General features: G+C 49.3%; 3 protein-coding genes across 3 annotated transcripts; 2 read left to right on the top strand and 1 right to left on the bottom strand.

The window, feature by feature from the left end:
* The first annotated feature begins 5,172 nt into the window (after positions 1-5,172).
* Positions 5,173-24,518, top strand: LOC144949591 (sal-like protein 1). Its single transcript, XM_078879545.1, has 3 exons — positions 5,173-5,674; positions 16,968-20,266; positions 21,173-24,518. The coding sequence occupies exons 1-3, from the start codon at positions 5,596-5,598 to the stop codon at positions 21,944-21,946; spliced, it is 4,152 nt and encodes a 1,383-aa protein (XP_078735671.1). The 5' UTR covers positions 5,173-5,595; the 3' UTR covers positions 21,947-24,518.
* Positions 24,519-63,612: 39,094 nt separating this feature from the next.
* Positions 63,613-105,281, bottom strand: LOC144949589 (myosin-7-like). The gene is made up of 41 exons (XM_078879543.1): positions 105,191-105,281; positions 103,892-103,995; positions 100,558-100,701; positions 98,787-98,943; positions 97,886-97,913; positions 96,972-97,068; positions 95,055-95,147; positions 94,574-94,637; positions 93,534-93,632; positions 92,412-92,515; positions 90,909-91,047; positions 90,686-90,804; positions 89,565-89,714; positions 88,984-89,154; positions 87,658-87,837; positions 85,749-85,881; positions 85,148-85,227; positions 84,693-84,780; positions 82,658-82,775; positions 82,309-82,432; positions 81,677-81,813; positions 80,594-80,849; positions 79,154-79,396; positions 77,739-77,915; positions 77,261-77,406; positions 76,941-77,031; positions 76,062-76,451; positions 75,227-75,353; positions 74,324-74,442; positions 73,427-73,623; positions 72,884-73,233; positions 71,963-72,087; positions 71,222-71,337; positions 70,120-70,312; positions 68,425-68,628; positions 67,787-67,912; positions 66,843-67,013; positions 66,225-66,329; positions 65,538-65,633; positions 64,934-65,068; positions 63,613-63,882 (listed from the first exon to the last, which is right to left on the bottom strand). Exons 1-41 carry the CDS (start codon positions 105,279-105,281, stop codon positions 63,868-63,870), a joined length of 5,802 nt encoding a protein of 1,933 aa, XP_078735669.1. The 3' UTR covers positions 63,613-63,867.
* An 11,317-nt stretch (positions 105,282-116,598) lies between these two features.
* GRINA (glutamate ionotropic receptor NMDA type subunit associated protein 1) lies at positions 116,599-132,041 on the top strand. Its single transcript, XM_078879544.1, has 8 exons — positions 116,599-116,784; positions 119,396-119,449; positions 119,894-120,351; positions 121,623-121,723; positions 122,273-122,473; positions 123,790-123,918; positions 129,307-129,450; positions 129,905-132,041. Exons 3-8 carry the CDS (start codon positions 119,904-119,906, stop codon positions 130,049-130,051), a joined length of 1,170 nt encoding a protein of 389 aa, XP_078735670.1. The 5' UTR covers positions 116,599-116,784; positions 119,396-119,449; positions 119,894-119,903; the 3' UTR covers positions 130,052-132,041.
* The last annotated feature ends 12,138 nt before the right edge of the window (positions 132,042-144,179 follow it).

The following is a 144,179-nucleotide window of genomic DNA, read 5'->3' as shown; positions in this document are numbered from 1 at the left end:
TTCGTTTTCAGAGGGTCAGTGGATACGCCGTCCGAACTGACAATATTACCCAGGTAACGGACGGAGTGTTGCAGGAGGTGGCATTTCCTCGGTTTAAACTTAAGGTCAGCCGCACGCATTCTTTGAAAAACTGTCTCAAGGCGTTGGAGGTGTTCCTCGAACGTGCGGCTAAAGACAATTATATCGTCTAGATATATGAGGCACGTTTCCCACTGCAGTCCCGCCAACACCAATTCCATGAGCCGCTGAAACGTGGCCGGAGCCGCGTTCAGGCCCATCGGCAACCGATTAAATTCAAAGAGGCCTTTGAATGCCGTTTTGGGTTTTGACACGTCATCGAGGGGAAGCTGCCAGAAGCCCGAGGACAGGTCAAGGGTGGAAAAGAATTTAGCACCCGATAAAGCATCCAATGAGTCATCCATCCTCGGTAAGGGGTACGCGTCCGCTACCGAGATTTTGTTCAACCGGCGGAAATCAACGCAAAACCTCGTACCACCATCTTTTTTCTTACCCAAAACGACGGGCGCGCCCCACGGACTATTGGATGGCGAGATAATATCTGCCGCCAGCAATTCATCTACCGCCCCACGCACGTGTTCCCTTTCCGCCGGGCTCATGCGGTGAGGGTGCATACAGACAGGTGGCGATGCACCGGTTTCAATATGGTGCGACAAAAGCGATGTGCGTCCGAGGTCCAAATCATTCCTGCTGAACACATCAGCGTACTGCAGCAACAGCGAACGCAAGGCGTTCCTATGTTCATTTGACAAGGAAGAATTCTCTCCACATAAATCCGCGATCCAGCGTTCTTGTGAACGATCATGCGGAGACCCATCAGCAGGCATCCGAGCGCGCGGCGGTTTTTCACAAGAGGCGAAATCGGTAGTGGCGTGAGCCAGCACCGATCCCTCCGGAACAACAACGCGATCAGGTCCCCCATTCAAGACCTGTATGAAAGGTGCCTGACCTGGGCGCACAATCGTTTGTGCCGCCGCCAAAGAAAAAGATTTCGATACGGAATTCGATGGGGATAATAGCACGCCTTTCGCACCCCTTCCCATTTGAAGCGGTTTTCGGTAACGTAGCGGAATGAGCATTTGCGCTCCCAATGGAACTTCCACCGTAGCCGCAACTACAGCAGTAACTGCGTTACCTGTAGGCGCCTTGGCCAGCAGGGAAGGCAGGAACGCCATCCTACGACCCCCCGGCATTTCCAAACAGTCCTGGTCGACCCGTATTCGCAACGGCATCCGGCGCAGGAAATCCGTCCCCAACAAGCACGGAACAGCTAGCGAGCGAGAAATTAACACAGGTCCTGCGGCGGTAATATTTCCGATAGCGATGCTCACATCCACCTGTCCGCAGATACCCATGCTCCCCCCATTGGCAGCAACACACGCATCATTAACCTTGCATATTCTCGACGCAGGAGTGGACAACAAATGAAAAATTACATCCGAAATGATGGTAGCCGATGCGCCAGTGTCCACCAAGATACGGACGTCAACGCCGTCGATGGTACCGCGTACCGTCGACGAGCCCGACGCCGCAGCCACAATCCTGCGAGCCAATTTCTTCCACTGTGTAGCAGAGCGTGTCAATGGAGCAGGAGAAGTAAAATTGGCCTTAGGAGTGTAAGAATGAGTGCGAGTGGATGAGTGATGTGACACGACCTGCCGGGTGTCCGATTTGTGCCGACTCGCCCGAGGTTGTTGCAGCTCCGCGGCAGGTAGAGGAGATGGAGGTCCCCTTGGCGGAGGAGGCGACAGCAGAGGTCGGCAGCGGCAGTCACGGGCGAAGTGGCCCCTTCTGCCGCACTTAAAACACGCGGCCGACGTCGGCCGGTGGTCGGACGACCCGGCCCTCGCACGCGGTCGGGCCGTGTAGTCGTCCCGCTGGTCGCGCAGCCGCCGGCCCGGAATCCTATGCGGGACAGCAGCAGCCAGCATGTCGTCGTCGCCCGAGTCGTCGGAGCAGTGGACAACCAGTCGCGGAGACCACCCCAGAGGCGGCCCGTCGATCTCGGGTTTCCCCGTCCACGCCGCCATCTGGTCCCACCGCGTGATATTAAACTTAGCGTCCAGGCAGCGCGCCACCCACCGCGATGAAAGCGGTTCGTGGCCGCACACTGGTAGAGAGATGTTGAGCTCCTGAGACAACTCCAGCATGTGGGAAAGGATGAGTGGATCCAAATGCTCGGCCGTTGCGTCGGGGTAGGCGGCCATGGCCATCGCCATCAACGCCCCCCGATAGGCCAACGGCGATTCCTCCGGTGCCCGGTGACGCGACATAAATTTTCTGGTGGCCGATGTCGGCGGGTCGTAAAATTCCGCCATCTCTGTTAACGCATCCTGCAGTGTCTTCTTCTTGGACGCCGGAATGGAGCGGAAGACTCCCAGAGACACATCATCGAGCAGCGTAGGTAGCGCTCCCAGCGCTTCTTCCTCCGTCCAGTTGACAGATCTAAAAGCCGACTCGAAGCACCACGTAAAAGCACTCCAATCGCCCCCGGCGATAAATTCTTTTATTTGTGGAAGGCGATGTCCGCGGTGGCAGGCGCGTGCCGCGGGCGTCTCCGGCCGCCATTCCCGCTCTCCGCTCGGTGCAGACAAAATGGCGTCCGGCGGCCGCGTGGTAGCAGGCGCGCCCAAAATGGCGGCCGACGACTCCGGCGCAGCCGCCCCACCCAAGACGACGGCGTCCTCCCGCGTGGCAGGAGCAATGGCGGGTCCCGCTTCCATAGCAGGACCCCTTCCCGCGGCGTCCAACTGATCGGCGATCTGGCGACCCACGGCTGGTGAGGACGCCACCGCGGTCACCAGGCTTAGCAGAATTGCGCGCAACGACTCAATCTGCTCCGCCATCAGCCGCCATTCGTCTCTCGGTCCTGCGGTGGTCGCATCTTCCCGCGGTCGACGCTGAGAGGCGTCGAGGCGAGCGTCGTCAGCCGGCGGCACCAGGGCTGCAGCTCCCAACAGCTCATCTTCCTCCGTCTCGGCCTCTTCCTCCGACAGAGGCACGGGCAGGTTCTTTTTTCTGAGGTGTTTAGACATCTTGACGATCGTCCAAACAGTCGCAGAATTACTTCTGACACCAGTGTAATAATCCTTCCAGAGACGGCTTCGGAATCGGTCCTTTTATTTCCACTCCACAATACACTTTGCTCACTCACTCTCCGTTGCTGGCAGACAACGGAGAGAGGACAGACCACGCACTAAGTTCCCACCACGCACGTGGCAACCCCAGCCCCCGTCCGCGCGTGACCCTGCTCTTGTCAGTTTCAGTCTGCTCCCGATCGTTCCCCTCCACTCGCTCTTAATACCTTCGTCACGTGGTTCCCCCAGCCAATCGTACATGGACAGCTTCGACCATTCTCGATGGTTCCCTGTCAATCCCGGGACCACGCCCCTCATCCGGCTCCCCATTGGCTGGGGCCCCGAATGGCTAGGCCAATCACTCCTGATGACCTGTCGTGATGACGCATGGGCCATGGTCCCTATCTCAACCCTTATTGGCTACAAGCAGGACCGGCAAGCCAATCCCCACGTGAACCCTCTATGGCTGTTATTACAATAGTATTATCACAACATAATATATAAACTACAGTACAACGTTACAATGCACTCGTTCTATCATGCAGTAATGGATGCATATCCGGCGTTTTGAGACTGGTGGGTTACAGAGGGCCTGGCAGCAATGTGCATATTGTTGTACTCCTCTTCTATGCGCCCGTCGGTGGGTTCAATCCAGCAGTGAACTGACTGCGTACGTACACACCTAAGCTTATCGATGGTCTTAAGCCTGCCGTGGAAATTCCACCTTTCTGTGACAAGGATGCCCCCAGGACAACCAATGATCATGATATATACATGTATGTCTGCATGTTGAACTTCTTTCGCACCGTACGTAGCCATCCGTGCACATCGGAGGTGCGGGGGAAGGACAGCAAACGAAACACAAAAACAAATTCTGCACGGATTAATGGCAATCCCCCTGTCCGTCATACGCTATGGGTGTAATTACAACCACGTGTTCGCATTTACAACGTTTAATGCAATTAAGCTGATGGGCCATCATGCTAAGCAGTTATGAACATCTAATTGGCGATAGTTAAAAGGGCAGCCCTGCAATTCCTGGGCACGCCGCTGCTGGCGGATGCTTGACCACTAGAGGGAGCAATAGAAAGCCACTATCGAGCTTATTTGGCACAATATTCCACGCTATTAATACCACTGTTGTTGTTTACACAAGAAAACAACCTTCATTTATATTTACATAGCTTTAAATATATATTTTTAATAAGCATCCTTATTGAAGCAATCCGGTTTTCCTTCAACCGGAGATGACGCGCACACGCACACACGAGCGCGCGCGTAAAGCTCCGCACAGATAGATCCAATAATCCACTGTCGAATTGCCAACCAGTGCTTCCTGTGAACACGATCGCACAATACACGGGAGTGTACGTAACGAGGTGGGTGAGTGTGTGCATGTGTGTGTGTGAATTCATAACGAGATGGAGCAGCTTCATTACTCGTGCGCTTAATTATATTCCAGCCTCCGTTTAAACCGTGACCCGGTGCACCCCTCACGGTGACCTCAAATTCTGCACAGATTTTTGTTCCCTATTGAGTAGTGTAAGCTATATACCCACTACCTTCACCCCCTCTCCCTCTCTCCTCCTCTCGCACTCACCACCCCCATACCCCCTCCCTCCTCAACATCCCCTTCCCCCATTCCGCTCACCGCACCCATCCACATCATCCCCTCCGCTGATTCATGCAAGTATTTCTTCCACCCGCCCCCGAATTCTCTTTCTGTGTCTGTGCGTGAGAGGGACCCCCCTCCCTCTCCCCGCCCTTCACCATCCCCACCCTTCGCCATCCCCACCCATACCACCCATCACCACTCACCCACCCAACCCCACCCCGTCAAGCCAAGCCACCCATCTACCCAATCCACAACCCGAGCCACCCCTTACCAACTCCCACCGCGCGCGCGCGCTCTCGCTACACACACACACAAAACGGACGCGCTAATTGTTTAAGATCGAATAACTCGCATAATCTGGGGAGGGGGTGGGGTGGGGGGTATAACGTGTCCAATCGGAGCGCTAGGTAAAGCATGCATCATCATTACAGCCACCACGACCATCATCATCATCGCCACCACCACCGTTGCGAGATCATCGCATGCACGCGGTAGAATGTGCGTGGCTCACTCGGACAGCTCGTTTTTGCGAGCGCCCATTGGCAAGAGCCTCTTGTGTTTTCTCAAGGGGCTGTAGGTGTAGTCTTCGTGGGCTGTTTTGTATCCCCCCCCCTCCTCATCCTACTCCGACTCGCTGTTTGGGGGGGAACAAGAGAAACGTGGAGCAAGAACTACAAACAGTTACTGTGAAGATCGCTTTTTGTTGTGCGTCGCTGTTACCGGCTGCTGCTGCTGCCGCTAGCGAGCTGATCAGCGGCTTCCTAGCGGGGTCGGGCTATTGCTTGCTGCTGCTGGTGGTTGTGGTGGTGGTGCTGGTGGTTGTTGAAAGATAGAGAGAGGGGAGGGGGGGGAGAGCCGGTGTCTGCGGGACACCAGGCTGACGAAATGTCTCGGCGGAAACAGACGAAGCCTCAGCAGCACTTCGGCGAGAGCGGTGAAGGCGGACCCGACTCTTCGGAGAGCGGTGAGTGCGTTCGCGAGATGTCCCTCCGCTTCCTCTTCCCCCCCCGTCTCCTCGAACTTTTCATCGCGCTCATGGCTCACTTTTTGTTTGTTTGTTACGGGACCCCGTATCACCCTCCCGTCTGCCACGGTCCAATCCACTGCTGGATGAAGGCCTCTTCCGAGCCGCCGCCATCTCTCCACGTTCCTGTGACGATGTTTTTTTGTTGAATGATAATGACGAATAATTCAACCGAGCGCCGACTTTCATCGTTCCATCTCCATCCAGGGGGTTTTGACGGCCGGAACGGTTCCGGCTTGTGGAAGAGCCGCGCGCTCCGTTCGAGACCTCGTCCCGCAGGGCCCATCCGTCTGTGTCGTGTGTTTGTGTTTAAAGGGCCGCATTGCTGCATCCATAGTTACACTGCTATAGAGTGCGTACAAAGTTGCGTAGCAGTGCCTGCCCCCCCCCCCTCCACCGCTTGTTCGCACAGCCATCGACGGCTACGAACCTGCCCCCCCCCCCCCTAACCTCCTCCCCCCCCCGCCCCGTGATTATTCGCCGCCTGCGTTATGAAACCCAAGTTCGATTCCCGGCCACGGTTACATTGCCCGCACGGATAAATACGGTGCGAAGTTGCATACTCTTACTTGGGAGATGTTCGTATATTTAACGATAGTAATACTTGTGTAATGTTGCATGCTTGGTTCTTACTGTGAAGTCTCGCTCTATCTTCGTTGCACAGCCACATGATTTGGATGCGCGGAGTTGAATGTCTATTATCGACTAATGTAGTTGCATGTGGGTATGTTCGTTCGTGAATAGATTTGAGCACGCGAACGTAAATACTCACGCTATCGCACACACACACACGCGTTCATCGTTACATCAATTATTTAATAGTTACCATACAGTCGTAAGTTTACACGCACAGTTATGCGAATTTATCGCCTGCACGTAAATGCGTGCACGCGGTTAATGCGCACGCACACGATGCATAGCAACACTGCAATAACAGCGGTGATTCGCATGCGGCTGTTGGATAGCACGTGGAGTGTGCGCGCATGACGAGGACCTTCTCGAGAAACTTCACCACTCACTCGGCATGCAACGTCGTCCTTGTTAACGATGGGGACCGCCCGATCGGGGTGTTGCGAGACGTTTTGGTGTAATTCAATAAAACACAATTGAATAATCAGAGTAACGTTCAGCCCATTGGCGATCCACTGCTGGGGAGAAGGGAGGTCGTTTAAAGCCATACTTCACCACGCTGGTCAATAGGGGAGCGGAGGGGTGTGTGTGCTGATCGTTTTCCCCGCTCGTCTGTGGTTCCTGCTCGCTCATTCTGCGTCGTCCTCTCTCTGCGAGAGCGAGCGAACCGTGCGTGGCAGCGGTGCGTTACAGGTTGATGATAATGTTGTTGTCGTTGAAAGGCGGCCCAGAAACGGTTCGTGTATCACCTCGCCACCGATGTTCGTCGCAGTCGGGGAATCCAACGCAGTTCTCCCGGGTTCTTGGGAGCGCAGTGCGCTAACCACTGCGCCACCGCTCCGCCACACAATTGAACACGTGTAGCGAACGCACGGTTCGCGTCTTAACTGCAGTGTTGTAACGCGTCTTGAGATGCGGTGTCATTAAGATATGACTGTGCATTCCAAATGTTGTACAGTTTACTTGGTGTTTAAAACGATGATTGCCTTTTGTATCCCTGGGTAAAAAAAACGCTTTTAGAACTATATCCTATATCTTACAAAAACAGGCGTACGTTCCGTTCCGTACGTGTGCGCGCGCGCATTTATCCGCTATGATGGACGATGTACATGCATCAAGAATATGGAGACAACTCGTCACAAAGGAAATGGAACAAAAGACGAGGAAGCTTGGAGTAAAAAAAGAGGCGTAGACCACGAGGCGCTTTGGAATTGCCGAGGGAGAGAATGAGGAGCACGTGGGGAGCTGGGAGGGGAGGGGGTAGAACACGACGCAGGCCACTTGGTCACGTAATCATATCGCCTGTTGATACAACCAAATAACAACGGTGGGCTTGGACACAATGCATCGCTCGAAGGGTCCCGGGATGACGAGTTCGGGAGACTTCACGACCATGCCGAGATGTCGCCATGAAATCCGTTCGCGCGTCGTCGGGGCCGAGATGGATGGCGACGGCGGCGTGGGGATAGGAGGTGGAGGGAGGCTTTTCATCCAGCAGTGAATAGACCATGGCCGACTATGATGATGATGATGATGCTTCAGGCCTACAAACCCATGGAGGGGGGGGGGGGGGTTACGATGATATACAAAGCGGGCGTTGGCACTCAACTATATGAAGGGCGCAGCGCGTTAATAACAGCAACCACAATCAGTCGGTCATCGGTTGCGATTTGTGTTTTTGTTTACGCTTCCTGTAGAGGTTTGATTTCTATTTGAGACGATCATCAACATCAGCCATGGTCAACCCACTGCTGGAAGAAGGAATGCCCCAAAGCCGCCGCCACCTCTCGATAAACCTACAGCGCAAGAATCCACCTTGCACACGCGCTGATCCCACGCTCCATCTCCCCACTGGACGTCACCCTGGACGCGTTCCGTTGCCCCCCGGCTGCCGCTCCATCACCATTCTAGACCATGGCCTCCTGCTCAAGCCAACTCAACTTTGCTCAACAGTTCGATTGATGTCCCAGATCTGGGCACCTTCTCTAATCCACGCGTTCTTCCTCTTTGTCTCGCAATGCAAAATCCAAGAATGCATCTAAATCCGTGCTTTGAGCTCTTTCAAGTGTTAATTTAGTTTCGTGGAAGCTCAAGTTTTCTGTACCATATGCAACGGAGTGAAATTATGTTTAAAGGCAGTAGCTTCGCACCAACTAAATTCAAATGCCAGGATAACTTGATGAATTATTTTAGTTTCGTCTTTACGGGGTTTGCTTGTTTTTTAAAAGTATTTTTAAATTAAACTCCAGTGGTTGTCTGTTAAGCCATTCGCCACACTGACCAGCGTGGTGACGTATGGCCAAGCAAGCTACCACGACCCATCCAGCAGTTGATTGCCAACAGGGGGGGGGGGGGGATGCGCGTTATTTCGCTGCTGTTACAAATGAAAGTCGGGATGTAGCATCAGATCTCGTGGCGTGGTGGATTGCAAGCGACGTCGTAATTCACAGCCATCCTTGAATCCACTGCATACTGAAGGCCAACACCCCCAACTCACCGCGCATCTTGTCGGTGCCCACGGGAAATATTCGACCATACTTCATCACGCGGGCCATTCGTGTGTCACGAAAGTGCGTGATGCGTCGTAGAGCACTTTTGAGTGGTGGATTTGATTGTTCCTAAGTTGCTCCGACATTATGAATATTATAATATTATTGACCAGCATGGCGGGGGTGTGGGGGGGGGGGATACCCCCCCTTCAGCCCCCCCCGGTACCTTACCTACCGATGCCCAAGCACGTGGGCCCCCCACTGTGCGCGCTGCTGTAGCCGCGGTCATTGTAACGGTACGGATCCTAATCCGTAACAGCCACCCCAACGTGGGCCATCACCATTAACGTCACGAGCAGCAGGACGGATTGTCCCTTTTGTAAGTAGTGTGGTTCCCGCCATAGAAACGTGGAATTCTCACCACTGGCCTCGTGCGCGCTGTCACTCCCCGCTGTGTCCGACTTGTTCAGCTGGTGGTGTTTAGTCCAGGTGACTTGCGTGCGGAGAGTACACGGTACAGTCCCCGTTGTCGGAGTCGTCTTCAGGATGAAGGAGTTGAGGGGGGCGGGTCGCGGAGGTCGTTTGGCCATACTTCACCACGCTGGTCGGTGCGGGTTTGTTTAAAATTAATATTGGGGTGCGATGTTGTGATGTCGTGCCACGCTGGGTCGTCGTATAACGAAATTGTGCCCTAATGTACAGCTGCGTTGGGTCCATTTTAACAAAGACAATAGCGATCGTATAAAAATGATAATACATGACTTAAAGCTTTCGTGACTGCAGGGATTCATATTCTTTGGGTCTTTCGGTAAAGTCACGTAGATAGTTTATTTGTTATTTTCTTTGAACATATCTCCGTGACTTTACCGAAAGACCCAAATACTATAATAATAATAATACCCGACTTTGGTTATATAGGAAAGACTTAACCGAGTTTCAAGAATAATCTTCAGGAGAGGTTCTGCATTGCAATGTTTGGCCAACTCGTCCGCGATTTGTGAACAAAACTGGAAGAGTATCGGCGTCAAAACCCACCACACATGTGGGAGACGCCACCCAAACCTCATGATAGGGCCTGGATATTCAGGACGTGGTGTTTATCGCTTGCCCAGTTCAGAATCTATAAGCTAGATCTGGTATGTCCAGGGCAGTCTCCCATCTTAACACAGTATAGAACTAACCATGCTCGCCCTCCTAGCTCGGCTTGATAATTATTCATGCGATGAGATGGGGAGGCGCATTCGCAGGGTAAATCCGTTTAAAGCTAAAGGCATAAACCACACACATCTGTGTGTATCTGCTCTGTTCGAATATAAGCTACGCTAACCGTGTGCTGTGTTTACTGCAGTCCAAACGTGTACATAACATGCTTTTAAGACTACAATTCATTACTTCGTTATTTAATACAGGATAGAAGAGAAGAACGTGACTGCATGGGTCGCGTGTAATGTAAGCTACAATGGTGTACCGGATGGGATGGAAGGATATAAACATTTGCTACCTCGATATAATCGAGTCTATGCTTACATCTGAAAGGGCAAAACTTTACGAATTTGGGCTCTCCCAAAAATGACGACGAGAAGTGTTGATTGATAGGGCGGGCGGGGGGCCGGGGGGGGGGGATTTCGACCTTTTAAAAGTTCCACATTTGCTAAGCCCGCGTGCTAAACACCGTCGGTGAACCGAGTAATTTCCCTCCGGCCGAGTGCGACGCTGAAGCCGACAGAAAGCGGGCGAGGCCCGCTAATGGATGTGCACAACAACACTAGTCGGGTTTCTGCAGTGCTTGTAAGACGCAGTGGTGTGGCAGCGGGTAGCGGACTGCGCGTCTGTGAAAACCTGCGACTCGAGATCGAGCCCCAGTCCACAGCTTGCCATCACTGGGCGAGTGGTTTTTAAATATCTGAACCGGTCCCCGGGGTGACCCATTTCACCAAACCCACGCTGATCAGCGTGGTGAAGTATGGTCAAAAATGCCTTGGACCGGCATTGAATTTGAAGGCTTTCCAATCCAGCAGTGGATTGACGGCATAATGTTTTTTGTATTCATACAGTCGTATGTGTGTGTGTGTGTGTTCAATGGTTGTGTGTGTGTATATACACACAGCATAGCGTGCAATAACACTTTGTATTTATATTCTAACAAATTGAAAGGTTTGGTATAGTTAACTCATTAAACTAGTGTGTGCATACTTTAACTTTTCCTTTTGACCATACTTCATCGCGTTAGTCAAATGTGTATAATATAACTCGTGAGTTTTCGATATTGGATTTCATACATTTTAAGCACTAAAACCCTGTCCGATTTAATGGAATGTACACATTATAATTTTGTAGATATTGAACGTAATATCCAAAATAATAACCGTAAGGTTGGGATGATAACAGTGGTGCATATCTGCTGGATATGAATTAGACTCACGTCCACACGGCTATCACCAATGCTGAATGATATCTGAAACCAATCTTCCTCCAAACTTTACAATATTCAGAGTAGTGAAGTATGGTCATTCACCCCCCCCCCACAACCGACAGTCGATTGATGCAGATTTAATATCAACCACTGTTAAATATCTACAGTTCTAAAGAAGCGTTCAATTAGATATGGTGCTCGAGTACTCTTAAAAAGAAAAACATAACTGCTCAACGTGAAACCATGCATTGTAACTATATGAAAGTTTAATGTTATGTACATATACAATTATTATACATTAACGATTATTCCTCCTGTTTTAATACGAACTCGTTTCAGCGAAAGCTCTTACTGTGCCCAACTGGTGGCCTCTCCTACGTTGTCTTCAATAATGGAATGGTTTGGATTGATATGTAATATACGATATGTGTAATCGTAATCCATGTGCAAACTTATACTGAACACGATTACTACTCAAAGTAACAATTCGCGTCATTGTGTATAACACAAAAAAACAATGAAGAAGCGCGCGATGAGGCTATGGATTTATTTTTTAGTTCCGTATAACAAGACATGAAGTGTAGTATCGATCCTGGGACTCGCATAGCGCACAGATCGCGAGAGTCCTCCTCCCTGCCTGTAAACATCTGGGCAGGTCCACCGACATCGATTCAAGCGAAGCCTGCCTCTGCTGCTGCTGATGATGATGAGACGCTTAATGTCAAAACCGGTCCAGAGTTTTGCTTTTGAGTCTGGCAACGACGCTGCCGATATCGATGCACGCCCAGGAGGTCGCGTGTGGTGCGGCTGATGGCACGAGTAAGACATACTTGTACAGTCCCGTGTTTTCACGTGGAGACGACGGATTATTACAGTGTGTGTGTGTGAAGGCGACTTTGCTCATTTATTTTGTTAGCAGGCGACGTTTCGGGTAAAGGCCCTTCTTCATAGCGGCGTAAATCGGTATTACAGTACTCCGTCTCGCGCTGTTCGGTGCGAATTGGGAGAGGGAAGTTTGGGACCGGTTCAGACATCGCTCGCCACTGCTGTTAGCCGTGACTGGGAATCAACTCCAAGAGTTCTTCTTCTTGGTTCTTTCGGTAAAGTCACGTAGAAGGGAAATAATAAAATAATCAAAATAAAACATAACAAAATAATTCTCACGATGTTTCGGCCACAACGCAAGCAGCCGTCCTCAGGTGAAGAACAGGTATGTCGGACGCTGTCTTCCCGACAGACCTGTTCTTCACCTGAGGACGGCTGCTTGCGTTGTGGCCGAAACGTCGTGATAATTATTTTATTATGTTTTATTTTGATTATTTTATTATGTCCCTTCTACGTGACTTTACCGAAAGAACCAAGAAAATGAATCCCTGCAGTCACGAAAACTTTAAATCGAAACTCCAAGAGTGTTCGTGGCCAGCAACCGCTCACCCCCCCCCCCATATTGATATGTGCCATTGATTGTGACATCAATAACAGCATTGCACGCGACTGCTGTGTAATACTTTACCCCACTCCCTTGGCACCTGACCCAACCACGGATTCCCCCCCCCCCCCGTCCACTTCAACCCACAATGACCAGGGTTTGGCGCGAAGTATGGTTCAAACGCCTCCCACGCAGGGGCGGTGAGGATGAGGCATTCGTGGTGTTGTACACGGGGGGGGGGGGGCTGTGAAGTACTTGCAGGAATGACACCCGAAAGGAAGATGAGCATGGTGGTGGGCTGCTGCTGCACTTGAGGACTGTGTGTGTGCGTGCTGTGTGCGTGCTGTGTGTGCGTGCTGTGTGCGTGCTGTGTGCGTGCTGTGCGCGCTGTGTGTGTGTGCTGTGTGTGCGTGCTGTGTGCGTGCTGTGCGCGCTGTGTGTGCGTGCTGTGTGTGCGTGCTGTGTGTGCGTGCTGTGTGCGTGCTGTGCGCGCTGTGTGTGCGTGCTGTGTGCGTGCTGTGTGCGTGCTGTGTGCGTGCTGTGCGCGCTGTGTGTGCGTGCTGTGTGTGCGTGCTGTGTGCGTGCTGTGTGCGTGCTGTGTGCGTGGTGTGCGTGCTGTGTGCGTGCTGTGCGCGCTGTGTGTGCGTGCTGTGTGTGCGTGCTGTGTGTGCGTGCTGTGTGTGCGTGCTGTGTGCGCGCTGTGTGTGCGCGCTGTGTGTGCGTGCTGTGTGCGTGCTGTGTGCGTGCTGTGCGCGCTGTGTGTGCGTGCTGTGTGTGCGTGCTGTGTGTGCGTGCTGTGTGCGTGCTGTGTGCGTGCTGTGTGTGTGTGCTGTGCGTGCGCTGTGCGCGTGCTGTGTGCGGGAGCGGTTTCGCGCGCCGTGCTACGAACCCGGCGAGCCGAGTTCGATTCCCCGCTCACGGCCACCAGCACCGCTGACGATTTATAATTGAGCGGTGCAGCCGCACTCCCCCCTCGCTCCCCTAGGTCGACTCGGCGTCAAATGATTACCTGTGTGCGATGCGTGAACATCGCCGCTAGGGAGATGAAGGCGACCGGGCGAGGTGTCGGCCACCATAATCCCACCTCGTGTGCCGTGCCGGCCTTCATAAAAGTGCTCGCTTAGCAACACTTTGCCCCAAACGTATGCAAAGCCTGTGGGGGGGGGGGGGGTGTCTTTGTCTTTTGTTTATTTGTTGACTCGGCAAGTCCCATTGTTCATAAAAAAACTATAGAATGCAAAATCTTAAGTAGAAAAACCGGTCCCACACCTCCCCGGCCGACCCCGTTCACAGAATACGCAGCGCCACCCATCCCGATCTCGCGCTTAGTTTTTGTTTTAATAAGCCTCCAAGAAGCACGAGAGAGTCTAACAAATAAAAGTTGATGTTCCAAAGTCAAACAATACCGGTTTAACACGTAGCCTCTCGCGACCCATTATCCATAAACAATAATAATTTTCAGACCAAACAATAATTTTCAGACCTTTGGAAATCCGCTGCTGGATGAAGGCTGATCGGTACGGGGCAAGAAGTTGTGGCACGTAGTGGGATGCCCATGGTCGGGCTCGTAAATCCTCTTCACCACGGCCGCGGCCAGGAGTCGAACCCAGTTATCCGGGTTTGTAGCGTAGTGCGCGATCCGCGCCGTGTATCTGTCGGTCGTTGCGAGCGATTTGACCATACTTCACCGCGCTGGTCAGTGTGTGTTTGTGAAGGGGTCTAGGCGTGTGGGGGGGGGGGGGGGGGGATTAGGGCAGGGAGTTGCAGTATATCTCTGACGCTTTAGATTATCCACCGCGTGTCTTTAGCTGAAGCTGTGGGTGCATTTCTTCTAAATGGCGAGTTTGTAGAAACAACGGTGTCATCTATTATCAACAAGTGGTCATCGTCACGCCGATTGTCCTTGCCTGCCGCCATCGTCAGCGGCCATGTTCGCTCCACTGCTGGATGGAGGAGGCTTCCCCTATCATGCCGTCGCCATCCTCGCGGGCTCTTGTGATGCCCCTCCATGTGAATGATCTTGGACGGTCGCGCTCTCTCCGTGGGGGTCATCCCTGGCTCACGGATGCGTTCCTTCCCATTCTTCCACTCTCCATCCTGACCACCGGCCATCGTGTGTTGTCCCCCCCGCTCCGATTTTAGCACGGTTGGTTAAGTACGGTGCGAAAGAAGTTCAACGTACGTACATCCCTGCTGGCCACGTGGTGTTTCTGGCCCAAAGCTTGCTTACTTTAATAAACAACTAAAATGTAACTTGCCACATTCGTTAATAACACTGGCCATAAAAGAAAAAAAATACATAGTCAAATACGTAATCGGAGACGTTTTGTGAATGACTGGACCTTATCCATATCTTTACTAAAGGTAGGAGACTGCACGTAACACCATTTGGGCCTGGTGAGAATAATTTTGTTTTACTATTTTCTGATAAAAAAAATGTAAATAGGCATATGAGTTACCTAGCAGCAGCCATTGTATGTTGAACTTCTTTTGCACTGTACGTAGCCAACATAACTGATTCGGAGGTGCTTTGCTAAATGCAGCAGCAGTATCGGTGTGATGTGTTAATTCTTACTAATCATAAAGGGGGTCTTGGCTTTGTCTGCGTTCTCTGATCTACATGTTTTTCCAATCTTCTGATCCTCTGGTTCTGTTGATCTCTTCACGTGTCCCAACAATGCCTTTTCGTTCGATTTGCATTGCTTAATCGCATCTCGTCATGGCATAATTTTACCATTCTTAATAAGTATGATTAAGTAAATATACCCTAATGTAATGTAACCGCTGACCTATGTCAAAAGGTAAAAAAAACACTCGAGCGGTAGCCTTTGAATTGAATACACTTTTAATTTTGATCTAAATTTTCAATAAGTTTCATTTTAAATAATTTGAAATGACATTTTTTACAAGGTTAGGCCAACTGAGCTTATATAGTCACATGATAGCTCAACAAAGTGACTTATCACGTGGACATTTATCGCAGCCAAACACACTAAACTTTTTTTTTTTAATGCGGAGGAGAAAACCGGTGCACCCGGAGAAAAATCCACGCGACCACGGAGAGAACGAACAAATTTCAAATCTACATGCGTCAGGGTCGGGATCGAACCCACAACCTCCTGTGTACCAGGCGAGAGCGTTAACATCTCGGGTGGCCTGTGCATGCAGTATGCATATGATACCTTCTCGTTAAGCTATTACAGTAACGGTACTTCACCTGTGGGCCTGCCCCTTGTTGACTGCAGTGTCATTCTTGTATCCAGCCCTTTATCAATCCACTTTCTGGATGCAGGCCTCCCCTATGCCGTGTCGGTCATTGAGCTTGTTGAGCATACTTCACCACCCTGGTCACTGCGGTTTAAGTCGTATCTGAACTGATCCTAGGGGCGGTGGTAGCATCACTCAGCATTTACCCGTGGCCTGGAATCGAACTCCGATTGCCAGGTTCATGTAGCCCGGTGCCACTTAACCACACTGCTGGCTCTGTTTTGATGGCCTCATCATGCTTCCTCTACAACCAGGCATGGGCAGGACCTCATCCAGCAGTGGATTGGCCAATGCCTGTAAATAATACCAGTTTCTATATGTAATGTGTGATTTTACTTTTTTTGTGATTTTGGTGGTTGGCCTGTAGAGGTTTTGAAATGAAAAGTTGTTTTCTCAACAATTGCTGTTATTTTAGTGGGGACACTGTATATTTTCCTCGATGTGATTTTAATATCTGGGAATTTTAAGAAACTATTGAATGCTTATAACCAATACTGGTGATACAATCCACATACACAGTACAGCATATGCATAATCACCAACAGTAGGTGATTCATAAATACATTTTTCAGGAATGGATAAAGAATTTGACCATATTGCATGAATAATAATTATTTAGCATATTTGCTCTTTGAACTATACTCCAACAGCATGATACTTTTACAGTTGTATGGTCGGCAGAGGTGTGGACTCGAGTCATGTGACTTGGACTCGAGTCAGACTCGAGTCATGAATTTGATGACTTGCGACTCGACTTGGACTTGCATAACAATGACTTTGTCCCACCTATGAGATGTGGACTCGAGTCATGTGACTTGGACTCGAGTCAGACTCGAGTCATGAATTTGATGACTTGCGACTCGACTTGGACTTGCATAACAATGACTTTGTCCCACCTCTGATGGTCGGGGAATCTTTATGGCGTCCGCTGCGACGAGGTCACGCTTGCTCACGAGCCTCTCGCTTCTGCACCCCCCCCCGCCCCCTGTCTCTTGTCCCCCACAGCTTGCTCCTCGGCGCTGAACCAGAGCGGCGGCGATGGCGGCAGCGACAAGAGCAGTCCGCGGGCGCACGTCTGCGACAGCTGCTGCGGCCAGTTCCCCACGGTGGCCGCCCTCGGCCAGCACATGGAGAGCTGCGGCAAGGCCCCCGCTGTTTTCATCGTCGAGGAGAGTGACAAAGTCCCACCGGACGACGGGAGCCCAGGCAACGGAATCGGAGTCCTCCGGGAAGGATTCCCGGTTGCCGTCGCCGTCGCCGTCCCCAACGGCGACGGCAAAACCAAAGCGCCGCATTTCCCCAACGACTCGCCGCCGCCCCTTGAAGGCAGCAAGCGCTTCAGGGCAGACTCCAGCGGCTCTGTGGGAGGCCACGCCGTGACGTCGTCGTCGAGTGGCGGCGGCGGTGGCAAAGGGAAGGTGAATGGATACTCTTCGTCCGAGGCGCTTGAGGTGGGACGCTCTGAGAAGGCGGCGGCAGCAGGCGGTAACAAGGTGGCCATGTCTGGTGCGGCAGCGAGCTTGCCATTCATCGTGGAGCAGCTCGTGTCCCTGCACCAGCAGCAGATGAACCAGCTCCACCTCATCGAGCAGATACGGAGCCAGGTGACGCTCATGGTGGCGGCTTCGTCCGCGGCCGCCGCGGCTGCGGCCGCGTCCATCCCAATGCGCCTCAACCACGCGGCGAAGATGACTACGACGATGGCGCCGCTGGGACGACCGCAGCCGATCCACGTCGCCACGTCCAGCGTCTCCGCGGCGACCAATTACATTCAGGGTGGCAGCCTCGTGAGTGCTATGAGCTCGCCGGGCATCCTTCCATCGTTCGGAACCATGACCACTTCGTCCCCCGGCCTGGTGTACCCCATCTTGACGAGGCTGCCCCACGGCGTCGTGCCCTTCCAGAGCCAGCACGGCGAGCCGGCGCTGTCCCACGGCAGTCGCCACCGTAGGAACCGGCACCTGTCGGAACGCAAGGCCGGCGGGGAGGAGGTGTCGGCGGCGGCGGCGTCGTCGGCGGCCATGGCGGCGGTGAGCTTCATAAAAAACAAATGCCGCTACTGTGGGAAGGTGTTCGGCAGCGACAGCGCCCTGCAGATCCACCTGCGCTCACACACAGGCGAGCGCCCCTTCAAGTGCAACATCTGCGGCAGCCGCTTCACCACGCGCGGCAACCTCAAGGTGCACTTCCAGCGTCACAAGGAGCAGTACCCCGACATCTCCATGAACCCGCACCCCGTCGCCGAGCACTTGGACAACGTAGTGACCAAGTCGGGGCTTCCCTACGGCATGAGCATCTCGGCTGAGGAGTCGGCGGCGGTCCGCGAGAACGACAAGATCGCCTACCCGCCCCTTAAGCCGAGCGACGATGGCGCCTTCGGCATCGGCGGCATCGGCGGCGGTGACAAGCTGTCGTCGGTGAAGGTCGAGCGGGGCATGGGCCAGGGCGGCCGCGACGACGAAACGGCGGTCAGCTTCGCGACGTCCACCAACTACATGTTCTACAACAAGATGAACTCGCTGAGCAACTCGGAGGCCTCGGCACACGTGAGTCGCGCCAACTTCGAGGAGCGGCTGCGGAGCGACTTCTCGTACGGCAGCGGCGGTGGCGGCTTTCCGGACCCCAGGCGGCGCTCAGAGACGTCCAAGCTGGAGCAGCTGGTGCAGAGCCTCGAAGAGCGGGGCCTGCCCGGTGGCTCCGCCGGCGCTCCCGGCGACGACGGAGCGGGGGTCGGCGCCGTGCCCAACCAGTGCGGCGTGTGCCATCGCGTGCTGAGCTGCCCGAGCGCGCTCAAGGTGCACATGCGCACGCACACGGGCGAGCGGCCGCACAAGTGCAAGGTGTGTGGCCGGGCCTATACCACCAAGGCCAACTTGGTGCTGCACTACGCGGTGCACCGGGGCAAGCCGGCCGTGCGCGCGCTCCACTCGTGCCCCATCTGCCAGAAGCAGTTCACCAACGCCATGGTGCTGCAGCAGCACATCCGCATGCACATGGGCGGGCAGATCGGCGGCAGCGGCAACGAGAGCGAGGGGGGGCCGCCGTCCGCCCCGGGCTACGCCACTGCAGTGGCTTCCCCCGAAGCGGTCGAGACGACGAGGGTGGTGGCGGCGGCGGCGGCTCCGGCGGAGGATGAGGAAGAAACGGGCGATCGCTACGCCGGCGAGCGGAACAGACCGGCGGAGGAGGCCGCGAGCTACTTGAGCGGCGACAACATGGAAACTGCTGAGGGGGGATCTGCCGACGGCGAGAATCGCGACGCGGATGACGACGAGGAGGAATTTGCCGACGCGAGGGACACCAGTTTCACGGAGGGAGCCACGGAACCCGGGCCCAGCTTCAGCCAAGGGCCGTCTCCGCCCGGCTCCGTGTCATCCGACGCATCCACCGGGAAGAAGCCCAAGTCGGGCCTGTTGAATTTCAGCCAGGAAAGCTTCAACGGCATCACCGAGGGCGACGCCTCCAGCCAGGATGGCACGCTGAGCTTCAAATATGGGGAGTTCTCGCGCATGGACTTCAGCCCTGCGCCGTCCAGCGCTGCCTCCCTGTCCAACGGCAGCACCAACGACCACCGGCTGAAGCTGCTTGCCCTGGTGGGCCTCGGCGAGGGCTTCAACCCCATCAAGACAGAGTCCAACGCGGAGGGGAGCAACGATGGCATGGCGGACCAGAGCCAGGAGAATGGCTCCTTTCGCTCGTTCTCGCCCTACGATCAGAGCAAGGGCAAGGCCACCACCTGCGACATCTGCGGCAAGCGGTTCCCATACCAGAGCGCCCTTGACATTCACTACAGGAGCCACACCAAGGTGCGGCCGTTCATCTGCCCCATCTGCAACCGTGGCTGCACCACTAAGAGCAACCTCAAGCAGCACATCCTGACCCACCGCAAGGGGTACTCGGCAGAATTTCTCGGTCAGAGCTTGGAAGAGAGTGTCGGCTCTGGCACGGGCCTCGTGGCTCGGGCCCTGTCGCTTCCTGGCGACGCCGTCAACGGCTTCAAGCAGGAGCCGCCGTCCGTCGCTCCGCCGTCCGAGGGCGAATCGCCTTCGCCCGGCCAGGCGCTGGGCCTAGGCCTCGGGATGGGCCTGCCGCGAGGTTTCCTGCAGAGCCTCGTGTCGCCGCGGTCGTCCTCCACGCCACCGTTCACGAGCCGCCGCTCGAGCAAGCAGCACAACTGCCCGGTGTGCGGCAAGAACTACTCGTCGGCGAGCGCCCTGCAGATCCACTCGCGCACGCACACCGGCGAGAAGCCGTACGCCTGTTCCGTGTGTGGCCGGGCGTTCACCACCAAGGGGAACCTCAAGGTGCCGATTATTTATTTTACCGCGCTTTGCAATTAAGGCTGAAAGCCTTTAATGCGTTGTCTGTCCGTCTCTCTGGGTGTCCTACCTTCTGTCGGTAAACATGGAATTCATGTCTGTCTGTAACATGATGATTCTCCCCCCCCCCCCCCCCCCCATCGTATTGTAATGATGATCCCATGCGAATGAAAAATTAGATTTTACTTTCCCAACAGTTGCGTAATACATGCAAAAGCGTCCGAAAAATTGGAAATGTGCAAACGCTTTTTGGCTTCTGCTTCCATCCTGCTAATTTAAATACTTCCGTGGACAAATGGCATTGAATAATCCATGCGTGTGCACGTTTTTTTGGAAGCTTTGATTTAACAATGGCACATTCTTATCTTATTAGATGAAGGACAAATATATACCCTGCCCACACAGTGTTGCTTTCTCATGTCAGTGTTTTTTAGTTGGTTTTCAGCTTAGTAAAGTCAAAGTACAGCTTGGTAAAGTAAGATCAAGCCTTTAAACATGTTTTCCTCCTCGCATACCATTTATTTATCGATTGCTGGTTAAAGGCGTCCAAGCCTTTTCCTTGGAGGCCCAGGACTGGTTCAGATAATCGTCACTGGTGTTGGCTGTGAGCGGGAATCGAACCAGGGTCACCGGGTTCATAGTGCAGCATAGCGCTAACCGCTACACTATCGCTTTGTAAGGACAGTCTCGTATTTCCATGCATTGTGGCTCCGGAAAGATAAAAAATGGCTCTTGTTATTTTGGTTGCCCCCCCCCCGCTCTCTAAATGCTCGCTGCGAACAGCACTTGCCCTAAGCTCTGTTAAGGCTATATGGAGGAGACCTTTTGTTTTAAATGTACCTAATAAGGCAATTGCCGATGTTCTCCCGTTGCCCATTGTACCACCGTCAGGTGCACATGACGACGCACATGTGGAACAGCGTCCCCGTGCGCCGCGGACGCCGCCTCTCCGCGGAGCTGCACCCTTGCTTGCTCGACTCCGCCGTGCCACCGCCGTCGTCGTCCGACGCCTCCGACTCCAACGCGGCGACCGGGGAAGACGGCGTCGCCGGCAGCAGCAACGCCGACGGTGGCGGCGGTTCAATCGTCGTGAAGCACCCGCCGCCGCCGCCTCCGCCACCGCCTCCCCATCACCTGGGCCACTTCCCTCCCGACGTGTTCTCCGCTGGGCCCCATGCGTCAGGCCACCGGTCTGGGTCCGACCCGAATTTCTGGATCCAGTACGCGGCGCTGCTCGCCAACGGGTTGGCCGTGCCGCCGCCGCCGCTGCTGCCGCCGCCGCCGCCACCGCAGCCGCAGCCGCTACTGCCGCCTTCTCTGCCCATGTCATCGGCGATGGTGGGAGCCGTGCCGGCGGTTGGGGGAGGTGGAGGAGTGGCAGGTGCTAGTGCTGGTGGTGGAGGAGGTGGTGGAGTCGGCATTGGCCTTGGTGGTGGCAGCAGCTGTGGTAGTAGTAGCAGCGGTAGTAGCGGTAGTGCCAAGGTGAACGAGATTTCGGTGATCCAGAACGTGGCTGTGCCCGGCACGCCGCCGAGATTTGGCGGAGGCGTCGGTGGCGAGGGAGACGAGCACGAGGAGGCAGCGGCGATGGAGCGGATGGTGAGCGAGGGAGAAGCGGCGCACCGATACGCGCGCTTCATGGATGCCGACAAGGAGCTGGCCTAGTGCCCTTCGTGCCATTTTGATATGGCGATGGCTTTGGAATCTTTGTTGATTGCGATGATGATAGTGGTTGGGTTCATCGATAATGGTGGTGATGACGATATAGTAGTTCATGGCTGTGGATTCATTCATGATGGCGATGATGATCAAGATGATGGTTGTGGCTTGATTGATAACGGCGATAATGATACATTAACTGGTGATGGCTGTGAATTCATTGGTGTTGATGGTGATGATGATGGCTGTGCATTCATCGATAACGGCGATCATGGTGGGTCACGTTCATAGCTGTGGACTCATCGCGTCGACCGTGTTATTAGTCGTTGGATACTTGATGCCCTGGACTTAAAAGTTGGGCTGGTGCTGTCCCGTGTTAGATCTCTTGACTCTTGCATTAAAAACGCAGCACCCAGGTCAAGTTTCTTTCTTTCTTTGAAACAAAGTATTTTTTCCAGCAACTGATGTATGCCTTGAAGTAATAACGTCGTACATTTTTATTTTTTACACTTGACGAAGAGTAGCGTCAAGCGAAAAGAAAGAATTGTCTGTCACTAAACGGGGAAGAAGAGAAAAAATGGTTGGATTATCTTTTTAAACATATGTTCCAGCTGCTTAAACCTCTACGCCATGGAACTGTCCTACACGCGTAAGTAAATAAGTAGAAAATAATAACGGGCGAGGGAATGTTTTCTGCATGCCCTGAATTGTTTGAAAGGTTGGGAATTGATGTGAATGCTATCGTCACATTTGAACGGCGACCATGTTGTTTTATTTTGGCACGTGGCGGGCCTGCACAAAGCGTATTAATACAAAAAAGAGTGAGAACTAAAAGTTTAAAGTTTACGTTTCTAAAATACCACTGGTCGGTCGTGTTATTTTGATTAGCTTTTATATATTTGCAAGCGATGTGAATTATTCCGTTTTGCCCAGAGGTCCCGCTTCTAAGTTTTAAAAGGCCGAACGACATAATAGAGTGAACAAATGATTATTTTAAGGCCGTGAAATGTTTTGACGTGTTTTTAAAATGAATTTGTGAAAGTCCGCCGAAAAGTTGTACGTTTTACGACGGACCACAGCGATAGCATTTGGCTTTTCTGTTGGGATTTATGCATCGGCCTTATTGGTTGCGGCTGCCCAGTTTTAACCGTACGGCACGCAAGTTCAGATCCCTATAACCGCTGACTTTTCAAGTCGTTTGTGGTGCTAGAATCAATGTTATAGGAGCTGTACAAAATTTGGCAATGCCGTTATTAAAAAAAAACGTCATCAAATTGTTTCCGTATAAGATAATACCCGAGTGAAGTAAACTTAAAATAATTAGCATTGCTATATATTTCTTCAAATGGACCAAAATGTCTAAGAGTGTGTGACCATTGCATACTTTGTGGCAATTTGTGCACGTAGTGGGCTTGTATATAATGTAATATGTTTACACGCGGAGGTGACGTAACAACACTTGGCAGTTTTAATAAACATGTTTTTAGACGGTAGTTTTTTCAGGTTAGTGATTTACGCGTACATTTACACAACAAAATAAGCTCTCGTGACCTTTTTTATATATCAATATGAAAAAAAAATCGAATGTTTTTTACCCCCCCCCCCCCCCCTCTTTACGTTTTTGTTGATGCATAGACGTAGAAGGCGGCAGCGTTAACCTGCGAGCTGTCTTTTTAATTCGCGTACTGTTTTATTTATTACTGCGTTTATCGTAGACTTGTTTTTTAGTAACGTTACTTTTCAGGCATAGGTGGGGCGGTTGTGACGATGGGGGAGGGGGGGAGCCTCGCCTATTGCAAACTGTATTTAAAAATATATATTCACTCAGGATAAGCTCATGGATGATGGAGTAAATTAAGTTGCTTTTTGTGAATCTGTTGAAAAGTGGAATGTAGGTGGGTACCACATTGTTCACTTTGTCGTGTTTTCACTTTTCATATATAACAGGTCGTGTTAACGGAATACCAAAAAAAAGTTTTTGTTTTTTTAACCCCGTAAAGTGCTTGATGTCACATTTAGAAACCCACAATGAGACTGAAGTGATTGTGAAACATTTGATACATTTAGTTTACAACCGAGTGCCTTCTTTGCTACTGATGAACATACTACTCGCTCTACCTCAGTGCCTTGTAAATATATATGCTTGAATCTTTGTTTGGTTAAAGTTGTTTTTTGTTGATAATCAGTCGTATAAAACACATTTTACAGCTTTTGTTAACTAATTAAAATATTTCTGGCCTGGTCTGCCTTAGTCTCGATGGTTATTCAGGAGGAGGCCTTTGTGAAACAATGACATGCTACGATTTTTGGAAGTATAAAACATCCTCTCTTGAACTAAGTATTAATTATAGCTGCTTTACTACTACAGTGGCAATATTTTTCCAACGTTTTTTGAAAGGGGGAAAAAAAGTACTGTAATATTTATCAACCAATACCTCAATGTATTTACTGAATGTACGTAGAAGAGGAGAAAACTGGAATGTCAAATAAAATCAGGTTTGTTTTTGTATTGTTTAAAAAAAATGTTGACATCTTTTTATACGGTTCGTGAAGTGATGTTTTGGGTACGGGGGGCATATTTAGATAAGTTACGACTTAAGGGGGGGGGGGCTATTTTTGGACAACAACGATGAGAAGTTTGTGGCAAGGGGGTGGATTTTCTCATCATAATTCTGATCGAAAAATGCATTTCTGTATTTGTAACAGGTCCGGGAGACATTCTTGAAGTGCCGTTGTTCAAACGTCTGGAAAAAAAACACATGTGCCTGGTTTGTCGAAAGATGCAGTGAGGGGAAATGCGGTGAAATAAATGTGTTCATGAATCACAGCTCGACTTCGCTTGTCTGCTCTTGTATGTGCATCGTCTGAGGGTGACATTGCCCCAAGATCATCCGTCTCTTGCGTCACCAGTTCTATAAACTTCTTTCACACCGTACGTAGCCAATCGTGGTAATCGGAGGTGTGTGGGGGACGACGACGAACTAAACACAAAAAGTGAAATTAAAATTAATATAAATAAAATATTAATTTTAATTTAATTTTTTACTTACGTGACTTTATCGAAAAAAATATGAGTGAATCCTTGCAGTCACGAAAGCTTCAAATCTAGAAATAAACACAAAAAGCAGTTCTAAAGAAATGAGTTGTCAACCTATATTATTTAGAGGTGCATCGCTTCGGTGGCTTTCTAATATCGCACGGAAGAACGTTCCAGACGACCGCAGAAGCGCATCTGAAAGCGCGCGGTGCGGTGAGACAGTCTTTGTGTGATGGCTTTGTTCGTGCAAAATGATCGTTATAAGAAGCCTGAAAATGCCATCGCTTGATGTACAACCTCCGCTAGTTTTTTGACAAGGTTAAGCCGAGTTGGTTAGCAGTGACATTTACATCGATGTATTGATGTGGAATGTAACTCGTCCTTTTGTTCAATGCGTGTGTCTTAATTCGGTACATGCGAGTTGATGCTTATTCGGAGTGCGTAGACGTCTGTGGGAACCTGAATACCGTGAAAAATTATGAGTAATCCCCTTGATGCATTCGTGAGATAATCACTTAAGATAATTACGTTGTAAATCATTAAACGTGTGGTTTAATCTGCATTTAAGAAGGGTGTGGTCTTAATGAGATGTACGTTTTCTTTTTAAAAAATCCGTACCAACTAACGTATGCTAACGTGTTCTTTTTCCTTTTTAAAGTTAAAATGTATATAATCGGCACATTTTACTTAAATAGTTTAAACGATTTTTTTTAACGAACATTACAAATCCATGCACGGTGTGTTTGAATAAATAACCGAATACCTTTTTTTCAGAATAGGAGCTTATTTTTTAATGTTTGCTGGAGGGACAAATACGCAAAGAAAGATCGCCTGCCCTTTTATAACACATCAATGGTGTGATCTGAATTAACAGCATTGTTTTCCTGCAAAACATTAACTTTGTTCATGTTCTTATTTTCTTACCCTTTCAAATGTGTATTACAAAATGCTCGCATTTTATGTTTTGTGTATTTAAAATTGCATTTGTATAATAGCTACGTGCTGTACGTACAGTACCATACTGTGTGCATATTATCGATTTACGATGCCGTAATAAGTTTGCAAATATCAATCGGAGTGGCTTAATCTTTTACGTTTTAAGGGATGGTCTGCATTTAATCATTTCCTGTCCAAATATTTGTAACCAACTAATAGCAACGTTTCGAATAATTCCCTTTTTCTTCCCATACTACATTTAAATTATTAACATAAACAAACCATGCGTACATTTACACTACACCGTATTATTTATCAACTAAACATCGTGCACGTGTGTGTACACACACACACACCGTTTTGTATTGTGCGTCTTCAGTGTCCACGTGTGAACACGCGGGATATGGACATTGTTTGTATATCTTGTTCAAAAAATATATTACGAAACGATAAAGTTACGAGAAAATAAACGCGTTAAATAACGGCTCCAAACACAGGTGTGTGTGTGTGTGAGGGAGCTTGGGGCCAAGTTAAACATGACAATTGGCTTAAGGCTCAGCGAATTCAACACTTTTGGTGAAGATTTGTACAGTAAGCTTTTGATCTTCGAAAAATAAGGCTGTTAAATGAAAGCCAACTTTAACATATAAAGTCGTGGAAGTTTACCGTGATTATTATGTTCTCTTTAACTTGGCTTAGAAGATGGCCAGGCGCGCGTGTGTGATGTTTTATATCTTGTGTATAATGTGCTGCAGTGGTTAGACAGCACCGCCTGATGAATCAGGCTCTCCCCCCACCCTGAGTTCGATTCCTGGCAAAGGACATTTTTTATTTCGTGGCGAATGATCTACGGAACCGGTGATGAACGACCTCCTTCCCATAAACAAACCGCAATGACCCCGCGTGGTTTGCAGTACAGCGCTTCGTGTGTGGTCAGCCAACCTCCCAGGACTGATGCTGCAGTTTGTAATCGAGCAGTGGATTGGTCCACTGTGACACCCCCCCCCCCCACATTTAATTCTCAAAAATTATTTTTTAAAGCAAGGTTTTGTGTAGAACTGAAATTAAATTTCAAAGGAGAAAAACAATATTCTTAGGTTTTTTCGGTAAAGTCGCGTAGGTAAAAAAATAAAAATTTATAAAAGTAAAATTTAAAAAATGTACTTTTATTAATTTTAATTTTTGACCTACGTGACTTTACCGAAAAAAAACCCTAAGAATATGATTCCTTGCAGTCACGAAAGCTTCAAATCTGGAGAAAAACAATGTTAGTGGTCAATTCGGCGTCACAAGAGATGCTGACCACCACTGTGCATTGTTGTAATTCTATTGTTGGGTCTTTAGGGAAAGTCACGTAGATAGGTTCAACCGAAAGACCCAAGAAAATGAATTCCTGCAGTCACGACAGCTTTAAGTCAAGATTGTTGTAATCGTTACAGAATATCAGTTTAATTTAAAGTGAGAGTCTCTTTGCAAGAACAATTTGAGTCCAAATGGGATGCTAAGTGTAAGCAACATATTTTTTACACGTAGGCTTTCGCGACCAATACCATCCATACGTTTGTTTGGGGTTAGATCGCGTAAATATAAATGTGTCGTTAAACCCGCTACCACCCGACACAGGCAATTATTAAGGTTTGTCACGTAAACAGAACGTGGCCAATTCGTCACTAGTACAGCACACCGGTGTGTTGGAGAGCAAATCCACAACATTTATAATCGGAGTACGACGTTTTTCCAGTAATTAAAACTAGCATCATCAGGCGACATACAGATCGTGTGGATACATCCTCCTGTTTCGTTCCCTAATTATGGATAACACCATCTGTTACACGCGCAGAAACACATTTGTACACGTGCACAAATTGACTGCCATTTACAATTGTCTCGCCAAAGCCTCATCTTTGTGAGGAATCTCACGGAATCCAATTTGTGAGCTTTTCAACTTCGTTTTTAGGTGCCGCTGTGGATTGAGTGATAATAAAAACGTTGAGCAGGATTTATTAATGTGAACTCTGAAAGGTCTCCAAGGAGTTCGGCCATGGACTAACCTTCTTCATGGGGCCATGGATACACACGTGAAAGCGATCCGGGGACATACGGCCCTTTCCTCAATTACAGTTAACCGGCAGCCATGGAGATGGTTTCAAACGAGACGTGCCTGGGTTTGGTAACAGGATCTTGTAAAAAGATGGGGGGGGGGGGGGGGTTGTTGTTTATGTGCCTCTGTGTGTGTGTGTGGCGTGACAATTGGATCTGTGCTAAGAGTGTGGGGGCATCCATTTTACAAAAAAACCAAACTGAAGAGCGAGAGTGGGGAGAGGAGGGTGGAGTCGGAGAAGAGATGAAGAAGAGATGGAGGGGGGGGGGTGAAGTTTGAGAGAGGGGTGGTGGGGTGTGGTACACAGCCTAGAAATCTACTTAAATTCGAATGAGTAACTTGTGCATTAACAGCTCATCAGGTGGCCTGAATCTAAAAGACCTTTCACATGGAAATGTGGCTCCGGAGTGATGGGGGGTGGTGGTGGTTGCTGGTGGGAGGATGAGGAGGAGTTGCAAAGTCCTTTGTGTTATTTGGACGCTTCAGTTTTCAGCAGAAACTTTGCAAGCAGGAAGTTTCATCCATATGGAATGCGGTTTCTGTCGGCCATGTTTGAGAACGTAAATATATAAAGAACAATGTTTATAGGGCTGGTCACTCAGGAGGGTTTTTTTTATTTAAACCAGAAAAAAAACACCTACAAAAGAAGCCAGTTTTCTAGCCTTAAATGAGATGCGTTTTGATGCTACTGAATTGACGGTCACCTTAAGCTTTCAGTGTCCACGCGGGTCAATTTTGCAGCAACGCAGTCGATCTATTAAGCAAACGTTACAGGACTCTTGGAGTTTTTTTAAAATATAATCTTATGGTCTAAAAAACACTTCACCCATAACATCCGCCAATTAAAAACAGTGGTGGCGAAGTGCACAACACCCCTCACTAGAACCTAAATGTTAAATTCATTTTCAAATTTAAAACGAATTTCTATAGAACTACTTTTGTGTTTTTAGTTTGTTGTCCTTCCCCGCATCTGCGATTTAGCACGGTTGGCTACGTACGGTGCGAAAGAAGTTCAACGTACACACGGATCTGACAACACGAGTTTGATGCTCACCCACGGCCTGTATCGACCGGTGCGGTGAAGTATGGTCAAACAACACCCATGGCATTGGAAAGGGGTTATACGTTATTGCCATTGAACAAGATGTGCGCGTCGATTGTTAATGTTTAACAGTTAACCAAAAGCACATTACTGCAGCAGGTTCTGTGTATACAATGTAGGGTTCCTTTACTACAATAACAGCTGACATTCTCGGCTCGATGATGGTGACAAAGACCCCCCGTGTAGCCTTAGACTGTAGGGGCAAGTGCTGTTAGCGAGCACCGATGAAGGCCGGCACGGCACGCGAGGGGGTGGGTGGCCAGCAACCACGCCCGGCCGCCTTTGTCTCCCCAGTGGCGATGTTTTACGCACCGCACCAGGTACCCATTTGAGGCCGAGTCGACCTAGGGGAGGCTGGGCACATTCGTCACCGATGTTGGGCCGTGAGTGGGAATCGAACTCTGTCCGCCGGGTTCGCAGCGCAGCGCCAACCACGATCACTGCTGCCCCGTGATGTCGCTCGACATCTCTGCGGCGCGAACAACGTGGCCACGTGGAGTGGTGAAGGACCGCTCAATCCTTGCGGCGTCAACGAGAAGACTCCCCAAGTTATTGTGTGTGTTTGTGTGCGTGGGGGGGGGTGACCGAGCTCTGTATTAAAGATCTACACACTCGTGATGCACGCTAGCCAACCTACGTACGCAAGCACGCGTGCAGTCAACACAAAGCAGTGTGGCACATCGCCGATTTTAATGGTTCTCACAACATACCAGCGGCGTTGGGACGACTTTGCATGTTTACTCGGTCCCCCCTTTGTTAATATAATAAAATTGGGGCTATACCCTATCATTACAGTCTCGCATTGTGCGGTGTGTTGTAAACAGGTTAGGTATTCCTGCCCTAGATTTATCTCTTGCCGCCTGTACTGCACACAGCACTATGCTAATCTGCAACAATGCTTATCAGTCTGTTTAAAATGGTCTTAGGTGGTATGTATGATTAGAGTTATCTGGCCCAAAGCAGTGCACTTTATTTGCTGTGTAGGTGCATTTTAAATCAAATAGTATGCTACTTATGAAGCTGCGTATCGCGTGCGACAAAGATCTGTACTTGTGAACGTTTTAATCACTGTTAACTTTTCAGCAGCTGCTTTATCAGTCAACGTGGAAGGTTGGGTCAAAGTTGAGCCCACGGTTGTAACCACATGCAGGGACGTTGCTGGCTCAACTGTGGCCCTACTTACGGTAGAGTAATTGAGTTTCATTTCCAACCACGGCTAACATCAGTAGAGAGGGGTTTATGTGCTGCAGTATTGGGCTCCCTTCGTCAACGTACATCAACCATTGGGTCAAACAATCTCCATGTGGGGAGGCCTTTATCCAGCAGCGGAGTGGGGGGGGGGTGCAAATGATTATTACTCTGTACTTTATCACTCTAATATGTTACAGAAATATACAATACTGTTATTGTTATTGATCCAGAGCTTCAAGACACCTTTCACGAGAATCCTGCTTTGGTTGGTTACCCAATTCATCGTTGTTTAATTCACTTAAATTATCATTATTTTTAATTAAACAAATGATTGTGGTGATGCCGCTGGCTTTGGCAGTAGTGCACAATTCACAAACACCAACACTGCCTTAATCGTAAACAATATATCCTGCATATAAAAAAATACGTGACGCTTTGTGCAATTGCCCGCCATAATATCACAAATAAGAGAAGCGTTATTGACGAATGTCTCTAGTTTTCATATGTTATATACGTACATGTTGCTGCAGGAATGCTGGCGTTTTTGACATTTTCTGCTGCTGTTTCTGGTGGATATTTAGACCTACAGCACCACCGGTACAATCGGTAACAGCCCTACAAGTCGTCAGTACGTACAGGTGTTGTAATTGCCAGGTGGCTTAAGCACAATAAAATCTCTGCAACATTTGCGCGGTACAATACACGCGGGCAATGTTAGATTCAACAAAGTTTATAATTAGATGCAATGGACAACGCTGAAATATGAGATTTGGCATACAGTAGTTTCGTTGGTTCTCAGTGTAGGCCGCTTCATAAGCGATATCTTCACAATGTACACAATACATTAACATATCAGGCCCTCCACGTGGCCTCGTGCGAGCCTGGCTATGCTGATGAGACAATTAAATGTCGAAACCGGTGGACAGTGTACCGGTCTTGAACCATTGCTGCTGAAATAATGCACTCCCAGGAGGCTGATGGGAATTGTAATAATAAAATATATATTTTAATGTGGATGGACAGATGTAAAGGCGGGGTCTGGTGTGTTTATTTATTGTGTCCGTGCTTATATTGCGTTAAGTAGAACCAATGGTTAGCGTCATTGTGGCAACAAAAAAGACATTTGCATAGGGGGGACTTTGCACAGAAGGCGCATATGGTATGAATTCACACATACGGTGGTGTAAATGAACATCTGCCTTTCGGGAAGGACTCGCCCTCCTCTTTATGGGAATATGGAATTTCCACCACTGACACACAGCCGCCCCCCCCCCCTGCCAACGAGAGACACTGCCACGTGCTCGATTGATGGGGGGAAGACAACTTCCACTTGACACTTAAGCCCGTCTCTCTCGCCTCCTGCTAAAATTTGCAGGAAATGCAAGGGTAGTAAACGCACGCACAAGAAAAAAAAACTATATCTGGGCAGAGACACACCCCGCTCATATTTGTCCACGGTTTTCTTGTTTGTTTGTTTGTTGTTGTTGTTGGTGGTGGTGTTGTTGGGAGACGGTGGCGTTTGAATGATTCCAGGCATGGTTGCTAGTCGGGAGCCATTCGCACTTTTGGGAAAGCTTCTATTGATGCCGGTCATTGCTCTCACGGGATGGTGTGATGTGTTTACAACACTCATTTCCTGAGCCCTCCCGTTGTTAAAGCCATTGTGGCACCTGTGACCGCATTTAATAAGACAGCCGCACATCCGGAAAGTGCCTTTCACCCCCCTCCTCCTCTGCTGCGAGCGTGTGGCTTGTGAATATGCGCGGTGTGGTTAGCATTTCAGTGGAGCCCAAATTGACCAGCGTGTGATGCTTGAATAATAATACACCGCGTGTGTATGGGTTATGGTGATGTTTTCCCTGGAAATGTGGACATTTTTTTTGACACTGTTGCCAGCAATTCAAATGGAGATGACCAACGCCCAATGATTAATAGGAGCTTGGGGTACTTAGAATTTTAAAAACCCGATTATTAAAAAGGGCTATAATGGTCTATTCATTTTAGACAATTATTGATATGGACTTGAGTACTAAATTGTGTGCCTGGGAGTGTTACGTTTCATTGGGAGGCTGTGTCAGGATCACATTTTGAGTTCTCAAGTGTCTTGAGCAGTGGAGTTGATGAGCGCAGTAAATAATGAATATATTAAGCAAGAATGTCTGATTATATTACAGTACAGTATAATTTGCGGCCCTTTGTCAATCCACTGCTGGATGATTTTTGGTTAACATGCAGCGCCTTTTTGGCACAAATCTGCCACCCAAGCGCTATCGCATCATTGCACACATAAACATAAAAATAAACAACTCTATACAACAACAACAACAAATATCAAAGGCAAGTTGTGGCTGTCAGTCTTAGGGGGGTTGTTGAGAATTCTTCACCACACCGGTCAGAGTGTGTTGGTCAAGGAGGGGGCCCAGGACAGCTTCACGTATCGCCGGCCGCTGAATCGATCTCCGGTCACGGAATTCATAGCTCGGTGCGCTAACCACCACGTTACTGCTCAACCACGACTTGTGAGTGACCGATGTAAACTGTGATTCTCTAGAAGGGATAGAAAGCTGACATGGCACATATATAGTAATTCTAAAAAAACTAAATCTTATGTTTTAACCCTCCCAATCAATTTATTTTGGGGGGGTGGGGGTAAAAATATTTTTTGGGTTTTTGAATCGAGTCCCAAATAACTGAAAGGAGATTAATGCTAACATGTTATATATTTTAAAATCATTAAACCTATAAACCCCGCACCCCACCCCCAATACAATATAGTATTGGTAGGGAGACATTTAAAACATTTAAAACAAGATTGTGTTTAAACATGGGCCTTTAAAATGTTTGAAAATTTAGCTTTTGAAGGGTGTTAGATCCCAATTGTATAAATTCTTTCCGACTCTGTCTTGGTATTTTTTTGTACTAAGCGGGGAATTCCTGCTACCAGTAGTTTTATACAGTATAGCGTAAGAGCTTAGATACAGCAAATACAATATATACACACATTCACAGGTATACAAGTTTACATATAAAAAATATGCAGTTTTTTGTATCAATTATTTCGATTCCTATAGGTCTCTTAAAAGTTATTTTATATCAATAAAGCAGTATATACAGTGCTATCTAAAGACGCAATCTTTTAAGATGCATAAATATACATATATCAATGTGCAGGTCTTACATTGCTTTCATCCATTGCAGAATCCTCATGGCTTTCGTTTGTACAAACATATTTTATGCAGATAGAATGCATACGTTTAAGAATTCACCCTGTACCTAACATCACATTTCTAAGTGAAACAAACTGAAAACAAACCACATTGTCAACAATTCATGAAGCCTGCACATAGCATTTATTGTTAAGCTAATGGCATGAAATAAATAAACTAGTGAAATTCTATCCTCCATGATTTACAATGGCATGGAGGGTTTTAAAATTCAAGCGGCATTTTTTTTTTAGACGCCGCTTTGTTAGCATTTTCTTAAGACAGACGATATACACAGGGATTAAAGACAGGATGCCAAGGAAAAAATACAAGTGAATTGAAGCTAGCAGAAGGCCTCCTCACAAAGCCCTATCAGTCTTAACGTTGATGCACTTTGTATTTTTTTCTCTCTTTCTCTCCCCTCTCTGAAGCATCATCTTAATCTCGGAGGGTTTCAATTACGGGACTGTCCAGCTGGTCTGAAAAAAAAAATTATCCCACAGATTTTTACCCTCAGGGGGGGGAGCACCCACAGGTCTTAGCGAGCTTGAGCACACAGATATGTGTTGCCATCCGGCCGGCCCGTGTACAGAAGCACACACACACAAACCGTGGCCAGGGCACTCATGTTACTACACAAACAAGGGCCCAAACATTTCCTCCATATTGCCGCCCCCCTCCCATCCACTGACTCTGAAACTGTCAGTTTATCTGCGGCCCATCTCTCCTTTGTTTGGTTTTAAGAGGACCAAAATGTGCATCCGATCCTACAGCTGACAGAAGAGAGACAAAGAGATAAGAATAATGAAACTGCAAATAACAACACGAGCCCAAGAAAGACCACACATTTTTTTTTTTGCACTCCTCGCCTAACATTTTCTTCTCAAATCTCTTGAATTCAGTGGCCGCCCGCTTTTTGTAAATGACAAACGGGTAAGTGGAATCGAAGCTTAATTGCCAAAGGCAAGTCTGATTAGCGTCAAGTTTACTGTGCTTGTTCTATAATTTGAATCTTGAGTTTGTGCACGGCCAAAAAATTGCGTGGGATTTTTTTTTCGCGATGGAATTCAAATTGAACCCAAACGTGGTCATTCGAAGCCAACGCGAAAACACCTGGTCACGTGTGAGCCTCACATAAGCCACGCTAAATGCTTCCCATGTGTGAAAAATCACATCTCAAACATGAGTCACACGCCACCACTAGCTGCCACATGTGTACACTTACGGGTCACTTGGTATTTTTATTTATTTTTCCCTCTGGCACACACCAAGTGTAAGGGGGGCAATGTAGCAAGTACATTGTTGTAGTGTACTTCTATGCTCACAACGCCCCCCAGGACTCGCATGGCGTGCAGAGGCCCTCATCCAGCAGTGGATTAGCCCAATCTCATCTGTTCGTTAAAAATGACGAATACATTTTTTTAAAGAAACACAGCAACAGCTACGGTATCATGAAGGACAATTTACCCTTGTATTAAAGAACAGAATGTCCCGTGCATGTAATTGCATGGCACTAGTTTGGTTCATTGGTATTGGTTAGCGATCTTAAATGGTGGATTGTTCCCCCCTTTTTTTTTGGTCAGGAAACAAATTTTCCGTTCAAAAACCTCAAGCAATTTTCTCCATTATAAGATTATTGCACACATATGGGGGGGGGGGGGGGGGGTGGCTTTAAAACACTGAGCTATAGTCTGACTTTTTTTGCCGTGAATTTTATACAAATCGTCACCCCAAAATGTTTTTACTTTAGCGTTAAGGCTTTATCAATAACAAGTGGTGAAGTGGACTTTATGGCTGATAAGTTATAGAGACACGTTTAATGTGAATATACGTTTTAAAAATGTATAGCGCAAATATGAGTGAATTGCCAAACACTTTAATGTTATTTATTTTGAGTTTATAATGTATTTAGGGTTATACATTTTTTTACACGGGACACTTTATGGCTTTAAATATATAAATATTTGTTATTTTTCCAATTCACAAGGATATTTTCACATTTGGTAAGTGTTACATGGCAGGCCAATAGGAAGTGGTTATCTAACCCAAAGGGCGGAGGTCATGGCACAGGAAGTGATCCCCCTTGTCATGTCAAAGGTCACGCCCATCATCACCCACCCCAGTCAAACATTTTTTGTGAATAAGAAAAAAACCCGCCATTGTGCACACTTCTAAAACACAACTCACAGAACGCTTGAAACACTGTGCCACTCATCGCCCGAGATCGTACTCGACAAGGGGCAACAACCACTAAAAACCCAACGAATTCATAAGGTGATCATAAAATGATCTGTACTACAACAACATCATTCTCGCGAAGTTTCTTTTCAGCCGGTGTCCTCTTTCACATGCTTGAGCGCACTGTCCCAAAGTTAACCCTTAAGATGACCCGGCCCCCCCCCCCTAACCCCCTCCCCTTTACAAGGGATGCACACAGAGCCGGGTCCACAATGGGATGCCCTATGGCAGCTAATTGCAGTGGCCTTGTTTTGTGAGCACTTGACGCCACTGCTAACCCGCCATGGCCCCAACTCTTTAGGAGTTTTTGTTCCGTCGTAATCATCATCGTCGTCGTAATCATCATCAATAGCAGCAGCATCGGTGGTGGCGGATATTTGCCGGTCACGTGGTCGGTTGTTTGACCATACTTCACCACGCTGTGCCATCATGCTCACCGCGCTTAATCGACTCGCATACCTTGGGATCGTCGCCCACTACTGCAGTCACGAAATACGCGCATAATAAATATATGCTCGTGATTGTGTGTACATTTTAAAAACTGTTAATGTCAAGTAAAGGGGTAACTAATGCGTCAGAATGTTCAACAGTCTCGCATTGTGTTTCGAAGACGTGTTTTTGAAAAGCATTGGGACACTTTTTGGCACGTGGCGCTTTTATCAATTGGATATTCTCTTGCCGCCACTCTCGTGTCGTCGTAAATGAGACGAGTTGACCTTAAAAAAACGGCGAGCTCGATAAATAGGCAAACGAAATACTGATATTTTCCGCACGTCAAAAGTTTTCCCTACACAAGTTCAACCCATTAGCACTCGTGTCAACAGTGTTTTCAATTTTAATTCCTCAAAACACGCGGGGGGAGGAAGAGAGAGAGAGAAAAACCCCAGGGTTTATTGCATTTTAACGGGTTGCCTGCAGCTGTCAAGACTCGCAAAGCATGTTCGTGTTATAAATTGGGGTTGATGGCGATATACACTTAACCGGGCTAATTAAGTAAAACAGCGCAGAGGGAAAAAAAAATAATCGATGGGGGTTTGACTCACAAAGAGGTGGGTTGGGATAGGGGGGGTAGAAGGAGGGGGTATGTGGTGGGGGGGGGGGCAACCCCCCCCCCAAATAATTCAGAACAGATGTAAAGGAGCATGCTGTTTGTTGTTTGGTAATTCCACGCGTGGCCTGTGACAGCCATGAGGTCGGTCCATTGTGAGGTGGGGTGAGGCCCGGGCGGTGGGTTTGGTGCGAGTTGGGGGCTTTGGCGGGTGGGGAGAGGGGGGGTTGGGTGCTGCTGCTTGGGAGATGGTGGTGGTGGCTTACAGGAGATGCTGCTGGGTAGCGGTAGCGGTGGTGGGGGTGGGTGTTGCCGGAGGGAGATGGGTAAAGAACGTAAGGAAAGGGGAATTTGCTGAAAAGACGGTTGTGGTTTTGGAAGCGGTAGAGATTGAGGGTGACGATGACGGTGGTGATGGCGTTTTTTGTTTAGTTACTCCGGATGGGTGGGATTTGATTTTTTTCTTCTTCAAAGTCAGATGTGAAAATAAAGAAGAGGAAATTGCCGCTGCTAACTTGCCGCTTGAAGAAATAAAGCGCATCAATTAAATGTAATAGATCTAGTGAAGTTTAGATTAACAACACACGTCCCGCTGTTCAAAACTTTCCACGCGGTTTTGTCTTCGTACGCATTGTTTACCTTTCACTCGTCTGCACTTACCGTCAGGGTGAAGTATGGTCAAAGCAGTGTTTTGACAAAGGGCTGTGAATTATATATGTCTTAAATGACAGCAACGTGGCAGCAGGCCATACTTTCACACTGCCATGTGTGTGTGTGAGCCTCAAGTGAGTGGCCCCATATACAGTTGTTATAAATCGGTACATATTGCAGATGCGTCTCCTCAATACCTCGGTGACTCATCTTTGAAGCCACTGTTCATCATTTAATATCCACAGCCTCTCCGAGTTTCTTTTTGGAAAGGTGGCGTGTTGGGGGGTGGGATGTTTTTCATAAACATCATCAACTTTTGGTCAATCCACTGCCGGATGAAAGCCTCCCCAAGCACGATTTCAGACTCGGGATCTTTACTTTTCCTCGAGAAATCCCATGAAACTATGAAGCTCGCTCTTTGTCGCAGATGTCCAAGTAGAGGCAGGTCATAAGGTTTTAGGTTCCACGTTTCATAACTGCGAATGAAAGACCGAAACAGGAGGATTTCTCCACAACTCTGGCTGTCCGCCTGATGATGCCGGTTTTAATTACCGGCGAAACGTCACGATACTCCAATTGTAAATGTTGTCGTGGGTGTTTTACTCTCCAACGCACCACGGATAAAGCAGGAACGGCAGCAGCCACACGGTGAGCCTGTGCGAGAGATTTCTCAAGCTTTGTTTAACGCGTAGGCTTTGCCGACCAATATTATCCATAAGAGGTTTTTCTTTAGGTTAGATCGCGTAAATATAAATGTGTCGTTAAACCTCGAATTGTAAATATAAGTGTTGTGGGTTTAGTCTCCAAAACACCGGTGTGCTGTACTAGTAACAAATTGGCATTTTTTGTTTACATGACAAACCTTACTAATCGGCTGTGTCGGATGGTGGCGGGTTTCACGACACATTTATATTGACGCGATTTAACCCAAAAAACCTATATTATGTGAAGGAAAGACTTTACTTATTTAAGTGGAGCACGTGGAACGATGCTGCCTAATTGATTACATAGTCGACGTAACGATGCCATGGGAAATTCCTATTTTCAGAAAAGGGTGATCAAAAACACTGGTCAAAAAAAAACATTTTTTTCTGGCCTGGACTTTTGCAGCTGTTTTAGACTAATTTCAGGTTGCTGATTCCAAATCTGATCTCAGATTTGCTCTATCACATCTCATTTTTATGCTATCGGAATACCCCATTTACATTGATTTTACCCGAAATTAACTCAGTCACTTATGATTGCAAGTTGTTACGAGTCAGTGACTGCTTTAGTGTTAAAATATGGTGCTGTATTTTTAGGATAGTGTGTTTATAATATCATTGTATGTAGATATCCACATTTATTTAATATTTTTCTTCTGCAGTTTTTATTGAAAATGCAATATTTGATATCTCAAAAACCTGATGTGATAGACAAAAACTGATGCCAGATTTGGAATCAGCGCCCCAAAATTACCTTAAAAAAACCGTTGGAATACCTTATGCCAGAAAAAGTGTGTTGACCAGTGAAATGTACGTGAACAACTGCAGCTCCACTGCTGGATGAAGGAGGCCTCGCCCCAGTTGCCACCGTCTCTCGTGATCCTGCAATAGAACGATCCACCTGATTCCATTGCTCCATCTCCCCATTGCACGTTCTCGTCTCTTGAAATAGCTTTCGCAAGTTAATGCCGTTGTCCCGAATGCCCGCGGTGTTTTCCAGGACACGTGCATTTTAAGTGCAGCACCACCTCCCTTTTGTGCGTGATAATCGTACATATATAGTTGGTGTACATTTTTATACAAAAAAAGTTAACATTTTAATCCTATTGACTGATCCATGAGTCGCGTGAAAAAGTGTGTTTGAGCTTTTCATGTTAAATTTCGAACGGAAAATGTAGTCAAGAGACAAACTGCCACTGATTGTGATGATTTGGAGGTTGGTATATACCGCACGACATTCTGCAGATACATTAAATGGAAACGATGGTGCCGGTGGCTTGGGGAGGCCGTCATCCAGCAGTGAGCATGACTTATGGATGATGATGATGATGGTGTGAGACAACACCAAGTCGTGAGCAGTTCACAGTTCAAGTGAGTACTTGGTGGGGAGTCAAAACCTCATTTCAGTCGGAAGGCTTCAAGCCGAGTTGCGTGGCGATATTTATCGTTGTAGCAAAGTTCCGCGGCAATAAGGAGTCGGTCAAAATGTCCGTAGTGCCTGGTGTCTCCCGCTCTGCAGTTGCCGGATCTTCTTTTGTTTTCCAGGGTTGTTTATCTTAAGCCATCTGCCGGAATGCCCCATCTGTTCAAGTGCCATTAAATCTCTGGCCAACTTTGGGGTGTTGTTGTTTTTTCACTTTTTGTTTTCTTTTTGAAGGACGGCGTCCCAGTGCCAAGCCGGTTTATGGCATTCGAGCAATGCGCCCATCTTTCACGGGCATCGCTACCTCGCTTTCTACAGTCGGCCGTCTAGGGCATCTCGTTAAGGGGCAGTCGAGATTTGAGCCCGTTGCAGTAACACCTATACGCACGCACCAAAAATAAATATGAGAATGGTCTCGTGTGTATGTATGTATGTTGAACTTGTTTCGCATCGTAATGTAGCCACCCGTGTTAATCGGAGGTGCGGGGAAATCGGAGGCGCAAAAACTCTGACCTAATTGTATTCAGTTTCCAAACACATTTTTATTTATTTATGTGGGATAGAGTGGTGATGCGGTGGTTAGTTTCTCGACACCGCCAATGACATTTCACTTTTTCTGTCATATATACACAACGATGTGTCAAATGTACACCGTGTGGCTAGAGACATAGTGCCTACACAGAGGAACGTAGGATTCTAATGCCAATCGCTCACGATGCGAGTAGTCGGCTTTGCAATGTCAAATAATGCTTTACAGCTGGGGATCACCGCTGTAAGCATTCTCTGCTGATGATAGTTAATAGGGGTGAAGCCATTATAACACAGCTAAGACAGTTAAATTGCTACCGCACAAAAAATGTGTGGTAATGATCGTGGCTGGAGAAATACCTTTTGGGAAAACTGCGACCCGCTGTGGCCCACAAGTGGTTTTTGCGCACAACTTTTATTTGAGTCCCACCCGCCCCCCCCAACCGACGGCGTCTTGCCTCCTACGCTTGCGTTGCGGCAAAAGCGCAGCCCTGCAAGTGCTTCTCGCGCTACTGCTGGCGAGAAGCACCTTCTACTGCAGGGAGCCTTCCCGAAGAGAGCCGCTCAAGGTTTTTTTTTATTGGTCCCCGTTTCCGCACTGCGCTGGCCAGACACCATGCCCCACCACACACGACCTGTGCACATCGACTAACTGGCCTACCCAGTTCTCCTGCTGGCTGGACAGAGGTGGATGGACATCAGAATGTGTATCTGTATTCATGCTGGAGGAATGCGATGAGCTAAAATCTCTTTTTCAAAGATGTCCAGCAGGGGCGGGTCAGAATGTTACAACAACAAACAATACGAAAGCACGATAGGCGTGCAAAGCGTAGGAAAGGTAAACAATTCGCTAAAATAAATGCAAATAAAAAAAATACACTTAATTTTACCAGGTAAATCCCACTGAGCTACTAGACATTGTGTTTCAACCGCCGCGCCGGGAAATCAAACCGAAGCCGGTGACCTCTGCATCGCAGGTCCGAGTGTCGCTGTCCATTCATTACACCGCTGTTGGCAGCGTCCGAACGCCGCCGTGGGAAGGCGTCGTTGTTCCAACAACGACGCACGCACGCGCGCGCATTGTCCCGCGGACCCGCACCGCTGCCGATTAAAGGGCCCCAGCGACGAGTCTCGAGCGAGCACTTTTTTGACAGCACGCCACATCGTGTCGGCTTCCACTACACTCGCGCGGTCCCTGCCTGCCTGCCTGCCAACAACAACAAACACACAGCGCTGCCACACGCAGTTACAGTTTTGAAGGGCATCGCGTATATACACAAGCGTTTCGCACTTTCATACTTCAACTTGTCCACTTTGTCAAGCCGGAGGCGACTTCGAAAGTGTGCGCACAAAAACGTGGCGATTGAAAGAAAACGAGGGACCCTTCCCTTCCTCCAATAAAAGTCGCCGTAAATTTGGTGGAGTTTTTTTTAACTCTTTAATGTTTTTTTATCTCTCTCCCCCTCTCTCCCTCCCTGTGCTGGCTCCCTTTTGTGAATCCCAAATCTTCCCTGCCCGCCCGCCCGCCCCCCCGCCCCGCGTGGAATTTTACATCACACAATAGGAGGCGACTGCACTGAAAGCAGGAAAGATTTGATTTGAATAAATATGCATGCGAGAGCCAGTGGCATTGATATGCCCCCTTTGAACTGGTGGGCCTGTTACATTCCAGCCCTGTTAGACATCATCACACATTTTACGTGCCAACGTGTTAGCACAATACAGAGTTTTTATGCGTATAAACATATACATAATTTAAAACCTTGTAATGGCACAAGCTCAGAATTCCACTGGGCAGACTTCATTTTAAGGGAATAGGTGCTCAAAGTGACATGTAATTTATTTAAAATAGTGTTTGTGTTGGCGAAGCTTTGGACAAAAAAAAGTAAATCGTATCCATGCTTTCCGATGGCAAATGTCTCCCAGATGCCAACGATTATAATTACAAATAGCACCCAGAGTCTAAAAGGACGCCGACTCTGTCAATAAACCTAAACAATGAAGACTTCTACAAAGTATGTTGTCTTCCCTTCTAACACGTATCCGTATCGCCAGGAGCAGACAATTATGAATAGCCGCATGACTTCTCTGAGTTGCGGGTTTATTTTTTAATTTTGTCTAGCACAGTGGCTGTAAAATAAATAAGGCTGGATACAAACCAGGTACGGTGCAGACATCAGAAGAGAATGCCATACCAGTTTATGGACCCTGAGGTTCAGTTTGACGTTTATTGGTCTATCCATCATTTAACCAGCCACTGGCTTTCTTAAGTTCTTTGGGACAAACTGGGTCTTAAAAGGCAAGAGGGCATTTCTCAAACGGTCTGAATAAATATTTCAACTTCCTGTGCCATTCTCTGTGGAAAAAAGGAAACAGGAGAAAGAACAAAACGAGATTTGAATCTCTTCTTCAGTTGCGCCTTTCTAACAAACAAAAAAACCCCAGAATGAGGGCATATCCACCGGCTGCTTGCCTCCGTGGTGTCTTTCTTTGCCCAGAGTGTTAAAGTTTATACACCGCTTACTTCTGCAGTTTCTTATTCAAGTTTCTTACACCCCCCCCCCCCGATCACCGCCTCTGTCCACCCAGCAGTATAAATGGGTGCTACAGTCGATCAGCAGGTCCACGTATGGTGGGATAAAGTGTAGGTACTGTACTCTCACCCCTTAGATTATGTCTGGCCGGCGTGGAAGAGTAGACAAAATACACGATGATCGGTATCTCTAGGCGTGGCCTCAATATGGCTGTTATCTATCCAGGGACATTTACGTAATTATCAGCATAACAAGTCTGTCGGGAATGCTGCTGCGATGTTACGTTTGGCACACGCGACTTTGGAATCCAGAGGTCGCCGGATTGATTCGATCTCCCAGCGCGGCAGTTGACTCAATTGGGCACGTTTCTTAAATCCACCCCCCCTCCACCGCATTTGTCCACCCGGCAATAAAAATAAAAATGGGTACATTCTAGATTTGAAGTTTTCGTGACTGCAAGGATCCATACTCTTTGGTTCTTTCGGTAAAGTCACGTAGGTAAAAAATTATAAAAGTTAAAATTAAAATTAAAAATGAAATAAGAAGTTATTTTATTTTTTAACTTTTATTATTTTTTACCTACGTGACTTTACTGAAAGAACCGAAGAGTATAAAATGGGTACACGCACATTTTAAGACGATCGACAAGTGACATGTGGTGGGGTGAAGCGTGGGTACTCTCATATCTTCAAAGACGTTTGACCAGCATGGAGGAATAGGCCAAAGAGCCTATTGAGGGGCTGTCTAGAGCTCCCTCCAATGGAGGGCCTGTCTGCCAGCTGTGACGTGAGCAAGCAATTGCAGGGGCTGCACCTTGGCATGGAAACTTGTTGTCTTATGCATTTGGGTTCGTCAACGTGCCTGAGTTTTGTTTTTGATTGACCAGCAACAACAGCTCCGTGCGTTTTATCTCGGGTTCGTTGGCCAACCCTTCATTTGTGGAGCTCTGTGCGCGGTCTGTGATCTGGAGACGCCGAGGTGTACGGTGAAGAAAAGTTAAAACGCGTGCGTTGCGTAAGGACGGATCAAGTCGTGCACACAACGCACGAGCGCGCGCGTGTATATATATTCGCGGGTCGAAACGGACAATTTATTGGACGGACGGCCGGACAGAGTGACAGACGGGACGGAAGAAGGCAATGATTTAAGAGCATTAAGGATTAATGGCTGTGGTTCAACGGTGATAAATATTTAGCAAAGTGAAACACAGCAGGAGGTCTGGGCGCATTGTATTTGTTGATTTCCTTCTTTTTTTTTTATATAATCGGCCACTAAGCTCCTTTGCACAGGCAATTAGCCTGCGAAAACAATTACGAAGAATCTGGAGTAACTTGCGCGCAATCCAGAAGACAAAGATTTGAATGAGACACATTTACCAACTTCGGGGGAGTAGTGGTTGCGTGCTTGGTGTATTAGGCTAATGAAACTCGGACACCCGAGTTTGATTTCGGGCCATGGTTAACATTAAGTGGCCTTCATCCAGCAGTGGATTTACAAATGGCTGCAATTATTTTTAAAATAATCTTTACCAGCTACGAAGACTATAAAGTGGACTTTACAATGCGAAATCATTTTACCTTCCGTGCAACTGAAATAAATCACATTTTGTTTCTGTAAGTCAATATCCAAGCACCACGAGCGTTGATATAATTTAAGTAGTAATTAAAAATCCTTCATCAATCCAATGCTGAACGATGGCCTCCCCATAATGTGTCGGTCAAGGGGGTCGATTGGCCATACTTCAACACGCCAGAGGCAGTATAACGTGAAGGTTCATAAAGGGCAAACTGTAGAGGGGAGAGTTTGGCATATTATTATCTGCATGGTATGCATGGGGCCTTCTCCAGACACCACCGGCTCCCTCCCACACAGAGGGAAACGCCAGCAGTCGGCTTAACTATCCCAGCAAGGTGATTTCTTACGCCTCCAATAGAGGACACACACTAGAGAGTCCCTCTAGATGGCATTTGGCCTATTCTTCTATGCTGGTGGAAGTACCCACACTTTACCCCGCCACACGCGACCTGACGATCGACTTACTATGCGAACTATGCTGCACCCATTTATACTGTTGGGTGGACAGAGAAACTTGTCCCGTTGTTTCAACTGCCTCGCCATGAGATCGAATCTGTGACCTCGGGCTTGCAAAGGTCAGCGCGTGAACCATGACGCAACCACTTCAAGAAAATATGGCTTTATACAAGCTGCAGCGGCCGCACACCACGCAATTAACCCCCTGACCTGAGTTTGATTCCTGGCGACGGCTGACAACAGTGGCGAGTTAAATCCGAGCCAGACTTTACCCTCCCACCTCTCCCCCGTTCTCCAAGCGACCCTGGCTATCACAGTGAAGTATGGTTAAACACTCCCACTCACAACTGCCACAGCATGGGGAGGACTTCGGCTATTAGTTAATTGACAAATGTCTTTAATTCACCGAATGCGTTATAGTAAATTATTTGGTGATGCTGCGTTGGCAGTGGTGCACACACGCACAAATAACAACAACATCAACTCAACACATTCCGTGACAGTAATACTGTGGCCTTAAAATAAAAAAGTATGTAAACAGGTGACGTTTCGGGCAATTGCCCTTCTTCATAACACGTAAATGGAAGGTATTGTCGATAGGCGTTGGAGGCGGCACGTAACACCATGGGTCCTGATGATAAATCAAAGTGTTTTCTGATTAACAGTTATTAAATAACAGATATTAAGTAGCAGACACACCCGAATAATTAAATAACCATTTAACAAACATATACAGTATATAATGCTGAATGCATAGCTCTACTTTGTTAACTATTCATATGCCTATTTAAAAACTGCTCATCAGAGAACATTTTGAACATTGACTTATCATCCGACCACATGGTAGGTATTAAGCACAGTCTCCAAATGTTAACTATTCATCTGCTATACAGAAGGGCCATTACCCTAAACGTTACGTATTATATATTGTTGTTTCTTTCAAGGCCAAAGTGTCTTGTAACGAATGTTATCGCACATATATATTATTATACAGTAGCGGCATTACCATTCAATGGATGGATGGCACACAGCGCGACTCCCAGGCGTTGGTCTATGGGAATTTGTTTCAAGTCCTGGGCATTCATTGTGAAGTTGTTGAAACGGGAAAACCACTTTAAGGAGACGTACATGCGTATTTACACACGTCGCCATGGATTCAGCTCAAATACCCAGCCGCTCGTTTGTGCCGTTCCCTGTTTGCGCGTATTAATCACGGCCTGAGAGCAAATGCCGAGCAAACAACACCGCGTGTATGTGCCCCCCTCTCTCTCTCTTAAAAGAGGCACATCACAAATTTTCACATGATGATATGCGACTTCGTTGGGCTATCATTTGTGGCCAGGTCGCTTCTGAAAAAGAGCTATACAGCTCAGTGGGCCTTACCTGGTCACAAACAATTGAGTGGATACATCTAAAATTACAACTTTAATTTGATGTTATTAATCCATTCAAAAGAAGAAGAAGACCTGGTAAAGTGTAACGTTTTCGTTTAAAACACAACTAAACGGTTATATATATGGGCTCGTCCTCATTCGTACTTCTTGCACGAAACACGCGTTTGCTGTGAATGGGGCAGGATTAGGCGTGGTCTCAATATGGGTTGTGTTCACCCAGGGCGATTCATGCAGTTGTATAAAACGGTTAAAGGGAATGCTGCGAGATTGTACGACTTCGCGTGTGTGCGTTATAACGCCACCAATGGCAACGGGAGGGGGGGGGGGGTGCCGTGGAGAAATTGTTTAGCACAGTGGACTTGCTATCCAGAGGTCGCCGGTCCAATTCAATCTCCTGGCGCGGCAGTAGCGCTTCATACATCAGCCAGCCCTGCCACCCTCCTGTCTCTGTCGTTTGCGTGTGGTGGGGTAAAGTGTGGGTACTTCCACCTTTTCTAAGATTGCCTGGCAGGTGTGGAAGATTGACCAAACACCCTCTTTGGATGGGGGTTTCTCGGCAGTGGCGTGAACAGGAAATTTCAGGGCTACTCCTCTATCTGTAAGTATGAAAATGTAAAATACGAAATGCAAGTTTCCGCTCCTAGAGATGTGAGCAAAACGTGGACACATTGAAAATGTGTTCACACTGGAACCAGAATAAACTGATGGACAATCCACCAGTTTGATAATGTCAAAACTGAGTTTGGTAATGAACACTAACTGGACAATGTACCGAAAGAGGAACGTTTTCAACCAGTGCACATTACCCGCGATGCCATACGGATCAGAAACAAACAAAACACGCGTGCAAAAAAAATCAAAGGAGGGGCACATGCTTGGAATTGCACTGAGAGGCAGAAAGAGAAGGAGATAAAGCATGGATCAGGGGAACAAAGGCAAATTAGAGGCACGGGTCATCGTGGTTACAGGGGACGATGTGCAATGGACGAGACAGATGAAAGAATGGCAGTAGAAGGATGGAATACTCCCAAGAGGAAGACCACTGCAGAGATGGATCAATAAGATCGCTTCGGTAGCAAGATGCGTCGTGGCATCATAGAACCGCGAGCGATCGCGACGGCATGGAGAGGCCTTCATCCAGCAGCGGAGAGACAATGGATATCGCTAATGATGATGATGAATATCGGAACGTTGAGTCTAGGCACACATTAATATTTCTCCTTCGATAACAAGATACCTTTGTTTAAAACAGATTACTTCTCCCAAACCTTAGGTTTAAAAGTAGTCAACAAACTAACCGCCGGGTGCGGAGACGACATGATCCAGCAGTGGACAGAGAAAGGGCTGTGCACACACCAGAGGTCGCAAACGGGTTTTGATTCCTTACCCGTACCCGGCCGCACCAGGGTCGCAAACGGGTACCCGTACCCGGCCGGGTACGGGTAGGGTACGGGTATCGGGTACCTGATTGCGACCTCTGGGATGAAGCCATCTTGCAGGCTTGGGTGGGTTGATTCTAGGAACTTGAATTGTGAGAAGAGACAAGACGTTGGGAAATGAGTGACAAACGGTTACTCACTAGTGACTCACGGTCTACCCGTACCCGTACCCGGCCGCACCAGGGTCGCAAACGGGTACCCGTACCCGGCCGGGTACGGGTAGCCGGGTATCGGGTAGGGTACGGGTATCGGGTACCCGGTTGCGACCTCTGACACACACAGACAGGCCCATTACTGCTGTCCCCTCGGTGTGAATGTCTCAACGCCAATGAATAATGGACGGCCTTGGTGGGGATGTTTTAAAAAAGCAACGCACTTACATTCCGCGTGTGTTTAGGAGAAAGGGTATAGACTGCCAAGTGGGGAGGAGCGGTGGCGCAGTGGTTAGCACACTGCACCGTTAACCTTAGCCGCACACGTTCAATTCCCGGCCGTGGCTAACATCGGCGGCTAGATACATCTGAATCGCTTCTCAATGGGCCCGCAGCCACCAACAGTCGAGTTTTGGAGGGGAAAGGAGCCCAGCACAGCAGCCAGCCAGGAAACTCGAGGCTTGAATTTTTTTGTTGTTTAAGAGTACAGGAGGTATGATCGTTGATTAATATCATTCACATACACCGCGAGTGGGCACATCAACGTTCGATGATCATATTCTAAAGGTTTTTTCGGTAAAGTCACGTAGGTAAAAAATAAATTAATAAAAGTAAAATAAAAATAAAATAAAAATCACGACGTTTCGGAGGCAACACAAGCTTCCGTCTTCAGGTGGAACCGTTACAGCACGATAGCTGTATCAAGTAAATGTTGCCTCCGAAACGTCGTGATTTTTATTTTATTTTTATTTTACTCTTATTCATTTTAATTTTTATTTTTTACCTACGCGACTTTACCGAAAAAACCTAAGAATATGAATACTTGCAGTCACGAAAGCTTCAAATCTAGAAGTTCGATGATCATTTGATCAGGCGAAGGAGTCGCGATGGCAGGCGATAGTCGCGTTGGGATCCATCACCCCGCGCCCTCCAAGTGGATTATTTTGACAGCTGCCAATCTCAAACAGGAATGGGTGTCACGCTGAGAGCGATAATTACTCTTTGCTGCAAAGAAGCGCAACGTGCAGACATCTGCTCTTTATTGTATATATATCCCGCGTCCCCGCGGCATACATTCCTGGGGGCGGGGGGGGGTGATGGGGGTGGTTGTGAGTGTTTGATATGGGGAGGGGTATATGAGGCAGGTGTATGGGATACATGCACACGCATTCATGTGCACAAAGGCATATGCATACCCACTGATATGCGTGCAAAAGAAACAAAGGCAAAATTCCCAGTGTAGCCTTAACAGACGGCTGGGGCAAGTGCTGTTCGCGAGCATCTGATGAAGGCCGGCACGGCACACGAGGGGGTGGGTGGCCAGCACCACGCCCGGCCGCCTTTGTCTCCCCAATGCCGATGCTTACACACTGCACATTTCAAGGCTGAGTTTACCGTAGTTTTCCCTTTGGGGTAAAGCGATGGCCAACACAGAGTATATATATATTTTTTTACCTTTTATTTAATCCAAGCAGATAAGGCCCACTGAGCTATGGAGATGGGTTTTTGTTTTAAAGCTCCCTAGCCCCAAATGAAGGCTTAACGAATTGGCTTATCATCATCATCGTGTGGACAATTTATTGCAGTCAGATACCCTGAACGCGAAGTACGCCCCGCGTTTAAAACGAACAGGGAGCGCAACCGACGGGCAGATCTGACGGATAAACGAACGGGTTGAACCTCAGGTTGGAAAACATGAAAACTTTTAAGAACATACACTCAAACAATAAAAAAAAATTTTTTATCAGGATTTTATTATGTAAACTATTCAACTGCTTAAAACTATTAACTATTTTTTTATGTTATCCACTGAACTATATAGCTCTTTGTAAGAAACGACTTCGCGACAAATGCTTGCTCAACGAAGTGGCTCATCATGTCGAAATTTACAGCAGTCACAAAACTCTAAACGCGTGGCGATATCGATTAGAAATGTGGAGGGGAAACCCGGAGAAAAATCCACGCGACCTCGGGGAGAGCGACAGAGAGACAGAGAGAGAGAGACACACGCCAACAACAAATATACAACAGGCGTCAGGATCGGAATGGAAACCCACGGCCACTCTACTCTGTGTTTTTTTCGGTAAAGTCACGGAGGTGAAATAAATATTAGTTTCATTTTTATAATAATAAAAAATAATAAAAATAACTAAATTAGTAATTTTCATTTTTTTAATAATACTAAATATAATAATAATAAAATGCAAATAACTAAATTAGTTATTTTCTTGGTTCTTTCGGTAAAGTGACTTTACCGAAAGAACCAAGAAGATGAATCCCTGCAGTCACGAAAGCTTTAAATCGAAATTTAAATTAGTTATTTTCATTTTAATATTTTTTTTCCTCTACGTGACTTTACCGAAAGAACCAAAGATATATAGATCATTGCAGTCACGAAAACTTCAAATCTAGAACCCACGGCCACTCGTCTAATACCAGGCGAGGCAGAGTTAGCGCGTGGGTGCCACCGTGGTGGTGGTGGAGGAGGATGAGGACACGTGTGGAGAAGCGTGGCTTCTAGATTTTAAGTTTTCGTGACTGCAAGGGTCCATACTCTTTGATTTTTTTCGGTAAAGTCACGTAGGTAAAAAAATAAAATTAAAATAAATTAAATCACGACGTTTCGGAGTCAACACAAGCTTCCGTCTTCAGGTGGAACCGTCACATCAAAATTACTGTATCACCTGAATACGGAACCTTGTGTTGCTTCCGAAACGTCGTGATTTAATTTATATCTATTTTATATTTTTTACCTACGTGACTTTACCGAAAGAACCAAAGAGTAAGAAGCGTGGCTGCCAATTTTGGGTACCACACGATGAGTCGCTGTTGTTTTCGGATGTCGGGCAATGGACAAGATGAGAGAGAGAGAGAGGGGGCCCAAGATGAGCGAGGGTTTTTGTTGCGTGCCGAGGGGGTAATTGGACATGTTTGAGGATGAGTGCCATGCCCCTTTGATGTCGGGTCGCCAGCAAATGCACACAGCAGCAATATTCTCGCCAAACTGTTTCCACGCAACTTTCACATCTAAAGCAGCATCGCACGGATTGTGAACAAATGTGTTTCATGGTCGTCACCATCATCAACATTGGCCAATCCACTGCTGGGTGATGGCCTCCCCAATCCGCAGCCGTCTCTCACGATCTTAAGATGCAATAATTATCCACCCAGCTGCTGTACACCAGCTGAATGCATCGCTCCGTCTCCTCTACAGCACACACACGACTACAGTACACACTACAGTACACACACAACTACAGGAAACATATACAGTACACACAACTACAGTACACACACCTCTACAGTACACACGACTACAGTACACACTACAGTACACACACAACTACAGTACACACTACAGTACACACATAACTACAGTACACACATAACTACAGTACTCACTACAGTACACACATAACTACAGTACACACGACTACAGTATACACACCGCTACAGTACACACATATCTACAGTATACACAACTACAGTATATTCACTAAAGTACACGCACCTCTACAGTACACACAACCACAATACACACCTACAGTACACACATAACTGCAGTACACACAACTACAGTACACACACAACTACAGCACACACATAACTACAGTATACACTACAGTACAAACACCTCTGCAGTACACATAACCACAGTACACATACCTACAGTACACACATAACTACAGTACACACACCACTACAGTACACACACCTACAGTACACACACACACACAAAACCACAGTAGAAATCTACAGGTACAAACAGTCGTTTTTATTCGTAAGTCTGGCCACTGTTCATTGTGTGTGTATATCACTACAACGAAAGTACGGATTTTGTAACATTCTATCCAAGCTGCGCTATGGACATGTCAACGTTGGAGTTCGATTCCCATTCACGGATAACAGCAATCATCAGTGACGCTGTCCTGGGGTCTGTCCATTTCAGCAGTCCGCAGTGACCAGCGTGGTGAAGTATGGTCAAACAAGCCCAGTGAGCGACACGTGGTGTGTGCCCTGCACACGACCAATGCTTTGTGTTGTGTGGAGGAGGGTATACGGCACAAACCATTGTACAGGGTGGTCCAGATGTCTTGTACCCCCCCCCCACACACACAATTAATTGACCCCATAACACTGTTTTCCTTTTCATATATCTGTCTTAGATAAACCTTACTTATAAAACATTAATTTCGATTTAAAGCTTTTGTGACTGCAGGGATTCATATTATGTTTTATTTTTATAATTTTATTATTTCCCTTCTACGTGACTTTACCGAAAGAACCAAGAATTATGAAAAAAAATATTACGTTTTACAAAATGAAATGGGGGGGGGGGTCACAATAAATCTGGACCACCTGCAGGACTCATGCGATTTAAGCCCCCCCCCCCCAAGATCTATGGAATATAACGACGATGTATAAGTACCGTACACATTGTTTCAGAATAGCAGAAGTTATTTACAGATTCTAGTGCAGCATTAACTTCACTTGAATGATTACAAATCAAAGTCGCGACTCGTGTTATTTGTGTGTGACCGCTTTTACGACAAATATTTATTGTGCCGATGAACGAAACAAGTTAATGTGGTCATTAGGCGTACGATGCGTAACATTTATGGCGCCCGAAAGAGAGAGAGAGAGAAAGACGTGCCCACGTTTGTTCATGCGGGCTTTAGTGTTCAGCGGGATTATTTTAACCCCTTTGTCTTACGACTGCCATTGTTTCATAAAAAAAAAACACAGATGCACCCACAGCTCCACTCCCCTGCCAAGATTTAAATGCAATGATTAACCCAGATTAGGGAGAAGCAAAAGTCCTTTATAATAATTCGGAGTTACTGTTGCAATCGCGGACCCCCATTCATATTTGCGGTCCCCATTGTCCACCCCCTCTCCTTCTCCCCACAAGACAAACCAGCCCTCCCCCTCTCGTTCCCCACTGTTCTTCAAAATTAAATAATTCTCCTTTAATCCTCCCAAAAAGAAGAGCGAGGAGAGAGAGAAAAAAAAAATCTCCCCCTCCTCCCCAAGTCATTAATAACCACCTGCGTTCAGCCTGGGGGAGGGGGAGGGGGGAGGGACACTTGGGTTGACTTCTGAGACCGATTTATCTCCAAGGAAACTATTGTTTGAATAGATTCCCGCTAATTAAGATGCGCCCTCACCAAAGGGGAGTGGAGGATGGAATTACTCTTACTGTCGTGACTTGTGGCGAAGAAGTTTGCGACGTTTCCCGATATATGGCGATGCTACGTCGACCCTTGCACCATACGATAATCGTCAGAGACGCCACCTACGCATATGTTGCATATCGCAATTATTTCTTTAAAATATGCTGCATATGAAATATTGATAATAATAATTAACTTTAACATGACCTCGCCTCCCGTAGGCATCGAAGAGGTGCCGGGCACTGGCTTGGTAGCAGAATGCGTTACAGCGAAGTGTGGCCGAATCTCCATCTGTTCCATCTGCCCCTCTTCCTACTTAATACATAATAAATACACTCGGCATTAATTAGCGCCTCGCTGCGCTACGAATACGTTGACCCGAGTTGGATTTCCACTCACGGCCACCAACCGGTCCTGGGCCTACTCTAGGTCGACTCAGCCTCAAATGAGTACCTGGTGCGGTGTGTAAAAACATCGCCACTGGGGAGACAAAGGCGGTCGGGCGTGCTGTTAGCCACACCTACACCCTCGTGTGCCGTGCCGCTATTCATAGGTGCTCGCCAACAGCACTTGCCCCCACAGTCTGTAAAAGGCTATAAGGGGACTCATTGTATTTGTGTGCGCACCTCGGCATGTTGTGCGGATTGTGCGATGAATGTTGCGTGAATGCAGCTACAGTACCGTATAAAACCTCTGCCGCATATGACGACGATGATTTCAGCCCATTAGGATGATCGGAGTTCGCGCAGGGAGCACACAACCATCACGCGAACTCCGATCACTCTTCGCAGCGGGGTTTGGCTGGGCCATCAAACAAAGACGGTCACCGCATCGCGCGATGTCACGTGCGCTTCCGAGGCCCTCTGCAACGCTCTTCCGATATTAGGAAGCCACTGGAGCTCTTCACTTGTAAATCCAGATTGAACTTCTTTTCTTCTGTGTGGTTCGTTTTGTTGTCCTTCCACCGCACCTCCGATGAGCACGTTCGGCGTGGCTACTACGTGCGCTGTTGCTGCTGCATTGGCATTGAGCAGATGTTGGGCAGGCACGTGTCCCGCCATGGTAGGATAGAAAAGTGTAATTATTTGCTAAGGATACGCCACCTCAATAACGACACCATGTACCGATAGTCTCGCAATAAAGTTTAGAATTGACCAATCACTTGGTTTTTTTTCTTTCTAAAGTGTTGTTAATTCGAGTAAAATATGTGAAGTCGGCCAGATGAATAAAAAATGTCTTATGAAAAAATACGTAAGTTATACTGTATGTCAATCCACTTTTGTAGAGTTGGTTATTTGACCATACTTCACCACGCTGGTCAATGCGAGTTGGTGAAGCGGTGGGGCAGATCGGGAGTGGGAGGGGAGTTAAGGAGGGGAACCGATTTAGATGCCACTCGCGATTGATGTCACCAGTGGCCCGGAATTGAACTTAGGTGGCCAGCTTCACGCAGCCTAACAAACTCAAATCCAAGACCAAGATTCGCAATCAACTTTGGTATTAAGAAAAAACATTAATTTAGAACGCAGTGACTCGTAAAAGATGTAAACATTCATATTTGATTTGTTTAAGTGGAATAATAGTTATACTTATGGTTAGAACCCGGTGTACAACTCAAGGAGACATCCACAACAACGTACGCCAACAACGCGCCGCCGTATCGCATCACGAAAATCCGACAAAGCACGGTCGAAGAGGAACATATCAAGACGGACTGAAGAGGCAGACAGTTCAGAAGACTCTGTGATGAGACGCGGAATGTCGGCTTCTTTGTTCCCAACCGGCCACTCTTTTTGAACATCTGTGCAGGTAAAGGTAACTTCATTTTTCCCAGCGTGTTGGTCACGTAATTTACTCGAGTCGTTGTACGTCTTGTAGCTTTATGTCCCATAGGGGATGGAGAGGAGTAAGTAAGTTGTACGTCTTCCAGCGGAGGCCTCATTCTCAGCGGAAGAGGGAGGCGGTGGGACTTTTTTTCCGGATTGAATTAGAAACATTGACGGACCTCTCTAACCTTTGACCCGAGTTTAGGAAAAAAGAAAGAACGCGTGACCACCCGCTTAGGGCACAATAAGCGGTGTGCGTCCCCTGCTGGACTGCCATTTTTCTTCTTAGACTCAGTGACGCCACCTAGGCAGCTCCGAGAGGGTACTGGAGGAAAGTCGCCTTCGCCGTGTCTCCTGTCCAAACTTACAGAGTCTTTTGCCCAATATTCTGCACAGGCCACCGCTTCTGGTGTTGGTATTGGCAAATCTTGAGGAGTTCATTGTGGGTGCTGCAGGGCATCTCGGGAGATGAGCCGTGATTTGCTTCTCCTGACAAGCACATTGTTGAAGAAGCCCCATGATTCATGAGAGTTGCATCTGCGGAATGCCGATGACAACTCGGTATGTCGAGGACCGCAAAGCTTGGGAAATAGTTGGCACCGGCATCATCGCAGCCATACACCGCTCCCATACCCCTGACGCAATCACATATGGCTCAACCGCCATCGGTGTAAATGTACAGGGTGTTCCAGATGTATTGTGACCCCAATTTAATTCTTTACAACTTAATTTTTTTAGCAAGGTTTATGTAAAACAGACATGAATATCTAAAGGGGGAATTTTTTTTTTGCCTCACTTCATACAGTAAATCTGGCTGTGACGGTCCCACCTGATGACGGAGACTTGTGTTGCCTCCGAAACGTCGTGATTTATTATTTTATTTATATTATTATTTTTATTAATTTTCATTTTTACCTACCTGACTTTATCGAAAAAAACCTAAGAGTAGGGGAAAAAAGTGTTAGGGGCCAATGGGGGGGGGGGTCACAAGACATGTGGACCACCCCGTACTTCTTTCGCACAGTACGTAGCCAAGCTTGCTCTATAGTTTCACATTCACAACATCGGCCGTACGATGAAGGAGACTGGAACCGTACATGTTTAGCAAAGCGCGGTGGTGGGTGACGGCGCCGAGTGGGGCGATTAAAACGTCGCATCTCTGATTTAAGTGCCTCGGGGCCTTTAAGAGAGGGAAGCCTCAATAGGTGCGGCGCGCACACCGCCCGTACCTCTGCCATGAGCCCCACGGGTTGCTGCTGCTGCTGCCTCCTCACTCCTTGACCCTTTCCCCGCACGCGCAATTACAGCCGCGTGGAGATTCAACCCCCCCCGCCTCCCCTAGACGTTATCTGCTAAAATGGCAAATTGCTTCCAGGTGCGTTTTTGTGTGATGACGACATATGTAATATTGCACGCCAAGTCCTCCTGGCGAGGTGGGTTTTTTTTGTACATCTTTTTCCAAAGCAGTAAATTATAGTAATAATAAACATATAATTCGTAGACGCAAACATCGCACCTCCAGGCTTTGACATTCCTACTCCTCCTCCTGCTCGAAGACACGGGTGTTAACATCGGGATCAGAATGTTTATTTATACTGCAGGAATTCGATGAGCTATGAAGCTCTTTTTCACCAGATGTCCAGTGAGGGCACGAGGTCAGAACGTTACAACAACAAACAATATAAAAAAACCACGATAGGTAGTGCAAAGTATAGCAAAGGTAAACAAATGGGTTAAAAAAATACGTGCAAAAAAATTATAATTATCTTACTAGGTAGAGCACACTGAGCTATTAGCTTTTTTTTTTCAGAGGCGACTGGCCAAAATTGATAGCTCAACGAAGTGGCTTATCATCAACTAACTCACCAATGAACTCATCGACTCACCCAACTAATCACCCACCTAACGTGCTCTGAAAAAGGGTCACTGCCAAAAACGTCGCATATTATATTTGTTTCCTCGTAAGGCCACAGTGTTGTGGACGAATGTTTTGAGTTTATTTATTTTTATATACATAAATGTATTTTTACGTGGCACACATGTAAACTATATAATGTGTACATTTTTTAAAATGTGTTTTCGAGTGGTGGCTATGTGTGCGTCAATTACAGACTGGACACTTTTCAAACAAGAAGTTCCAGCCCAAGGGGTTATCCAGATAACATTTTAATTATTTTTTTGTAACTTATCCCCCGGCAGAATCTGTTTTAAAGAACTATTGTTCTCCAAGTTGTATTTGAATGTGCAAGTAGTTCAATGCATTTACAACCAGTGTCTCATATCCGTCAACAAACAACAGAGAAGGGATTTTCTTCCGAGCAATTAAAAGGGCTTAATGATAACAAAAGATAAAGGCACAAACAGCAAACTTTAAATGATAATAGAACATTATTTTGGATTAATCTGTGGCGTTTTGTATTTTTAAACAGAAATGCAAAACGTGTGCTGCATAATCTAGATTTGAAGCTTTCGTGACTGCAGGAATACATACTATCTGGTTCTTTCGGTAAAGTCACGTAGGTATAAAATAAAATAAAAATAAATCACGACGTTTCGATTGCAACACAAGCAATCATCATCAGGTGGGAAAACCACTGCAAGAAAAACAAATTCAGCATTTGTTTTTCTTGCAGTGATTTGTTTTTCTTGCAGTGGTTTTCCCACCTGATGATGATTGCTTGTGTTGCAATCAAAACGTCGTGATTTATTTTTATTTTATACCTACGTGACTTTACCGAAAGAACCAGAGAGTATGGATCCTGCATATAATAAACAATACGAAGTAGAAGCAGCTCTACATTCTCTCTGCTGCCACTGAGACATTGAGAGCCACTCTCAACCCTGATCCCAACAACAACACCACCACCACCACCACGTGGAGGTAAAGGTTGTGGGAACATTTCCTCCATTATTAGAACGATCACGGACTCCACCAAACTGCAAATGCGGCGAAATGCAAACCATCAGGCGTTTATCACCGATGACTGCCCCAATACAGCCAAGCGTACTCTGGTGGAGCAAGCAATGGATTAACAAAGGGCTGTAAATTATACTGATTATTAAAACCCAGGTCACCCATGAGAAATATATTCCTGATCGCAGAGGATGTTTGCTGGCGTGCTAAGGGTCTGACGGCTGCTAACCACTTCGTATCGTGAGAGGGAGGCGATGTTGACTGTAGGACGGCAGAATCCACGAGCGAGTTTCATTCGAGTGACGTACAGAAGTAGGTGGACGATAGGAAGACCCTACGAATGTAAGGGCACTCCTTGAACGTAAGGGCATCAACAGCGATCCTATAAGGAGGACACTTAAGGCCAGGTGATGGGACGTAGTGGAAAGGGTAAAGGTGCAGCCCTGCAATAGCTTCCTCCCGCACCTCCGATTAGCACGGTTGGCTATATAAGGTACTAACACCTATGCAAGAGGGAGCTCTACTGAGCATTTTCAGAAGTTCGTCTACTCTTATACGCTGGCCAGACATATTGGAAGTAGTGGGAATACCCACATTTGACCCCACTACATGCGATCTGCCGATCGGCTAACTGTGGTGTATTCTTTGACACTGGGACAGTGGCAGTGGATTTAAGAGACTTGCACCATCGTTGCAGTTTTGCCTGTGTGGTTTTTTTCCCCTCTTCACCTGTTTGTTTTTTATCTTTTCCGGCTGGCGTGAGAAGCTGGGAGTGCTTCTCGGGTGATTGGTGGTCTCTGGGTTTGAGACAACCACGTGGTCTATTTATAGTTTACGTTGGCCGTTGGTGGGGTTGGTGGGGTGCGTGGGGTGGTCGTGGGGTGGGTGGGGTGCGTGGGGTGGGTGGGGTGGGTGGGGTCCGTGGGGTTGGTAGGTGGGGTGCGTGGGGTGGGTGGGGCGCGTGGTGGGGTGGGTGAGGTGCGTGGTGGGGTGGGTGAGGTGCGTGGGGTGGGTGAGGTGCGTAGGGTGGGTGGGTGGGGTGAGGTGCGTGGGGTGCGTGGGGTGGGTGGGGTGCGTGGGGTGGGTGGGGTGCGTGGGGTGGGTGGGGTGCGTAGGGTGGGTGGGGTGGGTCGGTTGTGTGGGGTGGGTGGGGTGGGGTGGGTGGGATGGGGTGCGTGGGGTGGGTGGGGCGGGGTGCGTGGGGTGCGTGGGGTGGGTGGGGGTCATAGAGCAGACGTGAGGTGCTGGGGGAATCCGTTCCGTCTGGCCCTCTTCTGGCAGGACTGCGGTGGTGCTGCTGTTGTGTTACGTGGTACGCGATTAAGTAGTGAAATTACTTACAGATGAGAGTGGAGGTTCAATCCCGATACAGTGTGTATGTGGCGGACCTCGTGTTTGAATGAGGGGGGGGGGGGGGGTGAAGTGGCACAGGAAGAGCCCAAGGTTCTGAGTTTGCCAGGGGGGTGAAGGAATTCATTGAAGGAATTAATGAGCCTCATTCAAGCCGCCAATTCATCAGCGGTGCAGCATGCGCTGTGAGTGAAATAATTAGCCGAAGAAACCGCGCGCCGCTCAGATTAATTCGTAACCGGTGCAGAAAATCGCGTGCATTGTATTCAAAACAGGTGCAGGCTTTAATTTTTATTTGGAAATTAACCAATGGACCGTGCCAAAACCGAGCCCAAATTTCACATCCTGTACAAGGTGGCCAATATGTCTTGTGACCGCCATTGAACTCTCCAAAACTGAAGATGTATCTTAAAAGTAGGGTTCATTTAAAACACAAATGAACATGCAAAGGGAGAACTAATTTTAGGGGTCAATGAATTGGGAGTCACGACATCTGGACCACCCAGTGTAAGGGAATCCCCTCCCACACAATTAGGACGTGGGGTGGAGGAGACCACAGCGACAGGTACACCAGCCACGAACATCTCTTGCCCAACATCCATCTAGCAGTAGAGAGAGGAGCGGAGCCGCGGAGGAGAACAGCCAGGCCGAACGCTGTAAGCGACGTTGCATCACAAGACGCTGTGTGGTCAGATCATGCTGAACGTGCGATTTGTGTAGAGTCACACCACCAGGGCCGCGCATTAGTAGCACCCCCTGGGTGGGTTTCAGTGGTCGTCTGGATCGGTGATCGAGGAGCGGAGAAGTGCACGAGGTTAGAAGAGGACACTCCATGAGCGGGGCGAGCGCAGGCAGGGCCACCCCGAGCGTCATCGTGCGGTTACTGCTCGATAACAGCACTTGCCCCGAAAGCTTGTTCAGATTATACACGGAGCGGTGGGGAGGGGTGATTCTTTGTCTTGCACAGGCCACGTGTTGCTGGAATGCGATATTGGGCCATGCGGTCGAGGCAGACGGATGGAGTAGGCAAGCCCGAAGGAAAGAACGCGATCGAAAATGAGTTCATCGCGGACGATGGGAGCGATGACATCGGATCGTGCGCGCGAGCCAGACGAACTATTTTTCTTGTTTTGCCAGGTAAAGCCTTACCTGAGCCATCGGAGCACTTTTGCAGAAGCGACCTGACCACATGATAGCTCGACGAAGTGGCTGATTGTGTGGACATTTACAGCAGCCCAACACTCTAAAGCGCGTGGCGATGTTGATTCCAAATGTGGAGGGAAAACCCGGAGATAAATACACGCGACCACGAGGAGAACGTGAACAATCAAAATATACAGCAGGCTTCACAGAGTCGGGATTGAACTCACGACCTCCTGTGGATTTCCCCTCCACATTTCGAAAAGCGCGTTTAGAGTATTTGACTGCTATAAATGTCCACGTGATAAGCCACTAAGTTGAGCGATCATTTTAGGCCAGGTCGCTTATGAAAAAGGGCTATTTCGCTGGGTCAGCCTTACTTGGTAAAATACAAAGTTTAGTAAGATACCGTTTGAAGTTGCGCCACCGTGTGGAAGTGTGCAGGGTGACTGGCCCGCAATTCAAGACCCGCAAGCCTGGTGATGATGTAATTGTGTCTACTCAAGTAGAAAAGTTGCCTCCCACTCACACGACTTCACCCACCCACCCATACGAGCACTCGTGAGCAGGCTAACCAAAAAACAATATCACCGTTACTCCGGCACCGGTTTATCGAGTAATCGATTACAAAGTGCTGTTAGCCAGTAGCAACCTACGAAGGCCGGCACAGCACACGAGGGGGTGGGTGGCCAGCACCACTCCGCGACTGCCTTCGTCTCTCCAGTGACGATGTTTACACACCGCACCAGGTTCAGATATTCCTTACTGGTATTCTTAGGTTTTTTCGGTAAAGTCACGTTGGTAAAAAAAGTTAAAATTAATAAAGGTAAAATAAAAATAAAATACAAATCATGATTTTTATTTTATTTGTATTTTACTTTCATTAAATTTAATTTTTTTACCAACGTGACTTTACCGATAAAACCTAAGAATATGAATCCTTGCAGTCACGAAAGCTTCAAATCTAGAATTAATTCCTTACTGGTGCTGGTGGCCGTGAGCGGGGAATGGAACTCGGGCTCGCCGGGTTCAACGCGCGGCGCGCTAACCGCTGCACCACCGCTCCCCACGCAGCGGCAGGCCACGTGCTCTTGCTGCCGCCTGCCGGGAGCGAGGAGCTCACTGGGCTGCTGCGAGACGAGGCGAGGGAGGGAGAGCATCCTCGGGTTGCTGCTGCTGCCCCCTCTCGCTGCTGTCAGCTCAGCTGTTCTCTGACCACCCACCACCACCACCTAGCAACTCGTGTTGCCTTGTTCCTCCACCCCCACCACCACTACCACCTAGCAACTCGTGTTGTCATTTTGCTCCGTACCCAGAATCAGAATATGAATGTACACCGGAAGAATCCGATGAGCTGCAAAGCTCTTTTTCACAGACGCCCAGTTGGGGCGGGTCAGAACGTTACAACGTCAAACGGTACAAACGCATCATAGGAGCAGTGCAAAGTCAAGCTAAACAAATCACTAGAAATATGAATATATACAACTAACCAATTTTTATTTTTTTCCCGTGGGTGGTGTTCTTGGGTAATTGTTGCTGTCTGCTAAAATGTGCTTACGAGATGCCATTTCCACGAATTACACGAAACAAAAGGGAATGTATTTATTATTTAGTATCGTTTTTTCAACTGTTGCTCTGGGAACTCCAAATCAAGTTCCAGCGGTCGAACCATGCGGCAGTAGTAGCAGCAGTAGTAGCAGCAGTAGTAACAGCAGTAGCAGCAGGAGTAGCAGCAGGAGTAGCAGTAGCAGCAGTAGGAGTAGCAGTAGCAGCAGTAGCGTAGCAGCAGCAGTATCAGCGCGTCTGTCCATGTGACTACGACGTTCACGAGGGTACCCGCGGGAGATAAGGCTCGTGTTATTGTGAAATGAAGGCGAGTGGCATCAGAAAAGTTTTTTTGTCCCGATGTTTATTTTCAACCACACAATGAGGATAACAACCACATGCAAAACACAAACTCTCCCAGAGTGGTACGATTGTCACCTCCAACCAACGAAGAGAATCATTTCTAATGTTTAACCATTGCGTGCCGTCGTTTCAACATCTGGGATTCGTTAGCTTGAAGCGATGATTACCGCAAAGCGCTCGCTCTAGCACGGCGGTGTGCCACGCGTTACAAAAGTTGTATTTCGATTTAAAGCTTTCGTGACTGCAGGGATTTATCTTCTTGGTTCTTTTGGTAAAGTCACGTAGAAGGGAAGTAATAAAATAATAAAAATAAAACATAATAAAATAATTCTCACGACGTTTCGGCCACAACGCAAGCACCCGTCCTCAGGTGAAGAATGACCTGAGGACGGCTGCTTGCGTTGTGGCCGAAACGTCGTGAGAATTATTTTATTATGTTTTATTTTTATTATTTTATTATGTTTTATTTTTATTATTTTATTACTTCCCTTCTACGTGACTTCACCGAAAGAACCAAGAAAACAGAAGTTGTGTCGCGTGCGGCACGTGCTGTTCGCTTGCCGGCTTGCACGGTGAATACTATCTCGACTGTAAGCGCGCGTAATCGATTAGCATCTCTTAGCAGGAATATTCATAATCGTTGCTTATTCTACGAAGATGGAATGGCAAGTCCTTCCTCTCTGTCCCTGGCCATGTGGCCATTTGCAGGTCCCCGGCTCAATCGCCACCCATCCGGCCTCATCGTGAGCTTTCTTCGCTTTTCCGCACGGCGGCTCTCTCCAACCTTCCTCCCAAGTTGTCAAGCAGCATCGATCCGAATATTTATTGTCACGGGAGGAATCCGATGAGCTGTGAAGCTTTTTTTCACGGAAACTTTTCCTTTCCCGTCTCTTGGCCTCTTTCCCAGCATCCTTCATTCCGGAACTTCCTTCGTCAAACGTTCACCGCCTCGAGTGGCCCAATCCACATGTTGCCATGTTTATTTAAATTTTCATTCAGATTTCCTCCTCCCCTATATGAAGCTGCTCTGAAAAGTTCATTATTTTGTCTTTCCATTGCTCTTGTTGCTCCACGCGACACTCAACTCGCATCTCAAGATACTTGCAGTCCTCGCTCTTTCTTTTCTCAGAGTCTCTTAAGTTTCTACCTCATGCAAAACTACTTCTCCACGCTGAAAACATCCTTCCAAAACTTCCAAAAAATCCTTCTCGAACGCACCACCCAGGGACTGCTCCGTCAAGGCAAAAATTAATCTGTTGCCAGTTGCCGTGAAAGCCGGTCATCGCTGGAACTGCCCCGTGGTTTAGGTCACTGGGCATGTCGCCTGCTTGACTACTCTTGAGCGTTCTGTTTGTGAAACCGTGCATAATAGCGGGTCCTCTAACTACAGTACTGTAGCAGCCAGAGACAAACACACACACACCAGGGCCAGATTCATATTTTGCCGATACGGTCAAATCGCTTTACCTTTACCGATTTGACCCCCTTGTCACTTGGCAGTCACGAGGTCTCGGACGTACGTTTTAAACGTATAAAAAAAATCGAGTATCTGTTAGTATAATCATTAAGTGGCTTTTTCACTTTGGCTAAGATGTGTCGAACAATTAGGACTCGGAGATAATTGTGTCCGCCTTTTTTGATACGAGAGAGATGTTTGAAAAATGGGCGTCGGACGTACTGAGACGAAATTGCTTTTTGGAGTATTTTTTTGTTTTTACGTCGTCTTAAAATATTCTTGTTATTGACTGAGGTCGTTGACCGATAAGAATTTTTATTTTTTATGGAACTGCCCCGGTGGTAATGGAGACGTGGGGACGTCGTTGTCAAGAATTGGACGGACGGGAGGCTTTCTTTGAATGTAGCCCCCCCCCACCCCCGCTTGCTTGGAGCCACTGGTCACTCTTTACTCGTCGTGTTTCTGAAGAACAGGGGTTGGGGGACGAGGAAAGAATTCGGTTTGGTTTTACATTTAGAAAAAAACATTTGCGACCTCTGGATTGCAAGTTGCATGTGCCCACCATAACATTCCCTAAAAACTTGTTATGCGGATGATTACGTAAATCTCCCCAGATAGATACAACTCATATTGAAACCATGCCTAACTCTGCCGGCACAGCAGGACGTGTGCTTCGTGTAAGAAGTCACAGATGTTCCTACTGGACATCTGGTGAAAAAGACGCTCATAGCTGATCGGATTGATATATATTCTGATTCTGAAGTACAAACGAGCGCTCGCCGTTTACCCCGCGGATGCATTTAGTTGCATCGGAAAGGAGAGACCCGTACACTCCATTTCAAGTCCGGTATGCTAAACCATAACACACCACTGCAGTATTCTCAAATCATTTTCACCATATTATTTCAGGGACTCCTCAAGTTACGAACATATGACTTACGAACTTTCAGAGATACGAACAAACCTGTCCATATGTCCAGTTGCCTGTTCAGACCAAGAGTCTTAAGTTGCAACCGACATGCAATAGATGGCGGTGGTGGTATCTACATCTGCAGAACGTGAAGCACCAGTAGCATCTACATCTGTAGAACGTGGAGAACCAGTGGCATCTACATCTGCAGAACGTGAAGAAGCAGTAGCATCTACATCTGTAGAACGTGGAGAACCAGTGGCATCTACATCTGCAGAATATGAAGAACCAGTGGCATCTACATCTGCAGAACGTGAAGAAGAACCATTGGCATCTACATCTGTAGAACGTGGAGAACCAGTGGCATCTCCATCTGCGTAACATGAAGAACCAGTGGCATCTACAGGAGATTATTCAACTGTTAAAGCCATTCCCCATGTTTAGTGTACACGCCGTACAACATGTTTGGAGTCGACGGGAGTCAAGTTGGACTCACGACCAAATCGACCTACGAACAGACCTCTGGAACCTAACTCGCCCGTTTAGTAGAGGAGTCCCTGTTACTGTAAGAACAAAACAACCTCAACTCAGGTGTGGGCTCACCTTCGTGACCACGTCTCGCGATTTGCTGCGAATCTTGTTGACCTGCGTCTCTGCCATGTCGGCTCGCTCCGCCGCGTCGTCCAGCTCGTGCTGCAGCTTCCGATACTTGGACAAGTTGCTGTTGGCGATCTCCTCCTGGAGACGCAGCCAACGCGGCACACGAACACACAGAGGGGCCGGCCGCTCGGTTTCACGCGAGGCCCACCCGGGCTCGGGATGGTTATTTATTTGCTCCCCAAACGGCGGCCCAGACAAAACGACTGAGATGGCAGCAGGAAACGTTACACGGGAGCGGGGGAGGTGGAGGGTTTACGGGGGTTCGCATAGAACCGGCCGGTACGACGGCAGCCAGCGCGTTACATGGGAGAAGGGAGGGTTCACAGGCGTTGCGTAGAACAAACGTCGGGAAATGTTACGAACGAAGAATTATGCACAATGGAAAAATCCTGGCTAGGGATCGAAATATCATGAAGTATTACACTCGTGAGAAGAGCGTAGTGTGTGGCATTTAATTTAGCGAGGGTCAAAATGCGTTGGGGGTCAGGCGAGTGGTGAGTGTCTCATGAGAGGTCGGGTGGGGAGCATCTCTGCACAAGGTACTCACAGCTTCTTCGGAATGCCGCTTGTAGCTTTTCACTTTCAGCTGCAGTTTTTCGATGAGGCCTTGCATTCGTGACAAGTTTTTCCGGTCCTCTTCAGCCTTAAATTGGACATTGTGTCGGTGATTTAATCGGCAACAGGGTCGTGATTATAATGAAATGTACAGGGTGATCCGTTTCTAGATACTCCACTAATATATATTGATTGCAGAAAACACCTTATTTTAAAGCTTCTATAATCTCAATAGACTCATTCGAAAGGAGAGGGGGAAAAATACGCGGACTCAAATGCTTGTGAATTTTGTCTGTGGCGGGGGATGGTGGTGTAGCGGTAAGCGCTACGCTGCGCTACGAACCTGGCACTCCGAGTTCGAATCCTGCTCACGGACAACACCAGTGACGATTATTTGAACCGGTCCTGGGCCTCCCCTCGGTCGACTCAGCCTCAAATGAGTACCTAGTGCAGTGTTTAATCATCGCCACTGGGGAGACAACGGGAGTTGGGCGTCGTGCTGGCCACCCACCCCCTCGTGTGCCGTGCCGGCCTTCATAGGCGCTCACTAACAGCACTTGCCCCAACAGTCTGTTACAGACTATATGGGGGATCTTTGTATTTGGGGGTGTCCGGACCCACCCCCCACCCACCCCAGAATCCCCGCGGCGGCTGTGCCCATGGTGACGAGGGCAAGTACCTGGTAGGTGAGCTCCTTCATCCGACGCTCGTACTTCCGGAACCCCTTCAGGGCTTCGGCCCCTTTCCTCTGCTCCATCTCCAGCTCATTGTCCAGCTCCCGCACCTGTGGGATGGAGAGCGGCTGTCGGTAAGCGCCTATGAAGGTCGTCGCGAGGGCTGAGCTTCTCATTTAATATCCCGATGATGATGATCCTAGAAGGCAATCTCCAGCGAAACATCGCGCAGAACGGCGGTGGAAACGTCGCCTGCTCTTCAGCATTCCTCGTCCGGTTTCACTGATGAACCAAATCCGATTGGCAAATTTGTCCACGCGATGACTTTATTTTTCATTGGATCTGTCGGGTGGTGGAGGTTGACAGTTAAACATTTGGGGTATTCCTGCTACTACCCACGAGTATATTATGGATGAGGTAGGCCTAGTCCTAGTCACTAGTTAAGTGACAAGGCATTCCTTGACGCAGGCCATCCATTACCAGTCAGTCGGCCAGTCGCTCGACACGACGCGTCGCTCATCAAAAACGCTGTCGCGCGGAAGCCTTTCTGATCCGCACATATACATCGTGTGTGGATTCGGCCGCCGCCGCCGTCACCACCGCCGCCCGACCCTCAGTCTCACCCTGCCCTCCAGCTTCTGGATCTGCTTCCTGCCGCCCTTGAGCGCGACCTGCTCGGCCTCCTCCAGCCGGTGCTGCAGGTCCTTCAGCGTCTGCTCCGCGTTCCTCTTCATGCGCTCCAGGTGAGCGCTCGTGTCCTGCTCCTTCTTCAGCTCCTCGGCCATCATCGATGCCTGCCCACGGACCGTCGTCACGCGACGTCGCAGCAACGTCACAGTGACGTCACAATGTCAAGCGCAGACCTCCCCCAGTTACCGAGCAAACGGGGCCCATCGCATTAAATTTGGTTAAGTTCCAGCACTCTGAATTAAATACAAATCCCTTTCAACCATCGCGCGATGGAACATCACTCTCATATTGCAGAGCAGGTGAGTAGATGCTGCCCAGTTTAGTTTTTGGACCAGAGGTTACTTTTTATTTTATTTTTTCCATCAGGTAAGACCCCACTGAGCTATGTAGCTCTTTTTCAGAAGCGACCTGGCTATCACAAATGATAGCTCAACGAAATTAATGTATCATCATGTGGAAAGGTAGAGCAGCAGCCACATACTCTAAACACGTGATGTTGATCCTAAATGTGGAGGGAAAAACCGGAGGACACGGAGAAAAATCCACACAACCGCCGGGAGAGAGAGAGACACGCAAACTCCAAATATACAGCAGCAGGCGTCCGGCTTGGGATCAAACCCACGACCTCCTGCATACCAGGCGAGGGAGTTAACATCTCACCACCGTGGCGCCCAGAGGTAGCTCTGTTACGTCCGCTTCCACGAAGGGGATTCGTGCGCCCAGCGACAAACCCCCAAAACGGACTTTCCGTCTCCTGACTCGACGCCGATGAACACGACGGTGATGAAACCGACGACCGAGACAATTTAAGAGCAAACAATGCTCGTCGCGTGAAGCGGTGGGGGCGGGGGGTGTGGTGTTTTGGGGGGGCACTCACGTCCGTGATGGCCTTGTGGGCCCTGTCCTCGGCGTTGCGACACTCCTGGATGGCCTCCTCGAGCTCGCCCTGCAGCTGAGAGGCGTCCGTCTCCAGCTTCCTCTTCTGGCCTATCAGGGACGTGTTCTGCGGGCCGGAGACATGCGCAGTGCTCGTGAACGGCAAATTTGGCGGATTGCGATATTGGCCTTGGCAAATCCTTTCTTTTTTCTTTCTATGAATTACCTTAATGAAATAAGTATGTAAATGCGCTGTTTAAAAACCGTGACAATTACTATAATAACACCGCAAAAATAGGTTATAATAAAAGTAAAGTAAATAAAAAGTATTAAATAGAGGAGTGGGGAGTGGAGGGTGGGGAGTGGGGGGTGGGGGGTGGGGAGTGGAGGGTGGGGGGTGGGGAGTGGGGGGTGGGGGGTGGGGGGTGGGGGGTGGGGGTGGATGGTTGGGGGTGGGGGGTGGGGGGTGGGGAGTGGGGGGTGGGGGGTGGGCGGTGGGGAGTTGGGGGTGGGGGGTGGAGGGTTGGGGGTGGGGGGTGGGGGGTGGGGAGTGGAGGGTGGAGGGTGGAGGGTGGGGGGTGGGGGGTTGGGAGTTGGGGGGGGCAGGGGTTGGGGGGTGGGAGGTGGGCGTGCCGGCACCTGCGAGTGGAGGAGGTTGACGCGCTCGGTGGCCTCCAGGAGCTCCTGCTCGGCGAGGCGGCGCCCTCGCTCCGTCTGGTCGAGCGCCGAGCGCAGCTCCTCCAGCTCGGCCACCAGCAGGGCGCTGCGCCGCTCCACGGCCGCCGCCTGCTCCTTGTAGTCCTCGCCCTCCCGCAGCGCGTCGTCCAGCTGCACTTGCAGCTCCTGCACGTGCGGAACCGCCACGGCCGCCGTCACCGCCAACGCCGCCCCCCTCGTGAGAGTCCAGGCGACGCAGGAGATCCCTGGGCGTCGATCTCCCCCGGCCTGAAGCTCATGGGGCCCCAACCCAGAGGTCGCAAACGGGTTTTGATTCCTTACCCGTACCCATACCCGGCAGCACCAGGGTCGCAAACGGGTACCCGTACCCGGCCGTACCCGTACCCTACCCGTACCCGGCTGGGTACGGGTATGGTACGGGTATCGAAGCCATGTTGCAGGCGCGGGTGGGTTGATTCTAGGAACTTGAATTGTGAGAAGAGACAAGACGTTGGGAAATGAGTGACAAACGGTTACTCACCAGTAACTCACGGTCTACCCGTACCCGTACCCGGCCGCACCAGGGTCGCAAACTGGTACCCGTACCCGGCCGGGTACGGGTAGCCGGGTATCGGGTAGGATACGGGTATCGGGTACCCGGTTGCGACCTCTGCCGCAACCCCTGAACCGCATCCACCGCACGGACCGTGGCAGCAAATGATGCGGATTATTTAAAAACTCTCCAGCAGTCTGTGACGACTGTGGTCGCACACCCAGAACTGACCATGGAACGTTTTACGACTCGATGCCCGATACATACATTTGAAGGAGGCCTATAACAACTTAATATACAGAGGACCGCAGAGCTTGAGAATCCATAGGTTTTTTTCGGTTAGATCACGTAAATATAAACGTGTCATTAAACCCGCCACCACCCAACACAGCCAATTTAAAATGTTTATCACGTAAAATAAACATGCCAATTCGTTACTAATACAATACACCAGTGTTTTGGAGACCAAAACCACGACACTTATATTTACAATTCGAGGTTTAACGACACATTTATATTTACGCGATCTAACCAAAAAAAAACCTCTTATGGATAATATTGGTCGGCAAAGCTTACGTGTTAAACAGAGCTTGAGAAATCGCTGCCGTTCCTGCTTTATCCGTTGTTCCTCGTGCTTCCTGAGTCGTCGCCTCCTCTCTCGAATAATGTGCGCTTTACAAGTCCAAAAGATCATCGGAGCGATGCGCGACTCCGCTACTCGTGACGCAATCATCCGGCTCGAGCACCTCCACGTAAAACGATGGCCACTGCTCTACGTCCACATCGGTCGTAGCTGGAAGACTCGGCCCCTGTTGCGTCAATCCGCTGCTGGACGAAGGCCCTACCTACCCCCCCGCATAGTTGTGGGGAGCGTGGGAGGGGATTGTGTGGGTCAAGTGAATAAAAGCCCTCGAGGTGCCGTGCCGAGTTCAACTCCCGATCGGTGGAGGCGGGGAGGGGGCGGTTGTTCTCATGTACAGCCCTTTTGTGTCCACGTGCCGTGTGAGTTCACTTAAACCACGTTTGACCGTGCTGCCTATAGCCTGCCCTACAGTCACGGTCGCCCATCCCCAGCGCTAGCCAGGCTCAACTCCGCTCCCCCGCCTCCCGACCGCCGCCGTTACCTTCAGCTGTCCCTGCAGGGCACGCGTGAGCTTCTGCAGCTCGACGGCCTGGCGGTTGGCGTGGTCGAGGTGGATCTCCATCTCGTTCAGGTCCCCCTCCATCTTCTTCTTGAGGCGCACCGCCTCGTGCTTGACCTTCGCCTCCGCATCCATCGCCGCCTGCATGGCCTCCACCGCCCTTTGGTGGTTGCGTCTGCGGGGAGACCGCACCGTGGTAGGGGAGCGGTTAGCGCGCGCTGCACTACGAACCCAGCGATTCCCGCTCGCCGGTGAGGATTATTTGAACCGGTCCTGGGCCTCCTCTAGGTCGACTCAACCTCAAATGAGTACCTGGTGCGGTGTGTAAACATCGCCACTCGGGAGACAAAGGCAGTCAGGCGTGGTGCTGGCCACCCACTCCATCGTGTGTCGTGCTGGCCTTCATAGGTGCTGCTCGCTAACAGCACTTGCCCCAACGGTCTGTTGAGGCTACAAGGGGCAATCTTTGTCTTTGTAGCCAACCATGCTATTACGTGTGTTGAACCTCTTTCGCACTGTACGTAGCCTAACGTTGCTTATTGGAGGTACATTACATTTCGAATGTGGTGAACAAACAGTAAAACATCGAGTGAACAGCTGCTCACTGAAATGAACTCCTTATCTCCTGGAAGCGTTTCACTGGGTGTCAAAAGTTAGCATCACAATGTGACGTGTTGCTGTTCGTCCATACGACATCATCGCCGTTGGGCACCGTCAGTCACCGACAACCACCGTAATTCGAACGCCCCGTTAAGATTTTATCGAAGTCCTCGTCTGTGGGTTTCTTTGTAATAATTCTCTCAGCGGAGTTGGACCAGAGGCAATAAACGTTTATCCTCCTTTCCGACAGCCCTGATCTTCACCTGAGGACGGCTGCTTGAGTTGTGCCCGAAACGTCGTGAGAATTATTTGATTATGTTATATTTTTATTATTTTATTATTTCCCTTCTACGTGACTTTACCGAAAGAACCAAGAAGATGAATCCCTGCAGTCACGAAAGCTTTAAATCGAAATGTAACATTTATCCCGCTCCATATCGTCAGGTCGGCCTATAGATATTTATCTTTTGACGAACGCCGACACCTCAGGTTTTCGATCTCCTCCTCCTTCTCGGCGATCTTCCGGTCGACGTCGCCCTTCACCTGGTTCAGCTCCAGCTGCAGACGCAGGCTCTTGCCCTCCTCGTGTTCGAGAGCGCCCTGGGGAGGGGCACGCAACAGCCCCCGGTCGGTCGTTGTTGTTGATGATGAAGAGGGGGGATGGTGGGAGAGAGGGGACACTATGGGAAAACAACTTTCTACAACCGAGATTGCGTCGTGGCCAAACGAGGACCTTTGGTCGCGTTATGTTACAAATGCCGACATCGATGTTGGTGCGGACTCGGGACGGGGCCGCACCTACTGACGTTCGTTATTGATGCGTATTTATGCACGTTGAACTTCTGTCGCACCGTATGTAGCCAACCGTGCTCATCGGGGGTTGCGACTTGCTGCCAATGTTGTTGTGGTACGCTGGTGTTAGCACACCGCGCGATGAACATCGTGCCGATTAATACCAACCCGCCACTGACCGGCGTGGTGAAGTATGCTCAGAGAACCCCCGTGATCAACGAGGCGAAGGATTTCCATTGTCCAACAGTGGAGTGAGTGCTGTAAATTATTGTCATGAATTAATTTGTATTTAATTGTGGTCGTGAAGATCCTGGTGATAATGCTGCAGGTAATAATAACGCTGCTGCTGCTGCTGATGATGATTGAGATGCTCCTAGTTGTGATGAGAACGATGACCGCGATGATGAGGATGATTATTCTTATTCCGCATCACCTCTGCCTCTTCCAGCGCTGCTTGGACATCCAACTTTTCTTGCTCTGTTTGTTTTTTCATCTTCTCCAATTCGTGAATGTTCTTTCCGAGTTCCCCAAGCTGCTCCGTGAGGTCTCCAATCTCCTCTATAAACAAACAAAGACTCGCGGCTCAAAGCGCCTCATTCGCTCGCTCCCATGAAAGGGGCTTTCAAATATCAAACACATGTTCGCGTAAGGGGCAATGCTTTTCTTAAAGCCACAGAAATGTGATTTGCACGCGTGACTAATACCAAACTTTAATTAACAGTGGGTGACCACGTGGCACCGTGGGAGGTCAGGGCGCTGAGCGGGGCCCACCGCCGAGGCCCTCGGCAAAGAATCGGGAATCCGATTATTTATATATTTATATCCTGGAGGAATCTGATGAGCTGTAAAGCTCTTTTTCACGGATGTCCAAATGGTAGCCAGCCGCCAGCGATTTAAACCCGGGTGGTCGCGTGTAGCCGCGTTGATGGTCTCAACCCAGAAGGATTTTTTTTTTCATAACAAAATAAACCAGCCACCATCAAATTCAATTTGGTTCTGCACTGAATCTTCCTGCCGTCCAGAATTGAGAATGTCACCAAAAATTCCGTTCGACTGTCGTGCAGCGAACATTGGCTTCGTCTTATGGCTCTGTGGTGACCTTTCCGGGTCTTACCGCGCCGGAAGCTTCTTCGGGAACGCGAATCGAGGAGAGCTTGCTTTCTTTCCCCTCGATTGTGAAGCGAACCGTCGGACATCGCGCCGATCGACATCAGCAACAACATCGAGTGGCGGTTACGGCCAGAATTACACGCCGCATCGCAGAGACGCAGAGCACAACCGCGAAAACCCCCCCACCCAACATTAGCATCACCATCATCAGCCTCATCATCATCATCAGCATCATCAGCAGCACCTTGCAGGTTCTTGTTCTCACGCTTGACCGTCTCCAGGTTGTCCAGGGCCTCCTCGTACGCGTTCTTCAGCTTGAAGAGCTCCGTGCCGAGGCTGCGAGCCTCCTTTTGCGACCCCTCCAGCTCGCACCGCCGCTCCTCGTGCTTCTGCCTCCACTCGGCGAGCAACTTGTCGAAGCTGCGCTGCTTCTTGTCGAGGGCGGCCGCCACCGCGTTGGAGCGCTCCACGTCCACCATGACGTCCTCCAGCTCGTTCTGCAGACGCTGCTTGGTCTTCTCGAGCGACGCGCACTTGGCGTTGGCGGCCTCCACCGCCTCCTCCGCCTCCTGCAGTCGGGCGGCGAGCTTCTTCCTGGACGCGCGGGCGGGTACAAAATGAAACGACAGCGGCCGTCGTCGTCATCGGCCTCGGTCGATTCCCCGCCACCCTGCCAGACGAAGGCATCCCCCGAGCCGCTGCTCGCCCCCCCCCCACCCCCTTACCCCCCTGCCCCCCCCCTACCCCTTCCCCCCCACCCGGCAGCGCCTACGATGTGTGCCCTCACTTGGCCTCCTCCAGCTCCTCGGTGCGCTGGATGACGTCCGTCTCGTACTTGGTCCTCCACTGCGCCACCTCGCCGTTGGCCTTGGACAGCGCTCGCTGGAGCTCCGCCCGGGCCTCCTGCTCCTCCTCGTGCTGCTCGCGCAGCAGGTCGCAGTCGTGGCGCGACGACTGCACCGCGTGCGCCAGCGCCGTCTTGGCCTGCGAGCCGGCGGGCGGGGGGGGGGCAGTGGAGGAACGAGGAGATGGCGGAAATGCATCATCGTCACTCAGCTTGATACCGCACGCTTTCGCGAGTGGTCAAACAAGTCGAGGGCACGGTTGAACGCGTCACGTGGGTCATAGCGCACGTCACGGCGGCGTCGTAACGCGACGGACGATTTAACGAAGCGCCCGCCGGGGCGTGCGTGGAGCGGATGTCGCGCGTGCCGGCGGCGTTGTGTGCTTGAGATGGGGGGTTGTGCTGCAAAGTTTGAAACGGGGGGGGGGGGGGGGGTGGAATTTTCAAACTCTCTCAAACCCCCATCCTGCCCCTTGCCCCGCGTGTGTGATAGATTTCAGATGAAACAATGTGACCGTGTGGGCAAGCAGATCATGCTCCTCAGATTAGCACGGTCGGCTACGTACGGTGCGAACTAAGTTCTACCCGCCCCTCCTGGAAATCTGGTAAAAAAAAAAAAGAGCTTCATAGCTCATCGGATTCCTCCTGGAAAATAAATATTACGGTTCTGAAAATATTTCCATACATTCCATAGCTGCGATGCAATCGTAGGAAAGGCCCTGTCCCCGCCATCATCGCTACCGCCATCGTCCTCGTCGTCATCGTCAGCACCGATCGATCCGCTGCTGGATGAAGGCCTCCCCAAGTCGCCCCCCCGCCCCCGTCACCTAAATGCCTCACCTTGATTTCCTCCTCGAGGTGCCTCCGGAGTTCCTCGACTTGCTGAGTGAAGGAACACTTCCCCCTGGTCAGCTGGCTCACCATCGCGTCTCTCTCCTCCAGCTGTCTGCCCATCTCGCCTGTCGGGGGGCCGGGCGGTTAAGAGCAGCAGCAGCAGGTCGGAGTCAACGCAATCGTCATCATCGTCATCATCGTCATCGTCGTCATCGTCGTTTGTTGTTGGAGTCACAGTTCAGTCGACAATGACGACGACATGTGGGGTTTTAGTGAAAGCGGAGTTCACACAGTCATTCTTTTAGTTCGGTCAACGTATGCGGTCACGCATTCAGTTGGACGCTCTTCGTGCATAGAAGTTGACGTGTGGGGAGTGCAATAACCGCCGACGCGAAATTGTCAGGACAGCCAGTCGGTGAATTGAGTCAAATATGTACTGATAACACGTGTGTCTTTTGAACGCGTCCGTCCGTCCCAGCCAGCCAGCAAAACTTTGAATCATATATAGAGCCCTATTAGGAAGCCACTGGAGCTATGCACTTTAAAATCTAGATTGACAACTCATTTCTTTAGAACTGCTTTTGTGTTTAGTTTATTGTCCTTCCCCCACACCTCCGATTAGCACGTTTGACTACATACGGTGTGGAAGAAGTTCAACATACACACACATACAAAAGTACGTCAGACAAAATAACCATCGTTATCCGCCCATGACGCTCGCAATTCTCCTGTTTATTTACGTCGGTGGCAATGAGCCCTTCTCCGGCGATAGGAGTTCAACGTGCATTCGTACGTGCGTGAGACACAGTACGATAGCGCCGATGTTACCCTTCTCGTTGTTCTCGAGCCCAGTGCTGTCCCTAGTGAGTGTACTCGAGGGGGGGGGGGGGGGCGGAGTGGCCGTGGTACCGTTTTCGGTCTCGAGTTTGGCTTTCTGCGAGGAGAGCTCCGTGACCTGACGCTGCAGATCGTCCACCTTCGCTTTGGCCTCGTGCAGCTGGTCCTCGAACGTGCGGGCAAGCTTCTCCGCGTTTGCCTGCGGGGCGAAACGCGCCGCGCGCCACCAAGCCCGCAGAGAAGCGCGTCGCCTCGGGGTCTCTCCTCTTGTTGGCGTTGGTGTACGGTGATTTTTTCTGCAATATTTTGTTGTCTTTTCTTGGATTTTCTGTTTGAACTTAGTCACATATTCACTTTAAGATGTTTTTTGTTCATGTTTTTGTTTTTTGTTTGTTTGCAGTTGCACCCGATTCAAGAGCCGAATGGCTCACAGGGCTGTACTTAATAAATGAACTTGTACCACCCCCTCGCACGTCGTGCCCGCCGTTTGGTTTGCCTTTTAGTTCTTGTCGATTTTCGTTTTTTTTTATTAAAAAAATTTTACCTACGTGACTTTACCGAAAAAACCTAAGAGTATGAATCCTTGCAGTCACAAAAGCTTCAAATCTATAATTCAAATCTAGAGTTTCGTTTCGCTCGGCGTGCGGCGATCCAGACGGGAGGGGTGAGACGTGCAATACAAATGAGACGGTAGAACAGAGCGAGAGCGGAGGCCCAGGACCGGTTCAGATAATCGTCACTGGCGTTGGTTGCCATGAGCCTGAATCGAAATCGGGTCGCCGGGTTTGTACCAAAAGACAAAGCTCCTCCGTATCGCCTGAGCAGACTGCTGTGGCAAGTGCTGTTAGCGGGTAGCACCTACGCACGACCGCGCGCGCAGCACAGCGGACGAGACGGCCATCCTTACCTTGCCCTTGGTGACCTGCTCGACGTTGGAGGTCAGGTCGTCCACCTCCATCTTGAGCTCGCTCCTCTCCTTCTCCAGCTTCTGCCTGACGCGCTGGAGGTTGTCCAGCTGCTCGCCCAGCTCGGCGGCGCCGTCCGCGTGCTTCTTGCGCAGCGCCGCCGCCGTCGCCTCGTGGCACAGCGCCGCCTCCTCCAGCTCGCGCCGCAGCTTCAGGAACTCGGCCTCGCGCCTCCTGGCCACCTCGAGCTGCAGGGCGCTGGCGCCGCCCGCCTCCTCCAGACGCTCGCGCAGCTCCTCGAGCTCGCGCGCCACCTCGGAGCGCTGCTTCTCCACCTTGGCGTGCCCCGCCCGCTCCGCCTCCAGCTCCTCCTCCAGCTGCTCGATGCGAGCCTTGGGGGGGCGGGGGGGGGCGGTCGACGGAGAGGAGACGGTTTGCCAGGGTCACGGCGGTGACGCACAGGTTTGGAATACGTGAGACATTTTTTTAATTTACGGGCGTCACGGTGGCTCGGAGATGTTAACTACCTCGCCTGGTATACGGTACAGCAAGTGGACTAATCTCCATCTGTTTCCATCCGTACGGGGATAGAGTGTTGCTCCCCTCGCACGCGTGGGTTGTCCCTGGGCACTGTTGGTTTCGTCCCACGTGCATGAACGCTCAATTTAGCTCGAAACATCTTGGTACAAAGAGAACCGCAGAGCTTGGGCAATGCTTGGTAGCGCCGCCGGCTCACCGCCGTGTGGCTGCTGCCGCACGGCTGTGGCTCTCTGTGCATCTGAGTCTCTGCGTCTCTGTCTTTGGGAGCGAGCAAAAAAACTCGTGTGGCGAGTTCCAAGCCTCAATAATTGTGAGGATTGATTGTGAGTCAAAATGGACACCTGGAGTTCCTTGATCTTCTTCTGCAGCTGCCCAGCCAAGGCTTGCTCGTCATCCATCTTTGAGTTGAGCTGCGAAATTTCAAATTCTTTCCTGCAGGGGAAACGCAACACCAAATTCGTCCAACACATTAACACACGCAATATTACTTATTATATTTTAAGTGCGGCGAAGCACAGCAACAACTTAAGTAGCAAGATGCGAAATGCAATTCCTAAGCTCCTGGGTAAACGTTTCCGTCAAGACAAACCGTCGCGATCGCGACCACTTAACGTGGCCTCGCCACGTGAAATGTTGCATTGCACAATTGGGGCAGGCTCACTTCTTAAGCTTCTCATCCGTTTGTTGTTTGTCGTTTTCCAGATCCATGACGGATTCCTGCGTCAACTTGAGGTCTCCCTCGAGCTTCCGTTTGGCTCTCTCCAGCTCCATGCGGACCTTCTTCTCCTGCTCCAACGACCCTTCAAGCTTTTAAACAACAAGCAAAAGCGTCAACCAGAAAGCCAAACAACATAATCTTAGCGCCAATTTATGAACCAAAAACAATGATGGTGATAATAATAATGAATACAAATCATCTTTGCGTTCATCGGGCATTTAAGTATGATTACTTCCAACTCTTCCGAGGTGTCTGGCCGCCCATGGAAGAGTAGGCCAAATACCCTCTCTGGAGGTGCAGGGTCTTCCGCCAGCAATCGCGTGAGCAAAACATTTTCACGGCTGTGCCCTTACCCCTTCACCTAATGTCACGTTATTAGAACCTTAAAAATGAAAAATAAAACTGAAATACCCATACTCACATCATCCACCTGCTGGTCCAGCTTAGCTTTGGCCTTGGTCAGGGAGTTGACCTTGTCCTCCTCCACCTGAAGGTCATCCAGAGTCTGCTGGTGGGCCTCTTGCAGGGCCTTCTTCTCCCTGATCAGCTTGGCAATGACCTCGTCCAGGTTTGCCATCTCCTCCGTGAGGTTTTTAACCTGTGCGGTGCCGCGCGACGATGATGCCGTCAATTCCTGGAGCGTCCTCCATTTCCCCACGAGGCAATCGCTCGACACGCGCCGTGGCCTAAGCCATGGTCTCGAAAATGCTCAGGATGGGACGGGGGGGGGGGGGGGGGATGAGCCTGGATAGCGCACGGATTGGGAGACCGCCGTGGTGCGTGAACGTTGTGGCAAGTCTGCTGCACGGCGATGCCGGGAACAGCAAGCGCCGTGCAGTCAACGTCGCCCGTGCGTCTGCGCTCCCACGTCCCCTGCTGCCCGACCGTCGCCAAACGGCACCGACCACCGCCGTGGTTGCGGACGGCGCAATAACCCCCCGCGAGCCGCGCCGCGTGCGGGGAGGCCCTCGCCCGTCGCTGAGTTGCACGAATCTATTTCTCGGATGATGTGCGTGTGTGTGTGGAACTTCTTTCGCACCATACGTAGCCCACCACGCTAATTGGAGATGCGGGGGGAAGGGACAACAAACTAAATGCAAAAAACAGTCCTAAAGAAATTAGTTTTCAGTCTAGATATAAAACCACGCATGCCCCATCCATCCAATCTATTCATCATCATTTTGCTCTCATCAATTTTGCTTTCGCCTAAATCGACGCATCACGGGTTCGCCCACGACTTGCTCTCATCTATCCTAATTCGCCTCATCTCCACCATTACAGAGTATTAACAATGGTACGTACGAATGTAACGGACCTTGGTCAAGGCGCTGTACAACTTACGTTGAGCTGATATGAGAGAGCGAGCGAATGGCGGGTGGTGGCGGCGGCTGCAGCGTCTCGTTACAAGTTGGAATCGTCGCCGCTAATCTTTGCTGCTATGGATTTTTCCGCACGATGACCCACTTTGTCTCGAGCGATCATTTGCGGCCAGGTCGCTTCTGCAAAATAAGTGAATGCCTCGGTGGGCTTCGCCTGGTAGGATGGGGATGTTTTAGTGTTGTATATGTTTGTTTTCGGGTCATTTGTTTACCTTTCTTGTGCTTTGCACCACTATTGTGTATTTGTATTGTTTGTTAAAAACGTTCTTATCCCGTGCCGATACAGATTCTGATTATCCGTGGTTCCTCTTCTCCCCTCTGAGTCGTCCTCTCTCTCTCTACCAGATCGAGCGAATGGCACGCGGCAGCTCGTTACAAGTTGGAATCGTCGTCGTCATCATCGTCGTCGTCGTCGTCGTCGTTGTTGTCCGTACGCCACCTCCCGCTGCCCACTCGCCTTGTTCTCCGTGGCGTGCTTCTCCTTCTCCACCTTGGCCAGCGTGACCTCCAGGTCGTCGATGTCCTTCTTGAGCTCGGCGCACTCGTCCTCCAGCTTGCGCTTCTTGGAGGTCACCTCCGAGCTCATCTCCTCCTCCTCCTCCAGCCGCTCCGTCAGCTCATTCACCTTCGTCTCCAGCTGCTGCTTGGCCTTGATCAGCATGTCGCAGCGCTCCTCGGCGTCCGCGATCACCTCTTGCTCCTGCGGGGAAGAGCGGATCGTCATCGGGACAGGGGGGGGGTGGCTCGTTCACTCGCGCCGAACTGCGCGCCTGCGGTTTCTTCCGAATGCTGAAGTTGTATTTTTTGACCGTAGCTCTCTCTCTCTGCGGTGCGTCAGACGATGTGCTGAACAACTGAACAGCAGCAGCAGCACGGCGGTGTGATGGCGAGTTCGACGTTTTACTGGTGATCTCAACCTGCTTATTTAGGCGATTTGTCAGGATTCTGACAAATCGCCGAGGTCGTTATTCTAACCCAAACACCTTTTATTATGAAGAATAATACGCAGCCACCCGCTTGTTGGGATCCGTCGAGAAGAAGTTTAATGCGAATCTGTACGTGCATTGGCTTTGTATTGTTCGCTCTTTTGGCGTTCTCTGGTCTGCCACTGCTCGTGAGACTAGGCCATGAAGAAGGCTGTCTCTGGTGTAGGCCAATCAGTTTCAAAGACAATGCAAATATTATCATAGCCACGTGTTTTGATTGCATGCTCACCACAAGTACGTGTGGTTCATGCAGTAACTTGATTCCTTGCAAAAGGTTTCTATTTGGTGTTTGAACATCTTAACACCCTCTGTTTTATTGCCAGAAAGGCTAAAAATCTATTCTTATTTCTCATTCTTTGATACTGGCAAAAACGGTCCCATGACAGACGTAACATGAAATGTTTTTTTTTCAAGCAAAGGGACTTTGTGGCCAAGCTGCGCGCCCCCAAAACATACATGAATTTATTTCAGGGGCGTCACGGTCGTGTGACGTTATCTTCCCCGCCTGCTGTGCAGGGCAGAGGTTCGATCCCAACCCTGACGCCTGCTGTATTATTGAAGTTCGCGGTGGATTTTTTTCTCCGGGTCCTCCGGGTTCCCCCCCCCCCCCCCATATTTAGAATAAAAATGATGCGTTTCGAGTATTTCGATTATTTGGCCGCTATAAATGTCCACGTGATAAGCCACTTCGTTGAGCTATCATTTGTGGCCAGGTCACTTCTGAAAAAGAAGCTAATAACTCAGTGGGCCTTAATTGGTAAGATAAAAAAAAAATGTAAAATATATTTTTTAAGTGATTTGTTGACCTCTATACCTTGCATTCTGATCGTGTTTTTGTATCGTTTTCCGTTGTAACGCTCATCGGATTCCTCCAGTACAAATACATTGATTCTGATCAACCCTGGACGCACGGCCTGCAGTTGGAGGCTGAGGTCATTCTTCTCCTGGGTGAGGCCGACTTGCTTCTCCTCCAGCTCCTTCCTCCGCGCCTCCGATTTGGCGTAGAGCTCCTTGAGCCTCTGGAACTCCTCCTTGATGTTCTGCATCTCCTTCTCGGTCTCGGCGCTCTTCAGCAGCGGCTTGATCTTGAAGAAGAGTTTCATCCAGGCCCAGTTTTTGACGGCCATGAAGGCCCTGATGTTCGCCTGGATGATGGTCAGCGCGTCCCTGTTGGCGTGGCGGAACATTGGAAAATCTCGTCTTAACGTAATTTATGTAGCGCCTCGACCAAGGCCGCTCTAACGGAGAATTAACGACGGTGTGCACGAATGTGACGGTGAGGACGAGGTGAATAGAATAGATGAGAGGAGGCGATGGGCGAACCTGTGATGCGTCAATGGGGTTTAAATAAAAAATTACGAGCGCAAAAACGATGATGGATGGATTGGGTTGACGGATGAATGGTAGCTGTAGAGAGAGAGATTATGAAGAGGAACAGGAAAGGTGGTGGTGGTTATTATGGGGAGATTGAAGGGGGTTCGTGGGGAGAGGTAGGGAACTAAAAATTAGAGCGGAAACTAAATGCGGAGACTTGGATCTCAGTGCTGGTGGAATGGGAGACATTGAGTTGGGCGGGGCAGGTTGGTGAGTGGGTGGGTGCGGGGGTGGGTGGGTGAGCGATTATGGTGAGTGGTAGCGTAATGGTTAGCACACTGCGCTACAAACCCCAGTGACCCGAGTTCAATGCCCGCTCTCGGCCAACACCAGTGATGATAATAATAATTCTCAGATAATTATCTGAACTGAGTGATATGTGGGTGGGTGAGGTGAGTGTATAAGAGGTGCGTGTGTTGTTGTGACCTGTGGCGGCTGCGCACAGTGTGTGAAACAGTCTGCTGGCCGAGTCCCTTCCGCGTGGCTGGAGGCGTTAATGAGCGAAGTTCACGGGAACAGTGGCCACACGGTAGGCAATGTCCTTCACCCGTCTGTGCCAACGCGAGATTCTGTCAGCGAGCACTTTGCTTGCGTCCCGTCGCCATGCTCGCGTGTCTGACCTTCGGTCGATGATCTTCTTGAACTCCAACCGCATGAGCATTCCGCGCACCCTCGCTTGGATCATGGTTAATATCTTCGCCAGGCGTTCGTCCCTCATCTCCTCCAGTTGCCCGAGCAACCCAGCCTTGAAAAACACCTGCGGACGTGAAAAAGGCGAGTGAGACACACAACAGTGGAATATTTTTTTAAATACCGTTACAGGGAGGGGAGGAAAGATAACGGAGAGGTGAGGCTTAAAATGGAGGGCACATGTTGAGAAGAGACACGGAAGATGTGATTAGAAGGGCCATGGAGATTAGAAACCCATAGACTATCAGAGAGCCAAAGACCCATAGACTGACAGAGAGCCATAGACTCGCATAGAGACCAACATACCCACATAGAAAGCGACAGACCCACATAGAGACACAGGCTCACATCGAGACAGACCCACACAGAGACCAAAAGACCCACACAGAGACCAAAAGACCCACACAGAGACCCATAGAATCCCTTGACCATGTGACGCTTGTTATAACTCGCAACCCTGATGACACCTTGAGATGTCATCACAATATTCATGCAACCAAATCCGCCTAATTTTTTTAAAGCGTCGATGGGTTTGAGAACAACATTCCGCATCAGGACTCGCCTTGGTGTGCCCAAACTTGTACTGGCTGGTGTCAATGTCCAGCGTGCCCAGAAGCCTCTCGGAGGCCTTGCGGCTGTCAACAAACTTATCTTCCGGGATGGCGTTTGGGTTGAGAATGCGATACCTGGAGAACGCCGTGAGCATGGCCACACAGGGAACGATGCGTTTTACTCGCTTGCACGCGAATTTATTCATTCATTCGTTCGCCAAACCACGGCATTGGCTCTGTGCACACCCGCAGTACAACCCAAAATCACATTCTCCTTGGCACGATCATTACAATCTATAAAAAAGCAAAACTATAAACTTTTTTGTTTAAGAAAAAGAAGAGACTGGGCCCTGTACTCACCGGTGCTTGAACTCGGCGTAGAGGACCCTGTTGGGGAATCCCTTCCTGCAGATGCGGATCCCCTCCAGCACGCCGTTGCAGCGCAGCTGGTGCAGCACAAGGAACGGGTCCATGATGCCTGGGTGCAGGGGGCATTCATTGTATCATCACTACGCTGGCTAACCCAGGAAAGCACCGCCGGGTCTCGTGTCTCCTTTTCTCAGGAGATCGCTGCCACATTTTCCCAGTCATCATCACCATATATGTGTGTACGCAAGAGATGCATTGCGCATGTGTTGATTAAAGTGGTTGTTGACGGCTTCCGCAGAATCCTCACCCACCCACACACTCTCTGCTTGCTCACCAGTATCCAGCGGCGTGGAATTAGCCCAGGACGGCTGGTGGTGGGTTTGCTGCAGATTATTTATTGGGGAGTCACTTGTCCGAGACAACCTTCCGTGGCTAAAGAGCCCCCATCTGCCCTCTCACTGGGGTTGGTTTATTAATTGAATTAGCTCATCCTCCCTTTGATGGCATTTCCTCCATCAGGGTCATCAATCCCAACCCAAGTGCTCGTCAACCCTAAGCACTACTTGGCGGGGGGCGGGTTCATTGACCCCCGCCCGGTCATCGGAGGGGGGGGGGGGGCTCGGGCAGTGTGGGCTGGGGGTGTGAATAAAGGAGGGACTTCCCACCCCAACCTCGTGTCGGCTCTACTTTACAGTAATATAGGATTCAACAAATGGAATTTCGCTTTTTCCGGACACCCTTTCAGGAGCGTATATCTGTTCCATATGTAGCGACATCGTGGATGTCACTGTGTAATGCCGGCCCGAGAGAGGCGCGGCGTGCGATATAACGACATCGCAGACTTGGATGTGGGTGCAGTACCGGCCCTAGAGGAGCTTGGTGAGCGCTGATCGATAGCGCTGGATGGCACCACGCTTGGCGTGCAGTGCCGGCCCCTACAGGATAGGGTGTGGGAGTGTCGGCCATGGAAATGGGGTTGCTAAGGGCCGTGGCACTCTGGTTGACCCCAGAGGACACGTGACCGGTTAAGTCTACACAGGGCCTCCAGGTGGGGGCTAGGGGTGGTCACGTGTCAGGGTCGAGATCCTGATCGAGAATTCTGGAAGGTGGGCGTGGCCAAGGGCGGAGCCGGCCACGCCGCAGAGGATATAAGCGGGGTCCCCAGAGGGACCAGCTGCCGTTCATCCTGAAGAAACCTTCGTCTACGCTCTACGTTCTACAAGTCTCGAACACGTGGACCTGGACCCGAGCTGTTGGTCCTGGCCCATTGTAGCTAATTACGGTGTAATTAGCATAGTTAGCCTGGTGGTCACCACGTGGCTAGCTAGACCAGTCACGTGGTAACTACACCAGTCACGTGGTAACTAGTGTAGCTAGCCTGGTGGTCACCACCATAGGTTGTTATTCTGTGAAGGGGCAGTTACCCCGTGTGTTGGTGTTAAATAAATGTGTCGCCTCCAAGAGTATGTCTGCGACTCAGTTGAACCCACTACACATATAGAGGAACTCCTCTATATACGAACAAGTTAGGTTCCAGAGGTCTGTTCATAAGTCGATTTGTTCGCAAGTCCAACTTTACTCCTGTCGATTACAAACGCGTTGTACGGTGTGCTCACTAAACACGGGTGAATGGCTATAAAAGTTGTATAATCTCCTGCAAATGTAGATGCCACTGGTTCTTCACGTTCTGCAAATGTAGATACCACCACCGCCAATTATTGTGCGGCGGTTGAACTCACGACTCTCGGTCCAAACAGGCAACTTGACATAAGGACAGGTTTGTTCGTATCTCTGAAAGTTCGCAAGTCGAATGTTCGTGAGTAAGGGAGTCCCTGTGTATATCTCGGGATTTCCCGCACGCAACTGAGAACAAACCGGGAATTTTTAATTTCCAGGGAAGACGGATTTCCCAGGAGAGTGATCTCATTGACAGGATGTCCACCGGGGAAACCCAGGACAGGTGGCAACCCTGGACGCTTGGGGACTAGGAGCCTCTCAGTGAGGGCAGGGCTTGGGGCATGGGCACCTGGAGTCTTGGACTCGTTGGGGATGATGCAGCGAACGAAGTGGGGAGACGTCAAGCGCAGGTTGGTCATCAGCTTGTTCAAGTTCTCCTGTTCAACAAGAGCAGAGCATTTAGCCAAACGTGTCCATCGATCATCACCGTTATTACCTTTTCTATAAATGGATTACAGTACGTACAGATGTATTTAAGTTAAGCTTCTTTTGCACCGTACGTAGCCAACCGTGCTAATGGCAGATGTGTCTGAGCTGAGATAAATTGTCATCGTATGGCTATTTCTCGCTAGACTTGGAACTCTATTTCCGGTTTCCTAGGTCCGACGTAAACTAACGTTGCCCCAACATTTGGCTGTTTGCCGGCCTGGTGGATCTGCAAGTTGCTTTGGAATAGTAAAGTGGCGCTCGAAGTGCTGGCTGTCTGTGCTGACGTAGTGCGTGGCGCGATGAAGATTCTCTTACCCTGTGAAGGGACGACACCGTTTGGAATGATGCTCCTTTCTTCCTCTTCTTCTCCCCTCCACTCTTCGCCTGCTCCGCCGCTGACGATGAAGAACATGGAGAAGAAACACTTTTAAACCCTTTCGCGTTCCGCGACATCTGCAAGTTGCAGGGTGGGGGTCCCATTCACCGCTGAATCTCGGAACGCGCAAGCGGTTAGGGTTAATTTGATTTACAGAGGCGTAGCGCCGCTGTTTTTAAAAACATTTTACTCACCGCAGAGAACTGTAGCGACACGACCACACTCTACGATAGTTGGCGTCAAACTGCCACACTCCCTCACGCATGGCCTTGTGGGAGCCTCGATACCGATAACATTTTATTTGAGTTTTTCTTCCGGTTTCATTTTGATGATGTAACACATACGTCATCGGAACAGAATCGGAAGGAAAACCGATGACGCACACGTAGGTCATTGGAACGGGAAAAGGTATTGCACCCAATTTCACGTAAAAGTACTGTGCAATATTTATATCAAGCACTGTATAGGTACAGCCCTGCAATTGCTTTCTCATGCGGTGTGTGCCGGACTGGGGCGGTGTGCGTAACGGGGCGCTCTCACCTGCGTCGCAGCTCACGTAGTTTTCGAAGATGGCCCCCAGCAGCTTGTTGGACGCCTTCTGGAAGATGCCGACCACCGTCTCATTCAGCGGATCTTTGTTCTTGTCCAGCCAGCCAATGATGTTGTAAGGAACCTGTAAGAAGAAGAACAACCAAAACGTCCGTAGGATGATAAGTGTGCGTCGCGGACGGACAGAGCGGGCAAGCGAGCGGCGGCACAGCACTGAGTGCACCGCGCCACGACGCCGGCAATTCAGGAGTTCGATTCCAGACCGCTGTGGGCAACATCAGTGGCGAGTGATCTCTGAACCGATTCCTGGACACTCTCCCTCCTTTTTTTACATTTTTATTTGGCAACCCGCAAACTAACCCAGCGTGGTGAGATGTGGTCAAACAAAGCCCATAAGGTGTGTGGAGAGGACTTCATCCAGCAATAGATTAACAAAGGGCTCCACTATCATGTGTGTGTGTAGGCGATGAGACTATTAAGCTATTAAAGTTGTAAATACTGGTGGAACGTCGTACTCAGATTGTAAATATTGTGGCTTGGCTCTCCAACACACTGGTTAGTGCTGTACTAGTATACTACACTATACACTACACTATACACTACACACTAGTGCTGTACTAGTGACGAATTGGCATGTTCTGTTTACGTGACAAACCTTACTAGTTGGCTGTGTCGGGCGGTGGCGGGTTTAACGACCCAAAAATCCCCGTATTATGGAAGCAGCTAAACTATTTTTTATTTCATCATGCAAAGCCCACTGAACTACATAGCTCTTTTTCAGAAGCGACCTAGCCACAAATGATAGCTCAACGAAGTGGCTGATCACGTGGAAATTTATGTTGATTCTTAATGTGGAGGGAAAAACGGGGGGGCCCAGAGAATAATCTACGCGACCATGGGGAGAGAGACACGCAAACTCCAAATATACAGCAGGCGTCAGGGTGGGGATCGAACCCACGACCTCTTGCATACCAGGAGAGGTAGTTAACAGCAGAATTGGTGAAATACGGTCACACGCAAATACGATACAAAACATGTATTCAGTCAATTCTCAATCATGAAAAAAGAATTTAAGAATATGTTTTACCCTTTCTGCCAATAAAACAGGAGGTGTTAAGATGTTCAAACACCAAACAAACCTTTTGCAAGGCATCAAGTCTGCATTAACCACACGCACTTGTGGCGAACACGTAAACAAACGTGATCTGATAATTGTACGCATTCTCTTTGAAACTGATTGGCCTACACCTATTAATATGTTTTCTTCTTCATCATCTTGGATACTGCCAAAAGAAGGTCGCAGAGACACGCTTAACACGTTCGACAATTACACGCACTGTGGCTTTTAAATCGTAAAAAATATATATATTAAAAAAATATGATAATTGGTAAAAAAAACAATTATTGGTAAAAAAACAATTATCATATTTTTTCTTCTGGCAAATGAGGTTTCAATGGTGTAAATGCTTACCCCGAGCTCTCATACTCTGATGGTGCATTGTCTTTGAGTTGTGCGCCTTTTGGCGTCATCTGGTCCAGCACCATGTGAGACTAGGTTCTAAGGAAAGCTGTCTCGGGTGTGGACCAATCAACTTCAAGGACAGTGCATACATTATCAGAGTTGTGGTTTTTGTTTGCATTACGGCTGCAGGTATTGTGGTCTATGAAAACACGACTCCTTGTAAAAAAAAAAAAGGTGTCAGTTTTGTTGCCAGATAAAAGAGTAAAACAACCAATTATCATATTTTTTACTGGCGAATGAGGTTCCAATGGTGTAAAATATATCTATAAAACACATCGGGCAATAACTATTCCTCTTACTCTCCCTCTTCATGGCGCGCGGTGCGTTGGGTGCAGTGTGCCACCCGCGGTGGTGCCACGCGCGAGAGGAAGGACTCACCACGCCGGCGTAGTGGGCGAGTTCGAAGTGTGCCTCGCACTTGTGCTTCTTGTCGGGCCGCGGCTTCTGCAGGTTGGGCGACTTGCCCAGGTGGTTGTCGTACAGCTTCGCCTTGAACGTCATGTCGGACGCCTTGGGGAACATGCACTCCTCCTCCAGGATGGACATGATGCCCATGGGCTGCGCACGGGGCACACGGCAATGCTCAGGGCGCAACGGAGCTGTGTGTGCGTGGTCTTTTTTTGTGTCGGTGGCGGAGCGGTGGTGTAGCGGTCAGCACGCCGCGCTGCGAACCTGGCGGCCCGAGTTCAATTCCCGCTCACGGCCAACACCGGTGACGATTATCTAAACCGGTCCTGGGCCTCCTCCCCTAGGTAGACTCGACCTCAAATGAGTACCTGGTGTGATGCGTAAAACATCGCCACTGGCGAGACAAAGGCGGCCCGGCATGGTTGCTGGCCACCCACCCCCTCGTGTGCCGTGCCGGCCTTCATAGGTGCTTGCTAACAGCACTTGCCCCAACAGTCTGTTAAGGTGATACGGGGGATCTTTGTCTTTATTTATGTGCGTGTGTGAAAGGAATCCGATGAGCTACGAAGCTCTATTTTTTCAGCACGTGTCCATCCGGGGGCGGGTTGGTTACAACAAGCAATACAAAAACAAACACCGATAGGAGTGCAAAATAGAGAAAATGGTAAGCAAGTCACCAGTAACTGAATAAAGCAAACAGGTATGAGTACAGATTGCATAAGTACATCAATTCCTGCCGAATTGTCAACACCGAATGCAAACTCGGGACAAGGCAGCAAAAGGACAACAGCAAGAACAGTCCCAGACCACAGCAAGACGACACCTGGTCCCTCGCAATAACGTCGCACTTTCACGCCGGACTATCCGTAATAGCCGCGTTCACCGGGCAGTGCCACAATTTCGGACGTACGGTCCCGCGGCTTCGTTAATAGGCGACGTTTCGGGCAACGGCCCTTCCCTGTCCACACAAATACAAAGATCCCCCGTATAGCCTTAACAGACTGTTGTGGCCAGTGTTGTTAGCGAGCACCTATGAAGGCCGGCACGGCACACAAGGGGGTGGGTGGCCAGCACCATTCCCCGGCCGCCTTTGTCTCCCCAGTGTAAATGTTAACGCACCACACCAGGTACTCGTTTTAGGCTGAGCCAACCTAGGGGAGGCCCAGGACAGGTTCAAATAATCGTCACCGGTGTTGGCCGTGAGCGTGAATCGAACTCGGGTCGGCGGGTTCGTAGCGCGGCGTACTGTCACACTGTCACTATCACGCACGCACACAGACTCCACTCACTACACACCTTCTCGATGAGGTCGATGCAGGCCTGCAGATCGAGGCCGAAGTCGATGAAGGTCCACTCGATGCCCTCCTTCTTGTACTCCTCCTGCTCCAGCACGAACATGTGGTGGTTGAAGAACTGCTGCAGCTTCTCGTTGGTGAAGTTGATGCACAGCTGCTCGAAGGAGTTGTACTGGAGCCCGTTAAAGTATCGACAGGCGAGGTAGGGAGAGAGGCAGGAGGGCATCGTTATTTTACAAGTGATCCAGGCGAAAGTAGGGATATTACTGCCAAAATATTTAATTTGGTGAAACCCACAGGAACATTTGGCAGACTGTACTCGTCTGTGTTCCAAAAACTCGATCATCGCCACCACCATCGCCACGAGGAAGATGCACCACTCAGCTCAGGGTGGCAAACGGGACACGCGTTAGCATGGAGACGAACCCTGGCCCGCATTTCAGAATCGGAATCTTTAATTTAGACCCGAGGAATCCGGCGAGCTAAAAAGCTCTTTGTTGCACAGATACGATGTCCAGTATGGGCGGAAGTGGTCTTCCTTCCTCACCCCCCGTTCCCATCGTCACCGCTCCGAGCACTCACGTCGAAAATTTCGAATCCGGCGATGTCCAAGACGCCGATGAAGAACTGCCTCGGCAGCCTGGTGTCCAGCGTCTTGTTGATGCGGCTCACCAGCCACTTGAACATCCGGTCGTACACCGATTTGGAAAGGGCGCCGACCGCGTACGTGACCTGCGATAGCAAAGGCGGCGCCAGATGTTAGCCCTCCGATGGGGTCGTGTGGTGCCGTTCCCCGCAACGTCGATCGCCATTCAGCTCCTCTCCCGACGCGTTCGCCGGTTGTTGTCGTCGTCGTCGTCGTTGTTGATGTTGACGGGTTTGTTTTTTCGGATCGACGTCCGACGCTTTCACTGCTCCACGTCGTGAGAAGCTCCAAGGACTTGGGAGCGGAACGTCGGACACCGCGCTGAGCGAAACGTCACGGTACTGGAATTGTAAACGTCGTGGGTTAACTCTTTCGACACACCGGGTGTGCTTAAGTAGTGACTAATTGGCACGTTTTGTTTACGTGACAAACCTGACTAATTGGCTGTGTCGGGTGGTGGCGGGTTTAGCGGCACATTTATATTTGCGCGATCTAACCCCAACAAAGAAAATCTTTGTTGGGGTTACTCTTTCTGTTTGGCGTTTGACATATTTATCAGTTTAACACTGATGGTGCCATGCCTCTGCCCCTCCCCCCCTTTCAGTTAGGGTCACGCTAAAGACACGCAGACTCCAAATATACAGCAGGCGTCAGGGTCGGGATCGAACCCACGACCTCCTGCATACCGGGCGAGGTAGTTAACACCTCGCCACTGAGACACACGTGCAATATTCCGTTTTTGAATCTCACCACGTCCTACGGAAGAGGGCTCCAGGATAATCTGCCCCTGTTCGGTTTTTAGAAAACGTGCAGTGCGGCGTCAACATTGGCCGTCCGTGAGAACAGGACAATTACCGGCGGTGTCCATCACCCCCCCCCCCCCCCCCACATCGGGAAGGATAAATCCAGTGCCACTTTGCGACGGTGTCGGCGGTGGTCATCCGCTGTGGAGAGACGAGACTCGCGCACCCGCAACGTAGGAATGTGAAATTGACACCCAGCGGGCTTGCGGGCCCATCTGAGCCAGGGATCGCTTTAGCCCGCTCCTGCTCATCACCTGTGCCACGCTCTGGCCCTTGGTCACGTATTCATTGCCCACTTTCACGCGGGGGTGCAGAAGCCCTTTGACCAGATCAGCCGAGCTGATCCCCATCAGATAGGCTGCCTTGTCAGTGTCTTTACGGGGCAGGGGGGGGGGGTGAAAAAGAAGAAACGTGTAAACATTTAATTAAACCGAGATCCGAAACATTCAAGGATTGCGTATTTGTGTTTTCACTCACTCTCCGTGCCGTCCGTCTCGGCCTGCTCCTCACGGGCCTTCTGCTTGAACTTCATGTTGCCGAAGTGCATTATGGCGCCCGTGAGCTTGTAGGCTCCGTACTTCTCGTCGCTGTTGAAGCCAAGGATGTCGAAGGCTTGCTGCGAACGAAACGGTTCATTGAGATGACTTCGGTTTTTTCTCTCTCTCTCTTTCAAAAAATGAATTTGCGTAAACAACACCGCAGTACCGTGGCAATGCCTGTGCTCGTGAAATAAATATTAAGCCTCTTTGCCAATCTGCTGTTGGACCGAGGCCCCCGCCCACACATCATGTCAGTCGTTTTGGGGGGATGCCTAGGACCACACCCTCACCAGCATGTCGCGAAATGTTAAATACATCGCCTGGTGTACAGGAGGCCGTGGGTTCGATCCCGACCCTGACGCCTGCTGCTGTATATTTGGAGTTTGCGTGTCTCTCTCTCTCCGTGGTCGCGTGGATTTTTCTCCGGGTCCTCCGGTTTTTCCATTCCACATTTAGAATCCAACAGCTCTGTTTCTTCACCTGAGGACGGCTGCTTGTGTTGTGGCCGAAACGTCGTGAAAATGTTATTTTATTATGTTTTATATTTATTATTTTATTATTTCCCTTCTACGTGACTTTACCGAAAGAACCAGGAATATATTTGATTGCAACACATTTACACACGACGATAAGCCATTTCGTTGACCCATCATTTGTGGCCAGGTCGCGTATGAAAAAGAGCTTTATAGCAGCTCAGTGGGCCTTACCTGGTAAAGTAAAAAAGAGTTTTAGTTTCATAGTTTGGCCCTTTATAAAACACGCAGGTCAGCGCGGGTTCGTGAAGGAGGGAGCGGTGATCTCACGCGGCACTGATGCTAGCCGTCGTTGTCAACAGCGCCAGTAGTGACTTTATGCATTGATATTTTATTTCGATCGGGGGCGAAACGATCGCTTAGGGGCATAAATAATCATAAAATATGCCTCCGTCATAAAGCTGTCCCTCCACGTAAAACTAGTTTTACCACGCACTCTATCAGCCCCATGGCCCGCTGAGAGTGTCTAATTTCAGGGCATTATTTCACTACAGGAAAAAACTGTGTACTAGGTTTCGACATTCAGTGTCTCATCAGCAGAGTCAGGCTCACTTGAACCAGTGCTGCTGGATTGCCAGCAGATGATAGTCAAGCATCCCCCCTCCCACTCTGTTGCATATGGGTCCTAAGTTCGATGTTCGAATTAAAAGGTGCCACTGCGGCTGTCTGGAAAGCTCTTCCTTCCGATATTAGGAAGCCACTGGTGCTATGCACTTTTAAATAATCCACATTGAAAACTAATTTCCTTAGAACTGCTTTGCGTGTTTAGTTTGTTGTTCTTCCACCGCTCCTCCGATTCGCACGGTTGGCTGTGTAAGGTGCGAAAGAAGTTCAACGCACAAAACTACTGAACACAAAATGACCGCTATTGTCGACTCACGACGCTTGCGATGATTCTGTTCACTTACGTCCGTGGCCATGAGCTCTTCCCCATCGTCCAGGTTATCCACGGTCACTGCCCCTTGGGAGCAGACGTGGAAGTCGTAGGGGTTGGTGGAGACCAGCAGCATGTCTGTCCGTGGGACCGAGACGGTACAACAACAGGTACAACAACAGGTACAACAACAGGTACAACAACAGGGTCTACGTGAAGGTACAATCATATGAAGGCGCAGCCCTGCAGTTGCCTCGCTCAGGCCGCTGCTGGCAGAAGAGGCCTCGACTCGAGGGCGCTCCGCAGAGCCCCTGTCGAGGGTTACTTGGCCTACTCTTCAGCCCTTTGTCAGTCCACGGGATGGATGTGGGCCTCACCATGGCGTGCCCGTTGTGGAGGGGGATAATTCACCGAACTTCACACAGGCGTGGGAACATATATGTATAGTACAACGACGGATTGCGCTGCGAATGCATTTGCCGCCCACAACACGGCAGCAGAGCCGACACATCAGCCGTTATCGGGAACATTCTGACCGATTTGGTCGGAGGCAGAGTTCCGCACTGCGGTAGGCATTGTAACGCCCTCCACCCGTGGCACACCACGGGAAGGGGAGTGGAGTCAAACGTCAGGACAACAGTCCCCAGGGAGAGACAGGGCGCGGCTCTAGATGAGCAGTGGGAAGAACGAAGGAGCAGGAAGGGGAGGAGGGGGAGGAGGAATGACCGGGCCAAGATGTGGTGGATGAGAGGACGATGATGATGATGATGATGAGAGGGCAGTGGTGATGATGAGAGGGTGCTGATGATGATGCTGAGAGAGTGATGATGACGATTATGATGATGATGATCGGGTGATGTTAATAATGAGAGGGTGATGATAATAATGATGACAGCGTGATGATGATATTGAGAGGGTGATGATGATGAGAGGGTGGTGATGATGCTGATGAGAGAGGAGGGAAGAGAGGGAGAAGAGAGATAGAAGGAGCGAGCTGAAGTGAGCTGCAGGAAGGAGCAGCGTCTGTTTTCGCAGGGGGTGGGGAGATTGGAGGGACAGGGATTTGGAGTGTGGGTGGCCACACAGAAGGCACGTGATGTACGGGAGGCTCTCGAGCTGATATCGGATGGATGAATTTAAATCGCGGTGAGCTTACCCTGCAGCTCGGGTTTCTTGCCCGAGGTGATCTGGTAGTAAATGTGGTAACTTCGCTCCCCCGGCTGCTGAAAGATCACCCTGGATTTTTCCAGAAGGTCTGAAAATGGCACAGCACCACCAGCGGTCATCGTGCACGGCGCCTCAGTCACTCCAAGCGCCGTAACATCTCATCTCATCTCTCTCCACCATCCTCATGCCCTGCTGCTGTCCGCGCCAGGGGTAGCTGTCCCTCTGCGGCAGAGGTTCTTAAACTTTACTGCAGCCTTGCACCCCTTTGGATATAAATCGTAAAAGAAAGTGTATTGTTCATAAATACATCGAGGTTTGATCAAACAAAGTAGTTGTACTTATGTGCTAGTGCTTAATTTGTGTTTCGATTATTTACCTTCTGAAAAAATCTGTCCATGTCTTGAACCCCCAGTAAGGGGGGAGCAGTAGTGTAGTGGTTAGCGCGCTGTGCTCCGAACCCAGCAGAGACCCGAGTTTGATTCCCGCTCACGGCCAACACCAGTGACGATAATCTGAACCGGTCCTGGGCCTCCCCTAGGTCGACTCAGCCTCAAACGAGTACCTGGTGCGGTGTGTAAACATCGCCACTAGGGAGACAAAGGCGGTCGGACGTGGTGTTGGCGACCTACACCTTCGTGTGCCATGTCGACCTTCATAGGTGCAACTCGTTAACAGCACTTGCCCCAACAGTCTGTTACAGGCTGTACGGGGGATCTTTGTCTTTGCTATTTTTTGCAGCACCGGCCAGCGAATGGCTGCGAGGCTGCCAGTGAGGGGGGTGGCGATGCTCGCTGCGTAGGGCTCCCAATTCCATCACCGCCGGTGTCATTTTGTAATTTGGCAAAATTGGGCCTCTGACGCCGGTACACGTGCAGCGCGATTGAAGCCGATGGTGCAGTTCAAACACGCCACCACGGTAATAACCAGGGCGGCCGCTGGATTCGAACCGTGAACAATCTGCAACGAGCAGGCGATAACGCGCTGCCGATGGCCCACGCAGTGCGGGTAGTCGGTGTGTCAGCTACTCACAGATGTCGATGTCGGCAGACGACAGCTTTCCCGTGTTCCCGAAATGGATTCGGATAAATTTTCCCTGTTGGGCGGGTAAACGAATGACAGCAGAATTGGTGAAATACAGTCACACGCAAATACGATTTTTTTTATTGTTCAGTCAACTATCAATCATGAAAAAAATGTGAAAAATAAGAATAGGTTTTACCCTTTCTGACACTAAAACAGGAAGTGTTAAGATGTTCAAACACCGAATAGATAATCTCTTGCAAGGAATCGAGTCTGCATTAAAAAAAGGTCCCATCATGACTAAATATTCTGATTGTGACTGTCACCCCTCTCCACAGAACAACTCTCTATCTGAATCGAGATAAGCGAGTCTTGACAACAAAAAAGCCCCATTCTTCCCCCAAAGCAGCCCCCCTTCTTCACTTCACGTTCAACCGACCGCGAGAGTGGCTGCCCCCCCCGCCCCACCGACGCGGCCCCCCACACTCACGAAGCGGGAGGAGTTGTCGTTGCGCAATGTCTTCGCGTTGCCGAAGGCCTCCAGGGCGGGGTTGGCCTGGATGATTTGATCCTCCAGGGAGCCCTGACGACGTTCGCAGAACAAAAATTCCACCACCGACGCAGACGGACAATCAACGCTGCTGATGCTGCGGCGGCGGCGGCGACGGCGACGCGAATTCAATAAGACGTGACAAAGGCAAAGCCCCCCCCACCCCCCGTGTAGCCTTGACAGACTGTTGGGGCAAGTGCTGTTAGCGAGCAGCTATGAAGGCCGGCACGGCACACGAGGGGGTGGGTGGCCAGCACCACAAAGACAAAGATCCCCCGTGTAGCCTGTAACAGACTTTTGGGGGCAAGTGCTATTAGCGAGCAGCTATGAAGGCCGGCACGGCGCACGAAGGGGTGGGTGGCCAGCACTACAAAGACAAAGATCCTCTGTGTAGCCTTGACAGACTGTTGGGGCAAGTGCTGTTAGCGAGCAGCTATGAAGGCCGGCACGGCACACGAGGGGGGTGGGTGGCCAGCACCACGCCCGGCGGCCGCCTTTGTCTCTCACTCGTGGCGATGTTCACACACCGCACCGGGTACTCATTTGAGGCTGAGTCGACCCAGGGGAGGCCCAGGACCGATTCACACCATCGTCAATGTTGATGGCGGTAAGCGGGAATGGATCTCGGGTCACCGGGTTCAATGAAACACGCGCACAGACACGGACACGGACTCTATCTCTGCGGTGGCCTTGAGTTCGCCAAATTCTGGATCGTGCAACAGCTTCGTTAACTCGCAAAAAGTTGCGGTTGCCACCTCTGAGGTCCAGAAAAACCAGGACACGCGATGTGGAGAATATCTCACGATCACGGAGGCGGAAAGAACTCTGTGTCAATGCATCGTCGCGAGCGGTGTGATTGTGATTGTTAGTATTCGGCAAGACGGAAAGTTTAGCGGCGTCGGAAATAAAAACGATACTGGGAAAACCAGGACGGGTGGCAACACCTCGCCTGAGAGGTCGATACATTTTGTTTGATGTACGTAGAGAGGAGACTTCCATAACTCTGCTTATGTACGAGTAAACAGTATGTTTCACAATGTATCTATTCGATCGTTTGCTTGCCGCTTGAGAGAATGAATGAACCCGTACTCACCCCAGTCTTGGTTGTTGGTTGTTGCTGTAGTCGTCGAAATGAAAGAAAGCAAAAAGCAAAGAGAAATGTTAGTGGTCTTAGGGGCACGAGTTTCCCGTGCATTAAACCAACCAGCCTTACACTACTCGGGCTGGCACGAAGCAGCGACACCACGATGTATATATATGGTATATATAGTGCACGATATCATGTACACGAGAACTACTGTATATCGACCCGTTACACAAAGTCTCGTTGTGCCGTCAAACGTCACGAAGCCCTACTCGGGTGAGCAGGAAAACATGTTCGCTTAGAGCCCCAGAATGGGCCAACACCACCATCATCATCACCAGAACCACCAGCACCATCATCACCACCAGCACCATCATCACCATCATCACCACCAGCATCATCACCACCAGCACCATCATCACCAACATCACCAGCACCACCATCAGCACCATCATCACCACCAGCACCATCATCACCAGCACCACCACCAGCACCACCACCACCATCATCACCACCACCAGCACCACCACCACCAGCACCACCATCATTACCAGCACCACCAACACCACCGGCACCACCAGCACCATCATCATCACCATCATCCCCAACATCACCAACACCACCATCATCACCCCCAGCAGCACCATCATCACCATCAGCACCACCGCGAGCATTGAGAACTCCGAGCGCGTGTGTGTACATGCGTGCGGTAGCGTTGTGTATTCATTGTTGTGTATTCATTGGTGTGTATTCATTGCTGTGTATTTATTCACATTCTTCTTGGACGGGTGATCCCCCAGCGCGGCTATGGTCGCGAAGTACTGGATCACTCGCTTGGTGTTCACCGTTTTACCCGCACCGGATTCTCCGCTGTTGAAGAAAAATGGACATTCTCATCATCATCATCGTTATCATCATCAGCAGCAGCCATGATCAATCCACTGCTGGGTTAATGGCACACCCCCCCCCCCTCAAAGACATTACCAGTATTTAATGGTAGGTTTTTACCCTTTTAACTGGTACAAAACTGACACCTTTATTCAAGGCATCATGTTTGCAATGACCACAACACAAGTAGCCAATAAAGTTTTGTACCAGTTAAAAGGGTAAAAACCTACCATTATATTTTGCCACTGGTAAAAGAGATCTCATAGTGTATTACCAGTATTACTATAGTTACTACTATAGCTACTACTATAGTTAGTACTATAGCTACTACTATAGTTAGTACTATAGTTAGTACTATAGCTATCCCTCACGCTCTGTGCAGTGCCAATAGCGTAAGGAGTTAAATTATGTTTAATGACCATCGTCACCACCACCAGCACCACCAGCACCATGATCATCACCATCACCACCAGCACCACCTTCACCACCATCGTCATCATCACCACCAGCACAAACATCGTCACCAGCAGCAGCACCACCACCACCACCATCATCATCACCACCATCATTATCACCAGCACCACTTTCATCACCACCACCAGCACCACCATCGTCACCACCATCGTTACCACCACCACCATCATCATCACCAGCACCACCTACACATCACCACCAGCACCACCATTGTCACCACCAAGGCGCATTGAGACATCAGTGGAAGACACCTTACATGTAAATGATTATTAGTAGTAGTCGTAGTGAACGGTGGGACGCAGCGCGACACGCCGCCGATACTCACGTGATGAGCATCGACTGGTTGTCACGGTCTGCAAGGAACAACACACGCCGAGTCAGTTTCAGCTCGGTGAGGCGAGGTACCAATCGTGATGCAGGTTCTATTCTCTCGCCTATGACGGCGATCTGTTCAGGAGCTGCAGGTGACGATGTCGCACGGCAGCAGACATCGCAACGACGTTTCCACTCTGGGAGCTGATTTCTTTTTTTTGTTACCAAAATTGAAGTGCCGAACCAAATTTAAAGGGGAATTTGTTTTCGTGTCGAGCAGTCATCGCTGGCCAGGCTGAGACCGCCGTCAACTCCCTACGCGTGAGAGCGCGGTTTCGTATGTATGTTGTATGTATGTTGTATGTATGTATGTTGTATGTTATATGTATGTTGTAAGTTGTATGTCTGTTGTATGTATGTATGTTATATGTATGTATGTTGTATGCATGTTATATGTTATACGTATGTATGTTGACGGGATGTTGTATGTATGTTGTATGTTGTATGTACGTTGCATGTATGTTGTATGTATGCTGCACTTCTTTCGCACCGTACGTAGCCAACCGCGCCACTCGGGGGTGCGGGGGAAGGAGAACAAACTAAACACAGAGAGCAGTTCTCAAGGAATGAGTTTTCAATCGAGATGACTTAAAAGTGCATCATAGCTCCCAATAGCTTCCTAATAGCGTAAGGAAGAGCGTTCCAGACGGCCGCAGAAGCGCATCGATGAGGTTGACCACCGCCGTCTTTGTTCGACGGCCAGCCACAAGCCGCCGCCGCCACCGACGCGAGGATGACCGTCATAAAGGCGACCTTACAACACCCGGATCGCAACCCAGGCTCGCGGAGGTCGCCGGCTCTGCCCATCTCGCTGACCCCTTCCCCGTCGCCAACTGGCCCCGGGGTTTGCTCACCGCGCAGCATGTCGTGGTAGGCGTTGTCCGCGACGGAGAAGATGTGCGGCGGAGCCTCGGAGCGCCGCTTGCCCTTGTAGGCCGCCACCACCTCCGTCTTGTAGACGGGCAGGTTCTTGTAGGGATTCACCGTCACGCAGAAGAGCCCCGAGTAAGTCTGCGGCGGCGGTGGTGGTGGAAGAACGGGCAAGAGGCTCAAGGCGGGGAAGGAGGAGGGGGGGTAACGCCGCTCGTTGCGAAGGGGGCCCCATGAGTAAGGGCCATTGGCCAAAACGTTGCCGATCGCTGGGTACACTCCGAGGGGCTGTGTGTGGAGGTGACGAATGTGTTTGAGGTTGTTGTCGTTTGCGATTTGTGCACCACTGCCAAGGCAGAATCAGCGGGTGTCGTTGTGTTACACGAAGACGGGGATCGCCCGAGCTCCCTCGAGTGGAGGGGCGCCTTCCACCAGCAGTGGCGTGGGCGAGCAATTGCAGGGCCGCGCCTTTATCTTTGACTGGCGGGGTGGTGGTGAATGGGGGAGGTAGGTGGGGTAGGGGAGGTAGGTGGGGTGGGGGTGGGTGGGAGAGGTAGGTGGGGTGGGGTGGGGGAGGTAGGCGGGGTGGGGGTGGGTGGAGGAGGTAGGTTGGGTGGGCGAGGTGGGTGGGTTGGGTGTGGGTGGGGGAAGAAGGTGGGGCAGGCGTGGGTGGAGGACGTGGGTGTGGGTGGGGGTGGTACAACGAGTGAGTTGCAGCTAAAGGAGGCGCTGCTGGCGCATTGCGGAATGTTGGTGCACGGGACTTGGTCGTAACAGAAGCCGTGCGCTGGGGGGAAACCCAAGTGGGATGATAACAATAGGCCGCGTTACTGTGTATAGCTCCCCTGTGCTTTGTCTGGCCCAGAGACACCTGCTCGCGTCCGCTATTCATAGCGACGCTGTAATTAGAGGCGGGCGGGCGGGGGGCGAGAATTTGCGCTTTAACTCGGCTCCGCTTTTGTTTGGCTATATTTAGCACGTGGCAGGCATGGCCGTGAAGTCTGCCCCCTGACTCATTCACGGTCTCTCCCTTTGATCGCGCCCGAGTTCGAGTCTCCGCTTCACGACCAACAACGCTCGTGGGGGGCCCCCTCCCCTAGGTCGACTCAGCCTCAAACGAGTACCCCGGGTGCGGTGTGCGAAACGTCAGCACTGGCGAGACAACGGCGTAGCCAACCCGCGCAAATCATCGACGCTTCTCGCTCACGGCGCTTGCCCCAACAGCACTTGCCTGCCGAGACGGCCTTGAGAAGAGCAGCTTTGGGGCCGTCCATAAATGACGTCACGCGATTTTTGACCCCCCCCCCCTTATCGTCACACGGCGTCACAAAAAGTCAGACCCCCCCCTCAAATATGACGTCACAAAGCTCTACCCCCCCCCCCTCCAAAAAATAAAACACGCTTCAAATCGCTTTAAACAATTGTCATTGTAGTGCGTATTTAATGTGGCGCTGCACTCTGATGTTGTAGGAGAAAACATTAAAAAGTAAATTTAATTAAGTAGAACGTGTTGTCTATATTTATTTAAAGTTGCGCATTTTTATGTGACGTCACATTTCTCAACCCCCCCCCCCTCGTCACACATCGTCACAAATGTCTGACCCCCCCCCCTTAGGTGCGTGACGTCATTTATGGACGGCCCTTTTCTCGGCTCGGCGGGCTTCAATTTGACGATCAACTTTTGATTTGCGTCTGATGGAGAGGCCACATCTCGGGGCGGGTGCGTCGGGAAGGCCTTTGCGTCTTCCCACTTACGTAGATCATCCAGGCAGCGTAGCGACTCCGCAAGTTGTCCAGCACCGACGCCTCGTTGAGGTGCGTCAGCATGGCCATGTCCTCGATCTTGTCGAACTTGGGAGGGTTCATCAGCTGCATGTCGTCGACCTTGATCACCTTGGTCTGAGGGGAGGGAAGACGCCGAGGGGGGGGTTGGTCAGTAACCTGGTGTGGCCCTGCCAAGGCAACCGCAGGTGGGACTCGAAATTCAATAAATCTAGGAGCAAACCTGGAAAAGCAGTTGCGGGTAGCAACATCATGAACACCAGCCAACATCCTCACACGCCTCGTCAAAGATGAGCAGTTCCAGCCATCGCATCAGGTGCGAGTTAATTAAATGTTTGACCAAATATAACGGGCTAATGTTTAAGTTGATAATACTGGTAGGAACGAAGTGGACCAGACCACCAATAGATTATATCGTCCGTCCGTCCGTCCGTGTATCAACATCGACCCCTACTGCAAACACTTGGCAGGACCCTACAAAAACCTTTTGACTCAGTGGGGCTTTCCTGGCTTAACAAGTGTCATAATACATGATGTTTATATTCTTTGGTTATTCGTTCCTACCAGCCCACCCCGCAGGGTCCTGTTTTTGTATGGCCCGCGAATGATGTTAGAAATATCCAAATGGCCCTTGGCAGAAACAAGGTTCCCCGCCCCTCCTTTAAGGGGCCTGCTTCGTGCCGTAGTGTCACGTGTGCAATGCGAGCACGTGCATCGCGCCTCTTGAATTATTTAGGTGTTTTTTTTAATAGAATTCGAAAAATAAATGTCTCAATTATTGTTGTTTTAGTTGCCGACCCCGAGCTACTTACCGAGCTTGCTGTGTCTCCGGAATTAGTATTTTCTATCGTGCGTAGAACTTTAACGACCGATATATTTACGATTCACAGTTTCTTCAGGGTTAGATCATCGTCTAAGGTATATTGTTCATTTTCAGAAAACTGAGAAGAGGATTGTTGAAAAGGGAGCGAGATTTTGACGATATTTTTCACGTCGGTTTTTCTGGAAATTTAAAGGGCGCCGTGGTGGTGAGATGTTAACTACCTCGCCCGGTATACGGGAGATCGTGGGTTCTATCCCGACTCTGACGCCTGCTGTATATTTGGAGTTTGTGTGTCTCTCACCCCGTGGTTGCCTGGATTTTTCTCCGGGTCCTCCGGGTTTTCCCTTCACATTTAAAATCGACATCATGTGTTTAGAGTATTTGGCTGATATAAATTCCCACGTAATAAGCCACTTCGTTGGGCTATCACTTGTGACCAGGTCGCTTCTGAAAAAAAGCGTTATGGCTCAGTGGGCCTTTCCTGGTCAATATAAAGTTTTAAAATAGTAGATTACATCCAGAATAATCTTGTCCGGCGTTAACAGATGCTCAGCTCTCGTCGGGGCTCTTTGCTTTCCAACGATCCTCCAGTTTTGCTGAAAAATCAAATCAAGTGGCTTATTTACCCACGCGGCAACGTTATTGGTTCTGTCGGGTGTTGGAGGGTTAAGGATTACACACAGTAGTCAACTTTGTTTACATTATACTGACATGATGTAACCCAAAAGAAACGACAGTAATTACGAGTTATAAATATTATCAGCGCACCCAAACAATGAATTGAAGACGACGCAAGAAACATGACCGTCACGTTGGCGAGATATCTGTAGAGTGCGGATTAACGTTTCATTTGCGAGCAATATCGTGACCATCATCATCAGCAGCAACGATAATAATAGGGGTTTTCCCGTTATGTCTGGCAACAAAACTGAAACCTTTTTACAAGCATTCATGTTACTGCATTAACCACAATACTTGCAGTCAAAATGCAAACGGCTTTCTTTGAAAGAAAGCCGTCCCTTGGTGTGGACCAATCAGTTTCAAGGACAATGCATATATTATCAGAGTGTGTTTTTTTTTCATTTTGACTGCAAGTATTGTGGTTAATGCAGAGATGAATCCTTGTAAAAAAGGTTTCAGTTTTGTTGCCAGAAAAAAGGGGAAAAACCCTATTATTATATTTTGGTACTGGCAAAGGAGGTCTAATGAAGCAGCAACGATGTTTATAGAGTGGGGATTAACGTTTCATTTGCGAGCAATATCATCAGCAGCAACGAGATGCATCTATTGCTGGATGAAGGCCTCGTCGCTAAGGGCGCCACCGTGGTGAGATGCTAACTACCTCGCCTGGTATACAGGAGGGCGTGGGTTTGATCACGACCCGGACGCCTGTATATTTGGAGTTTGCGTGTCTTTCTCCCCGTGATCACGTGGATTTCCCCCCCTCCCCCTCCACATTTAGAATCAACATGCGATTACAGTATTTAGCTGAGTTATATATTTATTTTTCAGAAGCGACCTGGCCACAAATTATAGCCCAATTAAGTGGCTTATCACGTCGAAATTTCTAGCAGCCAGATACTCAAAACGCGTGTTTCTAAATGTGCTGGGACAAACTCGAGGACCTGGAGAAAAATCCACGCGACAACGGATAGAGAGAGAGACAAGCAAACTCCAAATTTACAGCAGCAGGCATCAGGGTCGGGATCGAACCCACGACCTCCTGTAGACCCGGCGAGCTCGTGAACATCTCACCACCGCGGCGCACAATACTCCACAGGCATAATTGACCGCGGTAACTCTGAGACGCGGAGCCAGGCTAGGTGCCCGCTAGAAAAGCCGTGCAAGGCGATTGAAGCGGTGCCACCTCGCTTCAAGTGTCTCTACAAAGTCTGCGCGCACTCATTGACAGAACGATGTGAATGTGCTGCAGCAGCAGCGGCGGCGGCGGCGGGATGACTACGATGACAATGGTGGCCGCGTTCCAGACGTGGAGTTGCCAGATCACGCTGCCCCCATTCACTCCGCTGAATGTGCTGCGAATGCACAATCCATTTTCGTTGTTCGCGCGAGCGCCTCGCGTTACCGGCCCTGCTCTACCCGTGCACGCCGCGGTACAACGCAGCACAGCGACGATCTGTGGCTCCCTCCGCCGCCAGTGCCGCGAAGGCTTTCGAGGTTGTTCCGTTACGGTCACCGCATCGCGCGCTTTCAGATGCGCTTCTGCGGCCGTCTGGAAAGCTCTTCCAACCGATATTAGGAAGCCACTGGAGCTGTTGACTTTTGCATCTACAGTGAAAACGAATTCCTTTAGAACTACTTTTTGTGTTTAGTTTGTTGTCCTTCCCCCGCATCCCCGGTTAGCGCGGTTGGCTACGTACGGTGCGAAAGAAGTTCGACGTACGTGCATATGTCCGAGGCTCAAAGTTAATTGCAGGCGCAGTCAGCCACCTGCACCACCACCACCACCACGGATTCACCTACCTCTCCAGCCTTGGTTTCCACGGTAACTTTGTTACCCTGGGTCTCTTTGATTTCCACCTCCACGTAGGCTTCCTTCTCGTCCGGAATCCAGCATCTCTTCTTGCCTGTGCAGGGTCGTCGCAAGAGTCGACGCAGCAACAAGTCGCCCTCAGCGAAGTCGCATCCCTGCAAGTTCCTCGCTCAAGAGCCTCTACGTAACGGCAGAGGCGCAGCCCTGCAATCGCTCGCTCACGACACTGCTGGCAGAAGGGCCTCCCCTCCACTCGAGGGAGCGCGAGAGGGTGCTTTGGCCTACTCTTCCACGCCGTGCCAGACGTCTCCGAAAAGGTGGGAGAATCCGCACTTTACCCCACCGCATGCGGCCTGCCGATCGGCTGTGGAGTGCCCACCGATTATGTGGCTACGCAGTACGAGTGCAGGTGGGGTTTGTTAACCAGCCGCGTGGCTCAGCGGTGGAGCGAGGGGCGCGCATTCGGAAGGCTGCGAGGAGTTTACCGGACATCTGTGAAAAAAGGGCTTCATAGCTCATCGGATTCCTCCAGTATAAATACACATTCTGATTGTGTTGAGTTCAAATCCTGGTTGGTGGTTCACTCGGCCCGTCATCTCTCCAGGGTCGATAAATAGGTACCACTTTGTGGTGAAGTCAACAGCGGTGGCCAATGTGAATAGATTGCCCCCTCACCCCCACCTTAGAAATTAGGAATATCCACTACAAAAGGAAAACACTTTGACTTTGGACGATTGGAATGAAAGTTATACCAGTGCACATTGATGCACTGGATAAAAGTGCAAGTGATGCTCGGCTCAAATGAGCATTGGGGTGGTACTTGTTTCCCCTTTACAGCCCTGAGCCAGTGGTGACAATTCCACGTTCCTATGACGGGCTCGAGTCTCCCCGTAGGACAACCACTGTTAACGTCTTCTTGGTTCTTTCGGTAAAGTCATGTAGAATGGAAATAATAAAATAATAAAAATTAAACATTATAAAATATAAAGTAATATACTATTATATAATAATATAATATATTTTATTATGTTTTATTTTATTTTTATTTTTTATTATTTTATTATTTCCATTCTACGTGACTTTACCGAAAGAACCAAGAAGATGAATCCCTGCAGTCACGAAAGCTTTAAATCGCTGTTAACTTGCTAACTTCCCCATTGTCATCGTATCGACCCTAGAGGGATGGCGGGCTGCGTCGGGGCCTCGCCACGAGTTTTAACTCGGGAGACCTCCTCATCGCGAGCCGCTCACTCTGGCCGCTGCGTCGCCTGTCCGGCCTAAATTCTCACCGTCGAATGGGATGGTCTGGGTCATCATCATCTCCTTCTCGCTCTTGCGGAGGAAGGGAGCCGCGTCTCCGAACTCGCTCATGGTTTGCATCTTTGCTGCCTTGCGCGAGACGTCACCTCGACTCCAAGAAGCGCTTGCTGCTGCTCCGACGACACAGAGAAAGAGAAAATGACAATGACAACAACAATCAGAGAACAAAACGAAGATAAGGATGCAGAGAGAGAATAATCTAAATCGCGCGTGGCTGTGACGCGCCATTCGATTTCAATTGTCCCGTATCGATTATCATCACTGGCTCGTGTTAAAATGTATGAAAACAACTTAACGTATTTGTTATATTAACATGAACACGGCAGCAGAGCATTATTTTCAACGATAAAGGTTTGAATTTAAAGTATTAATATTCTTACATATACATTCCTTTCAATATGGCATAGGCTTTAATATTACTTGACTTGAATTTAAAAACGTTTACGATTTAACCAAAATAGTAATTTCCTCCCCAACAAATAAGCGTGAATTGATCCACACAACAAACACATTTGAGCAGCATTCCATTCTTTGTCTCAACATATCAACAAAACACTTTTTAAATGTTTAATCAAGTCTGCCGATTGGCTTTCCAAACCAATATAATCCAGCAGCAGCATTTGTTTAACAAGCAAAACTCTTGACCGGTTTCGATCTTCTGGGTTTCATCGGCAAAGTCAGGTGCTGGTTAAACAAAGCGCTGCTGGTTTGCCGCGTGTAATTGGCAAGATCCTGTGATCTCGGTCACGACGCTGAATAAAAAAGCAAGCGCGTTTACCACGATCAGCTGCTTCGCACACCGTCAAGACTAACCACCGCTCGACCGGCAAAGGCAACGAAAGAAATTGCCCTCTCGGATTCGGCAAGAGCTTGGGTTTTTATAATGCCGGACCGTGGAAAATATTTGGGCGATGCCGCAATATATTTATCACAATTACTCATTGGCGAAGAGGCCGTTAGGTGGTGTGGGGTGAGCAAACAATGGCACACACTCAGCGCAGAGACATCCCAGACACGCCGCGCCACTGACAGCCACACACCACCCTCTCCCCTGTAGATCATCATCATCATCATAAAAAAACAACGACCCAATTCGAGAGAGATGGAACATTTCCATGCTCTAATGGCAAAAATTCCCGATCTATAAATATACAAATATATACATGGGCATGTGCATGGACACGGTGCAGAGGTTCAGCGCTGTGCTCCAAACCTGGCATCCCGAGTTAGATTCCCGCTCACGACCAATAACGGTGACGAATATCTGAACGGGTATTCGGTCTCCCCTAGGTTGACTCAGCCTTAATGGCTATCCGCATGGTGTGGCGTGTAAAACATCGCCACTGGGGAGACAAAGGCGGCCGGGTGTGGTGTTTGTCCACCCACCTTGTCGTGCGCTGTGCCGGCCTTCATAGGTGTTCGCGAACAGCACTTGACGCCAACAGTCTGTTAAAGGCTATACGGGCCATCTTTGTCTTTATGGACACAGATAAAACAGAGAGCAATCAATATTTGTCGTAGATGCTGGTTCATTGTTACATATTATGACACGGCGTGTAAGGTTTGCATGCGCGAATTAATGCCCATGCAAAGGTAAAAGCGCAAGAGCTGCAATGTCTTTCGTCCACTAGAGGGAGGGGGAGCTCCTGGTCAGACGTCTTTGGAAGAGGTGGGAGTGCCCACACCTTTTTTTTCAGTTTCATTTATTTGGTATGACCCTGTGAGCCATGCGGCTCTTGACTCGGGTGCAAGCGCAACAAAACAAAAACATGAACAAGAAACATCTTAAAGTGACTACACGCAAACAGAAAAATCCTGGAAAAAACAGCAAAGTCTTCCAGAAAAAACGCCGTATTTCAACGCTGTGTGCAAAAATCCCAGTGGGTTGCAATTCAAACACTAACAACCATAAGACAATTTAGATTAAAGTTATCAGGCTAACTCTGTACTACAACAAACAAACATGGCTAAGCCAAAACGTTTTCAAAATCACCAAAATAAAGCTATAAAAACAATGTAACAGTGATCATAGGAGCTGTGATTCAAATTTAACAATAAACGATATACAGAACATGTACGACCAAACTTTGCAACCTTACTCCACCGCACCGCGAACTGCCCATCAACGAACTGTGGTGGGCGGACGGAGGAAATCAGCAACTCTCACCGTTGTTTCAAATGCCGCGCCAGGAGATTGAACCGGCGACCTTTGGCTTGTAAGTCGAGCGACATTGCACAATAGCAGAGCGTCCGGTTATCGTCCGTTTAATTTCCTTCGTGTTCGTGCCGTGTTTAATCGATGCATGAGCGCGCTTGCAAAATATGTATTTGCGCATTTAATGTGCTTTGTGTTGTGCAGTAAATATTCGCAGTGATTTAGAGCCCGGTGGAATGAAACTGTGGGATGAAAAGGCCTCTCCCATAGCCAAGTTGGTTATGGGGGGGGGGGGGGTTGTTTGACCATACTTCAGCACGCTGGTCAGTGCCACTTCAGCTGCCATGCACTACCCTCTACCACATCCTCCTCTTCCTCCACCTTCCAGTAACCGCCACCCGCCAGCAGATCCACAATCACAGTTCCCTACGGACTGTACGTGTACCGTGCGTGTACAATCCACTGCTGGATGAAGGCCTCCTCGAGTCCCCCACGATGCTGTGTCAGTTGCCACCGTGGCTCCAGGACCTTGGGAGCACAGCAAAGGCTTCTGCTGACCTCTGCTATTGCGCACATGGTTCTGTAGCTATTCAACTTAAACAGCGCCTGCTCAGCTCTGCGAGTGGGCCATAAGCAACTGCAGTATGGGGGGTGGGGGGGACTGGTGAAGTTGCATGCCCGTCCCTTTATCGTAACCCCTATCAGAGTGGGAAGTTTATATATGACTGTGTCATTCCGTGGACGGTGTTGTGAGCTGTGCCAACCCTTGCTCGCTACCGCTCAGATATCCCCACCAGACTCCGGATTGAGCGGTTTGACCAGTGCCGGATTATCCTCGTAGCAAAAGTTGCTACATATGTAGTAGCTACTACATATGTAGCAAAAGTAGCTACATATGTAGTAGCTACATATGTAGTAGCTACTACACATGTACATATGTGTAGTAGCTACGACCCCCGCACTTTCAAGGGCCCCGCGCTAAATGCTTTCAAGCTATCAATTCCGGTTCAGTGATTCTGCACTTGCTCTATTACTCTAGTACTATACCGCCTTCAACTTTTATGAACGACTGGCTGTTTAAGGCTAGCGATTTGTCGTATTATCTGCCTGTATAGCAAATGAACAAAAAAATACAATTACTTTCCTGTGCAAGTTAAAAATCAATGTGCTTTAATATTTACGTGTTAAAAAAAAAAAATTAGGGCCCCTTTATAACAACATATGCCACAGGCCCCGCATCAGCTTCATCCGGCACCGGGCTTGGCGCTGGGCGACTGGCGCTGGGCGGCGGCGGCGGGGGGGTTCAGACCTCGGTCGACGATACGAGCCGCGCGGCATTCAGGTCAACGCACGTCGCCGCCGACGCCGCCGACGAAGACAACCGCTGTTCACTTCATGACGGGCGCGAGCCGTGCTGACGTGCCGTGCCGGGGGGGAAGGAATCCGCGCCCCACGCACCAACACCCCCCCCCCCCCCAGAAATATATTGACCGATGTGATGGGGGGGGGGTGAGGGCATTGGATACGTGCAAGCAGAGCCTCTAACATCTGACCTTCGAATTGCTGTGTGGCCGTGTCAGCGTTCACAATTGGGGGGGGGGGGGGGGTCCGGCATCGCCTGTACGCCGGTAAAGAGGCAACGACGTTGGACGTGACGACGCGGAGGGAATTGGAAATTTGAGAATATTTATAGAGTGCGGATTAACGTTTAATTTGCGAGCAATATCGTGACCATCATCATCAGCAGCAGCAACGAGATGTATCTATTGCTGGATGAAGGCCTCGTCGCTAAGGGCACCACTGTGGTGAGATGTTAACTACCTCGCCTGGTATACAGGAGGTTCATGGGTTCGATCCCGACCCTAACGCCTGTTGTATATTTGGAGTTTGCGTGGCTCTCGCCCCGTGATCGCATGGATTTTTTATCCGGGTTCTCCGATTTTTCCCTCCAAATGTAGAATCAACATCGCGCGTTAACAGCATTTGGCTGCGATACATTTCCACACGATGACGAGAAGCCACTTGGTTGAGCTGTCATTCGTGGCCAGGTCGCTTCTGAAAAAAAAGAGAGCCGTATGGCTCAGTGGGCCCTACTTGGTAACATTAAACAAATTGTTCATGGTGCGTGTCACAATGCCTCCTGCACACGATGTGATCCCACCGCTCCAACTCCGCGGTGGACTTCTTCTCGACCACCTGCTCGCAATCGTTTCTGGCGACGCGTCCTGCAGAGCACCACATTTGTGTACGTTATCGTGTTCATGCTCCAAGTGAATCTAACGGGTAAAATATCCTTAGGTTTTTTCGGTAAAGTCACGTAGGTAAAATTTTTTAAATTAAAATTTATAAAAGTAAAATAAAAAATAAAATAATATAATATAATAGAAAAAACCTAAGAATATGAATCCTTGCAGTTACGAAAGCTTCAAATCTAGGGTAAAGTATTAGGATGATGAATATTATGAACATGAATTTTGTATAGGCGTCGAGAGGAAAACAAGATTTGGATTGCCCAAAGAAGGCCAGTGGGCAGAATGGCCGACGTCTTGCTGAGAATCTGTATTTTTACTGGAGGAATCCGATAAGCTATAAAGCGATTTTTCACAGATGTCCAGTAGACATCTTGGTACCTATTCAGTGACGTTACAGATCGAACATGGGCGTGGAGGTCAAAAGTCAACACAAGAAACTGGAGCTGTTCAACCGACTCACTCACCCACCCACACACTCGCCCACTTACACACCCACCAACCCACCAACTCACCCACCCACTCACCCACCCACTCACTCACCCACCCACTAACATCGCACCAGGTACTCATTTGAAGCTGAGTCGACCCGGGACCGGTTCAGATACCCGTCACTGGTGTTGGCCGTGAGCGGGAATCGAACCCGGGTCGCCGGGTTCATAGCGCAGCACGCTATCGCCCCCCACATACACACACGCGCACACACGCGCACACACGCGCACACACGCGCACACACGCGCACACACGCGCACACACGCGCACACACGCGCACACACGCGCACACACGCGCACACACGCGCACACACGCGCACACACGCGCACACACGCGCGCACATGCGTGTGCGCGCGCGTGTTGTTTGTTTTTGACCTAGTTCTGCACAGTTGTATTTAGCGCAACAAACATCAACAACATTCCCCACACGTGTTATCTGCAGGGCCCGTCCGGACACTCCGCGGCGCTGCTGCTGCTGTTGCTTCTGCTAGCCATCACTCGGTCTCTTTCGCAGAGGCCAGGCGCGTTGTTTGTGGGTCACGCTGGTGGTGACAGGGCGCAGACTGCGTCCGTCGGTGGCAACCGCGCCGCGGAAATGTCGCGGGGTCACGCGGGGTGAGAGCGCGATAACTCCACGCGCGTCGCACAGTAAGTTGAACTTCTTTCGCACCGTACGGAGTCAACGGTGCTAATCAGTAGGGGGAAGGGGGGCATGCTATGTATAATCCCAAATTAATTATTTGCAGGTATTTTTTTTTAAACAACGGATTATTTGTCCAATACCATTTACAATGTGTGTGTGTGTGTTTCCCATAGGAGGAAACCACCATGGCGAAACAGGGGGAGTGAACACAGAAACTCCACACAGAAAGTTTTCTCGTGGCTGCATGAATCCATACTCTTTGGTTCTTTCGGTAAAGTCACGTAGGTAGTGGGGGGAACGTAGGTGGTCTACCTACGTGACTTTAACGAAAGAACCAAAGAGTACCCCACACAGAAAGCCGCCCAGGTTTGGGAGTTGAACCCAGGCCCCTTCATTGCGTGAGGCATGAGTGCCACCTTGTCACCCTATGCGCCACAACTCCAACCCCATCAGCTGTTGACTCACAACCACCTTCCTCCCCCCGCACAAAGTGGTACCAGTATTTGTTTTATCGGCCCTTTGGGGACGGTAGGCCGAGTAGATGGCCGGTGTCACCATCAATGCCACGCGTGAGCTTGTAACCCCATCACGTCATCGTTGGAATATTTTGCCAACAAAAAAAATACATGCTCAGTGTGTATATGTCACCGTGACAAGGGGACACTTGATTTAAGAGGCCGGTGGGGTTTTTTTTTGCGTGTTGCAAACGATTGTGCGGTGAGCAGATACAATTGGCCGCACGTGCAATAGACTGAGCTCAGTCAAGTGTGGGTTCACGGCCGCTATTTTTTGCGTTGATTATATCAAAGCTTGTGAGAGGTCTGAGAATGCGTGGAGCCATTAACCACCAGACGCTGTTGGCGTTCGTTGGAAAAGCGGTGGGTAGTGTTTGCAGTGGCTTTGCCGCGATATGGATATTCCTACGATATGTCATGCCAAATAGGCTTGGCACTGCCCCCGGCACAGTTTGGTTATGAGATACCAGATTTCCATTTTCTTTTCAGAGATCTCTGAGTTTTGATCTTCGACGAAGCTCACGGTCCACCGCAAACCGCATCCACTGCACAAACTATGGCAGCAGATGTGTCGTTAAATCCGCCACCACCCGACACAACCAACTAGTAAGGATTGTCACGTAAACAGAACGTGCCAATTCGTTACTAGTACAGCACACCGGTGTGTTGGAGAGCAAATCCACAACATTTAAATTCTGAGTATATTAACACGATCTAACCCGAAACACCTATACGTGTTAAACAGACGCGGATACCCTGATGCACAAATTGAAAATTAAAAAAACTCTCCAGTAGGGTGCGACTGTGGTCATCCAGAACAGACGGTACAACATGGAACGACGCAACGCTCGATCCACACTTGCGAAGAAGGCATCACGGCGATGACGCGGTTGTCTGGGCTTCATCACCTGCATGTGAAATTGTAGCCGTTGTTCTGCATGGACATCGGCAGCCGTACGACAAGAAGAAGAAGTAGAGTCCACGGAAAGCTGCTGTGGTTCCATTTCCCCCCGGTGGGGCAGTTATTGAAACAATGGGGGTAAGTTTCTGCAATCTCTCCCGCATCGCCTCTGTCACACCCAGCAGTATAAATGGAATGCAAGCACAAGTTAGTTGCGTGTGGTGGGGTAAAGTGTGGGAAATTCCCAAATCTTCAAAGGTGTCTGGCCCACGTGGAAGAGTAGGCCAAATGCCCTCGAGAGGAAGTTTCTCTAAAGTTCCCGATAGCGATTGACCATACTTCACCATCCCGGTCAGTGTCGGTTGGTGCAATGGGTAGACCCAGGACCAGTTCGGATATCACTCGTCATTGATGGTAGCCGTGGTTGAGAATCGAACTCGGGTGGCAGGGGTTCACAGAGCAGTGCGCTAACCACTACGTCACTACTCCCTCGTGTTTCCCTTAGCCTGCTGTCCACTGTGGAAGTGTGTGTGAGCGCAGGCCTGAGTCTTCCACTTAATAAACCCACAACGTTGCTCGACTGGCTTGCAGTAGAAATTATCGGTGTAAGGCACTACCACTAGATTATAAGGGAGACGTATACATTATGCTATGAATGTACCCCGTATGCCTATAATCATATCAGAAATTGTATCCGAATATATGGCACAATGAGGACAACATTAGGTGGATGCGGCATTCCAAAAATATCTCGGCTCAAATTAAGCGCTGTGTTAAGGGCCCAGACGTGTAGCAGTGGATTTTGCAGCACCGCCCTCTTCCACGCTTGCCTGCAACGTAGCCAGCAGCACGACTTGAGCTACTAGCGCCTGTGAACCTCAGCGGTCCACTCGTGCGCGCAGCCAGAAGCACCTCGCATTTGAACTCCCAACCCAACGGTCCGCTTGCCCCGTTCGCCGGGCAGCGTAGCCTCCGTTGCACCCCCCCTGCCCCCCACACTACCGAGGCTATTTTCTGCAAATAGAGGCCGCTATTAAAATTCCAGAAAGGGGCCCACCGCGGCACACCCGTCCATTCCAACTAGGGGTGGTGGTGGTTGGGCCCCTTTGAAAATGTCACGGGCGGGGATGGCCGTGACATGAACGCGCGCCGCCGCGCGTTCACGTGCCGACGGCGCGCGCGCGCGCGCGTGCGTGTGTGTGTGACACGCGCGCCTTTCCACACCACGCCAATTAACAGTGCCAATTATATTTACCCAGGAGAGGCGAGCCTCGAGGTAAAGGCGCAGCCCTGCAATTGCTTGCTGAATAAAGGCCACCGCTGGTGGAAAGGGCTTCTTCCTCTGGAGGGAGCTTTTGGAAGGGCCCCACTCTGGCGGACTTGGAAGAGGTGGGGAGTAGCCACCTTTTGCCATCACACGCAACAATGAGATGAGTGGGCAGTGACCTATGTGTGTTTGTTTATTCTCATGTAGCCAACACTCAACAACTATATGCAGGCTGTCGTAGCACATTTGCTGAGTTGCCGTGAGATCACGTCTCACGATACGAACCAACATAAATGTTTCAACATGTGAAGATCATCCCGGTATCGTTTCCCCACAGCTCTGTAATAGTATTTGTCGTCTTCTTGGTTCTTTCGGTAAAGTCACGTAGAAGGGAAGTAATAAAATAATAAAAATAAAACATAATAAAATAATTCTCACGACGTTTCGGCCACAACGCAAGCAACCGTCCTCTTCACCTGATGGGGGAGGTGGGGGGGAGCGTCCAGGTGGGGGGAGGTGGGGGAGGTGGGGATGCTGGGGGTGGGGCAGCGTCGCGTCCTTCCACTTCGCTCTGTGGTCTTTAACTTTCACTGTAGCCTTGCACCCCTTGGGTTCTCAATAGTTAAAATCTTTGTAATGTTAATACATCTGGGTTTGATTAAACAAATTAGTTGTACTTCCATGCCCGCGCTTAACTTGTGTTTCCGATTATTCACCTTCTAACCGCACCCCTCAGGTTAAGAACCACCGACTTAGTTCATATTTAAAACTACCGTATTACAATTATATGTATTACAGTCAAATGATTTAATCCATTGCATAAACAAATTAAGCAATAAAAACGTGCCTACATTGAAGTTAGAAAATACAAAACTAATCTAAAACTTGGGCCCAACAGTACAAAACATCCGATATCCATAACAATTGAATTCAAAAAGGAAATCGTGCTCTCCGTGGAATCCCTGCGGATTCACGAACCTCGCGTGGGCAAGCCCCATCTCCCGGCTTTACCCGAATCGCCCTCTATTGAGATATCGGTGTCGGAAAGCCTTCCGAGGCTTTCTGGAGCATTAAAAGTCCCAGGTTTTATTGTTGTTGTCAGATGCGCAACAACAGGCAATGATCTTCTTGGTTATTTCGGTAAGGTCACGTAGAAGGGAAATAATAAAATAATAAAAATAAACGTAATAAAATAATTCTCACGACGTTTCGGCCACAACGCAAGCAGCCATCCTCAGGTGAAGACCAGGTCTGCCATTCAGACGCTGTCTCCCCGACAGACCTGGTCTTCACCTGAGGACGGCTGCTTGCGTTGTGGCCGAAACGTCGTGAGAATTATTTTATTATGTTTTATTTTTATTATTTCCCTTCTACGTGACTTTACCGAAAGAACCAAGAAGATGAATCCCTGCAGTCACGAAAGCTTTAAATCGAAATTTAATAGGCAATGAATTCACACGTAGCTACCTTTAAATATTGTCAGATATCCATCCGTATTGCTGTACCATGATACGTCCCGATTTTTGCTTAAGGGCCGTCCATAAATGACGTCACGCACCTAGGGGGGGGGTTTCAGACATGTGTGATGATGTGTGACGAGGGGGGGGGTTGAGAAATGTAACGTCACATCAAAATGCAAAAATACTTTAACAAAAAACAACACGTTCTACTTAATTAAATAGACTTTTAATAAATGTTTTCACCTACAACATCAGAGTGCAGCGCCACATTAAATACGCACTACAATGACAATAGTTTAAAGTGATTTGAAGCAATTTTGGGGGGGGGGGGGCAGAGCTTTGTGACGTCATATTTGAGGGGGGTCTGACTTTTTGTGACGCCGTGTGACGAGGGGGGGGGGGTAAAAAATCGTCCAAAATCGCGTGACGTCATTTATGGACGGTCCCGTAGACACAAGTGAGCTTGGCTGGATATTTGATTATTATCAACGCAAAAATGATAACAACATTTCCAACAAAAATTATGACAAAAAAAACAACACATTGCATGCAGTGGCTGACGGATGATGTCAGGAGATGGCTCTGTCCTGTCCACACGAACAATACAACGAAAAAGTCCACGTGGTTTCCTGCGCAATGCTGCTCACATTCATCCTGTCCACAGATGCCTAGCCAGTGGCACAGAAGTTAGCACGTTCACTACATTTTCATTTGCCGCCAGAGATCAAGATAATTAAGATTCCCCGAATCGCCTTAACAGACTGTAGGGGCAAGTGCTGTTAGCGAATGCCTGTGAAAGCTGGAACGGCACACGAGGGGGTGGCTGGCCAGTACCACGCCCGACCGCCTTTGTATCCCCAGTGGCGATGTTTACACACCGCAACAGGTACTCATTTGAGGCTGAGTCGACCTAGGGGAGGCCCAGGACCGGTTCAGATAATCGTCAATGGTGTTGGCCGTGAGCGGGAATTGAACTCTGTTCGTGGCGCAGCGTAGCGCTAACCACTACATTACCGCTCCCCACACACAGACATACACACAGACACACACACTCACACACAGACAGACACACTGTCATAAACACAAACACACACATTCTCACTCACACAAACACACACACAGACACACTCACAGACACACACTCACACACTCTCACACACACAGACACACTCTCACACACACAGACACACTCACACTCAAACACACACACACTCACACACTCTCACACACACACAGACACACTCACACTCAAACACACACACACTCACACACTCTTATACACACAAACACACACACTCTCACTCACACAAACACACACAGACACACTCACACACAAACACACACAAAGACACACTCACACACAAACAGACACACTCTCACACTCTCACAGACACACTCTCACACACAAACACTCTCACACACACAAACACACACTCTCACTCACACACTCTCACGCACACAAACACACACTCTCACTCACACACTCTCACGCACACAAACACACACAGACACACTCACACACACTCACACACAGAGACACACACTCACACAAATGCCCGATCCTGGGACTGACCCGGAAGCGATTTTTTTTTATTGAAAAATCTCGAAAATAAAAGCCACCGCCGCCACCACCACCATCGCCACCGACCAAGACACACGCGACACATCCGGTAACACCCATCGCATCGCAGCTGGTTGGACTTAAACACCCCCGCCCACGACAGTGGCTGTAGCGATAACACAAAAAAATCGCCCGACACGAGAATCATTAAAAATAAAAGCCACAACAGCAGCAGCAGCGTTCAGTGCCATCTTTGTCTCGTTGAAGGCGACGACGACGACTGCGCATTTGGACGTGGCAGCAGGAGACGGCATAACACGTGAGGGCAGACACGGGAGAGTACACGTGCGTGTGTGTGTGTGCGTGTGTGCGTGCGTGTGTGCTTGCAATCACGAGCAGTTACGAACGTTACCATAAAGAGAGGTGACTAAAGAGTTCTACTTAGAAGAGTACGTTCGTCGTGTACAGGACGAAACGGTGTCGGGGTGAAGCCCAGGCGCTTCGATCAATAGGCCTTGTACTGTGATTGTACTGCACGTGTGTGTGTGGGGGGGGGGCGGTGGCGCAGCGGTTAGCGCGCTGCGCTTGGAACCCGAGGACCTCGAGTTCCATTATCTCGCTCAGAGCCACCAACGACGGCGATGAATTATCAGAAGCGGTCCTTGGCACCGCCCACACGCCTAGGTCGACTCGGCCTAAAATGTGGCCTCGTGCGGTTGTGTAAACAACGCCGCGAGAGAGACAAAGGGGGCCGCGGGTGGTTGCTGACGGCACTTGCCAAATTTAATGACATTAAAGCTACACGGAGGAGGAGGAGGGGGGGTCTTTGTAAGCACAACTTTTATTTACCTCCGCCATTGAGACGCATGCCTCGTTGTGCAAAAGTGAAGTCACCTTCCGTCGTGCAGCGTTTAAGTGACTGTTTGTACCAGGCACTGTGCACATGTACTGGATTATTCATTGTTGTTGTTGTGTGTGGCATAGCGATGTGTGTCAAGCTGTGATCACCAGGTGAGGGCCCATTGAGCTGCAGTTCCTTTTCATAAAGGATGATAGCTCATCGAAGTGGATCGTCATCATCGCGTGGACCATCGATAGCGGCCAGATAACTCTTAAAACGCGTGTTGATGTTGATTCTGAGAAAAATCCACGGGGAGAGAGAGACACGCAAACTCCAAATATACAGCAGCAGCAGCAGGCGTCAGGGTCGAGATCGAACCCACGACCTCCTGTACACCAGGCGAGGTAGTTAACATCTCCTAGCCACCGTGATGATGATGATGAGAGAGGGACACACAAACTCCAAATATACAACAGGCATCAGGGTCGAGATCGAACCCACGACCTCCTGTATACCAGGCAATGTGGTTAACATCTCATAGCCACCGTGATGATGATGAGAGAGGGACACACAAACTCCAAATATACAAACAGGCATCAGGGTCGGGATCGAACCCACGACGTCCTGTATACCAGGAGATCTTGTTAACATCTCCTAGCCACCGTGATTATGAGAGAGAGAGAGAGACGCAAACTCCAAATATACAGCAGCAGCAGCAGGCATCAGGGTCGTGATCTAACCCACGACCTCCTGTACACCAGGCGATGTGGTTAACATCTCCTAGCCACCGTGATGATATAGCGAGGTGGACGCGAGGATATTGTCGTGCTAAGCTGTGGGAAAAGACGAATTGCACGGCACATAATTACCATGTCTCAATCGGACACCTTAGGGCAGTGTTCTTCACTAATTTTCAGAGGTTGGAGGGGGGCACTTTCGCCAATAAAAGCTCATTAGTGTGAGGGCCGCCACGCTGTTAGAAGCCACTGTGGCCAGACATTCCAAGGCATTGTTTGGACTGCCTATGAATTAACAGGTTCTCAAGTGCAGCCTGGTCACCGATGACTGCATAAAACTCCCGATCAGGACCATTGCCTAAAACGTCGCCTTTTCTCCATATATATAAAAGGCAAAGTTGTGATTATGTGTGTCTGTTCAAAATGTTTAGCGTACTTCCCGACATGCAACACACTGCAAATTTGCCATGTGGGTACTTTCCAGACTGTACAGCATGCAACATTTTTAAAAATACACTTTTGTTCTTTTTTTAGGGAGGAGGGAGCTCAATAATGCATTTATTTTGCACGGCAAGTGAGCTGTGACGTCAATCTGTCATGTGACCCGCGCATGTGGAAGCGTAACGCATTGTAGTGTAGCGGGTAGCGCGCTGCGCTACGAATCCGGCGACCCGAGTTCGATTCCCGCTCACAGCCACTGCCGGTGACGATTATTTTAACCGGTCCTGGGCCTCCCCTAGGTCGACTCAGCCTCAAACGAGTAACTGCTGTGGTGTGTGAACATCGCCACTGGGGAGACAAAGGCGGCCGGGCGAAGCCGGGTAGTGCAGCTAGTTGTCACATTTACATACTGTACCTGTCAACCCCTTATCAGTGCCATACATTATTACAGACAAATTCAGACCTTATTGATCCACCCCATGCCCTTATACATCGCAACGTTCATCCCACAAAGTCCCGTCACAAGGGGAGTAACACAAACAAATATAAAATGTTTTACTTAATTTCCTTGTTCAAGAATACGGGCAAACCGTATGTGTTGACAGGTATGTATATATATTTGTTACTAGGCTACAGTGTTATTGCAGAATGCGTTGAGGTTTTTGTTGCTGTTTGTGTCTGCACTTAATTGTTATAAATTCGAGCTCTGGGAATTAACATACCCATTTTCCTTGTCGTTTTGACGAAGGAAGCTGTCCCCCTCTCCTCGTGTGTGGATAAGGAATCAGAAAGTGTTGCTGCCGGGAAATGTGTGTGTGTGTTTTACACTTTGGTTTGAGTTTTATCAGAAGTCGTTCTGTTGTGCCATTCCTGTATCCCCCCCCCTCTTCCCATGTGACCACCCCCCGCAGTTTGAATAAAAGCCTGTGGACCCGATACACCTTTCCCAGGGATACCAACAACAGGTACAGTTCATTGAATTATTTAACTGAAGGATTGAATTGCGTGAAGTCGGAATTTTTGAGCATTGGTGTTTCGAAATTTTTGAGAGCATTTCTCAATGAAATACGGGAAATGAAACGCATACAAAGATATTCGTCAGCACAGACAAAGACAAAGCTCATCCCCCCCCCACCCGTATTGCTGTGCTGTTAGCGAGCACCGATGAAGTCTCCCTCGTGGCGAAATCTACACTGCACCAGATACTAATTTAAGGCCGAGTCGACCTAAGGGGAGGCCCAGTTACTGATAATCATCACTGGTGTTGGCCGTGAGGTGGGAATCGAACTCTGGGTTTTGTACCTGCCCACAAAAACAAACACACGTACCACCAACGCACACAAGCAAACAAATGCACCCACACAGGAAAAGTTTTACTTCCTCCTTCCCTCTGCTGCTTTATATTCCAGGATTGGCACGATGTCTAAAGGCGATAAGTTAGAGCTGCTGCTGGAGGAGTATGAACCCAACACAGATACCCCACCGTTTCCCCAAGTCGACCACCTCTCCGTGAGCCACCATCGGAGCCCGCCTGAGTTTCAGCCCCAACGATCCGGAATGTCTGCGACCTCAGCCGACGAGCAGCGAGGCCCCCTCTTCAAGCAGGACTGCCCTCCCGGTGAATTCCTGCCTTACGCCGGCCCTCGGGAGTTCGGCACCCGCGAGTCTGCTCCGCCGGGGACCTACGTGGTGGGGATCTTGTACCCCAAGACCCCCTGCAATATAGGACTGCTGCCTCCCGGCGTCCCGCAGCCAGCCGGCAAACCCGAACGGCCACCCCAGGGCGAGGAGGGGGAGGACTTGCGGGGCTCTGGTCCCACCGCGCCTATGGGGCCACCGGCATACCCGTGGCCGACCATTCAAGAAGGTGAGTTTACAACAACAACAAAGACCACCCCCCCACCCCCCATTCCACTGGTCAACACACTTTTTGTGGCATAAGGTATTCCAACGGTTTTAATGTAATTTTGGGGTGCTGATTCCAAATCTGGCATCAGTTTTTGTCCGTCACATCAGGTTTTTTGAGATATCAAATATTGCATTTTCAATAAAAACTGCAGAAGAAAAATATTAAATAAATGTGGATATCTACATAAAATGATATTATAAACACACTATCCTAAAAATACAGCACCATATTTTAACACTAAGCAGTCACTGACTCGCAACAACTTGCAATCATAAGTGACAGAGTTAATTTCGGGTAAAATCAATGAACATGGGGTATGCCGATAGCATAAAATGAGATGTGATAGAGCAAATCTGAGATCAGATTTGGAATCAGCACCTCTCAAATTAGTCTAAAACAGCTGCAAAAGTCCAGGCCAGAAAAAATGTTTTTTTTTTGTTGACCAGTGTTATGTTTAGCATTGAGCATTTGGTTAGCGGTTTAACTTTTACCATGTTGTGTACCCCCCACAATCGGGTTGCATCAAGGGTTGCTGCTTCTCAGTCCTCTTTAAGAACTTAAAACACCGATCACTGCCTCACTGCTACTGCTGCTGCCCTTGGTTCCTGCAATCACAGGCCAGAAAAAAATGTTTTGTTTTTGTTGACCAGTGTTATCATTGTTGTCATCATCAGCATCAGTAGCGGTAGTTGGGCGGTGGTGGCGCACGCCCTGTAACCCAGCGCCTGTGGAGGCGCGAGGGGTTGGTGGATCACCCGCGCAGACATTGCGAAACTCCCCGTGGGCGTCGAGCCGGCGCCCGCACCCACCCTGGTCCGCCGATGCAGTAAATGTGGATCGCCGCCTCTCCCATCTGTATGGGATAGAGTGTTGCCCCCTCGCACGCGTGGCTTTTCTCTGGCTTCTCCGGTTTTCTCCCACAGCCAATTAGTACGCTTTTTATATGTATATATGTTGAACTTATTTCGCAACCGTACGTAGCCAACCATGCTAATTGGAGGTGTGGGGGAAGGACAACAAACTGAACACAAAAAATCAGTTCCAAAGGAATTAGTTTTCAACCACGTGAATGGAAAGTGCCAGCTTATTACGACTTTAGCGCCACCGAATTGTGCCTTCGGGAGCAAAACCCGCAGCGTGTGACAATCTGGTACGCTGACGATTGCAAGCAGCAGCATTGCCATCAACACGGGGCGTTTTCTTTCTTCTTGCGTGAATGTGTTCGACAGTTGTGGAATGCGAAGACCGCCCTCCCGACTACGAAGCGGCTCCTGAGATGTTGGCGGTGTCCTCGTGGGAGAAGACCGTACGGAAGGCCTTCATCAGGAAGGTAGGAGAGGAGTCTCTGACCCTTTCTGATGTGCCATGGGGTGAGAGCGGGGGTGAACAGGAAGAAAGAAAATCTCTTTGTTTATTTTTGAAGATTTGTTTTTGGTCACGGTTTCATATTCCAGTTGTGCTCTCATCATGGTGGTGTCGTGGTCGTGTCATCGTGAGGCAGAGGATGCTTTCGGAACTCTTGCGTCCTCACCATCGTATTCTTCACCACCATCACCATCGTCGTTATCGTCGTCATTTTACTTCCTCTGTTACCACCACCATCGTCGCTGCCACCACCACCACCACCACCACAATCACCATATTCACCCCTTTCACTATTATTGCCATTGTCATCATCATTTTTTACACAACCACCACCATAATTTTATTCACTACTACCACCACCACTATCATCACCACCACCACCACCATCATCAGATTATCACTGCCATCACCATCATCATCTCCTCCAGCACCTCCATTGCCACTACTACGACCACCGCCATCACCACTGCTACACCTGATCGACGCCTCTCCCTCTCCCGCCACCCCACGCCAGGTCTTCCTGGTGCTCACGGCGCAAATGCTGGTGACCCTGATGGTGGTGGCCGTGTTCACCTTCGTGCAGCCGGTGATGCACTTCGTGCAGCACTACCCCCTGCTCTACTACGCCTCCTTCATGATCTATGTCGTCAGCGCCGTGGCTCTCATCTGCTGTGGCGATTTGAGGCGCACCTTCCCCTGCAACATCATCACTCTGGTGAGCTAGCAGTCGCCAGCAGCAGCGAATACAACGATGTTCTGAAGGCCGGGAGGCCCCGCGACCGCCCGGTCACGCCACCGCTGGCGTTCGAGGCGTCTGCGAGAGCGAACTCGGGGGGTGTTTTGGTTCAACCGTTCTTCGTTGACCGGACGTGCTGAAAACGATCTTGAAAATTTGAATAACCGAAATGTTTAAGGTTTCGATCTGAAACTCGCCCATAGACGCATGACAAGACAACTTTCGCCCATGTTTAAGCTCTTGAGTTTGTAAATTATTAAAACCACGATGTCCGCGCCACCATGAGGTCCTGACTGTACTCCTCACAGTAAAAGCTAAAGGTGCAGCCGTGCAATGTCTTGTTCACACCACTGCCAGCGGAAGGGCCTTCACCACTACCGGGAGCTCGGAATAACTATTTCACCAGAGAGTACTCACACTTTACCCCACCACACGTGGCGGCTGATGATGAAGGGCTGTGAGGTAGGCAGGTATGTAATGGCGGTACAATGTATGGGTTCATGAATGCATCTGTTCATATCCTAGAGTGCTGTTCCCTTTCCTCCCGCATGAAACAAAACTCTCCCTCAAGAGAATTGACCAAACATCTGTAAGGCAGGACCCTCCTGAAAAATGTTCCTGAGATTCATTGGTGCCCTCCGTAAAATGACACCGTTCACATCATTTGTACAACCAACGGGCAAATCTGTAAAAACACAGGGTCATGAACATAGCACATACCACGGCGTGTGAAAATTCCTCCACTTTCTCATCGCTTTATCTCAAAATGCATATGGTGTAAAAAATAAAATGTGTGAATGTTATCTCCGGGGGTTCACATAAGCCGTGTGTTAAGATGGTACTGTTGATATACTTTGTGCGGTTTGCAAATTACAGAATTCTCATAGGGGTTTTGCTTCCGGCACCGTAGAGTGGACTGATATTACTCGGTTCGTAAAGGTTGGGGCTACGGTAGATGCCGGGTGAGTTGCGTGGGTGATTTGCCTATGAAATCCGTATGAAGGAAGCTGCGCACATTGCAGTTAAATAGAACAAGACCCAAGCTGTCAAGTTGAAAGTATAAAGTCGTAGTAATGGATTGTGAGTTCTCCATTACAATGCATTTACATCCAGCTACGTGCCAACCTTCAACCACTCGTGCCAACCCACCCACGCACCTACCCCAGTCCACCCACCCACCTACGCCCACCCACGCACCTATCCCAGCCCACCCACCCACCTGCTACCACCGACCCACCCGTGCCTACCCACCCACCCTGTACGTGCAAATTCTAAATCCATATTGCCCCTCCCAGGGCATCATCACCTTGGCGGTCTCTTACATGGTGGGCACCATCGCCAGTCGCTACACCACCAGGTCCGTGTTCACGGCTGCGGGCATCACCCTGGCGGTCTGTTTCGTCATCGTCCTCTTCTCCATGCAGGTAAGCGACCGCGTGCGTCGTCATTGCCGTTCGCCGTGTCCCCCGGCATCTCGTCACAGCTTGCAGCGTCCTCGCAATAGACATTTTTCCGAGATGCGATTACGGGTTGCAGCCTCGGTGTTGTGGCGGTTGGCACGCTGGACCGCAATGCAGGTCACTGGGTTCGAACTCCCAAAGCGGTATCTACAACGACGAGGGCAAAGTTGATTCCATTCCAATTGCCCTCTTGTCTACCTTCTTCTTTTGTCATGGCTGTTGTAGATGCAGAGCAACAACTACAATTGCGTCACATTTCAGGTGGTCAAGCGAGTTGACCGCGTCAGGAGGGGCGACTGTATCATCGCCGTGACGTCTCCTTCCTATTTGTGGATCTCGGCATTGCGTCGCTACACGTTGCACGGTCTGTTCTGGATGACCATAGTTGCACACCCCTACGGTGTTGCCACTGTTCACATGGCAGTGGATACACCACAGTTAGTTGATTGGCAGCTTGCGTGTGGTGGTGGTGAGGGGGTATAAAGTGTGGGCGACTCCCACTGCTACCAAGGTATTTACCAGCATGTAGGAACAGGCCAAATACCCTGCAGACTCAAAAGGGCACTCTGTATGTTTAGATTTTAGTATTTAGTTTTATTGTCATTCCCCCCGCACCTCCGATTAGCGCGGTTGGCTACGTACCGTGCGAAAGAAGTTCAACATATGTACAGATATAGAGCTCCCTCTAGTAGATGCCCTTCCACCAGCAGTGGTGTGAGTGAGACATTTCAGGGTGGCTCCTTTACCTTTAAATGTATCAAAATGTATCGGTTGTAAAAAAAAATTCTTGGATTCAAGGCTGTGAGCTGTCTAGTCAAGGTCAGTGCAGGCCGATGCCTGGTGAGCCAAGTTCAGGGACCAATCCCCTTCTAGGTATTGAACTCGTAACCTTTCGATTATGAGTTGAGCCTCCGAGCTAATCGGGAGCCTCGCATGGACTCTTTATAAAATATATCTTCTCCATAGGTGAACTTGGGCATTGTCGTAAGTCGGCCCAAGTTTACGGGACCCACCCTTCGAGCACGCTCAACGTGTGTGCAGTGATCCGCCAACCCTCGCGCTCACAGGGCCGGATGACGGGCGGTGCGCAAAGCCGCCGCCCGGCTGGAAATGTTTCTGGAAGTGTTCTTGGTGCGAGTCTTTCGCTATGACCGTGAACGCACCGTGACGCGCTGGGCACCCTGCCACAGTGTGCAAGTCCCTTGCCAAGCCACCGTGTAGCACAACGAATTAATTCGGCAGCAATGCCCAGAGGGGTATTGTTACAAGAAGGGAGCAAATTTGACACTGCCGCCACAGTCGACATCGATAATTAATTTAATTGCTACTTACGTTGCAGACTCGGACTTTATTATTTCACCTGGTGAGGCCCCATTAAGTTGAGCTTTTTATTTACGTTGACGACCACAGCCGAAGGCTTTCGGCAGTGTTGGCAGTTGCAGGACATCGCAGTGACATGGAGTTATTGAGAGATCCGTAGAGTTACGCAGATATCTATAGAGCTACATGCAGATTCGTAGAGTTACAAAGAGATCTATGGAGCTACGTGGAGATTCATAGATAATAGAGGTTTTTTTGAATGTCGTTACATCCACCACCACCCGACACAGCCAATCAGTAATGTTTGTCACATAAACGGAACATGCCAATTCGTTACTAGTACAGCACAGTGTTGGAGAGCAAAGCCACAACATTTACAATCAGTACGACGTTTTGCCAGTAATTACAACTAGCTTCATCATGGCATCAGCCAGATTTGTGGAGAAATCCTCCTGTTTCTTTCCTTAAATAGAGGGGTAGATGTGATTGGCTGTGTGGGATGGTGGCGGGTTTAACGACACATTTATATATTTATGCGATCTAACCCAAAAAAACCTGTCCTATGGATGATATTGGTCGCGAAAGCCTATGTGTTAAACTGACATTCATAGAGTTACATAGAGATCCATAGAGTTGCGCAGAGATAATAGTTACATAGAGAGCGCCGGCAGTGGGGGCAGTTACAGGAGAGGGTTGCACTGCTGTGCGAGAGATCTGATATTTCATCGCATGACATGATGCCTATTTTGGACAATGTCGATGAAATCCCACCTATATGAGATGAGGAAACTGGACATCAGTCGGTCTGCAACCGACTTGCCATTATGCACTCGTTGCCCGGAAAGTGGGTGTCTTGCATCAACGTAACAACAATAACAATCGCATATTTATCCAGGAAAGCTACGCTTGAGTCCGATGACTCATTTTCAGGAGGGTCCTGCCGCTGCTGCATTGGCATTTTTATTTGAAGACGTTTTGAGCCAGTTTGTGAGTTGTTTACACATTTGTGGTTGGGGGGGGGGGGGAGGAAACCGGAGCACCCGGAGAAAACACACGTGTGCGAGGGAGCAACGCTTTATCTCCATATACGGATGGCGATTAATCCACTCGCTGTACTACCGTCTTCTCACGAGCTCGGGGTATGGCGCCTTCCTCAACGCCCACCCACGAGAAGTGGACGACATCTGCGTGTGCGGTGATCCACCAACGCTCGCTGCTGCCTCCACAGCACTAGATCACAGGCAACGCCACGACCAGCAGCGTAGCCGCCACCACCACCGCCTGACTTTAATGATTGCGCTTTCAGAATGATCCAGCAATGACCCAGCACAGTCGCTCTATATCAAGGACAAAATTTGGCCATCGCGCCCGACAGCCCCATTTGGATTTTATCTCCGCGGCATCTGCACCTTGACCCCGTTTGTTCAGTGACGCTAACTTAAGGTGTGGGCACAATAGCAGAGGGACAAAGACGGCAGGGCCCCGTCGTTCCATTTGCCCCGGACAATGGTTCACCTTCAGGACACACGCTCGCCAGAACTTTCTGGGTTTACAAATTTCCCCCATTTAAGAGTGCACCCCGCACGCTTATCTGTGCTAGGAGCTCATTACCAAAAAAAATATAACAATAACACGAGTGTTTACTAACCTTGGATTAAGGTGAGACAGTCAAATGTGGAATTGCCCATCGGGCGGTGGTGGGTGTTATGACTGAAGAGGGGCTAAAAGTAGCACGCAGCAAGCATTCCCACCGAGTATATGTTTGTATTATATCTTTTTTCCCGCCTTAACCAGTGAGGTCATATCTTACGGTTACCCCCCCCCACGCACTTTTGAAAAGTGAACCGAGCCAGCCCACTGAGGTTCCAGGAATGGCCCAAGTGTCTGGTCCGTCCTGAAAGACGGACCGCACCGAGACAACCCAGCGCAACCACTGTTTTCATAAGAATAGGTGTTTCCCCTTTTTTTCTGGCAACAAAGCTGAAACCTTTTTACAAGGAATCATGTCTGCATTAACCACAATGCTTGTGGTCAGAATGCAAAGAAAAAACATACTCTGATAATGTATGCATTGTCCTTGAAACTAATTGGTCCACACCAGAGACAGCTTTCTTTTGAGCCTCGTCTCAAACGGTGTTAGACCGGAGGACGCCAAGTGGCGTACATTGTTTTCATGTTGGGCAATACGACTCAAGTCCCCCACGGCCAATAGGCAAATGATGGTGGTTAGAGGGAGTAATGGGTCGGAGGCTGTAGTGCGTAAGATTAGCTAGTCCTAACGTGTTTGTAATTTTGTAAGTATATACATCTCAAACAACACGCTGAACCGGTTGGGTCTCAGCCATGGGGTGGGGAACCTTTCCGGCACTGAGAAACGAATTTGAATTTCAAATATCCTGGGTGGGTCACGCTTTCGGAACCGGCCGTTCGCGTATTGAATTTGGGGCGCGGTGGTATGACACTCGTGCCTCCAGCAAGAAGGGTCCTGGGTTCTGTTTACTTTTGTGTGTTCTTCCCATGTTCCTGCCATGGGTTGTTTTATTTCTCTTTGGGCCCTTTGGCTTCCTCCCAGAGCAAAAAAAACCGAAATCCATACAATGTAACCGTTATTGGATAAAACCATCCCAATGCTGAGAAATGAGTACCTGCAAGTCGCTCAACTGGGATGACACACAGCGGCAACATCCCTCCCTCCCTACTGCAAAAAACGTGGCAGGAAGCTCCTTAAAATAAATCTTGAGACTCGGCGGCGAAGTTTACCTGGGCAAAGAAGCGAAATGAAAAAGAATAAAAACGTCATCTGCCAATCTATCATTGCCTCATTCTCTACTGCAGCTATTTAGGCTGAAAAGTGACACCTGTTGTTCAAGACCCCCCCCCCCTCAGATATAGGGTGAGGCACATGTTTGTTTTGGGAGTACAAGGGCACATTTACACGCTTAAGAGTGTCGACTCAGCCCACCATCCCTTCAGGATGAAAGAATAAATTATCCACGGATGTTGGCCAAAAATCCCAATGCAAGACCCTCCCACGTGGCTTCCCTGGGTTAACATGTTACTGTTATTATCATTATTACTATCATGAAGGATGCTGGGCTGATGGCGAAGTGCACGTTTGCCGACTTCTTCCCAAAGGTGGAGAGACATTGAACGGCCACTGTGGATGGATTCTATGAGCATCTCACCGCTGCCCGCCTGTCATGGTTTTGTGTTTGCCTTAACATCCTGTTGCATCTGACGACTTCATTGCCACGCTTGAATACCCCGTGCGTGATGCTGCTCATTGGACTAAAGCCACGGGCAAAGGACACGTTGCAGAGCCTTGCTCCAGAATCGGCGAATAGAATAATTGGCTATTCCAATACAGGTTTCCCTCGCTCTACGCGGGTTAGTTTTGTGCAATTTCATGCTGTTAAATGCAGCTAACCGATTTATACCCAGAATTGGCTTTACTTTGTGGTTTGAATTCACTCTCTGTATGTACTGTGTGTGTACTGTGTGTGTACTGTGTGTGTACTGTGTGTGTACTGTGTGTGTACTGTGTGTGTACTGTGTGTGAAATGCTACTCTGCAGAAACCTGTCTCCTCGTGTAGTTTCGCTTTGTGCACCATTTTCATGGAATGCATCTACTACTACCGCATAAAGCGAGGGAAACCTGTATATATATATTTTTTGTCTTCCTAGGTTATTCCAGAAGCCAAGTTTTGACCGTAACACACAGCACGCTAAAATTAGAAACAGTGTTGCCACTGTTCCCCCTCTGGTAGCCAATCAGCGTGACTCGGATAGCTTGCAGTGACCGATTATAAGCGTCGTTTGTGGGGCTGTTTTCAAAGTGGCAAGCCTCGCGTGGCCATGAGAGCTGTGTGACAGAATCCATAGGTCGCTCGCCTGCCTCTGCTGTAACTCGATAACAACTGCCCCCGCAATTGCCTGAGCAGAAAACCTCACTTTTGAATTAAATATCAGCTGTCAAATGACGCTTGTGATTTTTCTGAAACTAAATTTTTTTGTCTTCTTTGCATTTTCAGACCAAGTATGACTTCACCTGCTGCGTCTGGCTGATACTGCCCTTGGTGACATGCCTCTTCTTCTCCGCAATGCTGGCCATCGTCTACCGCAATGAAATCATGTTCGTCGTCTGGGGCTCCTTGGGAGCCATGGTCTTCTCCTTGGTGAGAGCTTACGGATTGTCCAAACGAAGTTGCTCCAAGGTTGGCGATTTTAGTAACCTCGTGGGTTCCACACGGCATGCGGTGCCAACGTTCCAGGGACCATGCTTGGCTCCTGTCACGTGGAATTCCATACCTAGTCAGATAAGGGACTGCCTGACCATCAAAAGTAAAGAAAACGTACCTGTTCAGCCTATCTTTGACAGCTGATAGATGAATAATTTGTGACTAAATGTATGGTTGCAGATCAACCTAAGTGCAATTTTTATTGCATGGAATTAGCGTTGTAATGGAGGATCATTTTATGTACAGAGGGCTTTCAAAATGTGCCTTTTAAAGAAATGGCATAGCAAGCCAGGGTATGGCAACTCGTGAACAGCACTTGCCCTGACAGTCCGTTAGAATGATAACTGGTGGATCTTTGTCTTTTGTGTGTCCTGTTGACCTTTGTGTGTAGTTTCTGGCGGTGGATGTTCAACTGATCATTGGGAACAAGCAGTACAAACTGAGTCCGGAGGAGTACATCTATGCAGCACTCTGCTTGTACCTGGACGTGGTGAAGATCTTCCTGTACATTCTCATGGCCATCGGTGGCAGAAAGTGATGGCGATGACTGCCCAAGTATGATTATGATGATCACGATGATGATGATAATGATGATGATGCGAGTTTAATTTTTCATGGAATATTTTCCAGGCCCCTCCTTCCCACCACAAAAGCAGAGGAGGAGAGACAAGGAAATATATTTTCTGGAGCTGAGCCACGGACAGTTCCAACTGAAATTAAGGCCCTGATGATGATGGATGTTGATGACAGTCCTGTAGTGTGGTTAATTAGTGTCTCGTTAGTTTAAACTTGTCAACATTCACTGCATACTGTATGCTTATTTTTTATTAATGTTTCGTGCTTGTGAATAATTCATTTGTCAATGCTGACTAAAGGAAAATTACAATCTGGCTTTGCGACGCAGCACTCCATAAACATTTGCCTCAACAACGCAGTGTCAAAATAAGATTAACAATCAGTCATTTGCAGATCTTTCTCAGTCCACCGCTAGATCAACTACTCTCCCCACCGTGTCGGGTCACGGGGGTTGTTTGACCATACTTCACTACGCTGGTCAGTGTGTTTATTAGCGAGGGAGCCGGGGCCAGTTCGGATTTCACTCTCCACCGTCATTGGCCACTGCGGCTGGGAATTGAACTCAGGCAGCCGGGCTCACGGAGATGGGACACGATGGAGTTCAAAGTGCAGTGCACTAACCACTGCTACCGCTTCCCCCACAACGAGGTCATTGTCGTGGTGTCGGCAATTAGCGCGAATCGTATTCCCTCGTTATTCACGAACTTGCTATCCGCAACTGTGGTTATCCGCGAATCGCGTTTGGAACTCTACACGGCGACATCGAGAGAGAGAGAAAGTGATGAGAGAGAGAGACAGAGAACTTCTCAGACGGTAATTCATTTTTGAAAAAACTATAGGTTATCGTCGGCCAATATTAACCACTAAATTTTATATTCATGACCACCTCCAGAATGTATCCGTCGCAAATAACGAGGGAATACTGTACGTCCCGAGTGCACGACCAGCACGGAGATGGAACAGTGGCACCGGCTCCTGCACAGAATGCAGACGAGTGGCATTCCAGGGCCTCGAGGGACAGCGACAGTATGGGGGAGGCCTTCATCCAGCAGTGGATGGAATGTGGACGACGACAATGATGATTATAGCGGCAAGTGTATTCAAACATAGAAAACATTTGGACACTGGGTCAAGAGTAGCCTAAGGGATCGAACAAGTTCCATGGTGGATTTTCAATTCCGGGTCCATTACTGTAATAAAGGTTTACATTTGAAGCACTGACACAGGAATACAGGTAAAAATATATGTGCGGAAACACATACACCATCTCTACCCGTGTATCCAAACCATGTCACGGCACCAGTTGGTTTTACACTGTCTCTTTTTGCCGAACCGCGCCGGTACTATTCCACGATACGCTGCTGGCTTCACCAAACATCCAAATCTGTTTCAGGACCAAAGCTGGCCACAGGCGGCGGGGATGCCGTATGCACGTATGTGGAACGTCTTTGGCGCACCGTACGTAATCCAACCGTGTTAATCGGAGGCACGGGATGACGCGTTTCGTCGCGCGCGACATTAGCCCACGTACGCTGCGAGGGCACGCGGCGTCACGGTGCCATCTATGAACGTCGGCTGGCACGGGTCGCCTGCAGTGGAAAAACGACCTGGGGCCTCCTGAGCCCACGCAGTGCTGATGTGGCAGCACAGCCTCGACGCAAGCTCGGTTGTGCAGTGGAAAAGATGACAGCCTTCGTAAGCCAGGCCCAGTCTGCTTCAATCCCCCCCCTCCCCAAAGGCTTGGACGACGAGAAACGTCTTTTCACGTAAACCGCGTTTGTTCATAATTAGTTGGTATTGATGGTAAAAAGAGATTAAACGTCTTTTATACAATGCTTTAATTCCCATCTTTCTGTTATCTTTGGGACTGGATTTGAGGTAAGTGGAATATTCTTTAATCACCTCACTATTTTTGGTGGGGGTTTCTTTGTCTATTAAAAGCTTTCCAAAATTGCAAATTTGTCGCGTAAATTATGTCTAATTTTAAAATTGTACATCCCATTGCCAGTCCACTGCTGAAGCCCTGCACACCATGTCGGTCATAGGAGTTGTTTTATATTGTTTTGTTCTGAAGACCATACTCCACCTTCCAACACACTACGGAAACAGATCCCATACTTCACCTATAGATTGGGACAGCCTCTGTTGGCGCGAGCACCTATGAAGGACCGCACGTCACGAGAGTGGTGGGCAGGTTGGGCCAGCAACACTCCCGGCCGCCTTTGTCTCCCCCTGTGTCGATGTTTATAAAACCCAGTTTTATGATAGAGGCAGAGGACCGGTCCGGACGTTAAGGGGCCATCCATTGAGTCGGTACGCATGGAGGGGGGAGTGGGGCTTAACCCAAATGCGTACGCTTGCGTATGGGGAGTCTACTGACAATGTTCGCATAGGAAACGGGGGGGGGGGGGAGCCTCGATAATTTGTCTGCGTGGAATAAATATCGGCCGTTCTATAGGATTCGGGGGGGGGGGGGGTGCGTTAGGCGTACGTACGCAGGTGGGGGAGGGGGCTCAAGTTTTGACAGCTTTTTGCGTACCTACTAAATGGATGGCCCCTAACCGTGGCAAAGAATCCCAAATGGGGTTATTGGGTTCATAGCAGTGTGTGAACCACTGCACCACACGGCTCGACTCGCCTTATGAACCGTAATACATGTACTGTCAAACAAATCCGGAAGCTCAAATATTACCCTGCTTTAACTCTTTGGGGCATAAGCAAGATTAAATGTAAATGTATACTGGTAGGAACCTACTGGTTACACCAGCCCACAGGGGATTATTGTGTCAGTCGTGCAGGGAGGGGCTGGGTGGGGGGTGGGAGGGGCTGGGTGGGGGGTGGGAGGGGAGGGGCTGGGTGGGGGGTGAGAGGGGTGGGGCTGGGTGGGGAGGAGCTGGTCACCCCGTGGCGCCCTTATAAAACTCAACGTTTAACCTACTCACGCCGGCTTGTTCCCGCCCTCACAGTCGGGCATATTTGCGGAATACACCACGCCGCCGTTGACCCTGGCCATTGACCGAGCAACCCAACGTTCCTAGCAGCTCCCTCCGCAGGAATGTGTTGTTCAACAAGGAGTGCACGTGCTTTTATACTGTTGTAACGTTCTAACCCCGCCCTTACTGGACATCAGTAAAAAAAAAACTTTATAGCTCATCGGATTCCTTCAGTATAAATATACATCTTCTGATCTGTCAACCACTGATGACTTCCCCCGCACAATGTGGTACCGATTTTATCGACCCCGAAGGGATGATGTGCTGAGTCAACTCCCAACCAGGAATTGAACTGGCAACCTTAAGATTGAGCTATACTTCTGTTGATAACGCAAAATAATCGTTAGCATCGTTGATAATGTGACCATCGTCAACGGATAAGTAACGCCTCCATATATTTGTCGCTCTAAAATATTAAAGATGTATTTGTCAATGCCCCGGGGTGAAAGGATGGGGGGGGGGTATGACGTCAGAACGCTTGTGGCATGTGTATGACGTCTTCATGCGGGGGGGGGGGGGCGCCGTATGACGTCAATACGCACACAAACGCGGCGACGTCACGAGCCGCGCATGCGCACTTGGCCGAGAAGCGAGCGAGTCAAGCCAGGAGTCCGGGCATGACTCCAGCCGGCAAACTTTGTTTGTTTGTTCTCAAGTTGGACACGAAAACTTCATTGTCACGTCGACAAGGAGCCGAGCTGCGTTTTGTTTGGGTACTTTAGAGACGCCACTAGTTGCGCCCTCAAAGAAGAAGCTTAAAATAACTTAAAATAGTCAGCGCAGTGTGGTACAAATGTCTTGCGACCCCCGTTTAATGCTCTAAAAGTTTACATATTTTCAGTGGGGTTCCTTTAAAAGATAAATGAATACGAAAATAAACCAATGTTAGCGGTTCATTAACGGTATTTATATTGTATCCCTAATACATGAATACATTGTCTTACAATAGTTATTTTTATATGGTTAATTAGTAATGTTCACAGCCCATTAAACAGTAATTTGGTTAATTTAATTAAAACTGCTACAAGATGACAACTCTCTGAATGCTAAATACGCAACGCAATATTCATTGACTTCTAACATATTTCTTTGCCGAGTACAGTACTGCAGACATCACGAGCGGTGGCGCATGAGGCTGGTGAGCGACATCGAAATCTCCGATAAGATAGTCTCAGTTTAACACGTAGTAAGTAGGAGGCTTTCGCGGCCAATATCCATAATAGAGGTTTTGTTTGGGGTTGGATCGCGTAAATCTAAAAATGTGTCATTAAAACCCGACACAGCCAACTAGTGAGGGTTGTCACGTAAACAGAACGTGGCCAATTCGTCACTAGTACAACACTAGTGTGTAGTGTATAGTGTAGTATACTAGTACAGCACTAGTGTTTAGTGTAGTGTATAGTAGTGTATAGTGTAGTATACTAGTACAGCACTAGTGTAGTGTATAGTGTAGTATACTAGTACAGCACTAGTGTAGTGTATAGTAGTGTATAGTGTAGTATACTAGTACAGCACTAGTGTAGTGTATAGTGTAGTATACTAGTACAGCACTAGTGTATAGTAGTGTATAGTGTAGTATACTAGTACAGCACTAGTGTGTAGTGTATAGTGTAGTGTATAGTGTAGTATACTAGTACAGCACTAGTGTGTAGTGTATAGTGTAGTGTATAGTGTAGTGTATAGTGTAGTATACTAGTACAGCACTAACCGGTGTGTTAGAGAGCCAAGCCACAACATTTACATTGGAAGATATTCTCATTTCACGACAGCGATTTTGCACAAGTGTGCCAAAAAAACCAAACATCGTGATCCAGTCATTTGGACGGTGCTAGGACTATGAGAGCAGTAGGCAGACAAGATAGACTCAAACTAAACTGGTTATTCTACCAGGTAAGGCCCTAACTGAGACCTGTGTAGTGCTTTTCATCAGAAGCGAGCTGGCAATCACTAACGATAGTAGCTCAACGGAGTGGCTTTTCATTACGTGGACATTTCTAGCAGCCTAATACACTTTGACGCATGTTTCTAAATGTGGCGGGGAAAATCGGAGGACGCGGAGACAAATCCACGCGATCACGGGGAGAGACACGCAAACTCCACATATACAGCAGCAGGCGCCAGGGTAGGGATCGAAGCCACGACCTCCTGTATATCAGGCGATGTACTTAACATCTCCTAGCCACCTTGATGATGATGAGAGAGAGACACGGAAACTCAAAATATACAGCAGCAGGCGCCAGGGTCGGGATCGAACCCCACAACCTCCTGTATACCAGGCGATGTAGTTAACATCTCCAAGCCACCTTGATGATGAGAGAGAGACACGGAAACTCAAAATATACAGCAGCAGGCGCCAGGGTAGGGATCGAAGCCACGACCTCCTGTATATCAGGCGATGTACTTAACATCTCCTAGCCACCTTGATGATGATGAGAGAGAGACACGGAAACTCAAAATATACAGCAGCAGGCACCAGGGTCGGGATCGAGCCCCACGACCAGCTGCATTGCAGGCGAGGTAGCTAATATCTCCTAGCCATCATGGCGCCCCTAATGATAAGCAAGGGTGGATAGCATTTCCTTCTTGAGAGCCAAATAGGCTTAGCACAGCCCCGGCACGGTTTGGTTCGAGTGGAAAAGAGGAATGAGGTACCAGAGTCCCGTTCCTATTTTTATTGATCCACCTTTTAGAGATCCCAGAGTTTTGATCTTCCACGAAGCTCACGGTCCACCCTAAACCGCATCCACTGCACAAACAGTGGCAGCAGATGCGGATACCCTGTTGATGCACAAATGGAAATTAAAAACTCCCCAGTGTGCGCCTGTAGTCATCCAGAACAAGACCGATAACGACGCAATTCCTGATCCACAGATACGAAGGAGATATTTACAGCGATACACTCCGCTCCTCCTGGCACCGTTGCCTCGGCTGACCACCTGATTGTGACATTGCAGTTGTTGCTCTGCATGTCAGACTGGCAAGGTGCAAGAAAAGAAGTTCAACATCGGAAGAGAAATGGGAAGTCGGGTTTCACAGTGCGTAGGGCGGGGATATCTTTCGCGGAATTTAACCGAGTAGGGTCCAGTGAAGGCTCGTTGTGATCACAGTAATCTATGGATCTATGGCATTGGTTGCCAAATCGTGGCTCCTGGGCAGTATAAGTGTTGCTTGATTGAGGCTCAGCAAAAAGTTTTCTACTTTTCATTACTCATTGCCCTGCATTTGCATGAGCTCACAGTGCTGTATTTTCAGACTCTCAACTCAATCGTCCACCAAGGTTGATCTCGCGGTGCAGCTACGCAGGACCACGAGTGCCAATGAGGCCTCGGTCTACCAAGACCCACCACTCCACCAATCCTCAAGTCTGTTGGCCATCGCCGACACGCCGAGACTCTTCGACGCACTCGGATGGCCGCCACCACTCAGGTTTCACCCACAGCGGAAAGTCCAGCGCGGGGATTGTGTCCGAGAGGGGAGGGTTACCTCCGCCGCCGGCAGGCAGTGTGGTGCGCACCTCTCTCGCTTCCAGCGCGCACCAGGCGCTCGACTCGTTCCTGCGCCGTTCGCGTCGCGTCAGCAGACACGAGCATGCGGCGTCTTCGACGAGCGTGAATGTGCAAGAGCGAGCGTGCGCAGAGACGTTCGGCAGATCGGCATGCCAGGATGTCGACGAGAATCTCTACGAGGAGGTGCAGCTCGCACCGTTGATCAGCCGCAGCAGCTCCTTCGCGGTGAGGGATGCGTCGCCGTCCATTGCCCGGTCGCAGTCGCTGGAGAGACTGCGCGAGACGATGGACTCCTTCGACAACGTCGGCAAGATGAAGAGGTACTTTGAGCGGCGGAGCGAGAGCGTCGCCAATGCAGAACGCCGGCAACACCAGTGTGATGACCGTGACCTACATCGTGATCGCCACCGCCGCCACCACTACGGATGTCATCACCATCAATTGGATGATGATTGCAGTGGCGGAGATCCCTCCGCTTCTGCGGACTCGTCCAGCCTATCATCGTTCAGCGACGTTTATGGAAAAGGCTCAACGCGTAGCGAGCAGCGCCGCCGCCGCAGCAGGGGCGTCGCAGGGGCCGACTCGCCCCTGGAGGAGAGGTCGTTGAAGTCACCGTACTTCCTGGGGGGTGAGGACAACTCTCCTGCACGATGGGACCCTGAACTAGAGGGCAGGTTCACCTGGAACGCGAGAGAGGTAGTCAACGCAGTGGAAACGTCACCGCTCTTGCTTCCATGAGTTTTATCTCTGTGCATTACAATGCACTCAACACACATATACAGTCATCTCGTGATTATCCTGGGTATTGGGTTGGGAGGGTTGTCCCAGATGAAACAATAGTTTTTGTTTAAGTAATTGGTTTAATTGCCAACATATCTGCGGTCACGTCAGCACTGAGTCACTGACCCTCGATGTGTGAGGAGCAGATAAGTATGGGTTAATCTGCAACCTGGATAATCTGCCTACGGACGTATAATCCATAATCAACTATATCCACAATTATCCTCTTAATAATGACAGTGATCAGTCAGGAGTAAAAGAAAGCTCTTCGTTACTGAACGTGCAATGCATTCACTTATTTTTTATGCTTTCATTCACCTCCCTCCTTGATTCTCCACTCCCCCGCTCTATGCACGACTCTGTTCAACCACAGCCCATCCGTTCATGAAAACATTTAATTTCATTCACTCGTCTGCAAGCGCTTGATTCCTCAAATTAAGATACCTAGAAGCCTGTCGGAGCAAAGTACGTGCACATTTTGCCGAGATATATTGCAAGTAGGTTGGGTGCTTATTGGTAAAGACAATAACATAGATGGTGCAAAATGTGTGTGTGTGTGTGTGCAAATGTTAAAGTTCTTTGACAGTTGAAATGGACCCCAAGCGTGATCCTTAATCCAATGCTTTGTGGACAGTTACACGATTTGGGATGCACATTGCAGACACTTTGAGGGTGTGTGTGATCACAAGAGCTCATCACGAATTGTCTATTTGCTCGTGCATAGTGTATCAACAAATTGGGACTTTGTCCACTTTTCTTGATAAACGGAGGAAAGCCCATAAAGTATTCGCTGTGGTGTCGGGCGTTTTCAGATGAACTCTGGGGTGGCGATGGTGCAATGTATTTTCTTGTATCTGTTAAACCACTGATGCATTACATACGTAAGCCATATTTTCTAAAACTATCGATAAGTACCTTTAATATGCCACCCTTAATGTGTCTTTAGGATGATTTAAACATTTTACTATGAGGTCGACTAATTTACATGCTTGGTTAATTACATTTACAGACATCCCCAGATGAATTCATGCAGTTCAGGCCCCATGGTCCTGTCTCTTTTGGGCCGAAAGGGTCGAAGGGCAATCGCTGTTCAACCTTGCAAGACAGCTCACCAGATCGCTGCTCCCCCAGGAGAGGCAGAAGTTCGAGCAGACGAGATGAGCGTCACGGCTGCTCAAGCAAGAAATTTGACATCAGATCTGAGGTTATCACTCTTACGATGATTGTTTCCGAGGAAAAGCCTCGCTGAGTCTCAAGACTCGTTTTCAGGAGAGTCCACTCCAGTATTTATTTTAGTCGGGGGCGATGATTGCTATGTATAATCCCATTTGAAATTTTTTACAGGTAATTTTTCAAATTTACACCATGACGCTGGCACACAATCACCTGCCCTTACAAATGGCATCACGGCATCATTAACTTCCACTGTGCAGCAGATAGCACGTGTTTTCTATGGTTAGCGCACTCGCAATAGTAACAACCAATAGTAGCCGCTAGATTAGAACTGTGAACCTCTGCAACGAGCGCTGACAATCCTAGCACCCGGCCATGTTACCGCCCAAGGTGCGAGATGCAAGCAGGGGACACAGCAGCAGTGGCGGTGGGGGAATTGCAGCCAAGTCAAGACAGCCGTAGATAACGCATTATTGTCAATAACACATGTAAGCAGACTTCCCTTCTGTGTCTGCACGTGCAAGATGTGTCAGTACATCAGCCTATCAGCTTTACAGACCAACATTATCCGGCAGCATTTATTTAAGCAGGCAAACTCTAGAACTGCTATCAACTTCTCTGGGTCTCCTCATCAGAGTCAAGCTTGTTAAACAAATGCTGCTGCTTAATATTGGTCTGGAATACCAGTAGGCCAATGACTACAAACGTTGTATTTGTATGTGGAGGCACGGAACAAGAGTTATGTTTATACTGTACAGTACATGGAATAGCTCCTGTTTGTCTGGTGTGCTTGGTCACATTTTCAGACCTCGCTGGAGGAACCGATGCGACTGAATCGTACAACCAGCATGGGAAGGAAGGGATGTCTCCGTGCAACCCTGCAGCGTAGCGAGTCGGAGGACAACATCGTTTCAGCTCAGAGTTTAAACCAAAAACTGGGCAGTTTATCCGAGGTAAGCATCACTGTCAACTCTTGATTATCCGTAAAAATAAGGCGGGTCGGGGCGGATGGTCTGGATAAAACTAAAACGCGGATAATGCAAATCGTATGGAAAATAGGCTTGAAAACGCATTTATTGTTTACTTGAGGGATGCTGCCATAGTGGGGTAATGGTCAGCACACTGGACTTGCAATCCAGAGGTCATTGGTTTGACCTCCCGGCATGGCGGTTGAAACAATAGGGAAATATATATATTTTTAGAAATCTAGAACAATAGGGAAAGTTTCTCATATACCCCCGACTCTGGCCATCGAGCAGTATAATTGTGTACACCACAGTCGATCGGCGGACTGCGTGTGGTGGGGCAAAGTGTGGTATTCCCACCTCTTCCAAGACATTTGGCCAGCGTGGAGGAGGAGGCCAAAAGTACCCTCCAGAGGGGCTCTCTAGGACTCCCTCTAGGGGAGACCCTTCCGCTAGCAGAGCAAGCAATTGCAGGGCTGCACCTTTATTTTTTAATAATATGATTGAACCAGTTTGCACGTAGTCAATCCGCGGATGATCGAGAGTCAACTGTACTGTGATTGCGGGAACCAAGGGCAGCAGCAGTAGCAGTGAGGCGCTGGTCTGTGTTTTAAGTTCTTACAGAGGACTGAGAAGCAGCAACCCTTGATGCAACCCAATTGTGGGGGGTACACAACATGGTAAAAGTTAAACCGCTAACCAAATTCTCAATGCTAAACATAATTAGTAATGCTACGATCTGCCCCCGTCTTCTATCGCACTTTCTGCTCTAGCTATCACTCTCTGTGTGTATGAGGAGACCCTGGACACTATTTGGTTATGGGATACTGATGAATTTTGACTAAAAGTCGCCACTGGCGTTAAGTATTATATCAATATTGTTTGACGTGACAATAAGAATTTAGACGGCGGGGGATGGGGGAGGGGTATATATGCTGAACTTCTTTTGCACCATACATAGCCAACCGTGGTAATCTGAAGTGTGGTGTGAGTGGTAGAGCCATGAGTGTGGAGGGGGGGGGGGCTCTCAGCCCTCTCCAGCCCTCCCCCCAACGGGGCTGGCGGGCTGAGTCCTAATCGCTTTCTTGATTCTGTTTGACAGGTGTTCCTACAGGAACGCAGCAAGTTCAGGCCTCTTAGCGCTACGTCCAGGATGAAAGCGTATCTCTCCTCAACCTCGCAAGACAGCGAATCAGACCATAACGCTCGACTGGCTCGCCGCTCTCCCCGAATGGGACAAGGTTTCACGAGGCACACCGAGACCCACGGGCATGGAGCGAAACGCTCAAGGAAGCTCAAGAGTGGATCTGAAGTACGGGGTGGAGGCTGTTGAGTAGCGGGTTTTTGCAGTGGTGGTGAGACACTGCTGGTTCCCATTGTCGTCAAGTGCTTAACGTTCTTCCGTATAATTAATGTTAGGTCGGGTATATACGAATGTATAAAATGACAGTTTACACCATGCACGATTAGTAGCTAGTCATCATGTCAGTAGAGTTGTCACCTGGGAGGCATGAAAAGGCAGGACATGTATGTAATGTTGAACCTCTTTCGCACCGTACATAGCCAACCGTGATAATCAGAGGTGTGACATTTCATGGTAATAGGAATATCTCACAATACTGGGATCTAAATGTAAATGTATTGTCTTGAGTGGTGTATTATTAAGCAACTGACTAAAACCAGGAACTTAATCGATTCATGTTACCAGAACAGCCACTTCAAAAAGAGGATGATCATGGGAACACTAGGAGAGGTGGCAACCCTTCAAGGCAGATATGTGATGCTTGGATCTGTGATATCGCAGCACAGACAAATCTGTATTTACTGTTCTCAGGCTAGGGCTTCCTCACTGGAGAGACTCACCTCTCGGCTGAAATTACGGGACAAGGTGAACCGACTTGCCACCACGGCATTCGACGGAAAAATCCAAACGGAGGAGGCTGACGTTTCCTGGCAGCGTCCGTGGGAGCGGTACAAGCAGCAGCACCAGCAGGGCCAACAGGACCATCAGCGGCGCCAGCAGGAAGAGCGCCTCTCGCGGCATCTTTCCCGTGACACACCATGGATGCCCCGTGATCAGCACCTGGCTTCCAGGCGTATAGGCCATGGTCAGGCGAAAGACCTCGTCTTGGGCCAGAGACACAGGGATCATTACTAGGGCCAGTGATACATTCAAACGAGTCTAGGCGAAGGTTCAAAGCTGAGTTGTGACGATTGTGAGGTGGTTAGACCGACCGTTGTGTCGTAGAGTTCTCAGTTCATCTCAGTAGCGGGAAAAGTGTAAACGTGTTATTGGTGATTCAATTTGGTGATGAAGTTTGTTTGTATCATCAAAATTGATTGATTTCATCAGATATCTGAAGCTTTGCACAGTGGAACCTGGATATTGGTTTGAAGGGTGACTTCCATATGTACAACAGGTCATTAAAGGCTGCTGTGGGGCTATGTGGTGGGCAGAAGAGAGAAATACTTAAAAATATATTGTAATACTGTATGTCTATGTGCCCATATCTATCCTTCCCACCTTCACCAACCCGTACTGACCAGCGTGAAGTATGCTTAAATAACCCCATGACCTGCACGGCATGGGGTGGCCCTCATGCAACACGTGATTAATGCAGGTCAAGTGAAAACCATCAGGTGCGTGTCACCGATGACTGTCCAATACAACACGCGCATTCCGGTGGGAGAAGTGGTCTCCACTCAAATGCCACAGGGAAGATTTTTTTTCTTAACATAAAACCTAGAATGGTGCGTAAGTGGAAAACAATGCCACGTTAGTGATTGGTTTCCAACAAATGTCGGCCGGTGTGTTGTATCATCACTTCGTATTGACACTACACCTCTCATGCTGTTCTGTAGACCACGTGGTGCCCTGTGGCAGGGGACACCCAGTGGCAGCTGTCTCTGTGAGGGGAAAGCAGCACTGGTCAGCGAGTGCGCATTCTGCCTACCAGTGTGGGGCGATGTCGTGTGGCTTCCCAATAAACTACAACAATTTTGGAGTGTATTATGAAGTCAGTCAAAATTGGTCCTTGCCGCCGGCACACATCGCCTACTCCTTGTTGAATAACGTCCATAGGACGTTGCACTGAAGCACACAGCAACGTCGTGATCGGTCAATACACCGCCAGTATTAACTAGCGATGGACCCCTGGCCGCGAACAGCAAACCTCTGCATCAAGCGGGGAAATGCGGCCCCTGCTGGGCAATGGCAAGAAAGATACTATTTTTTTTAACTACACTACTAAAATTCCGTACTTCAATAAAACCACGGCTTACAATGTTAAATCCACCTGCCTGGAGTAACGAGTTACGCGTTAACATTGTTCAAGCCATTCATCCCGCGTGTAAATGTCAAGTTAAATCCCGTTTTAATTGTACGTGCCAACACGGCCCTTTTGTCAATCCACTTTTGTGCGGGTGGTTTACTTGGACACGCTGCCTCACCACGCTGACCAGTGCGGGTAGAAGGCAAGGGAGCAAATAGACGGGGGGGGGGGCGGGGGGCATAGTAGAGTACAATGGGATCTGTTCAAGGCCGTAATTATAATATATTAGACATTATTGTAAAGAATAAAATAAAAAGTCCATCCTATGTGTTAGTGAAATTTTTTATATTTTAGGCAGGAAATAAGTTTTCAAATTTAGATTATTTTTTTCTGGGGGGGGGACCCCCTGGAAGATTTCGTCCCCCCCAATGTTGACTCCATGGCTACGGCCTTGGGTCTGTTGGCCTACCCTCTACTGCAGTACTAGAGAGTGATTATCGTGTCCTGTCTGGCATACTGCTGCCGATGCCGTGGTGTCGTCGGCGCGCTGGACTTGCAACGCCGGTTCGATTCGATCTCCAGGGGCGCGGCAGTCGACGTGACTGCTGCACGTGACCTACACACGCACGCGGCTCCGGTCTCTGTCCACCCAGCAGTGTCAAGGGGCCGTCCATAAATGACGTCACGACCCTTAGGGGGGGGGTTAGATATTTGTGACTGTGTGACGAGGGGGCGGGGGGGTTTTAGAAATGTGACGTCACGTAAAAATGCGCAACTTTAAATAAATATAGACAACACGTTCTACTTAATTAAATATAGGTTTTAATGTTTTCTCCTACAACATCAGAGTGCAGCGCCACATTAAATACGCACTACAATAACACTAGTTTAAAGCGATTTGAAGCATGTTTTTTTGGGGGGGGGGGGTCTGACTTTTTGTGACGCCGTGTGACGAGGGGGGGGGGTAAAAATCGTCCAAAATCGCGTGACGTCATTTATGGACGGCCCCCAAATCGAATGGGTAGCAGCACGGGGGGGGGGGGGGGGTTGGAAGGGCAATGCGTGTGGTGGGGTAGAGTGTGGGTAACCCGCACTGCTCACTAGTTCATTATAATACCCTAGTATTGTTATCTATATAAATATAATACTCGGCTAATGTGTTATACGGTGGGAGTTTAACGGTGATGACTGTTGTGGAAAAATATTCGTTTTAAAACCGTTAGAAGTTTATTTTGCCACAGTTGAGGCGCTTGAATTTGATGCTGATTTGAAGATTTCGTGACGGCAGTAATACCATACTCATTGATTCTTTCGGTAAAGTCACGTAGGTAGAAAATCAATAGATCACGACGTTTCGATCGCAACACAAGCATCCGTCATCAGGTGTGAAACAAACAGCAG

This window comes from Lampetra fluviatilis, chromosome 54 (genome assembly GCF_964198595.1).
Source record: "Lampetra fluviatilis chromosome 54, kcLamFluv1.1, whole genome shotgun sequence".
NCBI lineage: Eukaryota > Metazoa > Chordata > Hyperoartia > Petromyzontiformes > Petromyzontidae > Lampetra > Lampetra fluviatilis.
This window is presented reverse-complemented; position numbering and strand designations above follow the sequence as displayed.

Excerpts from the sequence above, each read along its gene's own strand:
- LOC144949591 (XM_078879545.1), top strand. The coding sequence starts at position 5,596 with ATGTCTCGGCGGAAACAGACGAAGCCTCAGCAGCACTTCGGCGAGAGC. Across the intron at positions 5,675-16,967 it reads ACCCGACTCTTCGGAGAGCG|CTTGCTCCTCGGCGCTGAAC; the intron begins GTGAGTGCGTTC and ends TGTCCCCCACAG. Across the intron at positions 20,267-21,172 it reads CCACCAAGGGGAACCTCAAG|GTGCACATGACGACGCACAT; the intron begins GTGCCGATTATT and ends TACCACCGTCAG.
- LOC144949589 (XM_078879543.1), bottom strand. The coding sequence starts at position 105,281 with ATGCAAACCATGAGCGAGTTCGGAGACGCGGCTCCCTTCCTCCGCAAG. Across the intron at positions 97,914-98,786 it reads CTACCACGACATGCTGCGCG|ACCGTGACAACCAGTCGATG; the intron begins GTGAGCAAACCC and ends TGTTCCTTGCAG. Across the intron at positions 70,313-71,221 it reads GAGGAGATCGAAAACCTGAG|ACGCAACCACCAAAGGGCGG; the intron begins GTGTCGGCGTTC and ends GTCTCCCCGCAG.
- GRINA (XM_078879544.1), top strand. The coding sequence starts at position 119,904 with ATGTCTAAAGGCGATAAGTTAGAGCTGCTGCTGGAGGAGTATGAACCC. Across the intron at positions 120,352-121,622 it reads GTGGCCGACCATTCAAGAAG|TTGTGGAATGCGAAGACCGC; the intron begins GTGAGTTTACAA and ends TGTGTTCGACAG. Across the intron at positions 121,724-122,272 it reads GGAAGGCCTTCATCAGGAAG|GTCTTCCTGGTGCTCACGGC; the intron begins GTAGGAGAGGAG and ends ACCCCACGCCAG.